At 36.9% G+C, this 133943-nt stretch overlaps 2 protein-coding genes and 1 pseudogene across 2 annotated transcripts; 1 reads left to right on the top strand and 2 right to left on the bottom strand.

The window, feature by feature from the left end:
• Positions 1-29264: 29264 nt before the first annotated feature.
• On the bottom strand, positions 29265-95448 carry CHIC1 (cysteine rich hydrophobic domain 1). The gene is made up of 6 exons (XM_025885792.2): positions 95066-95448; positions 77120-77174; positions 66103-66258; positions 37253-37309; positions 36936-36995; positions 29265-35594 (listed from the first exon to the last, which is right to left on the bottom strand). Exons 1-6 carry the CDS (start codon positions 95347-95349, stop codon positions 35544-35546), a joined length of 663 nt encoding a protein of 220 aa, XP_025741577.1. The 5' UTR covers positions 95350-95448; the 3' UTR covers positions 29265-35543.
• Positions 64273-64536, top strand: LOC112834406 (anaphase-promoting complex subunit 13 pseudogene; annotated as a pseudogene).
• A 19907-nt stretch (positions 95449-115355) lies between the features above and the next one.
• LOC112834502 (glyceraldehyde-3-phosphate dehydrogenase-like) lies at positions 115356-116431 on the bottom strand. Its single transcript, XM_025885967.2, has one exon. The coding sequence runs from the start codon at positions 116370-116372 to the stop codon at positions 115371-115373; it is 1002 nt and encodes a 333-aa protein (XP_025741752.1). The 5' UTR covers positions 116373-116431; the 3' UTR covers positions 115356-115370.
• Positions 116432-133943: the final 17512 nt, after the last annotated feature.

Here is a 133943-nt window from a genome sequence, read left to right as displayed (position 1 = left end):
TTTCTTTCTTTCTTTCTTTCTTTCTTTCTTTCTTTCTTTCTTTCTTTTTTTTCTTTCTTTCTCTTTCTTTCTTTCATAGGCTCCATGCCCAGTGTGGAGCCCAATGCAGGGGTTGAACTCATGAACCTGAGATCAAGACCTGAGCTGAAATCAAAAGCCAGACACTTAACCAACTGCACCATCCAGGCACCACAAGAGTCTGTTTCTTTGTCACTCTCTCTCTCCCTATTTTTTTTCTTTCCTCATTTGTTCAGTTTCTTAAATTGCACATATGATTGAAATCATATGGTATTTGTCTTTCTCTGACTTACTGCATTTGGGAAAACACTCTCTAGCTCTATCTATCTTGTTGCAAATGGCAAGATTTCTCTTTTTTATGATTGTGAGATATATCTGTCGAGGGACACATAGGCTGTTTGCATGATTTGGCTATTGTAGAAATGCTGCTATAAACATTGGAGTGCATATGTCCCTTTGAATTAGTGTTTTTGTATTCCTTGGGTAAGTGCCTAGTAGCACAAATGCTAGATATTAGGGTAGTTCTAATTTTAACTTTTTGAGGAACCTCCATATTGTTTTCCACAGTAGCCACACAGTTTGCATTCCCACCAACAGTGCAAGAGGCTTCCCCTTTCTCTGCATCTTTGTCAACACCTGTTGTTTCCTGTGCTGTTGATTTTCGCTATTCTGAGAGGTATGAGATGATATCTCATTGTAGTTCTGATTTGTATTTGCCTGATGATGAATGATGTTGAGCATCTTTTCATGTGTCTTTTAGCCATCTGAATGTTTTTGGAGAAATGTTTATTCATGTCTTCTGCCCATTTTTAATTGGATTATTCCTTTTTCAGATGTTGTTTTATAAATTCTTTATATATGTTGGATACTAACCTTTTATCAGATATGACATTTTGCAATTATCTTCTCCCATTCCATAGGTTGTCTTTTAGTTTTGTTGTTTCCTTCACCGTGCAGAAGCCTTTCATTTTGATGAAGTCCCAGTAGTTTACTTCTGCTTTTGTTTCCCCTGCTTTGGGGCACATATCTAGAAAGAAGTTGGTAGGACCAAAGTCAAAGAGGTTATTGCATTGTTCTCCTCTGGGATTTTTGTAGTTCCAGGTCTCATATTTAGGTCTTTCATCCAATTTGAATTTATTTTGGTGTAAGGTGTAAGAAAGTCCAGTTTCATTCTTTTGCACGTTGCAGTACGGTTATCCCAACACCACTTGTTGAAAAGACTGTCTCTTTCCCACTGGATATTCTTTCCTCCTTTGTCAAAGATTACTTGACCATATAAGTTGTTTTTTTTTAATTTTATTATGTTATGTTAGTCACCATACATCATTAGTTTTTGATGTGGTGATCCACGATCCATTTTTTTCATATAACACCCAGTGCTCCATGCAGTACGTGTCCTCCTTAATACCCATCACTGGGCTAACCCATACCCCCTCCCCCCTCCCCTCTAAAACCCTTTTTGTTTCTCAGAGTCCATAGTCTCTCATGGTTCATCTCTCCCTCCAATTCCCCCCCTTCATTTTTCCCTTCCTTCTCCTAATGTCTTCCATGCTATTCCTTAAGTTCCACAAATAAGTGACACCATATGATAATTGACTTTCTCTGCTTGACTTAGTTCACTTAGCATAATCGTGTCCAGTCCCATCCATGTTGATGTAAAAGTTGGGTATTCATCCTTTCTGATGGCTGAGTCATATTCCATTGTATATATGGACCACATCTTCTTTATCTATTCATCTGTTGAAGGGCGTCTCGGCTCTTTCCACAGTTTGGCTATTGAGGACATTGCTGCTATGAACATTGGGGTGCATATGGCCCTTCTTTTCACTACATCTGTGTCTTTGGGGTAAATACCCAGGACTGCAATTGCTGGGTCATAGGGTAGCTCTATTTTTAAATTTTTGAGGAACCTCCACATTGTTTTCCAAAGTGGTTGTACCAAATTGCATTCCCACCAAGAGTGTAAGAGGGTTCCCCCTTTCTCCACAACCTCTCCAACATTTGTTGTTTCTTGCCTTGTCAATTTTTGCCATTCTAACTGGTGTAAGGTGATATCTCAATGTGGTTTTGATTTGAATTTCCTTGATGGTTAATGATGATAAACATTTTTTCATGTGTCTGTTAGCCATTTGTATGTCTTCTTTAGAGAAGTGTCTTTTCATATCTTCTGCTCACCTTTTGACTTGGTTATTTGTTTTTTGGGTGTTGAGTTTGAGAAGTTCTTTATAGATCTTGGATACCAGCCCTTTATCTGTAGTGTCATTTGCAAATATCTTCTCCCATTCTGTGGGTTGCCTCTTTTTTGTTGACTGTTTCCTTTGCGGTGCAGAAGCTTTTGATCTTGATGAAGTCCCAAAAGTTCATTTTTGCTTTTGTTTCATTAGCCTTTGGAGATGTATATTGAAAGAAGTTGCTGTGGGCAATGTCAAGAGGTTACTGCCTATGTTCTCCTCTAGGATTTTGATGGATTCCTGTCTCACACTGAGTTCTTTCATCCACTTTGAGTTTATCTTTCTGAATGGTGTTAGAGAATGGTCGAGTTTCATTCTTCTGCATGTGGCTGTCCAATTTTCCCAGCACCATTTATTGAAGAGACTGTCTTTTTTCCAGTGCATGTTTTTTCCTGCTTTGTCAAAGATTGTTTGACCATAGAGTTGAGGGTCCATATCTGGGTTCTCTATTCTGTTCCATTGATCTGTCTGTTTTTGTGCCAGTACCATGCTGTCTTGGTGATCACAGCTTTGTAATATAGCTTGAAATCGGTCAACGTGATGCCCCCAGCTTTGTTTTTCTTTTTCAACATTTCCTTGGCGATTTTCTGATTCCATACAAATTTCAGGATTGTTTGTTCCAGCACTTTGAAAAATGTCATTGGAATTTTGATCGGGATGGCATTGAAGGTATAGATTGCTCTGGGTAGCATAGACATTTTAACAATGTTTATTCTTCCTATCCATGAGCATGGAATATTTTTCCATCTTTTTGTGTCTTCAATTTCTTTCATGAGTGTTCTGTAGTTCCTACAGTGTAGATCTTTTACCTCTTTGGTTAGGTTTATTCTGAGATATCTTATGGTTTTTGGTGCTATTGCAAATGGAATCGTTTCTCTAATTTCTCTTTCTACAGTTGCATTGTTAGTGTATAAGAAAGCAACTGATTTCTGTGCATTGATTTTGTATCCTGCCACATTACTGAATTGCTGTATGAGTTCTAGTAATTTGGGGTTAGAGTCTTTTGGGTTTTCCACATAAAGTATCATGTCGTCTGCGAAAAGAGAGAGTTTGACATCTTTGCCAATTTGAACACTTTTATTTCTTTTTGTTGTCTGGTTGCTATTGCTAGGACTTCTAGTACTATGTTGAACAATAGTGGCAAGAGTGGGCATCCTTGACGTGTTCTTGATCTTAAGGGAAATGCTCTCAGCTTTTCCCCATTGAGGATGATAGTCGCTGTGGGTTTTTCATAGATGGATTTTATGAAGTTGAGGAATGTTCCCTCTATCCCTATACTCTGAAGAGTTTTAATCAGGAAAGGATGTTGTATTTTGTCAAATGCTTTTTCTGCATCAATTGAGAGGACCATATGGTTCTTCTCCCTCCTCTTATTAATGTGTTATATCACATTGATTGATTTGTGAATGTTGAACCACCCTTGCATCCTGGGGATAAATCCCACTTGGTCGTGGTGGATGATCCTTTTAATGTATTGTTGGATCCTATTAGCTAGGATTTTGCTGAGGATTTTGGAATCCATATTCATCAGGGATATCGGTCTGAAATTCTCCTTTTTGATGGGGTCTTTTCCTGTTATGGGGATTAAGGTAATGCTGGCCTCATAAAATGAGTTTGGAAGTTTTCCTTCTGTTTCTATTTTTTGAAACAGCTTCAGTAGAATAGGTATTATTTCTTCTTTGAATGTTTGGTAGAATTCCCCAGGGAATCCATCAGACCCCCCAGACTCTTGTTTTTTGGGAGGTTTTTGATAACTGCTTCAATCTCGTTATTGGTTATTGGCATATTCAGGTTGTCAATTTCTTCCTGTTTCAGTCTTGGTAGCTTATAGGTTTCCAGGAAGGCCTCCATTTCTTCCAGATTGCTCAGTTTATTTGCATAGAGTTATTGATAATAATTTCCAATAATTGTTTCTATTTCCTTGGTATTAGTCGTGATCTCACCCCTTTCATTCATAATTTTATCAATTTGGGTCCTTTCTCCTTTCTTTTGGATAAGTCTGGCCAGTGGTTTATTGATCTTATTAATTCTTTCAAAGAACCAACTTCTAGTTTCGTTGATCTGATCTACTGTGTTTCTGGTTTCTAATTCATTGATTTCTGCTCTAATTTTAATTATTTCTCTTCTAATGCGTGGCTTAGGCATTGTTTGCTGCTTTTTCTCTAGTTCTTTAAGGTGTAGAGTTAGTTGGTGAATTCGGGATTTTTCTATTTTTTTTTTTTTTTTTTTGAGTGAGGCTTGGATGGCTATGTATTTCCCCCTTAGGACTGCTTTTGCAATATCCCATAGGTTTTGGACTGATGTGTTTTCATTCTCATTGATTTCCATGAATTGTTTAAGTTCTTCTTTGATTTCCTGGTTGACCCAAACATTCTTGAGCAGAGTGGTCTTTAGCTTCCAAGTGTTTGAATTTCTGCCAAATTTTTTCTTGTGATTGAGTTCCTGTTTTAAAGCACTGTGGTCTGAGAATATGCAGGGAATAATCTTAATCTTTTGGTGTCGGTTGAGACCCGATTTGTGACCCAGTATGTGATCTATTCTGGAGAAAGTTCCATGTGCACTCGAGAAGAATGAGTATCCTGTTGTTTTAGGGTGGAATGTTCTGTAAATATCTATGAGGTCCATCAGGTCCAGTGTATCATTCAAAGCTCTTGTTTCCTTGTTGATTTTCTGCTTAGATGATCTGTCCATTGCTAAGAGTGGAGTATTGAGGTCTCCTACAATTAACGTATTGTTTTCAATATGACTTTATTTTGGTTAACAGTTGGCTTATGTAGATGGCTGCTCCCATGTTGGGAGCATAGATATTTACAATTGTTAGATCTTCTTGTTGGATAGACCCTTTAAGAATGATATAGTGTCCTTCTGTGTCTCTAATTACAGACTTTAGTTTATAATCTAATTTGTCTGATATAAGAATTGCTACCCCAGCTTTCTTTTGAGGTCCGCTGGCATGGAAGATGGATCTCCATCCCTTTACTTTCAGTCTGGATGTATCTTTAGGTTCAAAATGAGTCTCTTGTAGTCAGCATATGGATGGGTCCTGTCTTTTTATCCAATCTGTAACCCTGTGCCATTTTATGGAGCATTTAGGCCATTCACGTTGAGATTGATTATTGAAAGATATGAATTAATTGTCATCATGTTGCCTGTGAAGACGTTGTTTTAATAGATTGTCCCTGTAAATTTCTGTTGTATATGACTCTTGGGGTCTTTCTCCTTTTATAGAACCCCCTTAATATTTCTTGCAGGGCCCGCTTAGTGGTCACATATTCTTTCAATTTCTGCCGGTCATGGAAGCTCTGCCTCTCTCCATCCATTCTAAACGACAGCCTTGCCAGATAAAGTATTCTTGGCTGCATGTTCTTCTTATTTAGTACCCTGAATATGTCTTGCTAGGCCTTTCTGGCTTGCCAGGTCTCTGTGGATAGTTCTGACATTATTCTGATGTTCCTCCCTCTGTATGTAAGGAATCTCTTCCCCCTAAGTGCCCTTAAGATGGTTTCCTTGGTTCTAAGATTTGCAAATTTTACTGTTACATGCTGGGGTGTTGGCCTGTTTTCCTTGATCTTGGGAGGAGTCCTCTCTGCCTCTAGGACACGAATGTTTGTTTCATTCCCCAGATTAGGGAAGTTCTCAGCTACGATTTGCTCAAATACATCTTCTAGTCCTCTCTCTCTCTCCACTTCCTCCGGGATTCCAATTATTCTGAAACTGGAACACTTCATGGTGTCACTTATTTCTCTGATTCTATTTTCATGGATTCTGACTTGTTTTTCCCTGGCTTCCTCTTTTCCCTTTTTATCTATTATATGTCTTCCAGGTCGCTTATCCGTTCTTCTGCCTCACTTACCCTAGCTGTTAGATTATCTAGATTGGACTGGATCTCATTGATAGCATTTTTAAGTTCTGCCAATTCAGCTTTCATTTCTGCCCTTAGAGACTCTATGTTGCCATTAATTGATTTCTCCGTTCTAGCCATTGTCTTCACAATTGCTAGCCTGAATTCCATCTCCAACATCTTGGTTATATCTGCATCCATTTGTAAATCTGCAGCATAAGTCATGATCTCTGAGTCTTTTCTATTTGGGGGCTCCTCCTCCTAGTCATTCTGTTGAGGGGTGTTTGAGGGAATGTATAGAGTCCAAATTATTGACCAGAACCCAAGCAAGATGCACCTGTTTTCTTGGGACCTTAGGGTTGCTGGCCTCTTTTTTCCCAGCCTGTCTTCTGGGGGAGGGGCCTGCTGCACTGTTACTCAGGCAACCCTGTTTGGGCGGAGTTGCCCTGCTCCCCTGTGGCGGGGGATGGGCTCAGCGGGAATCAGTTTTTGGGGCTTTTGTTCTCTGGTGGCTTTCCCTGGCAGCTTTCTGCATCTCTTCCATGAGTCAGAGCAGAAGAGACTGTTTCCAACCCTCTGCCTCAGAGCAGAGAGACCGCAGTCTGTTCTTCAGTGCACTCTCCAGGCCACACTGTCTCCGTTTCTGTCTGTGCTGCTATAAACTGCAGAGGCCTGGGTTGTGCACCCCTCCGCAGCGCCCCCAGTTCTGCCTCCATGTGGGGGCACGTCTCTGCCCTTTGGGCTTCTAAAACCCCCAGCTGTTCCCAGTTCGCATGCGTGACCCCCCCCCCCCATTCCGGGTTTCCGCCCCGGGGGCTGCCCTAAAATCCTATCCCCGCCACTACCGGTCTGCGAGTCTGTTTCCCGTCCCCAGCGAGCGAGGCTGTTGCTCAATGGCGGTGTAGGATCCCCACGGCCAGGCACCCTCCTACTGCCGTTTATCCTCCAATATCTGCCTGCGGAATCAGGGCTCCCCACTTCGCACCTGGAAACCAAGCGCCTGCGATATTCTGTTTGTAGAGATCCAGATCTTCTTACATCTCAGGCGGGTTTCGTGGGTGCTCAGAGTGGTCTGGTGAGATATCCAGCTCAATTCCGGGGACCAGTTGAAATAGGGTCCCCTACGCCTCCACCATCTTTCCTTTGGAATCCGACCATATAGTTTTTTTGTTTTGTTTTGTTTTGTTTTCTTTTTTTGAGAGGGAGAGAGAGTCGAGAGAGGGGGAGGAAATGTGAGAGGGAGAGGGAGAGAGAGGGATTCTCAAGCAGTCTCCACAACCAGCATTGAGCTTGATGTGAGGCTCATCCCACAACCTTAGATCACAAGAATCGGCCGCTCAAATGAATGAGTCACCCAGGCGCCCCTAGTTGTGGATTTATTTTTTCATTTTCTATTCTGTTCTCTTGATCTATGTTTCTATTTTTGTGCCAGTACCATACAGCTTTCTAATATAACTTGACGTCCAGAATTGTGATGCTTCCAGCTTTTCTTTTTTTCCCAAGGTTGCTTGGCTATTCAGGGTCTTTTTAGGATTGTTTGTTCTAGCTCCGTGAAAAATGCTGCTGGTGTTTTGATAAGGAATGCATTAAATATGTACATTGCTTTGGGTAGTATAGACATTTTAACAATATTTGTTCTTCCAATCCATGAGTATGGATTGTCTTTCCATTTCTTTGTATCATCTTCAATTTCTTTCGTCAGTGTTTTATGGTTTTCAGAGTACAGTTGTTTCACCTCTTTGGTTAGGTTTACTCCTAGGTATATTATTGTTTTTGCTGCAATTGTAAATGGGATTTATTCCTTAATTTCTCTTTCTATTACTTCATTATTGGTGTATAGAAATGAAACAGATTTCTGTATGTTGACTATATATTCTATGACTTTCCTGAATTCGTTTATCAGTTCTAGCATTTTTTAATTAATTTTTTTTATTGTTATGTTAATCACCATACATTACATCATTAGTTTTTGATGTAGTGTTCCTCGGGTTTTTTATATAGAGGGTTGTATCCTCTGCAAATAGTGAAAATTTGACTTCTTCCTTGCCTATTTGGATGCCTTTTATTTCTTTTTGTTGTCTAATTGCTGTGGCTAGGACTTCCAATACTATGTTAAATAACAGTGGTGAGTGTGGACATCCTTGTCTTGTTCTTGACCACAGAGGATATGAGCTGTGGGTTTTCCCATATATGGCCTTTATTATGTTGAGGTATGTTCCCTGTAAACCTATTTTGTTGAGGATTTTTCATCCAGAATGGGGCGCCTGAGTGGCTTGGTCGGTTGGGTGGCTGCCTTTGGCTTGGGTCGTGTGGTCCTGGGGTTCTGGGATCGAGCCCCGTGTTGGGTTCCATGCTCAGTGAGGTGTCTGCTTTTCCCTCTGCCTCTGCCGCTCCCACTTGTGCTCTCTCTAATAAATGAATGGAATCTTTTTTTTTTTTTAAAAAGATGTTGTAATTTGGCAAACCCTTTTTCTTTTTTTTAAATTTCCTCCATAAGAGTATTTTTTAATATTTCAAGTTTTTACTTAAATTCTAGTTAGTTAACATATAGTGTAATGGTAGATTCGAGAGTAGAATTTAGTGATTCATCACTTACATATCACACCCAGTGCTCATCACACATCCCCTCCTTAATATGCATCACTCATTTAGCTCAGTCCTGCCCACCTCCCCTCCAGCAATCCTCAGTTTTTTCTCTATAGTTAAGAGTCTCTTTTATGGTTTGCCTCCCTCTCTTTTTTTCCCATTCTTTCCCCTATGTTCATCTATTTTTTGTTTCTTAGATTGCACATATGAGTGAAATCATATGGTATTTGTCTTTCTCTGACTGACTTAACTTTGCTTAGCATAATACACTCTAGCTCCATCCATGTCATTGTAAATGGCAAGATTTCATTCTTTTTGGTGGCTAAGTAATATTCCTTTGCATATATATATATATATATATATATATATATATATATATACCACATCTTCTTTATCCATTCATCAGTTGATGGATATTTGGGCTCTTCCCATAATTTGGCTATTGTTAATAATGCTGCAGTAAACACTGGGGTACATGTGCCCCTTTGAATCAGTATTTTTTTTTATCCTTAGTGTAAATACCTAGTAGTGCAACTGCTGGGTCATAGGGTAGCTCTATTTTTACTTTTTGAGGCACCTCCATGCATATCCTAGAGAAGCTGGACCAGTTTGCATTCTCACCAACAGTGTAAGAGGGTCCTCCTTTCTCTGCATCCTTGACAACACCTATTGATTCCTGTGTTGTTAATTTTAGCCATTCTGACAGGTGTGAAGTTGTATGTCATCGTGGTTTTGATTTGCATTTCCCTAATGATAGTGATGTTGAGCATCTTTTCATGTGTCTGTTGTCCATCTGGATGTCTTCTTTGGAGAAATATCTACTCATGTCTTCCTTCGATTTCTTAACTGGATTATTTGTTTTTGGGGTGTTGAGTTTAATGAGTTCTTTATAGATTTTGGATGCTAACCCTTTATTAGATTTTTCATTTGCAAATATCTTCTCCCTTTCTGTAGGATGTTTTGTTGACTGTTTTCTTTGCTGGGCAGAAGGTTTTATCTTGATGAAGTCCCAATAGTTTATTTTTGCTTTTGTTTCCCTTTCCTCAGGAGACGTGTTGCTGAAGTTACTACAGCCCATGTCAAAGAGGTTGCTACCTGCATTCTCCTCTAGAACTTTGATGGTTTCCTGTCTCACATTTAGGTCTTTCATCCATTTTGAATTTATTTTTGTGTATGATGTAAGAAAGTGGTCCAGTTTCATTCTTCTGCATATTGTTGTCCAGTTTTCCCAGCAGCATTTGTTGAAGAGACTGTTGAAGAGAGAATTGGATATTCTCTCTGCTTTGTCAAAGATTAGGTGACCATATAGTTGTGGGTCCATTTCTGGGTTTTTCATTCTGTTCATTAGTCTATGTGTCTGTTTTTGTGCCAATACCATACTGTCTTGATGATCACAGCTTTGTAATATAGCTTCAAGTCCAGAATTGTGGTGCTCCCAGCTTTCCTTTTCTTCTTCAAGATTGTTTTGGCTATTTGGGTTCCTTTGTCATTCCATACAAATTTTAGGATTGTTTATTCTAGCTCTGTGAGAAATGCTGGTGGTATTTTGATAGGGATTGTATTAAATATGTAGATTGCTTTAGGTATTATAGACATTTTTACAACATTTATTCTGCCAATCCATGAGCATGGAATGTTTTTCCACTACTTTGTGTGATCTTCAATTTCTTTCACAAGTATTCTATAATTTTCAGAGTACAAATCTTTTACCTCCTTGGCTAGGTTTATTCCTACGTACCTAATGGTTTTTGGTGCAATTCTTAATGGGGTTGATTCTTTTACTTCTCTTCCTGCTGCTTCATTATTTCCTTGTAGAAATGCCACAGATTTCTGCCCATTAGTTTTGTATCATGTAAATTCACTGAATTTGTGTGCTAGTTCTAACAATTTTTTGGTGGAGTCTTTTGGGTTTTCTACATAGAGTATTATGTCATGTGCGAATAGTAAAAGTTTGACTTCTTCCTTGCCGATTTGGAAACATTTTCTTTCTTTTTGTTGTCTGATTGCTGAGGGTAGGACTTCCAGTAGTATGTTAAATAATAATGGTGAGAATAGACATCCTTACCTTGTTCCTGATCATAGAGGAAAAGCTCTCAGGCTTTCCCCATTGAGGATGATATTAGTTGTGGGTCTTTCTATATGGCCTTTATGATGTTGAGGTATATTCCCTCTATTCCTACTTTGTTGAGGGTCTTTCATCAATAATGGATGGTGTACTTTGTTAATGCTTTTTCTGCATCTATTGAGAGAATCAGTATTTGTTCTTCCAATCCATGAGTATGAAACATTTTTTTTCCATTTCTTTGTGTGTTCCTCAATTTCTTTCATAAGTGTTCTATAGTTTTCTGAGTACAGATCTTTTGCCTCTTTGGTTAGGTTTATTCCTAGGTATCTTATGGTTTTTGGTGCAATTGTAAATGGGATCGATTCCTTAATTTTTCTTGCTTTGGCCACATTGTTAGTGTATAGAAATGCAACTGATTTCTGTGCATTGTTTTTATGTGCCAAGTTGCTGAATTCTCGTATGAATTCTAGCAATTTTGGGGTGGAGTCTTTTGGGTTTTCCATATAGAGTATCATGTCATCTGTGAAGAGTGAGAGTTTGACTTCTTTGCCCATTCAGAAGATTTTATTTCTTTTTGTTGTCTGATTGCTGAGACTAGGACTTCTAGTACTATGTTGAACAACAGTGGTGAGAGAGGATATCCCTGCCATGTTCCTAACCTTAGGGGAAAGCTCGCAGTTTTTCCCCATTGGGAATTAATTTGCTGTGGGCTTTTCATAAATGGCTTTTATGATATTAAGTTATATTCCCTCTGTCCCTACAATGTGAAGAGTTTTAATCAAGAAAGGATGTTGTACTTTGTCAAATGCTTTTTCTGCATCAATTGAGAGGATCATATGGTTCTTGTCTCTTCTTTTATTAATGTGATCTATCATGTTGATTGATTTGAGATTGTTGAACCACCCTTGCAGCCCAGGAATAAGTCCCACCTGGTCGTAGTGAATAATCTTTTAATGTACTGTTGGATTCTATTGGCTAGTAGCTTGGTGAGTATTTCGGCATCCATGTTCATCAGGGATATTGGTCTGTAATTCTACTTTTTGGTGGGGTCTTTGGTTTTGGGATCAAGGTAATGTTGGCCTCATAGAATGAGTTTGGAAGTTTTTCTTCCATTTCTATTTTTTGAAAAAGCTTCAAAAGAATAGGTATTCTTTCTTCTTTAAATGTTTGGTAGAATTCCCCTGGGAAGCCATTTAGCCCTGGACTCTTGTTCTTTGGACGATTTTTGATTACTGCTTCAATTTCCTTGCCGGTTATTGGTCTGTTCAGATTTTCTATCTCTTCCTGTTTCAGTCTGGGTGGTTTATAAATTTCCAAGAATGCATCCATTTCTTCCAGATTTGCCTAATTGTTGGCGTATAGTTGCTCAGAGTATGTTCTTAAAATTATCTGTATTTCCTTGGTGTTGATCATGATCTCTCCCCTTTCATTCATGATTTTATTAATTTATGTCCTTTCTCTTTTCTTTTGGATAAGTCTGGCCAGAAGTTTATCGATCTTATTAATTCTTTCAAAGAACCAGCTTCTAGTTTCGTTTATCTGTTCTGTTCTGGTTTCTATTTCATTGATTTCTGCTCTAATCTTTATTCTTTCTCTTCTGCTTGGTTTAGGCTTTATTTGCTGTTGTTTTTCCAGGCGTAAGGTTAGTTTGTGTATTTGGGATTTTTCTAATTTTTCGAGAGAGGCTTGTATTGCTGTGTACTTCCCTACTAGGACCACTTTTGCTATATCCCAGAGGTTTTGAACAGAAATGAAAACAGGTTTTTTCATTCTCATTAGTTTCCATGAATTTTTAAAAAGATTTTATTTATTTATTTGTCAGAAAAAGAGAGAGAGAGAAAGAGAGGGGGAGAGAGAGATTGGCTGAGTCCAAGCAGGGGGTGGGGAGCAGCAGGTAGAGGGAGAAGCAGGCTCCCTTCTGAGCAAGGAGCTTGATTCTGGACTCAATTCCAGGACCCTGGGATCATGACCTGAGCTGAGAGCAGATGTTTAATCTACTGAGCCACCCAGGTGTCACGGTTTCCATGAATTTTTTTTTCTTCTTTAATTTCCTGGCTGACCATTCATTCTTTAGCAGGATACTTTTTAACCTCCAAGTGTTTGAGTTCCTTCTGAATTTCCTATAGTGATTGAGTTCTAGTTTCAAAGAATTGTGGTCTGAAAATATGCAGGGAATAATCTCAATATCTTGGTATTGATAGTTTAGACCTGGTTTGTGACCCAGTAGGTGGTCTATTCTGGAGAAAGTTCCGTGTGAACTCAAGAAGAATGAGTATTCTGTTGTTTTAGAATGGAATGGTCTGTATATATCTGTTAAGTCCATCTGGTCCAGTGTGTCATTAAAAGCTCTTGTTTCTTTGTTGATCTTCTGCTTAGATGATCTGTCCATTGCTGTGAGTGGGGTGTTGAAGTCCCCTACTATTAATGTATTTTTATCAATATGTTTCTTTACTTTGGTTATTAATTTGTTTTTATAATTGGCTGCTCCCATGCTGGGGGCATAAGTATTTACAATTGTTAGATCTTCCTGTTGGATAGACCCTTTAAGTATGATATGGTGTCCCTCTCCATCTCTTACTACAGTGTTTGGTTTAAAATCTAATTCGTCTGGTGTGAGGATTGCTATGCCAGCTTTCTTTTGAGGTCCGTTAACATGGTAAGTTGTTCTCCACCCCCTCACTTTCAGTCTGGAGGTGTCTTTAGGTTTAAAATGAGTCTCTTGTAGACAGCATATGGATGGTTCTTGCTTTTTTTTTTTATCCAAACTGATACCCTGTGTCTTTTGGTTGGAGCATTTAGCTCATTTACATTCAGAGTAACTATTGAAAGATATGAATTTAGTGCCATTGTATTGCTCGTAAAGTCCCTGTTTTTGTAGATTGACTTTATTACTTTTGGTCTATGTTACTCTTGGGGTCTCTCTTCACTTATAGTATCCCCCTTAATTTTTCTTGCAGGGCTGGCTTGGTGGTCACATATTCTTTCAGTTTCTTTCTGTCCTGGAAACTATTTATCTCTACTTCCATTCTGAATGACAGCCTTGCTGGATAAAGTATTCTTGGCAGCAGGTTCTTCTCATTTAGTAACTTCAATATATCTTGCCACCCCTTTCTGGCCTGCAAGGTTTCTGTGGATAGGTCTCATGTTATTCTGATGTTACTTCCTCTTGTACATAAGGAAACTCCTCTCCCTGGATGTTCTCAGGCTAGCTTCTTTATCTCTAAGATTTGCAAGCTTCACTATTATAAGTTGGGGTGTTGATCTATTTTTATTGATTTTGGGAGGGGTCCTCTCTGCCTCTTGGACATGAATGCTTATTTCCTTCACCAGATTAGGGAAGTTCTCAGCTATGGTTTGCTCAAATATACCTTCTAGCCTTCTCTCTCTCTCTCCACTCCCTCAGGGATCCCAATAATTCTGACATTGGTTCGCTTGAAGGCATTATTAAATTCTCGAAACCTCTCTTCTTGGGCTATTGGTTGTCTTTCTCTCTTTTCCTCTACTTCCTTTCCATCAGCCTGTACTCTCCTCTAGATCACTTATTCTCTCTTCTGCCTCATTGACCCTAGCTGTTAGAGCATCCAATTTAGACTGCATCTCATTCATAGCATTTTTAAGTTTGGCCTGGTTAGATTTCATTTCTGCCCTTAGAGATTTTGTACTGTCACTTTTGCTTTTCTCCAGCCTAGCTATTAACTTTGTGATTGCTATCCTAAATTCCATCTCTGACATCTTACTTATATCCATATTGATTAGCTCTGTGGCAGAGAACATTGCCTCTGGTTCTTTCTTTTGTTGTGACTTCCTCTTTCTACTTATTTTGCCCAGAGAAGGATTGGTGAGTGAATGAGCAGAGTCCAAAATATCAACCACGACCCAAACAAAATACACCCTAGAAAAATCTGAAGTGGTCAGAAGACCCAACAGAAAAGCAAAGAAAACCAAAATGAAACAAAACAATAAAAAAAGGTAGGGGAGAGAGACTATAATCTCACAAGGTGGACAAAAGAGGATGATCCACTTGTTCCTGATTGAATTTTGGTCTGTGTGTTAGAAGACACTACATCCCAAAATTGCAAAGAAAGCAAAATTTACATAGTTTATATAAGGGATATATATATACACACACACACATATATATATAAAATATGTAATATATTTATATATAATTTATATAATATATAAAAATATATAATATATAAAAATAAAATGTATATAAAATATATATATAAAATTGAATAGAGTGAAAAAAGGACTAAAATGAAGCCTATATCTATAAAATGTAGATGTAAAAAATAAGTTAAAAAGCATCTTAGAAACATAATTTGGTAAAATAAGAATCTAGTTGAAATGGGAAAAGGTAAAGAAAAAAAGAAATGGAATATTTTAGCCTGAAAGATAAACGAGTTGTGAGAAAACATCTGTAGCTCAACATCCTATTTTCCCCTGGCACTGGAGTTTTACAGTCTTGTGGAGTCCATAAAGTTGTGATCCACCTGTTCTTCCAGTCTGTCTTCTGGGGGAGGGGCCCGCTGTGCTCCTTCTCAGGTGTCTTTGCCTAGGCGGATTTGCCCCAACCCTTTTAGGAAAATAGGCTCAGTGGAAGCTGGACCTCTGTGTGGCTTTTGTTCCCTGGAGGCTTTCTGCACCTCCTCAGAGGATCAGAGCAAAAATGACTGAGCCCAGATCTCTAGCCCAGAGCTGAGAGATCATGGACCCCCTCTTCAATAAACCCTCTGGGACAAACAGTTTTCACTTTTGTGTGTGCCAAATTCTGCAATCCTTCCGTGGGGAGTCCCAGGGACCCACCAGCGTCACTGCCTTGGTGTGCCCTGGGACCATGAGTGGTTGCAGGCTCCTGCACGCACCCTGCTCCACTGCTCCCGGGCCAAGGCTGGGTGCCCCCGTACTGTCCTTTCTGGGGCTGCTGCCACCCTGAGAGCTGTTGTCTTGTCACGGGCACAGCCACTTCACCTCTCCCAGGAAATGGTAAATAGCCTGTGCTTTCCAGTCCTTTTCAGGGTGCTCAGGCAAAGAGCAGACACTCGACTGGCCTGGCAGCCCAAGCTGAGAGTCCCTCCTGGGCTCGCTGACCATACCAGTTTTGTCGCCCCACTGCTTGGGTATTCTATCGGTTCGGGCACCCCCATTCTTTCTGTGTCTCCTGGGATCCTGAGACCACAATGACTCACTTAGAATTCCTCCCTTTTCATCTCCAGATGTCTCTCGCTGGAGCAGTTTTCTAAGGGTTCCAATTTTATGCTCTGGTGTTATATTACTTTCCAGTGGCCAGCTTGTGGAGGCTTCCTCCCCCCTCCTTTCATCTTCCAATATCTCCCTGAAAATTCATAACTCTGCACCTCCCACCTTGCAAAGAGCAATCACTTTTCTACTTGCAGAGTTCCAGATGTATTTTCTTAGATCTCAGGCTGAATTCATGGGTGTTCAGAATGGTTTGCGAGATATCCATCTAAATTCAAGGGACCAAATGAAATGAGGTCCCCTACTCTTCTGCCATCTTGCTGCACCTCTTGGGTCTGTTCAGGTTTTATATTTCTTCCTGTTTCAGTTTTGGTAGTTTATACATCCCTAGGAATGCATCACTTTCTTCCAGATTGCCTAATTTGTTGGCCTTTGGTTGCTCATAACGTGTTCTTATAATTGTTTGTATTTCTTTAGTGTTGGCTATGATCTCTCCTCTTTCATTCATTATTCTATTTATTTGGGTCCTTTCTCTTTTCTTTTTGAGAGGATCACATGGTTCTTATCTTTTCTTTTATTAATGTGATGTGTCACATTGATCTGTGAATACTGAACTACCCTTGCAGCCCAGGAATAAATCCCACTTCATTGTGGTGAATGATTTTTTTAATGTATGTTGGATTCAAATTGCTAGTATTTTGTTGAGATTTTTTGCATCTATATTCATCAGGGATATTTGCCTGTAATTCTCCTTTTTAATGGGGTCTTTGTCTGGTTTTGGAATCAAGGTAATGCTAGCCTCATAGAATGAGTTTGGAAGTTTTTTCCTTCTATTTCTGTTGTTTGGAATAGTTTGAGAAGAATAGGTATTAACTCTTCATTATTTTTATTTTTTAAAGTTTTCTTTTTTAAATTCTAGTTACTTAACATGTAGTGCAATATTGGTTTAAGGAGTAGAATTTAGTGATTTATTACTTACATATAACACCCAGTGCTCATTACAAGTGCCCTCCTTAATACCCATCACCCATTTAGCTCATCCCCCAAACACCTCCCTTCTAGGAACCCTCAGTTTGATCTCTACAGTTGAGACTCTTAGGTTTTGCATCCCTCTCTTTTTTCTCCCTTCCCCTATGTTCATCTGTTTTGTTTCTTAAGTTCCACATATGAGTGCAATCATATGGTATTACTCAGCAGAAAGAGAAATCAAAGAATCAATCCCATTATGCTTAGCATAATACACTCTAGCTCCATTCACGTCATTGCAAAAGGCAAGATTTCATTCTTTTTGATGGCTGAGTAATATTCCATTGTAAATATATACCACATTTTCTCTATCCATTCATCAGTTGATGGATGTTTGGGCTCTTCCCATAATTTGGCTATTGTTGATAATGCTGCTGTAAACATCAAGGTGCATGTGCCCCTTGGAATCAGTATTTTTTGTATCCTTATTATAAATACCTAGTAGTGCAATTGCTGGGTCATAGGGTAGTTCTATTTTTACCTTTTGAGGAACCTCCATAGTGTTTTCCAGAGTGGTTGCACCAGTTTGCATTCCCACCAACAGTGTAAGAGGGTTCCCCTTTCTCTGCATCCTTGCCAACACTTGTTGTTTCCTGTGTTGTTAATTTTAGCCAAACTGACAGGTGTGAGGTGGTATGTCATCATGGTTTTGATTTGCATTTCCCTGATGATGAGTGATATTGAGTATCTTTTCATGTGTCTGGTATTAACTCTTTAAATGTTTGATATAATTCTGGGTAGCCATCTGGCCCTGTACTTTCATTTGTTGAGATATTTTTGATTGCTGATTAAATTTCTTTGCTGGTTATCAGTCTGTTCAAATTTTTCTATTTCTTCCTGTTTCAGTTTTAGTAGTTTATATGTTTCTAGTAATTTCCCCATTTCTTCCACATTGCCCAGTTGGTTGGCATATAACTTTCCATAATAGTCTCTTCTAATGTTTTGCCTTTCTGTGGTGTTGGTTGTGATCTCTCCTCTCTCATTCATGATTTTATTTATTTGGGTCCTTTCTCTTTTCTTTTTGATAATTGTGGCTAGGGGTTTATCAGTTTTATTAATTCCTTCAAAGAACCAGCTCTTAGTTTCGCTGATCTGTTCTACTGTTTTTGTTGTTGTTGTTGTTTGTTTGTTTCTATATCGTTTATTTCTGCTCTAATCTTTATTAATTCCCTGGCTGGCTTTAGGTTTCATTTGATGGTCCTTTTCTATCTCCTTTGGGGGTAACGTTATGGTGTGTATTTGAGACTTTTCTTGCTTCTTGAGGTAAGCCTGGATTGCAATATACTTCCCTCTCAGGATCATCTTTGTTGCATCCCAAAGGTTTTGGACTGTCATGTTTTCATTTTCATTTGCTTCCATGTATTTTTTTTATTTCTTCTTATTTCTTCTTTGATTTCCTGGTTAACCCATTCATTCTTTAATAGGTTGTTCTTTAACCTTCATGTATTTGTCATCTTTCCAAAATTTTTCTTAATAACATATCATAATTAGATATATAATCTATATAATAATAATCAATAATTGATTAGATATATAATCTATATAATAATAATCAATAATCAGTAATCAATAATCATTGATGTCTGTTAATAGATTGTTAATCCATTGATGGGGTGTTAAAGGCCCCTCCTATTATTGGACTGTTATCAATTAGTTCCTTTATGTTTGTTATTGTTTTATATATTTGTATGTTCCCATGTTTGGTACATACATATTTACAATTGTTATATCTTCTTGTTGGAGTGTCTCCTTTATGGTCATATAGTGCCTTTTTTTGTCTCTTTTTAGTCTTTGTTTTAAAGTCTAGTTTGTCCGATATAAATATTCATACTCTTTCTTTTGACATCCATTTGTATAAGAAATATCCATCCCCTCACTTTAAATCTATGTCTTTAGGTTTAATATAAGTCTCTTGTAGTCAGCATACAGATGGGTCTCGATTTTTATTCATTCTGATACCTTATGTCTTTTGACTGGAGCATTTAGTCCATTTACATTTATGTAATTTACATAAATGTACATTTATGTACATTTTACATTACATTTACATTATCCATGACAATTATTGTCATGTATATAGTGCCATTTTGTTACTTGGGTTTTTTGTTGTTGTTGTTGTTGTTGTTGTTGTTGTTTCTGGAGATTTTTACTCTTTTTTTCTTGTCTTTGTCACTTTTGGCCTCTCCTTTGCACTCAGAGTCCCCTTTAGCATTTCTTGCAAGATTGTTTTAGTGGTCATGAGCTCCTTTAGTTTTTATTTGCCTGGGAAACTCTTTTATCTCCCCTTCTATTCTGTATGATATCTTGTTGGAGAAAGTATTCTTCGCTGTAGATTTTTCCCATTTAGCATGTTGAATATACCATGCCACTCTCTTCTGGCTTGCCAAATTTTTGTTGAGATGGGTCTTAAGGATTTCTTTGGTCTTGCTGACTTTAATATTTTTTTCTTATCACTACATTTTGCAAATTTAATTATAATGTGTATTTGTGTTGGCCTGATTTTGTTGATTTTTGATATTACTATTATTTTAAAAGAGAGAGAAGCAGAGAGAATCCCAAGCAGGTCCCATACCTAGTGCGTGAGCCTGATGTGGGACTCGATCTCACAATCCTGAGATCATGACCTGAGTCAAAATCAAGAGGCAGATGCTTAACTAACAGAGACAGCACCTCCCACTCCCGGTTTTGTTGATTTTTGATCAGTATCTCCTGGATCTGGATGTCTGTTTCCTTCCCCAGATTAGGGAAATTTTCAGCTATGATTTCCTTAAATAAATTCTCTGCCCCCTTTTGTCTCTTCTTCTTCTTCTGGGACTCCTTTGATAAAAATGTTATTACATTTGATGGAGTCACTGAGTTCCCTAAGTCTGTTCTTGTGTTGTATAATTCTTCTTTCTTTCGTTTAGCTTCATTTTTTCCCATTATTTTGTCTTCTATGTAATAAATTCATTCTTCTGCTTTTTCCAGTCTACTGTTCATTGCTTCGAGCTTGTTTCCCATCTTGTTTATTGCATTCTTCATCTCTGATTCATTCTTTTTTAGCTCTTTTATCTGTGTAGTAAGCATCTCACTGATGTCTTCCATGATTTTCTCAAGCCCAGTGAGTATCCTTATGATTGTTGCTTTAAGTACTCCATTAAGCATTTTAGTTATATTTTTTCCCCTTAGATCTCTGGCTGTGGCCTTATCTTGTTCTTTAAATTGGGATAAATTCCTCCATCTTGGCATTTTGTTCAAGTCTCTGCTTTTTTCTGGGTGTCAGAAAAGCCAGTTACGTCTCCTACTCTTGATAGGAAAGAAGAGGTCATGTCATGCTCAAGGCCTGGCACTTCAGGGAGTGTCTCCATTGGGTGCTGCATGCCCTCTGGTGTTGTGTTTTGGCTGCCCTATCCTTCACGCCAGTTTTCTGTAGAGCCTCTCCTTGTCTGCAGTAGGCAGTGTTTGGTCCCTGGCCTGAGTATGGCAAGTTTTAACTGGGTATGCTCTGGTCTGCTTGTGAAATGAGACCTGACACTACTTCCCTGCAGAACTCTCTGGCTGGAAGACACTGTGTGCAGGGGTTTGTGTTGGTCTTTTGAGGGAGAGGCCTGACATGCTGGGACAGAGTAACCCGAGAAGGGCTGTCCTGCCAGAGGGTGGGGGGGGTTGAGGAGGTGGGGGTGTGTGTGGGGGGGGGGGGCATGGTGTAAGCAAGGTAGACAGCCAGGGTTAGCAATCTCCTGCTTCCTGCAGGTTCCTCTGTGCTTATATTGAGGGGCAGGAGAGGAAAATGGCACAACCAGCTCCTTTGTTCCCTGAGAAGTGTCTCCATGAATTATGCCTGTCAGGGTGTGCTCTGAGAAGAGCAAATAATCTCTCTGCTGTGTGTTCCAGGCATTTTTCAGATGGCTGTGTCCATGTTGTCTGCCCCTGGGTTGTTTGCTTGCCTTCTCTCCAGGAGCAGGGCAGTGTCCTTCAGGCTCTATCCCAGTCAAGCCTGCTGACCTTTAAAACTCCAGGCTTTAAGTCCTGTTGGTTGCAAGAACTCATGAAATTCAACCCCTCTCACTTTCCAAGCCATTGGCTTTGGGGAAACCTCCTTGTGCATTTCCCTGTGTGTTCCTCTCTCTTTCACCCTTCCCTGCAACCAGAGCTTCCCCTCCACAGCACCTGTGATCTGTTTCTCCCTATACCACATATTGACCCTTCCTACCTTCTTAGATGTTGCCTCTTCTTTCCCTGTACTTGTGGAATTTGTTCTGTCAGTCTTCAGGTAAATTTCTGTGTTATTTAGGATGATTTGATAGTTACCTAGTTGTGTTTGTGGTATGAGATGAGTCCAGGGTCCTCCTACTCAGCTGCCATCTTCCCTCTCCTGATTTCCTTATCTTTAAGGTGGAGATAATAATGTCTGATTTACTTATCTAGAGATCATTTTGTGAGAATTGAGAGAAATTAGTAAAGAGAACTAATTTGAGAGAAGAGAAAAATCTGTAAAAGTGTTAAAAGTCCTTTAGATATGAAAGTGGTGGTTAGATATATAAAGTCCTGGTTAGATCACTTTAGTAAAGGGAAAGGCATGAAAGCCAATGGGATTACAGAGCATTTTTGCTGTGTATTATGTATCCACTGTTTACAACCTATATAGAAGTTATCTGTAGAGTAGCATTCTTAGATTCAAGGACATTTAGCATATCCCACATCTGGGAATCTGCTTATTTCCAGGAAATGTGTACATTTGATTGGCCCATACTGACCCAACTATTGATCAATCTGCCTTATCTAATGCCTACTCTGTTCCCAATTCTATACTAGGGACCTGAAATAGGAGAATTTCAAACTCTCAAATGTGCCTCCTTCCCTTGATGACATCATATTTTAACTGCGGGGACAAGATACACTATTCCTATTTTTCATATAAAAAATTTGGATTTGTGGTGTAAGTACACATGTTCCTGTGGAGACATTGGAATAACTTTTAAAAAATCTGTACTGTAATAAAAGAATCAGGATGTTTGGTTATAATACATGCAGAAATAGCATATGCTATATACTACTTAAATGTGAAAGGAGTGAGAGAGAGTGCTACAAGGAAGATTTCTTTGATATAGGGTGGTCAAGAAAGTTTTAACGGAAGAAGCCAAGATGTATAAGCTTATGAAAAGGAGGGAGAGGGCATACTAAACATGAACACAGTGATTGTCAGAATAGCAATTGTTTCATATTGGAGGGAATCCAGTATTGGGTAAGAATTATTCTTCCCATTTCATAAGTATATCAAAGACTTTAAGTGATCTCAAAGCTAGAAAAATGTAGAGCCGGCATTTGAATCCAAATAATCTGATTCCAAGTTCAGTGTTCTTCCGCAAGGCCACTTTTCCTCTACTTCAGGTGCAAGATCTCATAGCAGTCTCCAAAGGCCACCTGTTCCTTCTTTTTCTACTCACTAGTCCATCATCTCTTTTAATCTTTATCTTTAGTTTTGTTTTTCATTCTGTTGTAGCGCAAAAGACTAGAAAGTGGAAAAGACCCATTGTATACCTAGAAAACAGATTTTAAAGTAGACTGTGAGTGTGCTGTAGGCTTAGTTATTGGCATGTCTTGAGGAACTACTCATTTTCACAAGTTACAAATAATTTTTTTTACAAGAGAGAACATCTTAAAACCTCTTACATGCCATGTCCCATTACCAATCTTTTCTATTAAACAACTAGACAATATGAGCATAAAATGTCTCTGTCAGATATTACTGATCTGAGGAGAAACTGGAACATAGGTGACACTGTTACTGACTTATTTGGATCCAACAACACATATCCCTCCATTTGCCCTGTTCTTTATGGTAGGTCTTGACCTCATTTCTCTCTTCATTACAACTTCTAGAGTCAGCCTAGGCCTGCTATGAGTGATCAAACCATTTCTCTTAATCTCATGGTATGGCATTCTGATATCTTTTAACCAGGTACTCATTCCTCCCAATTGAGACTTAATTCTGACTTGGTGCTTGAAATACACCAAAGCACATTATTCTTAGAGGCCAAGCCAACACTAACATGACTCAGATGAACTCAGTGGGGTGGCCAGTAGAATTCCCATTCTCATTTGTGAGCACAGATTTATTGTTGACTGTTTCTATCACTTTGAGCAAACAAAAGTTTGAGACAGAGATGAATAAAAGCCAAGGTTGAGATAGAAGCCAAACTGAAAGACAAATAAAATTAAGGATTGTAAAACACAATAATTGATTACTCATTAAGCTCTTTATAGAGTAGAAGACTAGCAGAGATATCGTGGAAAATGGGGCTCTGCATGCAGAGGTGTTCCCCTTCAAATATGGATGTTACGAGCATCCAGTTGAAAGGTTGGTTTATTCAAATTTTCCCCTTCTCTAGTCACTTCAGATAATCAGCTGGAGGATAAAAGGTCCCAGAAAATTTCTTCTACATCCAAAAGTTTCAAGTCCTTCAAGTCCATCCCTAATTCATCACTCTTCCTCTTTGGCCCCCTTTATGTACATCCTATCTTAGCTTGTTGAAAATTTACTAATCCTTGGAGATTTCTCTTTTGAAAGCATTTGGAGTTCTTTGATCTTCCGCTACCTTTCATTCTGATCATCTATGCCACTCTGATTATCTGCATTGCTGCCTACTTTTCATCTGTGAAAACCCTGATCAAACTCTAAGTACAATTGGTCCTTGAACAACATGGGTTTGAACTGCACAGGTCTGCTTATACATAGATTTTTTTTTATAGTACATACTATAAATGTATTTTACTTATGATTTTCTTAATCTTTTCTCTAGTTTATTGTAAGAATACAGTATATAATACATGTAATGTACAAAATATGTGTTAATTGACTTTATGTTATCAGTAAGGCTTTCAGTCAACAGTAGGCTATTAGTAAAGTTTTTGGGGAGTCAAATTTATATGTGGAGTTTTGGCTGCATGGGGGGGGTGCTGGTGCCTTTAACCCCTGTGTTGTTCAAGGGTCAGCTGTATTTCAGGATGTTTTTTCATAAAAGAGAAATGAGACATAACAGGGGCCATGCACATAATGGGTGTACAAAGAATGCCAAAAGAACTTGAGAAGTGACCCCAAGTAAAAAGAACTGAGAAAGGATCCACTACTTCTACATTGGCAGAGTTTTGAATGATCAACATTTTTTTAACATAAGTAGCAGTAGACAATCCTGATGGAAGAATTAGATTAATTTATTCATCTATCAGAAGGCATAGATTGTGAAATTACTCTTCCACAGAAAAGTGGAGAAAAAAGAAAAAGTAAAAAAAAAAAGATAAAAAAATAAAAAAATAAAAAAAAATAAAAAAAAGAAAAAAAAGAAAAAGTACTGTGATTTGATATCTTCCCAGCCCTTTCACATGTTACCTTACTTAATCCTAACAATTCTGTTAGGTGTAACTATTTCTGTTTTACAAAAGAAACAAAAGCTAAGAGTTAAACTGCTTTCTTAAAATTGTCTAGTGGGGAATAGCAGGCAGGGAGCATAAAGCCAGATTTACAATAAATGTAATATAGATACAGTGCTTCTTTCCCTAAACCATGGCTGCCTTTCCAGAATTGGTAAAGCAGGTAAGACGCAGCCATTTTAGGAGAGTGAGAAATAATCCTGTAGGGATACAGAATATGGCATATAGTATGTTAGGAAGGGCCTCTTTCATAAGGTGAAATTTTAAAAGCTATCAAGGGAAGCAGTATATCTGACTGCTAAAAGATGAGAGGGTAATTACAGACTGACACAAATTGTATTTGCTGGTTTTTTACTGAGCTATCAGAGCTCTGTAAATTATAGAATTTGAGTCAGTGGTTTTCAAGGGATGAGGTGTCTAGCACTGACTTTTTAAAAATTTTTATTTTTAAAATGTAAATTCAATTAATTAACATAAAATGTATTATTTGTTTCAGGGGTACAGGTCTATGATTCGTCAGTCTTATATAATACCCAGTGTTCATTACAACACATACCTTCCCCAAAGTCCATTAACCAGTTACCCCATCCCTCTACCCTCCTCCCCTCCAGCAACCCTCAGTTTGTTTCCTATGATTAAGAGTCGCTTATGGTTTGTTTCCCTCTCTGGTTTCGTCTTGTTTCATTTTTTCCTCTCTTCCCCTATGATCTTCTGCCTTGTTTCTTAAATTCTACATATCAGTGAGATCATACGATAATTGTCTTTCTCTGATTGACTTATTTCACTTAGCATAATACCCTCCACTTCCATCCATGTCATTGCAAATGGCAAGATTTCATTTTTTTGATGGCTGTGTAATATTACATTATATATATATATATATATATATATATATATATATATATATATCTCACATCTTTATCCATTCATCTGTTGATGAACATCTGGACTCTTTCCATCGTTTGGCTATTGTGGACATTGCTGCTATAAACATTGGGGTGCAGGTGCCCCTTCAGATCACTACATTTATATCTTTGGGGTAAATATCCAGTAGTGCAATTGCTGGGTCATAGGGTAGCTCTATTTTTAACATCGTGTGGAACCTCCATACAGCCACTCCATATACAGAGTGGCTTCTCTGCGTCTGCACCAACATCGGTTGTTTCCTGACTTCTTAATTTTAGCCATTCTGACTGGTGTGAGGTGGTATAGCACTGACTTTTAAGGACAGATCTGCAGAGCTGAGGATGGTGTCCTCATGCCCTTAGGTGGAGAAGCAAGGACCCTCTGTTCTATTCTTAGCTGCTGGGAATGCCAGTTTGAGCCTTCCAATTTTTGCCAGTATCCCACCCCAATTAGCATCTCTAAATAGTGTGTCTGTATTAATTCTTACTCTTAATTCTCCCCATCTATCCAGAGGAAGACAGAAATACTTTTTCTGAGTGTCACATCTCCCATGCCTCTATTAAAGCAATTTTGGAATATACATCAAGAGCTATAAAGACTTCATATCCTTTCACCTAATAATTTATAGGAATCTTTCTGAAGGAAATTACCAGATTCAGGTGAAGATTTATGCATAAAAATGCTCATTAAGTCATTAAAACAGACTAAAGACCAAACAGTGGGAAGTTAGGGCATATTCAAACATTGTACTTCTATATCACCATAATTTAGTTTCAAAGACTACATATTAATATGGGAAAATATGAAACTGTAAAAGCAGCATACAATATGCAATCTAATTAAAACTTTAAAAAATGCATTTACACATACACATAAAAATTTTATGTTGTAACATTTAAAACATTAGAATGGTTGTAGATGGTGGGTTATGGGAAACTTTTATTTTCTTCTTCATACTTTTATTTTCTAGTGGAAGCCAATATTTTTATAATAAGGAAAAATTATCTTAATGGCCATACTTTTCATCCATCAGACCATAATACAGGTCCTAGTAAAGTAAAAACTTAGTTCTGGTTGTAGAATCTAAACATAATGAGTCTAACCTATTTTTCAAAAATGTTTTATTTGAGTATAGTTGACACACAATGTTAGTTTCAGGTGTACAACATACTGATTGAACTTCTTTATATGTTATGCTATGCTTACCACAAGTGTATCTACCATCTGTCACCATACAATGCTATTACAATATTATTGACTATGTTCCCTATGTTGTGCCTTTTATTCTAGTGACTTGTTCATTCCATAACTGGAAGCCTATATCTCCCATTCTTCTTCACCCATTTTGCCCACTCCCTCAAACCCCTTCCCTTTGTCAACCATCAGTTTGTTCTCTGTATTTATAGGTCTGATTGTTTTTATTTATTCATATTTTTTTGATTCTACATATGAGTGAAATAGTATTAACCTAATTTTTGTATTTTTTATGGAAGGGAAAAATAATAGCCTAATTTGAAAATAAGTCTAAATTTTATTTTTTATTTACTTAAAAGATTTTACTTATTTGTCAGAGAGAGAGAGAGAGAGAGAGAGAGAGAGAGAGAGAGAGAGCACGCACAAGGCCGGGGAGCAGCAGGCAGAGGGAGAGGGAGAAGCAGGCTCCCTGCTGAGCAAGGAGCCTGATGAGTGACTCGATCCCACGGCCCGGATCATGACCTGAGTTAAGGGTAGAGGCTTAACTGACTGAGCCACCCAGGCATCCCCTAAATTTTCTTTTTGATCAATATCATCTTGGTTCAATATATTGTGAAAAAAGAGAAACAATTAGTAGTCCTATGTAAATAATAAAATGTAGGATAGGTTTTACAGATTCCTACCTAGAATTCTTATCATGGTAGTGTCACCTTGGGCAGTATTACCCTTGGGGGATAACAAGGTAGGTGCTGCTTTGGATGTCTGACCAAACCTTTGTTGAAAAGCCATAAAGCAAAGATTAGTTGTGAGGTAATATTTGTCCTCCTTGCTTATGGCTTGTTTCACTAGGTGGTCTTTGATGCCACTATTTTATTTGGAAGCCTGACCAGTTTCATAAACGCTATCCATTTATCATACACAGACCTTCAAAGGCATAACAATTTGAAATACAATGTTATAGAATCATCTCATGGAAATTTAAAATGTCAGAATTAAATGAGGCTTTAGAGATCATCTAGCTCAGGAATTATGGAATCAGTGAGTCATTTGTTAAGAAAACAGTTCCCCTCCACCAAAGAAACCAACACCACCAAAAGCCCAAAAAACTCTCCCCACCCCCCCCACAACAATTTTTTAAAAAGAGTGTATGTAGCTATCATGGTTAGTATTTTTTTCTCAATTTTGAAAGAGGCATGGATTCAAGAAATATTTTGCTTTCTTTTTATCTGTATCATAACAAAATAACCTGAGTTTTAGGGAGACAAGAGAAAATAGTAATGGCCATGGCAAAACAAAGAGTAAATGCTCCCTCCAAAAGGGGCTGGCAGCTACTCAGCTCTAGCTAATTGTTCACATATGAAATTTATACGCAAACAATGAATCATGGAACACTACATCAAAAACCAATGATGTAATGTATGGTGTTTAACATAATAAAAAAAACAAGAAATTCCTCAAAAGAAGCCAGAAATCTGGATTTCTATGTGAAGTCTCTTAATTTTAAGTGCTGGCAACTAATTCAAAATGTGTGAAAAAAAATTCTGCAAGTCAAAAAGACATGTCTGTTGGAGGAGTGGCTATACCTTAGTTTGCAACCTTGATCTAACTCAACCTCCTACCTGGGGATGATGTATAAAATCAAGCTGAGTGTCCTGATTTTTGCTAGAAGTCACTCAGGCAACAGAACAGGGATCACAATTCAGATTTATGGTAATTACAACTGGAGAATTCTAGTATTCCCCAGAGAATTTCCTACATTTAGGTAGGTAAATATCCTATACTGTGTTAAATATTATTTAATGACAGATATAAAGGCATGTGGCTTCAGCCCTCAATATTAGAAAATGTAATGTAAAAGTATTTTCCACATAGCATATCCTACTCCACACCTAATTATCAATAAAAAGTATTGATTTTTGCTCATCCATATTGTAGTTTCAAAAAATAATTTTAAAACAAAACATGAAGCTTTCCCGTAGGTTTAAGTCTGTCATCTCTACTTTAACAGTTCAAAATTTAAAGTGTTTAAGAAATAGTATAATTATCAAAGAAGATGGGAAACATTGTTTTTCTTGTTATGTTACATTTTCCTGCTTTGCTGAATTTGTAAAAGTTTGGCATAATTTTATTTTTTTAAAAGATTTTTATTTTTTAACAGAGAGAGAGACAGTGAGAGAGGGAACACAAGCAGGGAGAGTGGAAGAGGGAGAAGCAGGCTTCCCGCCGAGCAGGGAGCCCAATGTGGGACTTGATCCCAGGACTCTGGGATCATGACCTGAGCCAAAGGCAGACGCTTAACGACTGAGCCACCCAGGCGCCCAAGTTTGGCATAATTTTAAAAAATCTAATATTGCATGCTAATCAGCTTGAGTAGTAAATCAAGTAGAAGATATTAACACTTGAATTTTTCAAATAACAAACTGTTGACAAGAGAGTCAAAACTTTTGCCAAGTAGCTTCACATTTCAACATTTCTTTCACTAAAAAACTATGCTTATTATAAGGTGGAATGACACTTGACTTTACTTGTAATTTTATAGTTCACAGGTAGGCATACAAAGTAGTTTAGAAACAAAGTCCTACTTAGGCAAATACCAAACAATGGGCACCACAAAGGCCCCCAAAGCTAATACATAGCATGAATTATAGGATCAGATATAATACTAGCAAATGCACGAAGAGGCAATATGCAAAATACTATTTTTTAAAGGAAGCCTTAAGTAACTACTTTAGAATGATGAGAAGAGAAGGAAGAAAGGAAGATGCACCAAAGAACACACAATTCATTAACATAGATTTGCACTTTATTGTAATTTTGCATCCTGAGATAATAAAATTTTATATCTGACAAGTGAACAACAGAAGCAGCAGTGAAAGTTTCAGAGAGGCAGGTGTCCTTCATTTTGGCACAGCTGTATATAGGTTGAGTTCTTTTAGGGGAGTCACTCTCAAACTTGGGAGAAAAATAAATTCATTCCACAGGCTATGTAACAATACAAGATGCACGAATGTTCTTGGTTTGAATGGACATATCCACTTTTATTCTTTTCTGGTAAAGCTGTCCCAATAGGAATCCTCTGCCAAAAAGTAGAAATCCTAGGCTTTTCAAACAGATGTTTTGATCAATGCCCATTTTCCAGCTACAAGCATTTCCTGTTTCTGCAGCTGAGATTCATATTTGTATGTGGTTAGTCATGGAGGGCAAACTAGCTTGTAGATTATGTAATTTCAAACATTTGTAATTTGTTCAAAGTTCAGGCATTAAAATAATTTTACACTATCTGCTTACTAGAAAAATGGAAAATTAAGAAAATTAAGCCAAGATAAAAGCAACAAAATAAGCAGGAATAAAAGGGACATTTGAGAAATTATTGCCTAGACTCATAATGAGTTTATACACAGAACTACTTTGAGACTCAGAAGTTGATATTTACTCCAATGCTAGAACATATAACACTTTCCACATTTGCAATCCTATGTGTGTATATGTAATTTACAAATACACACTCAAATAAATTAACTCAGTTATCCCGAAACAGAAGAGAACAGAAGGCAAATTCTAACCTGAAGTTATATAGCCCAATCTAGCCACAACACAGACACACAGACACACAGACACACAGACACACAGACACACAGACACACACACACACACACACTATCTGGCATTTCATTATATAGGGACTGGGTAAGTAACTTGTGGAGAAGGTCAAATAATCTTAGTTCCTTTATAAGAGTGGCTTCCAACATTTTCACCATAAGGATTCCTTTATTATTCCATGTTTTGAAGAATTTTATTTACTAAACTGCATGTGATAATAGGCTTTTTCATTCTTTTATTAATCAAAAGCAGAACTGTCATTTACAACTTCTGATCAGTGTGTGATAACCAGTGTTATGTTAGGCAGGATTGAAAAAATATCAACAAAATTCATGGAAGTTCAATGTCTTAGTTGGTTTATGTGGCAGGAATGTGGGTAAATGTATGATTTCTAGAATATGTTTTGAAATATTAAAAACAGGTTCAAGGATGCCCCCACTGCTATCTCTATCTGTCCCAAGTTGGGAACCACTGGTTTACATCCACCTGCTTTTCCTCCCTAAGTCAAGTATTAACATAACACAATTACTCATGTTAACATATAGGGCATTAATAACAAAATTTACTACTGATAAAATAGATTAAATGCAACACTCATTCTGTAGGGTTTGAGAAAGAAAACATAACAACATAGACTTAAAGGAATCTATTTAGAAATTACAAAATTATGATATCCAGTATATCTTTCAGTCAACTTCAAAAGCACATTAATATATGAAAAAAATCCTCAATTCCCCTGTGAGGTAGGTCCAGATTATTGTCCCCACTTCCACAATGAGGACATGAGGTACAGAGGAATTAAGCAGCAGAGCTAAGAATTAAACCAGAAGTGATTTGGGTTTGAATTCCATACCACTTTTCTTTCCATCTAATATCAATTTTTTCCAACAGATCTTTTTGAGGATATGGAACCTAGTAAGACACTGAAGCAGATATTGGATAGGATATGAGAACTTTTCACATCAATGTCAAAGTGGGTCCTCCCATATCTCCATTGTTGTCACAGTTATAATTCTTGCCTCGATACCAAATCCATAGTCAGATTTCACATATGCAAAGCCCACAGATCTTAGCCTTTAGTTCCTAGGGAAACTAAATTTATTTTTATTACCATAGAGGGGCTGAGGTCTAGCAGGTATCAGGTTCTTTGAGTCTGTGTGACATGAACACACATCAGCTAGGAGCAGTTGGCAAATCAAACATTTACTGTGTGCAAGGCACTGTGAGAATTTCCACCAAGGGTAGTAGATCTGAGAAAAATCATTCTGGGATTCTGTAGAGTAAAAATTTCCTAAGGATTCCTAGAATCACAGAATGTTAGTTTATCTCTAATTTTCTGTCCAGCCCTAGGTTCAACCCCATGATTTTACAGATGAAGAGACTGACATGTAATTTAAGTGACTTGCCCAAAACCCATAATATTAGATCATTTCCTCATATAGTAAGAATCTGACAAAGTCCACAGAAAATGGAATATATTCTCAGGTTGCCATCATCAAAATGAAAAGCTGGCTCAGAATCAAAAAAGAGAAATTTGGAGCAAGATAAGGATACACAAATTCTTTCTTTTTTTAGTCTCCATGTTACATGAACAACTATTATTAATAAAATCTATTCCTTTTCTATGGAAAATTTCCTAATAGTTCACCATTTAAAGGAACCCAAACAATTGGACAATTGTTGCAAAATGAATATTTTAAAGCAGAATTTTATAGGCATAAAGAGGACTTAACTTCATTAAATTTAGGCATGTTATAATCAAATTAGCAAAATACATTTCCATATGTGAAACTGCTCCAATTAAAAGAGTGTATATAATTTCTATATCCTCCGGAAACAAGTGTATATAATTTCTATATCCTCCAGGGTCAACATAGTTAATTCTGATGAAATGTTGTTTGGGGCTTTATGTTCAAGTAGTGAGGTTTGATTTTAAGTGGTGGTTTATTTGTGAACAAAATTAAAATGCTAATAATTTTTGAAAGCTCTAATACATTTGGAAAAACCTTATTTGTTCTAAGCCTTAAAAATGTTATGAACACGGAATTTCATTCAAATTATAAAAAAATAAGAATAAATTTCATTAAAAATGGTAGAGTGCTAAATGTTAACACAGATTAATTGATCACATATTAGTGTTTAAAGATCATAATAATATAAATAGTATGTAATTAAATACTTAAGTGGGTTTTGGTAGGGCTTCAATCAAAGACCATTGTTCTTCCAGAACCATGTTAAATTACATATTCACTAGCATTAGAATTATACCAGCTTTGTAAGTGATTGATAGTCCTGTTCTGTAATATTTTTTCACTAACATATATGATTGGGGGAAAACAAGGAAACAGGCTTTAAATAATAAACAGAAGAAATATAATATGCTAATGAAATAAATGAAATATTCTTATACTTGAAAAGGATAGTTTTAAGTCTAATGATCTGTCAGTTCATCCATTCTGTTTCCTTCAACATAAAATGTTATCTTTGTTCAAAAAAGACAAGGCACTTCTCTATCTACTTCTAATGTTTGACTACAATGATCTCTTTCTTAAATTAATATCATGGGTAGGAGGGAACAAAAAGTAGTCGAAAAAGGTTAGGCCTTAATTTCATTTTATACATAATTTAGGTGTTTAAAGGGGCACTGGGGATGGACATGTGTAACGGAAAGTTAGAGAAGGAACAGTTTTAACTTGTAACTTCAAAGCTTTGTGAGATGTATACACTTTGGCAAATACATGTTATTTTCTCTGGAACCTACCACAGCAGGTTTCATAAAAGAATATCATGTAAAAAAGAAATACACAATTACTTTCTTCAACCTAAAAACAGCTTTCATAAAAATATTCTACTAACTTGATAGAAATATCCAAGTATGTTCTATCCTAAGGATAAAAGAAAAAAAGGTCAATGGGGGAGGAATTAATGACCACACAGTGTGCTTTGTCATTTCATTATTCATTGCTGCCAATTTCACTGAAAACACCCTCTCCAAAGCACTCCAGAATATCCAACTGCTAAATAGCCCCTTACATAGGAAAATAGTTTGAAAAAGCAGTCATATAAGAAAGAAAAAAGAAAATTGGGTATTATCTGAGTAGTTCAAGAAAATAAGATGAGTCAACCAGCATAATGAACAATAAAATAATAAATTTAAAAGCAATTAGAGTAGGCTTTTAAATTAAGTTTATAAATGCTGGCAAATGATTTTTATGACAAATACTACTGTAACTTAAGTTATATTCTGTCACCTTCAGATACACACTATTTTTGTCTCAATATTTGTTTCATGGAAACAATTCACCACTTCTTGCTGTTCTTTGAGCAAAACCAAGTGTGATTTATACATGGCAGAAAAAGTTACGATGACCAAATTCTAAATACACATGGCCAAATTCTAAATATACAGAAAAAGATGAGATTTTAAGGATTGACACTTAAAATTATTCTATCACTGCTAATTAGAAATTTTGTATTATTCCGGAAATCAATTTTGGTATTAAACAGTCACAGTTTGAAGCATAAACCTGATGATATTAGCTGGAGCATAAACCACAGATACAATTTTTCCCTGACCTTAGCTATAAAACAAGACATTTGGTATGCATTTTCAGAGGTTTCCACCTTGTCTATAAAAATACATATTTAATTTTGCAGCAGACAGACAAATGGTATTTGCAGGCACACATATTAAAAGTTAGAGATTCTGGGTAGCTTGGTGGCATGGGGGTAATGGGACTCTACAGAGGGAGGTGGAAAAGTGTGCAAACAATTATAGTCATATATCACATAGTGTCTCTTTTCCCCCTCTTCTTTTACTTGTCCAGGACTATGGATTTCAAATTTGGCATAAATTTTAAAAGTGACTTTTAAAATACTTGACTTTGTATGAAGAAATGACTATTCTCTTCACTGGGATAAATGTTTATCTAAAAAATTTTTACTAAAAGTAGTAAGAGTAAGATGACAAATAGGATATTATTGAGTCTCAGATTCTTTTAATTTATTTTTAGCAATAGGAATTACAAATAATGCCTATATACAGGCATACATTTGCAGTTGAATTAACACAACATAAAGCTTTATAATTATGTTAAAAATTCAAACTAAGTGTGGTATTCTCACTCATCTTGTGAAGAGAAAAAGAAAAAATAGGTACATATAAATGAAAAAGCTACATGTGTGGGGAATTTATAAACTAAAATACTTTAGTCTAAGTACTTGTCTTTCTTCATTAATAATATCCAAATATTTAAAAAAGATTCTCAAAAAATAAAGAATATTTTTATCAATTATGAACTAGCCACTATATATTCTTTAGGTACAATTTCTCAATTAGCTCTCTCTCTTTCCCAGAGCAGAATATCAGAATTCCAAAAAGGGATTAGCAGTGGCTTTCATGAGGATCTAGACACCTCCCAAGCCATGTGAAATCTTCAAACACTCCTTAAAGATCATAACTGTGTGTATTTTCAAATGAGGGAAAGGATACATTAAGGGAAATAAATAAGGACAGTGAAGCTGTGAAATGTGTCGGATGTCAAATGAATTTTTTGGAGGGTGGGAGTGGAGGACAACATGGGAATTACGGAATTAAATGGAAAAACTAACGTTCTTGGTTTCAGGTGCAATGCAGAATATCTCAGACAATGATTTCAATTTTAATCCACTCATTACAAAGGGCAATCCTGCCCTCCACCTGAAATTTTTAACAAACTCATTATGGCTCTGCCATAAAATAGCATGTTAACAGTCTATACATTCAAAAGGATGCTTGCAAACTTCATTCATATTAAAATCTATGCAGATTTGTTGGCAATACAGTAAGTAATATTACATTCTGTAAACCATGGCATATCACATTTTATGTTATGCAAAGAGACAATATTTACAAGTCTTTTAAGAGTTTAAATATTTTATCCACTAACGTAAGTGATAATTTAGCAAAGTGCAGGACAAAACCAGTGCTATTAATTGCATGTCTTTTAAAAGCAAGTAAGAGTAAAACCATTTCTAAAAGCTACCAAAAGCTTATTTACTTATATCCAGTAAGGGATTACAGAGCATTAAGTAGCCTAGAAAAATGATGCATATTTAGAAACAGTGAGTATGAAAATAATAAGGCAGCATGCTCAGAACAAATTTTCGTTTTTGTTTTTTAAACACCGGCACTGATGTTTTATCTTTAGTGGCAACTATATATATACATATACGTCTCTGTGTGTGTATTTATTTAAAAATTGAGAGTGCAAAACACAAGCCTCATTTAACAAAAAAAAGATGTGCAAATTTTCTTCTTAAACCAACACAAATAAAAGAGTAAGGAGAATATTCTAAAGAATAATAATAAGAAATAAAGAATAAGTTGAACACAGCAAAGGAGACCATCTTCATTCCAAAATCATCTACAAGGCACTAAGGGTAGGAAATGACAAGTAACACAGAAGTGACTGAATAAAATTCCTCAGTCAGGTCGGAATATGGGATATTTTGGTAAGAATTCTATTAGTATTACCTGTAAAATAAAAACAAACAAGAATATATTGACAAAATAATTTTCATTTACTAGAACATATATAACCCAGAAAGTCTATGATCATTTTTCACAGGACTCTACTTTGGTCCTCTAGTATAAAGTAAGTGAAATATATAAAACAGTTATAAAGAGAATTTACTACAAGTTATCATTAGATTGGCAATTAAATCAAATTGGCAAACATAACTACTTATTGTAGCTAACAGTTTCTATGACCTAATTTATAATAATTATTTGTTTAGGTGAAGAAAAGCAAACCCTCTTACATTATTATCTCCCTCTACACCCCTTCTCCCCTGCCCTTTTTTTTTTGACAAAGAAGAAGGGATTAAAACTGTGTTATACAGATTAGGAAAAAATACCTTTATCTATATATTTTTCAGTTAAAGCAGCTGATATTGGTTATTACTATCTTTTACAAGTTGTTTGTAAAAAATAATGAAACATCCAAATGGATTGATTAAAACATTTTAATTAAAGACTGGAAATATAATAATAAAAACCTAAGATATTTATAAACTTACACAAATTTATATACTAAATTTATATTTAATATTTTATTTATAAATTTAATGTGTAAATTTATAATAAATTTATAATACTTTATATAAGGTTTTATCTATAGTGGATATTAGATTTGTGGTCATTTGCACATTCTTTCCCCTAGCTAGTCAAAGTGGGGAAAAATAACATAATAATCCTTATTTATGATATGGAAATGGAATGTTTATATAGTAAATATACATATGTCAACAATTTCAAGCTTAGATAAATTTCATATTCTTTTGAATGTTTATGATACTGAAGTTATCACATTAGTTATATGTAAATTTGTGTTTTGTGATTAAGACGGCATAGCTTTCAGTAAAAATAAAAAATAGAGCCTATCATTTATTTATTGAAAATTAAGTGTTAGCTAAGACAAAAAGCCAGGAACATGAATTCAGAATTCAATTCCTATTTTATGCAAGTTTTGTCAAGATCACATTTAGAGATATTTTGTTCAACAGCAGCTGTGTTTATTACCATATGTGATGGTCTGCACCTATGTGAAAAGAAGATTAAGGTTGTGCAATGTTTTCATTACAGCATACTAGCTGAGATTTTTCTCACATCTAAGTAATTACTAGCTTTCAAGATATTTTTATGTTGGCTACAAATCTAAGGACGATGGAAGGAAACCTCTATGTTCCAAAACTGACAGAAGTTTAGGCTGAGGAGAAAAAAAAAGTAGAAAGAACTGACAAATGATAAGCATAGTAAAATGTAACATTTAGAATGGAATCCAAAAAAAGTAACTAAAAACAACTGCATACTTACATACTCCATCATATTGCTAGTTTCGCATTTCCTTTTAGTCAACTTCCAGTGCAAAGCAAGCTAAGAAAGTACAGTTAGGAATTTCGATATCAATTTATATTAATTATTACCTCTAACATTTGAATAAATGACCGAGAACCATCCAGGAATAAGCATAAGACACATAAAATAGCATTTAAAAGTAACTTGTAAAGAATATACATTAAAATTGAATATTAATTCTCTAATCCATTCTTTTGTGGCCTGAAAAATTCCCATTTTTTTCCATTTAATAATGCAAACATATGTGGGGCACTTATTTGCTTAAACTTTCTTACCTTGTGATATAATCTGTTATTTTCCCATTCTAATAACTTCTGAATTGATCTTCTGGTCTAAGAGGAAGAATCAAGACTTTGTTACAAGATGAACTGAAGAACTTTGTAAACTATATGTATATTTTTCTGCTTGTTTGTAAAATCCAATTATTTTCTCTTCTTGTTTTTCCATTACAAATCACATAAAAAGCAATGTAACTGACAGAAACTGCCAAAAGAAGAGTAATATTTTGAGCAGTTATTATAGTTATTATAAGATCTTTCTCCCTCTTCACACGCCCGCATCCATGTACATGGGATTTTAATATATGCTTTTCAAAATGAAATATATACAAATTGTCCTGTGTTGGTATTGTGAGTCCGTGCACCAGACTACTGTGAAATCATTACTGATACAGCTAGTAGGCCACTTAGGGACCTAATCTTGACTTTCACATATCTTTTCATAGGGTTACTTTTTCAATATACATGTGGTACGCCAAGTTAATCTGAGTCCTCACAGAAAGTCTTCCTATAAGAGCTCCTGGCACAAATGCCTGGCATATAGTACTCAAGGTCTACAAGTTGAATAAAGCAAGCCAACATATATCAGAATTTCCACTGAGAAGAACATGTTAAAAACAGCTAATCAGAAAACTTTATTTAGAGGAAAAAAATATAAATGAGAAGCAGCACTGTCCTAAACAAGGGGACAGAGACTGAATTTCTCTATTGGAGTGCACATATTTTGTAGGGAGGAAGAAGGGATTGCAAAACTTTCCAAAAATTAAAATAAAAGATTACTATGCATTTTCAACTCTTATTTGGAAGAGTTTTATTAGGCTTCTGATAAAGAAGGCATTGTTAAATTTTAAAATTACTCCTCAAAATTGAATGATTTACAAACCCGTATCTGAAATGATTTCCAAAGCACCAACATAAGAAACTATTCTATTTGTTTAACTATGTTAGTTAACAATCAATGGCAACTGTATTCAGTTCATTCACAGTGGGCCAGAAAACAGCAACAATGCCAGCTAGAGTATCCTGTGGGGTTACTGCATTTGATAGAATCTCTAAACAAAATCACATGGGTAACAAAAGAGACTGAATTAGTAATTATAAATCTTTTCCCAAAGAAAAACTCAGGCCCAGGTGGTTTCAATGATGAGATCTACCGAACAGTTAAAGAATAATACCATTAATATAAACACAAACTCAACAAAATACTAGCAAACTGAATCTAACAACAAATGAGAAAGATTATACATCATGACCAAGTGGAATTTATCTGAGGAACACAAAAATAAATTGCTGCAATACATCATATTAATAGAATAAAGGACAAAAATGATGTGATCATCTTAATAGATTTGGAAAAAAGCCTTGGACAAAACCCAATATCCATTCATGATAAAAATCCTTAAAAAACTAGAAATATATGTGAACTTCCTCAACCTGATAAAGGGCATCTATGAAAAAACTACAGCTAATATGCTTAATGAAGAAAGACTGTTGTCCTCTTAAGATCAGGAAAAAGACAAGAATGTCTCCTTCCACTACTTTTATTCAACATTGTACTAGAAAGAATAGTGTGGGCAATTAGACAAAAATAAGAACTAAAAGGCATTCAGATTGGAAATGAAAAAGTGAAACTGTCTTCATTTGCAGACATGATCTTGCATAGAGAAAACCCTAAGGAACCTGAAACCATGCTCCATAGGGTTAATGAAGTTAAAATTGTCACCAGCAAGACCCTCACTGACTATCCCTTCTTCACAAGAATGTTAGCCTTATCTTTTAGAGGCAAACAACAGGAAGAGCTCAGGTAGGCTTAGACTAGTTTGAGCTTGACTACGGACTCACACCTGTGCAGATGGACCATGGAGTGTCTGACAGTAACTTCTACCTCATTATAATATCTGCCCAAGGAGGAATACAAACCTCATTAGCATAACATACAATGCATGTACAGGCATATTTCCTAAGTATGTGTATATGACCTTATACCTCTACATGTAATGACAAATCCCTCCCCCCTTTTCCAAATATTCATCCTATTCCTAAATAAAAGAAATCTATTTACCCCCACTCAGGTGTCATGGCTTTGGAAGTTATTCCCCATGATTTCCTTATTTGTTGAAGTAAAGTTTTGTGTGACAACTCCACCTGATGTAGTCTCTATCTGTAATTTACCAAGGAGTGAACTCACTTTAGTTATTAGGTTACAAATCCACTAAAACATTACTAGAATAAGTTCAGCAAGTTTGCAGGAAACAAGATTTTGATAGGTAGAATTCTGGCTCCCATTATCTTTATCTCCTGGAGTTACACCTATGAATATGTTACATTATGTTGCAAAAGGGATGTTGCAGATGTAATTAAAGTTACTAATTTTTGGCTTTAAAATAGGGGGAGATTATCCTGGATTGTTTTGGTGGACCCATTGTAATCTCAAGGGCCCTTAAAAGTAGAGAACTTTTTCTGGCAGATGGAAGGACAGTCAGAGGGATCTGAAGCAAAAGAAGAACTCAAACCACTATTGCTAGCTTTAAGACAGAAAGGGCCACATAGAAAGTATAAGAAAGAAATGATTTCTGCAAAAATCTGAGGGAGTTTGGAAGCAAATTCTCTCCCAGAATCTCTAGAAAGGAATACAGAGAGCCTTGCCAGCACCTTGATTTTGGCCTTGTGAGATCCTAATATGAGAACCCAATTGAGCCATGCCCAGACTTCTGACTGTGAAATAATAAAAGTTATTGTTTTAAACCATTAAGTTTGTTACACTAGATAGAAAAATAATATGAGGCTCAACCCATAAAAAATCAATTGTATTTGTATACACTAGTAATGAACAATCTGAAAATGAGAGTAACAGACCATTTACAATAGAATTAAAATATTTAGAAATAAATTTAACAAAAGAAGTATAGACTTGTAAATTGAAAACTAAAAAAAAAACCTCACTGCTAAAATACATTAAAGAAAAGGTAAATAAATGGAGAGATATCCTATGTTCATTAATCAGAAGACTCATGAAGAGCATTCACAACAATGGTGCTAGGACAATTGGATATCCAAAAGAAAAATTATGAACTCAAACATCTATCTCACACCATGCACAAAAACTGACTCAAAATGGATCAAAGACCTAACCATAAGAGGTGAAATTTTAAAACAATTGTAAGAAAACATAGGAGTAAATCTTTGTGATCTTGAGTTAGGCAAAGCCCTCTTAGATATGATGCAAAAAGTACAAGCAAGAAAAACTTAAAAGTAATAAATACAACCTAATCAAAATTAAAAATTTTTGTGTCAAAGATACCATCAAGAAAGTGAGAGCCCTTCCAGAATGGTCATGTGAGGACCTTAGGGAAATCTCTTCCTTGTAGAAACAACTATTAAATTGATCAAGTATTAGCAAAGGATACTGAATCAAATGTTCCAGAGATTGATCAAAAGGATTATAACAGATTGAGAAGTATTTATTCAACAAAGTTATGGACAATAGCTAAGAACATTAGGAGGCCTTGGTAATGAAGCTAGGTAATACTCCCACATCTCCATTGCTCTGCCGCACGGAAGAACTATTTTAACAAGCTTGGGAGCTGTGTCGCAGGTGGTTCCCGATAGCTCCCAGCTCCCTCGAGTGAAACTGCTTTCCTGGGTGAGGGCAGCATCCACTTCCCTACTGCCAACTTCTGCAAAATAGGCAAAACAGTTGGTGAAGAGTGCAGTCCCCCTTTCTGGCACATATATGTATTGTGGGAAAGCTGATATACTTGGCTTGACAACTGACTGGCAGTTCCCATCTTCTCAGCTTCCTAGGGCAGACATATTCTGGATAGATTTGACAGATGGTGAATATTAGCAGATCCTACCCTCCATGGCTCTAGGCTAAAAAAAAATCCACAGCTAATATCATACTAAATAAGAAAAAAATCATAAATCATAAAATTATACCAAAAACCGAAAGCTTTTCCTCTAAGACAGAAAAAGACGATGCCCACATTCGCCACTTCTGTTCAACACACTACTGGAAATTCTAGACAGGTCAGTTAGGCAAGAAAAGCAATAAAAGTTATCTAAATTAAAAAGGAAGAAGTAAAATTATCTCTGTTTGCAGGTGATATTATCTCATGTGTAGAAAACCCAAAAGAATGTACAAAAAAATCTGTTAGAGTTAAACAAATTCAGCAGTGTTTCAGGATACAAAATCAACATTCAAAATTCAGGTGCATTTCTACTTTTTTAAAGATTTTATTTATTTATTTGAGAGAGAGAGAGAGAGAGAGAGAGAGAGAGAGAGAGAGAGAGAATGAGCCAGGGGGAAAGGTAGAGGGAGAGGGAGAACCAGACTCCTCGCTGAGCAGGGAGCCTAATATGGGGCTTGAACCAGGAACCCTGTGATCATGACCCGAGCTGAAGACAGATGTTTAACTGACTGAGTCACCCAGTTGCCCCCCAAATTCAGTTGCATTCCTATATGATAATGGTAAACAATTCAAAAAAGAAATTAAGAAAATAATTACATTTACAGTAGAACCAAAAAGAACAAAATACTTAATAATAAACTTAAGCAAAGAGGTGAAAGACGTGTATACAGAAAACTACAAAGCATTGCTAAAAGAATTTAAAAACCTAGGGGCGCCTGGGTGGGCGCCTGCCTTCGGCTCAGGTCATGATCCCAGGGTCCTGGGATCAAGCTCCACATCGGGCTCCCAGCTCCTGGGGAAGCCTGCTTCTCCCTCTCCCACCGTCCCCCCTTGTGTTCCCTCTCTTGCTGTGTCTCTCTCTGTCAAATAAATAAATAAAATCTTAAAAAAAAGAATTTAAAAATGTAAATAAATGTAAAGACATCCCACATTCATGGATTAGAAGACTCAATATTGCTAAGATGACAACATTATCCAAAATGATTTATAGATTCAATGCAATCCTTATCAGAATCCCAGTGACTTTTTTGTAGAAATAGAAAAACATCCTAAAATTCGTATGGAATCAAGAGACCACTATTTAGGCAGCAATCTTGAAAATGAAGAATATGAAGGACTCTCATCTCCTGATTTTATAACTTAATACAAAGCAATGGTAACAAAAAAATGGTACTGGAATAAAGACAGATATATAGACCAAAGGAATAGAACAGAGCCCAGAAATAAACCTCTGAATGTATATGGTCAACTGTTTTTCAACAGGAGTGCCAACCATTCAATGGGGAAAAGGAACAGTCTTCAATAAATGCTGCAAGAAAAATTGGATATCCACATGCAAAAGTATTAAGTTGGACCCTAAACCTACACCATATACAAAAATTAACTCAAAATGGATCAAAGAACCAAACAGAAGAGTGAAAACTGTAAAAGTTTGTGAAGAAAACATCAGAGACAATCTTCATGACATTGGATTTTGCAATAATTTCTTGGCTCTTGACACTGAAAACACAGGCAAAAAAGGGGAAAATAGTTTAATTGGACTTCATAAAAATTAACATCTTTTATGCATCAAATGACACTATCAAGAGAGTGAAAAGATTATCTACAGAATGGAAGAAAATATTTGCAAATAATCAGAATATATAAAAATTCCCCCAACTCAGCAACAAATAAACAACTCAGTTGCAAAATGAACAAAGTACCTAATATTAGAAATGGCCAACAGTACATGTAAAAATGCTTAACACAAGTCATTAGAGAAATGCAAAGCAAAATCACACATACTACTTCACATCTACTAGAATGGCTATTATCAATAAGATGGAAAATAGCTAATGTTGGTGAGGATCTGCAGCAATTGGAATCTTTATGCATTAAAGATGGGAATGTAAAATGGTGCAGCTCCAGTGGAAAAGTTTGGCAGTTTTTCAAAAAGCTAAACAATTACCATATGTTTATATATTCTATTCCTAGGTATACTTCCCAAAAGAACTGAAAGTTTGGACTTGAAAAGATATTTATATGACAATGTTAAATGCAGTATTATTCACAAGAGACAAAAGGTGGAAAGAATTCAGGTGTCCATCAACTGATGAGTGAATAAACAATGTGGACTATACATAGAATGGACTGTTATTCAGCCATATAAAGGAATGAAGTTCTAAAACATGCTATGACATGGATGAACCTTGAAGACATTAAGTTAAGAGAAATAGTACCAGGACAAATATGGAATTACCCTATTTATATGAGATACCCTGGGATAGGCAAATTTGTAGACACAGAAAGTAGATTAGAGGTTACCAGGGTCTGAGGGGAAGGGGAATGGGGAGTTATTATTTAATGGCTACAGAGTTTCTGTTAAGGTAATGAAAGATTTGGAAATAGGTAATGGTAATGGTTATACAACATTGTGAATGTAGTTAATGCCACTGAATGCTTAAAATGGTAAACTTTATGTTATGTATATTTTACCACTGTAACACATTTTCAGAAAAATCCAGTAAACACAGTAGAGACCAAGAAAGGATATCATTAGCTGACCAAAATACAAGGAATTTCTGTATGATATAGATGACCCCACCCTCAAAAAGAAAAACTGAACTTTAAAAAATTATTGCCTGACTGCAGACAGCTTGGTATGAAAGTATAGAAGCCTGAAAAAGAGGCAAAGATGAATTTGAAGTAACTTTAAATATGCACAGCAAGGAGGACATATGCACCAAAAAAGGAATTAAGATTCTTACAGTAAAGGAATATAATATGCCATGCTATGACCAGAAATAAAAAAATGAAATTACGATGACAATGGCTCATTAAATAGAAAATATCTACAAGGAGACAGAAATTATTAAGAAGAACCAAATGGAATTCTGGAGTTGAGGAATACAAAACTGAAATAAAAGGACACAAAGTAGATTTGAACTAGAAGAATGATCAGTGAACTTGAAGATAGATCAAAAGATAATATGTAATCTCAGGGCACCTGGGTGGCTCAGTCATTAAGCGTCTGCCTTCGGCTCAGGTCATGATCCCAGGGTCCTGGGATGGAGCCCCGCATCAGGCTGCCTGCTCAGCAGGAAGCTTGCTTTTCCCTCTCCCACTCTCCCTGCTTTTCCCTCTCTCACCGTCTGTCAAATAAATAAATAAAATCTTAAAAAAAAAGATAATATGTAATCTCAAAGCACAGGAAAAGAGAATGAGAGAAAATGAATACAGCCTCAGAGAAATGTTATACATCATTAAGGGCACCAATATACATATACTGGGAGTACCATAAAAAGACGAGCAAAACAAAAGAAATATTTAATGCAATAATGGTGAAAACTTCTAAATTTAATGAAAAATATTTATCTACACATCTAGGAAGCTCAAGAGCTCCATGCAGGAATAAACCACAAGGAGATTCATAGCAGATATATAATAGTATAATGCTGAAAAACAGAAAAATTGAAAATCATGAAAGCAGCAAGATGAAATGACTCATTACTTACAAGGAAACTAATAGATAAACAGCTGACTTCTGATTTGAAACAATGTAGGGCAGAAGGCAGTTGGATAAAAGACAAAATGATGAAAGAAAAAAAGACTGTCAACCAAGAATCCCATATGCATCAAAATTAACTTTAGAAAATCAAGGTAATCCATTTAGGCATGTAAAGGCTTGGAAGTTAACTCTCCTGCCCACATATCAAGAAGAAAAAAAAAACCCAGAACAACCTGAAAACCAACTCCTCTTAGATTCATCAGAGAAGAGCCGGTCATAAGACTGGAGAGATACACAGATGGATACAAATAAGCACAATTTACCAGGGTAGAAACACAGGAGAGGAAAGCTCTGTGGGAACCAGGACTAGGGTAGCAGGATCTGAACTTGATGAATTGCTGGAAGCTCAGTGGGGACAAGTTTGAGTTAAAAATTCCAAAAAGGCCCAGTCTTGGGGAAGACCCCCACACTTTGAGTTTTATTACCAGGAGCCTGATCAGGTTCTCACAGTGATTGGAGAAAAATCTCTTCAGCCTTTCAGTAGGGAAAGGGCAAGAACAGCCACTTTTAAATATACCCAATAGGTACACCTGGGTGGCTCAGTGAGTTAAGCATCTGCCTTCAGCTCAGGTCATGATCCCAGGGTCCTGGGATCAAGTCCCGCACCAGGCCCTTTGCTCAGTGGGGGACCTGCTTCTTCCTCTGCCTGCTGCTCCCCCTGCTTGTGCTCTCTCACTCTCTCTCTCTGACAAATAAATAAATCTTTAAAAAATACGCCCAGAACATTCTGTTCTTAAAGACTGCTCTTAAGAGAAGCTATTGTACCAGAGCCTGACCAATCTTGGGGAAGGGAAAGACCCAACTCCAGCACCCTCTAGCCTTCCTGTCTCACCTAAAGGGGAAAACAAAACAAAACTAAAACTGGGAAGCCATTATGAAGGGCACAGCTCAGGGGCACAGGGTCACTAAAAAACTTAGGCCAAATCATAGTACCACAGAATAATTCCAAGTCTTCCAACACCTTACCACTATATCAATAAGTTTTCTTATAATATGGGAATACAACTGAAAGAACTGTGCATCTCAGACAATATCCAAAATAAATAAGTCCTATTGGATGAAAAGTATAGCATAAGAAATATAGTCAATAATATTGTAATAACTTTGTATGATGACAGATGGTAAATACACGTATTGTGGTAATAAGCACTGTGCAACATAGAGAATTGTTGAATCACTATGTTGTACACTTGAAACTAATATAACATTGTATGCCAACTATACTTCAAAAAACAAAAAATAAAAACAGGCAGAAAGTGAAGATAATTTACTTACAGTCCCCTACACTAGGGAATTTGTTAAATAAATTATGTTAGATTAAAAAACAAAAAAAGAAATCTCTAGGGAAATCTAAGGAAAAGAGGCCAGTCAAAAACAAGGACAGTGGGGAAAGTTTAGCTTCCAACACTGACAACTACAGCAAATAGTAAATATAGCCAAATGCCTAGCCTGATAACATAAAATCTTATTTAAAGGCCTATTTACCTCAGTTTTTTTTACTTAGGACATATGTGTGGCTTTCAAAGAAAAAGCAGAAGTCATACTAAAAGATACCACAAGCATCAGAACCAGACATAGAAGTGGCAGAAATGTTGAAATTATCACACTGGGAATATCAATCAACCAAGACTAAGATGCCACATGTAATGCAAAAAGTGGACAACATGAAAGAACAGATATGGATAATGTTAACAGAGAAATGGACAGACATAATGTTAGTAGAGAAATGGCAACTGTAAGAAAAATTCAGAAGGAAATGGTAGGAAGCCAAAGTACCATAACAGAAATAAAGAATGCCTTTGATGGGCTCATCAATAGACTGGACATGCTTGAGGTATCAGTAAAGATTGAAGATATACCAACAGAAACTTTCAAAATTAAAATCAAAGGAAAAAAAAAGAAAAAAATAAATAGAATATCCCAGAGCTAGGAGCCAATTATAAAAGGAGCAATAGATGTATAATAGAAATACCAGAAGGTAAAGAGGGAAAGGAACAGAGGAAGTATTTAAAGTAATAGTGACAAGATAATTTTCCAAAATTAATGTAAGGTGTCAAACCATAGGTTGAGGAAGCTCAGAGAATACAAAGCTAGAAACTCAAAAATCTATACCTAGTAATCTCATATTTAAACTGCAGAAAATCAAGGAAAAGTCTTGAACAAAAGCTGGAGGGAAAAATGACTTACATATAAAGGAGCAAAATAAGAGTTATACAGACATCTCTTTAGAAATCATGGGAGATAAGAATAGAGTTGAATGAAATAAAGTGTTAAAAGTATACCCAACCCGGATTTCCACACCCAGCAAAGAAATACAGACTTTTTCAGACAAAAATTTGAGGGAACTTGTCACCAATAGAACTGTCTTGCAAGAAATGTTAAAAGTTCTTCAGAGAGAAGGAAAATGCTATATTTAAGACACTTAGATCTTCAAGAAGGGTTAGAGAAGGAAAAAAATGAAGGTAAAATAAAATAGTTTATTTCTTTTACTCTTGTTTTTTTAGTAAAAGTTTTTATGCTTCCCAATTTAAGGGTTAAATTGGGGTATTTCTCTTATTCTTAACTGATCTAGCAGGTAATAATTCATTCAATAATAACAATGTATTTAATGATTATAGCTTATGGATAAGTAAAACAAATATAAGCAATGTTATAAGGGATGGGAAGGAGGAACTGGAAATACTCTGTAAATAAGGTACTTCCACTACCTGGGAAATGGTATGGTGTTATTTGAAAGTGGTCTTGAATATATATATATACTCACTTTAGTTGGCAACCCCCCCCAAAAAGATTAAAAAGTAGGATTATTGATATTCTAAAAAAATGATATCATACAAAATACTCACTTAAAACCAGACAAGACAGAAAAAGACTAGGAGACAAAAACAAAAACAGGAAGAACAAGAGCAATGAATAGAAAACATTAATGAACATGGTAAATATTAATCCAACTATATCAATAATCAATTTAAACATCAATGGTCTAAATACATTAATTAAAGATTGTTAGTGGATCAAAAAAAAGATTCAACTATATATTGTCTACGAGAAACCCACTTTAAATTTAAATGTAAAGTCATATAGAAACTAAAAGTGAAGGGATGGAGAAAGATATACCACAATAACATTAATCAAAGGAAAGCTGGAGGTACTTTAGTAATTTCAGACAAAGCAGACTTAAGAGTGGGGAAAATTATCAAATACAATGATAAAAAGATCAATTCCTAATATGTTATGGGCATATCAAAAGAGCATCAAACTATGTGAGGCAAAAACTGATGGAACTGCAAGGAGAAAGAGAGGAATCCACTCATTTTATTTTTAAGATTTTATTTATTTGAGCGAGAGAGACACAGTGAGAGAGTGAACACAAGCAGGGGGAGTGGGAGAGGGAGAAGCAGGCTTCCCGCGGAGCAGGGAGCCCGACTCAGGGCTCGATTCCAGGACCCTGGGATCATGACCCGAGCCGAAGGCAGACACTTAACGACTGAGCCACCCAGGCGCCCCGAGGAATCCACCCTTGTAGTTGGAGACTACAACAGCCCTTTATCAGTAATGAATAGATCAAGCAATCAGAAAGTCAGTAAAGATATAACTAAACTCAATAGCACCATTGATGAGCTGGATATAATTGACATCTACAGATTACTTTATCAAACAATAGCAAACTACATATTATTCTCGGGCTCATATGGAATGTTCACCAAGATAGACCACATTCTGGGTCCTAAAACACAACATATTTCAAAAAACAGAAATCATACAATGCATACTTTCAGATAGTGGAATTAAACTAGAAATCAACAACAGAAAGGTAGCTGGAAAATTCCCAAACACTTAAGAGATTAAATGGCACATTTTTCGGGGGGGAAGGGGCAAAGGGGGAGAGAGAATCCCACCCAGGCTCCATACCCAAGCACGGAGCCCGATGCAGGGCTTGATCTCTGATCTCTGAGATCTGTGATCTCTTGATCACAACCCCAAGATCATGACCTGAGCTGAAATCAAGAGTCAGATGCTTAACTGACTGAGCCACCCAGGTGTCCCTAAAAAGCACACTTCCTTTTTTTTTAAATTTAAATTCAATTAGCCAACATCATTAGTTTCCAATACAGAGTTCAGTACATCAGTTGCATGTAACACCCAGTGCTTATCACAACACATGCCATCCTTAATGCCCATCACCCAGTTACCCCATCCTCCCACCCACCTCCCCTCCAGCAACCCTCAGTTTGTTTCCTATAGTTAAGAATCTCTCATGGTTTGTCTCCCTCTCTGATTACTTCCCAGTTTTCCCTCCCTTCCCCTATGATCCTGTGTGCTATTTCTTATATTCCACATATGAGTGAAACCATATGATAATTGTTTTTCTCTGATTGACTTATTTCGCTCAGCATAATACCCTCCAGTTCTATCCACACAGATGTAAATGGTGAGATTGCAACCTTTTTGATGGCTGAGTAATATTCCATTGTGTGTGTGTGTGTGTGTGTGTGTGTGTGTGTGTGTGTGTGTGTGTATCTCACATCTTCTTTACCCATCTGTCGATGGACATCTGGGTTCCCTCCACAGTTCGGCTATTGTGGACATTGCTGTTATAATAAATATTGGGGTGCATGTGCCCCTTTGGATCATTACATTTGTATCTTTGGGGTAAATACCTAGTAGTGCAATTGCTGGGTTGTAGGGTAGTTCTATTTTTAACTTCTTGAGGAACCTCCATACTGTTTTCCAGAGTGGCTAAACAGCACATTTATAAATAATACATAGGTCAAGAAGGAATCTCAGGAGAAACTTAAAAATATTTAAAACTAAATACAAATGAAAACACAACTAATCAAAATTTGTGGGATGCAGTGAAAGCAGTGCTTAGAGGGAAATTCGCAGCATTGAATGCATGCAGTAAAAAAGGAGACCTAAAATCAATCATGTAAGCTTGCACTTTGGAAAAAGAACAAGTTAAATCCAAAGTAAAAAGAAAGAGGTAATACAAATTAGAGCAGAAATCAATGAAATTGATAATAGGACTTCAAAAGGGAAAATCAACAAAATTAAAAACTGGTTCTTTGAAAGATCAATAAAAATAGTAAATTTCTAGCCAGGTTAACTAAGAAAAAAAAAGACAAAAGTTACTAATATCAGAAATGAAATGCGTTATCATTAATGATGCCATGAATATTAAAAGGCTAATAAAGGAATATTATTAACAACTCCATGCCCATGAATTTGATAAGCAAGATGAAATGGACCAATTACTTGAAAGATACAATCTACTAAAACTCACACAAGGAGAAATAGACAATTTGAATAGGCCTATATTTATTAAAGAAACTGAATCAATAATTAATAACCTTTCCAAATGGAAACTCCCATGGCCAGGTGGGTTCATGGGTGAATTCTACCAAACATTTAAAGAAGAAATTATACCAATTCTTTATAATCTCTTCCATGAAACAGAAGCAGAGGGAATACTTCTTAACTCATTTTATAAGGCCAATACTACCCTAGTGCCAAAACTAGACAAAGATATTATATGAAAGGAAAACTGCAGATCAGTATTTCTCATGAACATTGATGCAAAAATCCTGGAATAAGACATTAGCAAACAAATATAACAATGTATATACCACAATAAGTGACCTTCGGTTTGGCAGTGAATTCTTAGCTACAACCCAAAGCACAAGGAATAAAAGAAAAAACTGATTAAGCAGGACTTCATCAAAATTAAAAACATCTACTCTGCAAAAGATGTTGTTAAGAGAATGAAAAGACAGGACACCGACTGGAAGAAAATATTTTGAAAACAAATACCTGATAAAGAACTGGTATCCAAAATAAATAAATAGTGTTTAAAACTTCACAATAATGAAATAGAATCCCAATTAAGATATGGGCATATGTCTGAAAAGAAAAATCTCAAAGAAGATATATAGATGACAAATCAGTACACAGAAAGATGCTCAATATCATATAACTTCAGGGAATTGCAAATTAAAAATAAAAAAGTGAGATACCACTACACACTTTTTAGAATGGTCAAAATCCAAAATACTGTTAACACCAAACGTTGACAAGGACAAGGAGCAACAGAAAGTCTTTTTTTTTTTTAAAGGTTTTATTTATTTATTTGACAGAGAGAAACACAGCTAGAGAGGGAACACAAGTAGGGGGAGCGGGAGAGGGAGAAGCAGGCTTCCCGCAGAGCAGAGAGCCTGATGCGGGGCTCGATCCCAGGACCCTGGGATCATGACCCGAGCCGAAGGCAGACACCCAACGACTGAGCCACCCAGGTGCCCCCCCTTTTTTAAGATTTTATTTATTTATTTGAGAGACAGAGAGCAAGAGTGAGAGAGAGAGTGCACAAACAGGGTGAAGGGCAGAGGGAGAATCAGACTCCCTGCTGAGCCCAATGTGGGGCTCCATCTGGAGATTCCAGGATCATGACCTGAGCCAAAGGCAGACGCTTAACTGACTGAGCCACCCAGGTGCCCTGCTACAGAAAGTCTTATGCATTGCTAGTGGGAATGTAAAATAGTATAGACACTTTGGAAGAGGACTTGGCAGTTTCTTACAAAACTAAGCATAATCTTACCATATGATCCAGAAATTACACTCCTTGTTTTTTTACCCAAATTACTTGAAGTTTGCTGACAAAAAACCTGTACATAGAATGTTTGTAGCAGCCTAATTTATAATTGCCAAACCTTGAATGCAAAGAAGACATCCTTCACTAGGTGGATGGGTAAACAAACTGTAGTACATCCAAACAACAGAGTATTATTCAGTAGGGGCACCTGGGTGGCTCAGTTGGTTAAGTGGCCAACTCTTGATTTTGGCTCAGGTCATGATCTCAGGGTCCTGGGATTGAGCCCTGTGTTGGGCCCCACGCTCAGTGGGGAGTCTGCTTGAGGATTCTCTCTCCCCCTCTGCTCCTCCCCCCACTCGTGTCTTCTTCTGTCTCTCAAACAAATAAGTCTTTAAAAAAGAATATTATTCAGCAAAAAAAGGACCTATCAAGCCACAAAAAGACATGGAGAAACTTTAAATGCATACGGCAAGTGAAAGAAGCCAATCTGAAAAGACTACATCTTATATGATTTTAAACTATATGACATTCTGGAAAAGGCAAAACTATGGAGACAGTTAAAAGTTCAGTGATTCTCAAAAACAAATAATCAAGTCAAAAAATGGGCAGAAGTTGACCATAGAGTTGAGGGTCCATTTCTGGGCTCTCGATTCTGTTCCATTGATCTATGTGTCTGTTTTTGTGCCAGTACCATACTGTCTTGACGATGACAGCTTTGTAATAGAGCTGGAAGTCCGGAATTGGGATGCCGCCAGCTTTGCTTTTCTTTTTCAATATTCCTCTGGCTATTCGGGGTCTCTTCTGGTTCCATACAAAGTTTAGGATTATTTGTTCCATTTCTTTGAAAAAAGTGGATGGTATTTTGATGGGGATTGCATTGAATGTGTAGATTGCTCTAGGTAGCATTGACATCTTCACAATGTTGGTTCTCCCAATCCATGAGCATGGAACGTTTTTCCATTTCTTTGTGTCTTCTTCAATTTCTTTCCTGAGTATTTTATAGTTTTCTGAGTACAGATCCTTTGCCTCTTTGGTTAAATTTATTCCTAGGTATCTTATGGTTTTGGGTGCAATTGTGAATGGGATCGACTCCTTGATTTGTCTCTCTTCTGTCTTGTTGTTGGTGTATAGGAATGCCACTGATTTCTGTGCATTGATTTTATAGCCTGCCACTACTGAATTCCTGTATGAGTTCTAGCAGTTTTGGGGTGGAGTCTTTTGGGTTTTCCACATAAAGTATCATATCATCTGCAAAGAGTCAACTTATCTTTGACAAAGCAGGAAAGAATGTCCAATGGAAAAAAGACAGTCTCTTCAACAAATGGTGTTGGGAAAATTGGACAGCCACATGCAGAAGAATGAAACTGGACCATTTCCTTACACCACACACAAAAATAGACTCCAAATGGTTGAAAGACCTAAATGTGAGACAGGAGTCCATCAAAATCCTAAAGGAGAACACAGGTAGCAACCTCTTCGACCTCAGCCGCAGCAACTTCTTCCTAGAAACATCACCAAAGGCACGGGAAGCCAGGGCAAAAATGAACTATTGGGATTTCATCAAGATAAAAAGCTTTTGCACAGCAAAATAAACAGTCCACAAAACCAAAAGACAACCGACAGAATGGGAGAAAATATTTGCAAATGGCATATCAGATAAAGGGCTAGAATCCAAAATCTATAAAGAACTTATCAAACTCAACACCCAAAGAACAAATAATCCAATCAAGAAATGGGCAGAAGACATGAACAGACATTTTTCCAAAGAAGACATCCAAATGGCCAACAGACACATGAAAAAGTGCTCAACATCGCTCGGCATCAGGGAAATCCAAATCAAAACCTCAGTGAGATACCACCTCACACCCGTCAGAATGGCTAAAATTAACAAGTCAGAGAACGACAGATGTTGGCGGGGATGTGGAGAAAGGGGAACCCTCCTCCACTGTTGGTGGGAATGCAAGCTGGTGCAACCCCTCTGGAAAACAGTATGGAGGTTCCTCAAACAGTTGAAATTAGAGCTACCATTCGATCCAGCAATTGCACTACTGGGTATTTACCCCGAAGATACAAATGTAGGGACCCGAAGGGGTACGTGCACCCCAATGTTTATAGCAGCAATGTCCACAATAGCCAAACTGTGGAAAGAGCCAAGATGTCCATCGACAGATGAATGGATAAAGAAGATGTGGTATATATACACAATGGAATATTATGCAGCCATCAAAAGGAATGAGATCTTGCCATTTGCAACGACGTGGATAGAACTGGAGGGTGTTATGCTTAGTGAAATAAGTCAATCAGAGAAAGACATGTATCTATCATATGACCTCACTGATATGAGGAATTCTTAATCTCAGGAACAAACTGAGGGTTGCTGGAGTGGTCGGGGGTGGGAGGGATGGGGTGGCTGGGTGATAGACATGGGGAGGGTATGTGCTACGGTGAGCGCTGTGAATTGTTTAAGACTGTTGAATCACAGATCTGTACTTCTGAAACAAATAACGCAACATATTTTAAGAAAAAAGAAAAAGAAGAAGATAGCAGGAGAGGAAGAATGAAGGGGAGTAAGTCAGAGGGGGAGACGAACCAGGAGAGATGATGGACTCTGAAAAACAAACTGAGGTTTCTAGAGGGGAGGAGGGTTGGGGGATGGGTTAGCCTGGTGATGGGTATTGGGGAGGGCACATTCTGCATGGAGCACTGGGTGTTATGAACAAACAATGAATCATGGAACACTACACCAAAACAAATGATGTAATATATGGTGATTAACATAACAATAAAAAATTAAAAAAAATGGGCAGAAGACATGAATAGACACTTCTCCAAAGAAGACATACAAATGGCTAACAGACACATGAAAAAAGGTTCATCATCATTAGCCATCAGGGAAATTCAAATCAAAACCTCACTGAGATACCACCTTACAACAGTTAGAATGGCAAAAATTGACAAGGCAAGAAACAACAAATGTTGGAGAGGTTGTGGAGAAAGGGGAACCCTCTTACACTGTTGGTGGGAATGCAAGTTGGTACAGCCACTTTGGAAGTGTGGAGGTGCCTCAAAAAATTAAAAATAGAGCTACCCTATGACCCAGCAATTGCACTACTAGGTATTTACCCTAAAGACACAGATATAGTGAAAAGAAGGGCCATATGCACCCCAATGTTCATAGCAGCAATGTCCGCAATAGCCAAACTCTGGAAAGAGCTGAGATGCCCTTCAACAGATGAATGGATAAAGAAGATGTGGTCCATATATACAATGGAATATGACTCAGCCATCAGAAGGGATGAACACCCAAGTTTTACATCAACATGGATGGGACTGGGGATTATGCTAAGGGAAATAAGTCAAGCAGAGAACGTCAATTATCATATGGTTTCACTTATTTGTGGAACATAAGGAATAGCATCGAGGACATTAGGAGAAGGAACGGAACAATGAAGGGGGGGAATCGGAGGGAGAGATGAACCATGAGAGACTATGGACTCTGAGAAACAAACTGAGGGTTCTAGAGGGGAGGGGGGGGGGGGATGGGTTAGCCTGGTGATGGGTATTAAGGAGGGATCATATTGCATGGAGCACTGGGTGCTATATGCAAACAATGAATCATGGAACTCTACACCAAAAACTAATGATGTATTGTATGGTGACTAACACAACATAATAAAATAAAATTAAAAAAAAAGTTCAGTGATTGCTTGGGATTTTGTGGTGGGAGGGAGGATGAATAGGTGTAGCATGGTGGATTTTTCAAGCAGTGAAATTATTATTCCATGATACTGTAATGATGGATACATGTCATTATACATTTGTCAAAATCCATAGAATGTACAACACAGAGTGAACTCTAATGTAAATCAAGGACTTTAGTTAATAATGTGTCAGTATTGGTCTCAATAGTTTTAACACCTGTACTTCAATAGTATAAGATGTTAATAATAGGGGAATTTGGGAGTTGGGTGAGGAGGGTATACGGGAACTCTGGACCTTTTCTCATTTTTTTCCCATAAACCTAAAATTGCTCAAAAATAGTATGTTAATTAATTTTATACATTAAAAAGTAGAGATGAAATGAGGACATTCATAGATAAAAACTGACAGCATCTGTTGCCTGCAGACCTACTGTACAAGAAATACTATGGGAAATTCTTCAGGCTGAAATCAAGGGACACCAGATATTAATGAGTCCACATACAGAAAAAGGAAAATTCTGGGGCACCTGGGTGGTTCAGTAGGTTAAGCATCTGACTTCTGGCTCAGGTCATGATCTCAGGGTCCTGGGATTGAGCCCCGTGTTGGGCTCTGGGCTCAGCTTAGAGTCTGCTTCTCCCTCTTCCTCTGCCCCTCCTCCTGCTCATGCTCTCTCTGCCTCTCTCTCAAATAAATAAATAAATAAATAAATAAATAAATATCTTTTTAAAAGAAAGAAAAAGTAAAATTCTAAGAAGCTCAAAGAATTCCGACTAGGATAAACTCAAAGAGATACATTCTGAGAGAAACTATAATCAAACCTGAAAGCCAAAAACAAGGAGAGAAATATTGAAAGCAGCAAAAGAGGAGTGACTTGTTATATTCAAGGGATCCTCACTAAGATTAACCGTTGTTTTCACATCAGAAACCATGAGGTTCAGAAGCAGTGGAATGGCGTATTTCAAGTGCTAAAAGAAAAACTGTCATCCAAGAATTCTAGGTTTCACAAAACTATCCTTCAAAAAAAAAAAAAAAAGGGAGGGGTGCCTGGGTGGCTCAGTCGTTAAGCTAAGCATCTGCCTTCGGCTCAGGTCATGATCCCAGGGTCCTGGGATTGAGCCCCACATTGGGACCCCTGCTCTGTGGGAAGCCTGCTTCTCCCTCCCCCACTCCCCCTGCTTGTGTTCCCTCTCTCGCTGTCTCTCTCTCTCTGTCAAATAAATAAAATCTTCAAAAAAAGGAGAAATTAAGACATTCTCACATAAATAAGCACTGAGGGAGTTCATTCCTATGAGAATTATCTGTAAGAAATGTTAAAGAGAGTCCTTCAGGCTGAAATAAAAGAACATTAGACAATAACTCAAGCCATATGAGGACATAATGCCAGTAAAAGTAACTCAATAAATAAATGTAAAAGACAATATTGTTCTGTTTTTGTTTTGGAACTCCTCTTTTCTTCCTATGTGATTTTAAAAAATGCATAAAATAATAATTATAAATCTATGCTAATGACATAAGTATATAAGATATAATTTGTGATAACATATAAGGGGAAGTATGGATATGTACAGTAGAGTTTGTGTATTATCAATGCTAAGGTGATATTAATTCAAACTAGTGTTATAAGTTTAAGATGTTAATTACAATCCCCAAGAAACAACTAAGAAAATAACTAAGAAATATACTCAAAAAAAGGACATGAGAAGGTACATGGTACATTACAAAAATCAGTTAAATGTAAAATAAGGAAGCAATGGAGTAACTGAGTTAAAAAATATATGACATATGGAAAACAAATAGCAAAATGGCAGAAGTCCTTCCTTACCTGTCACAGACTGAATTACTTTCCCCCAATTCATTATATTGAAGTCACAACTGCCAGTACCTCAGAATGTGACCATATTTGGATATTGGGTTTTTTAAGAGGTAATTAAGTTAAAATGAGATAATTAGGGTGAGCTGTAATCCAATATGACTGATCACTTCTGATAAGGATACAGACATGTTTAGAGGGAAGACCAGGTAAAGACTCAGAGAGAAAATGGCCATCTACAAGTAAAGGAGAGAAACTTCAGAGAAAAAAAATGAACTCTCCCAACACCCTGATCTCAGACTTATAGTCTCCAGAAGTGTGAGAAAATAAATTCGTTGTCTAAACCACCTAGTCTGGGGTACTTTATTAAGGTAGTGCTAGCAAACTAATATGTTACCATTAATTACTTTAAACGTAAGTAGACTGAACTCTCAATTCAAAGGCAGAGATTTGCAGAATTAATTTAAAAACATAATCCATCTGGGGCGCCTGGGTGGCTCAGTTGGTTAAGTGTCCAACTCTTGATTTTAGCTCAGGTCTTGGTCTCAGGGTCATGAGTTCAAGCCCTGCATTGGGCTCTATGCTAGGCATGGAGCCTACTTAAAAAACAACAAAACATAATCCGTCTACATCCTGTCTACATAAGAATCCATTCAGATTCAAAGACAGAAATAGTTTGAAAGTGAGAGGATGGAAAAATCTATTCCATGTAAATAGTAACAACAACAACAACAAAAAGAGCTGAGGTGGCTATAATAATATGAGACAAATAGATTTTAAGTAAAAAAAATGTTACAAGAGAAAGAGATGGACAGTGTATATCTTAATATGCTCAAGATGCTACAACAAAATACAATAGACTCAGTTGCTTAAATAGCAGAAATCTATTTCTCACAGTTCTAACAGATGGGAAGTCTTAGATGAGATGGTTTGTGGAGTTCAGGTGAGAGCCCTCTTCCTTGGCTTCCTTGGCCCATGGCTTGCAGATAGCTGCCTTACTGCTGTGACCTCACATGGTAGAGAAAGAGCAAGCTCTGGTCTTTTCTTATAAAGGCACTAATTCCACCATGAGGACCCCACCCTCATGACTCATCTACACCTAATTACCTTTTCAAAGATCAAAATAGCACCCACCTCCAAATATCATTCAATTAGTGGGGAGAGTCTCAACATATAAATTTTTTGGGGAAACAAACATTAATTCCATACCAGCATATTTGATAAAAACATAAACCAATCAAAAAGAAATTATAATTACAAACACAAACATAACTAAACACACACCTACAAAATGTGTGAAGCAAAATGGACCAAACTGAAGAGAGAAATAGATAGTTCGACAGTAATAGAGACTTCAATACCCCACTTTCAATAATGAGCAGAACAACTATAAAGACGATCAGTAAAGAAATATAGGGCTTGGTCAACACTGTCAACCAACTATACCTAACATATATATGGAACACTCTGTCCCACAACAATATAATACAAATTCTCCTGAAGTGTACAGGATAGGTCACACGTTATGCCACTCACCAAGTCTCAATTTAAAAAGAGTTAAGTCCTACAAAGTATGAAACTAGAAATCATTAAGAGAAGGAAAACAACATCATATTCATGTTGCAAGACAGAGAACAGCCCCTCTCCTCTGAACATCTCTCTCAATTTAGCAAATATTAGAGCAAAAAAGGGTAAAACTTATTTAAAAACGGTGGCATGAATAGGCCTGAAGATTGACTTATAATATCACAGTTGTTTCAGTGGTAAATGTAAGAATGGGTAAATGAAAACCTTCATTTCATATATCATGTAGCCATAGAATCCTATTAGAGCCGAGAGTGACTAGGAGGAGCTCAGGGCACCCTAATTTGTATTTCTTTTTTTTTTTTTTTACCTAATTTGCTATAAATTATATTCATGAAGTATAACTGGCTAAAAAATGTTCATAAGGCAGACAGTTTACAAAGAAGTTCTTTTCTTGGAAACATTTTACAATCAGTTTACATAGCAACCTTGTAACATAGGGCAGTATAACCACATTATTTCCATTTTATTTTGTGGATAACACAAATATGACTTTCATAAAGCTAGATACCCCATTAGAGTTGGCTAGAGCAGGATGGCAAACAACAGCTCACAGGCAAAATCTGGCCTGCTGCCTGTTTTTGTAAATAAAGTTTTACTGGAACACAGCAATGCTCGCTCGTTTGCATATTGCGTGTGGCTCCTTTCATACTAAAACCGGAGAGCTGGGTAGTTGCAACAGAGACTTCTGGCCCACAAAGCCTGAAGTATTTACTACTTCATCCTTTAAGAGATATTTGTCTGCTAGAGAATTAAAACTCATTGGACTGTTTATCATACCACTTATCCTAATGTTTCTTGTCCCAGCAATAGGAAATACAACCTAGGAAACATGATATAGTCAAGAGAATTTGTTACAAGAGAGAGAAACCAAACAAAACAGAAAAAAATATTTTTCTGGATGTGTCATTTACTATGTAACACTGGGAAACTCACTTTATCTCTCTGGATCTGTTTCCACACCTGTAAAATAAGGGATTTGGGCTACATGAATGCTGATCATCTTTCCAATTAAACTATTAGAGTTTATACAACTTAGTTTACAGATTAGAAAGCAGTAGTGAAGGCATAAAAGTTCTTAAATTATTGTATTTTATTTTTAAAAATTTCTCCATGTGGACAAAAAAGCAGTGAGGCACCTTAAATTTCCTTATCATCACACCACCTTAAAAGTAAGTAGTACTGGGGCACCTGGGTGGCTCAGTTGGTTAAGTGCCATGATCCCAGGGGCCTGGGATCGAGCCCCTCATGGGGCTCCCTGCTCAGCTGGGAGCCTGCCTCTCCCTCTCCCTCTGCCATTCCCCCTACTTGTGCTCTCTGGCTTTCTCTCTCTGTCAAATAAATAAATAAAATCTTAAAAAAAGTAAGTAGTATTATCCCGATTCTATCAGTGAGGAAAACTAAAGCTCCAGAAAGGGCAGTATCTTACACAAAGTTACCAACATGTGCTTAGTGTTTTGTCTAGTGTGTTAATAGCATAGCATGTACAAAATCAAGGGCCATAAAAAGTGTACAGAGCAAGGCAGATAATGTAAATGCTGGGTGGTTCTGGGGTGAACCAGAGACCTCACGTCCTATTTAAAGGCAGAAGCCACCACTCAGCTAGGGCCAATTGCTGAAATATAGGCATGTGGGTCCAATATTGCCAGGTGTTTAGATTTTAAGAGAGGCTGGCTATCTCAAATTTTATTTTAAATATTCCAATTTTTAAATGTTGGTAATTCATTCAAATGTTTAAAAAACAGAATGGTCTAGATTTGGCCCAGAGGATGACAATTTGAAAATTTGTATTAAAAAAACCTTTTGATTTTATTATTTTTTTAAAGATTTTATTTATTTATTTGACAAAGACAACGAGAGCACAAGCAGGGGGAGTGGCAGGCAGAGGGAGAGGGAGAAGCAGGCTCCCCATTGAGCAGGGAGCCCAATGTGGGGCTCGAACCCAGGACCCTGAGATCACGACCCAAGCCAAAGACAGACGCCTAACTGACTGAGCCCCCCAGGCGCCCCTAAATAAACATTTTTAATTTGAGAGATTAGTGATCTAAGACTATTTTATTAATGGTCCCTGACCATTAATGGTTCTACTTAAAATTTTTTCAACTTCTTGAAGGTATGAAAGCTATATGCATTCAGTAGAAACTGTACTTCCAATTTTGGATTATGATCTTTTCCTGGGCTAGTAATATGCTGTATAACACTCTCTTGTGATGCTGGACAGTGGCAACAAACCACAGCTCCCAGTCATCTATGACATCATGAGGGTAAACAACTGATACACTTACAACAATTCTGTACCCATGCAACCATTCTGTTTTTCACTTTCAGTATAGTATCCAATAAATTACATGAGCTATTCAACCTTTATTACAAAATATGCTTTGTGTTAGATGATTTTGTCCAACTATAGGCTAATGTAAGTGCTGTGAACACATTTAAGGTAGTCTAGGTTAATCTATCATGTTTGGTAGGTTACATGTATTAAATGCATTTTCAATTTGTGCAATTTTTTTTATTTTCTTTTATTTTTTAAAGATTTTATTTGAGAGAGAGAGTGCACACATGCGTGCATGCATGAGAGGGACAGAGAAAGGGGGAGAAGCAGACTCCCTGCTGAGCAGAGAGCCCCACGTAGGGCTTGATCCCAGGGTCCTCGGATCATCACCTGAGCCAAAGGCAGATGCTTAACTGACTGAGCCACCCAGGCGCCCCCCAACTCATGATATTTTCAATTTACAATGGATTTATCTGGATGTAATCCCATCATAAGTCCAGGAAGATCTGTATACTGACTGATACCTCAACTTCATTTTTTAAAAAAAATTATTTATTTAAAGATTTTATTCATTTATTTGAGACAGAACAAAAGCAAGAGAGATCGCAGAGGGAGAGGGAGAAGCAGACTCGCTGCTGAGCTGAGAGCCCGATGTGGGGCTTAATCCCAGGACCCTGAGATCATGACCTGAGCCAAAGGCAGACACTTCACTGACTGAGCCACCCAGGTGCCCTGATACCTCAACTTCAATGTGAAAAATTAATTAACCAAAGTAATGGGGGCGAGGGTGAAATCACAGCATCAGTATTAATATCATATTCTATTAGAAGTTTGCATAGTAAAGTCACATGATTGAAAAAAACTGCTTCTATTTCAGGCCATGTGGTGAAAGTATCGACAAATAGACAAAGAGTAAACAGGTCATCAGTAAAAATGATAGATCCCAGATAATATTAAAACCAAAAATTCTGTTAAGTAATTAAAATTGGCTGTATTTGTGTGATTGAAAATCTGAATCATAATTAATTCACACTGAGGCTTTAAAAACAATGGGAATGGATAGGAGTTACTGATTTGTAATTGTTAAAAGATATGACGTCATGAGAAAGAAATTTATGCTGTCAATTTTTTTAACTTATAGAAAACCATCTGAAAATATTGTACATGCTTTGATAAATAATAAACTAAGCTTTACTTAAAATCAAGCTTTGACCTACTGGTAGTTACCAAGGGAATCAAAAAAATGTTTAACTTTTTCATTCAAAAAGTCATACAGATGGCAGTGTTTCATTATTTTCCTTTTGAAGTACACATTAAGAAAGGCAGGAGAAAGATGCAGACGGAAAATGAATGACTATTTCTTGGGAATATTTTTGGTTTTTATCAAACAACTATACCATTTATTATAGCTGCACAAGGTGATATGATTCTGAAGACAGTTTAGTAGGCTAATTATTTGTTTTTTAAAAGTTTAAATGAAACCATCAGTGCAGTACAGGGTGGCTTCAATCTTTCCACTGGGAAATAAAAACATTCCAAAGACTAAAAGTTTTAAAGATGAGATTAGATAGTAGTCTTAAATCCATGATGTACCTAGTAATGTCTTGTTATGATAACGTTATTTCAACATGTTCAAAACTAAGGATTTCCTCCCAGCTATGTAGGTTACTCTCACTTTTGCTTTTCTCCAGAGCAGAAGAAACTCTCCCATATAGTTGTAGCTTAGAAATACTTTATTTTTTTAAAGATTCTATTCATTTATTTGAGATACAGAGCCAGAGAGAGGGCATGAGCAGAAGGGGGGGGGCAGAGGCAAAAGCATACTCCCCAATAAGCAGGGAGCCCAACATGGGGCTCAATCCCAGGACCCTGAGACCATCACCTGAGCCGAAGGCATATGCCTAACTAACTGAACCATCCAGGCGCCCTGCTTAGAAATACTTTAAATCACAGGTTTGGGTTTTGAGAAAAGAATTAAGTAGCCTAGTTACATTTATATTTACTCCAGTACTCCATTTATATTTCACTTATTTAAAATGATGGAAACTCAAAACCAGGCAAAGACCCCACCTAAAAGGAGAATTACAGACCAATATCCCTGATGAACATGGATGCAAAAATTCTCACCAAGATACTAGCTAATAGGATCCAATAGTACATTAAAAGGATTATTTACCACGACTAAGTGGGATTTATTCCTGGGCTGCCAGGGTGGTTCAACATCCGCAAATCAATCAATGTGATACACCACATTAATAAAAGAAAGGACAAGAACCATATGATCCTCTCAACAGATGCAGAAAAGGCATTTGACAAAATATTCATCCTTTTTTGATAAAAACTCTTAGCAGTGCAGGAGTAGAAGGAACATACCTCAAGATCATCAAAGCTATATAGAAGGACCCACAGCTAATATCCTCAATGGGGAAAAACTGAGAGCTTTTCCCCTAAGGCCAGGAACATGACAGGGATGTCCACTCTCACCACTGTTGTTCAACATAGTACTAGAAGTCCTAGCCTCAGCAATCAGACAACAACAACAAAAAAATAAAAGAATAAAAGGCATCCAATTCGGCAAAGAAGTCAAAATCTCACTCTTAGCAGACAACATGATCCTCTATGTAGAAAACCCAAAGACTCCACTCAAAAATTGCTAGAACTCATACAGGAATTCAGCAAAGTCGCAGAATATAAAATCAATGCACAGAAGTCAATTGCATTTCTATATACTAACAATGAGGTAGAAGAAAGAGAAATCAAGGAATTGATCCCATTTACAATTGCACCAAAAACCATAAGATACCTAGGAATAGGTATTCCTAACCAAAGAGGTAAAGGATCTGTACTCTGAAAATTATAGAACACTTATGAAAGAAACTGAGGGAGACACAAGAAATGGAAAAACTTTCCATGCTCATGGATTGGAAGAACAAATATTGTTAAAATGTCTATGCTAACCAGAGCAATCCGCACATTCAAAGCAACCCCCATCAAAACAGAAATGGACCCTCAACCCCATGGTCAACTAATCTTTGACAAAACAATGAGGCAGAAGAAAGAGAAATCAAGGAATTGATCCCATTTACAATTGCACCAAAAACCCTAAGACACCTAGGAATAGGTATTCCTAACCAAAGAAGTAGAGGATCTGTACTCTGAAAATTATAGAACACTTATGAAAGAAATTGAGGGAGACACAAGAAATGGAAAAACTTTCCATGCTCATGGATTGGAAGAACAAATATTGTTAAAATGTCTATGCTAACCAGAGCAATCTGCACATTCAAAGCAAGCCCTAACAAAACACCATCAGCTTTTTTCATGGAGCTGGAATCCTAAACTTTGTATGGAACCAGAGAAGACCACGAATAGCCAAAGGAATGTTGAAAAAGAAAACCAAAGATGGAGGTATCACAATTCCGGACCTCAAGCTGTATTACAAAGTGGTAATCATCAAGACAGTATGGTACTGGCACAAAAACAGACACATAGATCAATGGAACAGGATAGAGAACCCAGAAATGGACCCTCAACCCCATGGTCAACTAATCTTTGACAAAGCAAGAAAGAATATCCAATGGAGGGAAGTAGATGGAGCGCTGGGTCCAGCACGGGTCTGACAAGATTAAAGCTGCAGGAGAATGGGCAGTGAGGTACAGAGAGATGGAAGGACCTTGGACTTGACTGACGATGCTTGGCAAGAAGACAAGCTGCCGTATGAGGATGTTGCAATACCACTGAATGAGCTTCCTGAACCTGAACAGGGCAACGGAGGCACCACAGAATCTGTTAAAGAACAATAAATGAAGTGGACCAACTTGGCCTTACAGTATGTCCGTGAGAATATCCCCCCTATAGAAAACTAACACCCAGCTCCTTCTTCATGGACAGATTTTTGAAAAATATATAGATACAAAATGTTAAAAAAAAAAGAATATCCAATGGAAAAAAGACAGTCTCTTCAACAAATGGTGTTGGGAAAAATTGGACAGCCACATGTAGAAGAATGAAACTAGACTACTTTCTTACACCTTACATAAAAATAAACTCAAAATGGATGTAAGACCTAAATGTGAGAATGGAATCCATCAAAATCCTAGAGAAGAACACAGGCAGAAATCTCTCTGACCTTGGCCACAGCAACTTCTTGCTAGACATGCCTCCAAAGGAAGGGAAACAAAAGCAAAAATGAACTTTTAGGACCTCATCAAAATAAAAAGCTTTGCACAGCAAAGGAAACAGTCAACAAAACTAAAAGACAACCTACAGAATGGGAGAAGATATTTGCAAATGTCTTATCAGATAAAGGGCTAGTATCCAAAATCTATAAAGAACTTATCAAACTCAACCATCAAAAACCAAATAATCCAGTCAAGAAATGGGCAGAAGACATGAACATACAAATGGCCAACAGGCACATGAAAAGATGTTCAACATCACTCAGTATCAGGGCAATACAAATCAAAACGACAATGAGATACCACCTCACACTGGTCAGAATGGCTAAAATTAACAACTCAGGAAACAACAGATGTTGACAAGGATATGGAGAAAGGGGAACCCTCTTATGCTGTTAGTGGGAATGCAAGCTGGTACAGCCACTATGGAAAACAGTATGGAGGTTCCTCAAGAAATTAAAAATAGAGCTACCCTATAACCCAGCATGTGCACTACTAGATATCTTTCCAAAGGACACAAACAGCGATTCGAAGGGGCACCTGCACCCGATGTTTATAGCAGCAATGTCCACAACAGCCAAAATATGGAAAGATCTCCGATGTCTATCAACAGATGAGTGGATAAAGAAGATGTTGTATATATATACAATGGAATATTAGTCATCAAAAAGAATGAAATCTTGCCATTTGCAATGATGTGGATGGAACTAGAGGATATCATGCTAAGCGAAATAAGTCAGTCACAGAAAGACAAATACCGTATGATTTCACTCATATGTAGAACTTAAGAACCAAAACAAATGAACATAGATGAAAAGAAGGAAAAATTAAATAAGATGAAAATTGAGAGGGAGGCAAACCAGAAGAGATGCTGAACTCTAGGAAACAAACTGAGGGTTGCTGGAGGGAGGTGGGTGGGGGGAAGGGATGACTGGGTGATGGGCATGAAGGAGGGCACTTGATGAAATGAACACTGGGTGTTATATGCAACTGATGGATCACTAAATTCTACCCCTGAAACTAATAAAAAAATAAGAGTAAAAAAATAAAATAAAATTATGGGAACTCATATTAAGTGACAAAGTATTAAAAAAGGCTGGACAAATCACTTTATCTCTCTGTCCCCAAGCTTGTCTCCAGAATGAGCCTAACACTGAAGAGAATTTTTAAAAAATCATGTAACATACTTGGTACATATAAGTATTCAATAAATGTTAATTAGCTCTATGGTTATACAATAAAATGGTTACTCACTCTTTTGTTGAGACAAATAACAGGCCACAGGCTGCAACCCAGGGTGCAACAGCAGCAGAGACAACCACATAGCAGCCATTTCACATTGACTGGGAGAGCCTTTTTCAAACATGCATTCACACGGCCAATGCTGGTCTTAAATTCTTCTGGGGCCACCTATAACAAGGGCGCAATCTTTATTTAACAGTTTGTGGGCAGCTTTCCACTATTTATCTCTAAATTTAAAGAAAATGTTTGTCTTTTACAAATACTTTAAGGAATTACACGTCTAAATAGATATCCTCCTTTTATGTATTACATACTCTTGGATGACATTAGAAAGTAAAACAATATAATTTTATGTTTACAGAACTTATTCTGATGTTCAAAAATAATCTTCTGAAATCACCAGCATTAAAAGGACAACAAAATTGGTGGTAAAGAATACCCGTCAAGCAGTTTTTCTACCAAATATTCTCATTATTCAGGCAATATTATAGTCTCCAATCATTCTGACTAGTAAGACTAGAAGCATAATATAACAATAAAAACCTAAATACTATCAGAGGAAATGGAATTAAAATTAGACTTTGGCAATATTCCTTGATTACTTTTAAATAGGCAACTCTTGACACTTTTCTCCCTGGCAAGTTTGCGGTGTAACAATTTTAACACTTGCCATTGTTTGTAGGGAAAAGCTACACTAATAAGACAGTGAGGAGTAATTACATTTTAAAAAAAGGGTCTTAATATTCAGCATAAAATGGACTCAAAAAACTGCTGTAAATTTTGAAATTTGAAAGGTCCTTAAATATACAAATTTAATATTTTAATTACTACTTCCATTCCTGGAAGTGGCTGCTTGTGCCTCTCTGTAAACAACAACAAAGTCAGTTCAAAGGCAAGAGCATGACAGGCATAATTAGATTTATACCGAAAATTCCGCTTGAAGGTTATACAATTCAAAGGCATACTAAAAATCGTTTGCTTTCGGTGAAATCACATTTCTGGATCACTAAAATTATTCCTTTTCATTTAGAAAGCTGTCAGACTGCAAAATCTATGGGAAAAAAATCCAGCATCTGGCTGTGAAAACAAAAATTATGAAAATATTAGAAAAAATAAGCTGCTATAAAATAAAAACCCCATTAACATGTCTGGTATATAAAACATGGAGCTTTACAACTCTTCCATTAATATGTCTGGCATATAAAATATGGAGCTTTACAACTCTTCCAAGTAAAAATTGTACTAGAGTTTTTCAATTTATTACATATCTTAGAATCAACACTACAAAACATATACCTATTAGCAGATGTTATAAAGATACATGGCCAAAGAATTCAGCCCCATCATGAATAAAACATTACTTATACTAGCTTTATTAGAATTGTTCATGCCACCCAATAAAGTTAATTGCTTAACCCATAAATTTGATTTTCTTCCCAATATATTAACCAACAAATAGTAGTTGTAAAATTGCAAGCTCAAAACTGTTTTTACATGGGTATGTAAACTAATCTATTCTCCAACTAAATTGTTGGCAATATGACCTAAAGACAATTACTGAGTAAAAAGAATTCCAATTAAATGACTAACTTCTGGGGTAAATATGAAAATAATTTCAGAGAACCATGCCTTACAATTGAAAAACAGAAAATGCTAACAGGCTAAGCATATTAGACAATAAATGAAGATTTTGATTCTAGTTACTTATTAGCTACAAAAAATCATAGGCAAATTCATTTAGTTTTTCTGAGTTTGTTTCCCATGTATAAAATGAGAATAATAATCTTTGCCTTATATACTCACAGGAAATGGAAATCATATCTTAAAAAGAATCTCATTAATAACCAGAATGCTTTGAAAAAGAAAGCCAATGAATCCTATCTCTTGATGAGATTTGGAGAACGAAAAGCAAAGCTCTCTTTTGCCTGGTCTCACCTGAAGGCAAGGCATTTGATCAGGTAACCATTAATAATCCATGGCCTTCCTACACATTCTATTATAAACAAAAGGATAATTAGCCACATTTTGTTTTTTAATTTTTCATTTTAATTCCAGTATGTTAACATACAGTGATATATTAGTTTCAGGTGTACAACAGAGTATTTCAACAGTTCCATACTTCACCCTGTGCTCATAGAGACAAGTGTACTCCTTAATCCCCATCACTATTTTACCCATCCTCCCCTTAACCATCAGATTGTTCTCTAGAGTTAACAGTCTGTTTCTTGCTTTGTCTTATTTTTTTCCCTTTGCTTGTTTTGTATCTAAAATTCCACATACGAGTGAAATCATGTGGTGTCTTTCTCTGACCGACTTATTTCACTTAGCAATATATATACTCTCTGGCTCCATCCATGTTGTTGCAAATGGCAGTATTCCATACTTTTTATGGCTGAATAATATTCCATTGTGTGGATATACCTATATCTGTATCTATAACTACATATCACATCTTTATCCGTTCATCAATCCATGGACACTTACACTGCTTCCATACCTTGGCTATTGTAAATAATGCTGCTATAAACATCGAGGGGCATAAATCCCTTTGAAATAGTGTTTTTGTATTCTTTGGTAAATACCCAGCAGTGCAATTGCTGGATGATAAAGCAGTTCTATTTTTAACTTTTTTGAGGAACTGCCATACTGTTTTCCATAGTGGCTGCACCAGTTTGCATTCCCCACAGTACCTGAGTGTTCTTTTGTCTCCACATCGTTTTTATGCTAGTACCATACTGTTTTGGTAACTATGGCTTTGAAATATAACTTGAAGTCTGGAATTGTGATGCCTTCAGCTTTGCTTTTGTTTTTTTCAAGATTGCTTTGGTTATTTGCGGTCTTTTGTGGTTCCAGACAAATTTTAGGATTGTTGGTTCTAGTTATGTGAAAAATGCCTCTGTAGATTGCAACAAATCTGTAGACTGCTTTGGGTAATATAGACATTTTAACAATATTTGTTTTTCCAATCTGTGAGCATGGAATGTCTTTCCATTTCTTTGTGTTGTCTTGAATTTCTTTCATCAGTGATTTATAGTTTTCAGAGTACAGGTCTTTCACCTCTTTGGTTAGGTTTATTCTTAGGTGTCTTATTTTGGATGTAATTGTAAATAGGATTGTTTTCTTAATTTCTTGTCACTTCATCAGTGTACAGAAATGCAGAAGATTTCTGTACATTGATTTTGTATCCTGTGACTTTACTAGATTTATCAGTTCTAGCAATTTTTTGGTGGAGCCTTCAGGATTTTCTATATATAGTGTCATGTCATCTGCAAATAGTGAAACCTTGACTTCTTCCTTGCTGATTTGGATGCCTTTTATTTCTTTTTGTTGTCTGATTGCTGTGGCTAGGACTTACAGTACTATGTTGAATACAAGTGGTGAGAGGAGACATCCTTGTCTTGTTCTCAGTTTTTCCCCATTAAGGATGATGGTAGCTGTGGGTTTTTCACAGGTGGCCTTTATTATGTTGAAGTATGTTCCCTCTAAACTTATTTTGTTAAGGATTTTTAATCATGAATGTGCATTTGAAAAGAATGTGTATTCTGCTGTTCTAGAAGCTAATGTTCTGAATATATCTGTGAAATCCTTCTGTTCCAGTGTGTCATTCAAAGCCATTGTTTCCTTGTTGATGGTCTGTTTAGATGATCTGTCCACTTGATGTAAGTGTGGTGTTAAAGTTCCTTACTATTATTATATTATTATGGAGTAGTTCCTTTATGTTTGTTATTAACTGGTTTATGTATTTGGGTGCTCCTATGTTGGGTGCATACATATTTACAATTGTTATATCTTCATGTCGGATTATCCCCTTTACTATTATATATTGTCCTCCTTTGCTTCTTGTTACAGTCTGTTTTAAAGTCTATTTTGTCTGATATAAATGTTGCTATTCTGGCTTTCTTTTGACATCCATTTGCATGTTAAATGTTTCTTAATCCTCTCACTTTCAATCTGTAGGTGTCCTTAGGTCTAAAATGGGCCTCTTGCAGGCAGCAAATAGATGGCTCTTTTTTTTTATCCATTCTGTCACCCTGCGTCTTTTGATTGCAGCATTTAGCCCATTTACCTTCAAAGTAATTACTGATAGATACATATTTATTGCCATTTTATTACTTGTTTTGTGGTTGTTTCTGAAGCTCTTCTCTGATCCTTTCTTGACTTTTTTCATGTTTTGCTTATTTTCTTTAATGATATATTTGGATATCTATTGCATATCTATTAGTGGCTTTTGATACGTGGTTACCATTAGGTTTGCATATAACCTCTTCTGCATATAGCAGTCTATATTTTTTATGGTCATTTAAGTTTGAACACATTCTTTTCTCCCGTCCCCCACACCTTTTAGATATATGTTATTGTATTTTATATCTTTTTGTGAGTTCCTTGACTTTTTTGCAGAAAAATTCATTTTTACTGCTTTTGTGTTTCCTACCTCTATACTGTCACTTTGGGTTTCTCTACTCAAAGAGTCCCTTTTAGTATTTCTTGCAGAGCTGGTTTAATGGTCATGAACTCCTTTAGTTTTTGCTTGTCTGGAAAACTCTCTCTCTCCTTGTATTCTGAATGATAGCCTAGCTGGGTAGAGTATTCTCTGCAGATTCTTCCCATTCAGCACTTTGAATATATCATGCTACTCCTTTCTGGCTTGCAAAGTTTCTGTTGAAAAATCTCCTGCTAGCCTTATGGGTTTTCCCTTGTAATTTAATGACTTCTTTTGTCTTGCTGCTTTTAAAATTTTTTATCACTATATTTTGCAAATTTAATTACAATATGTCTGTGTGTTGGTCTGCTTTTGTTGATTCTGTTGGGGGTTCTCTGTGCCTCCTGGATCTAGATATCTCTTTCTTTCCCAAGACTGGGGGAATTTTCAGCTCTTATTTCTTCAAATAAATTTTCTGCCCCCCCTTCTCTCTCTTTTTTCTGGGATTCCTATAATATGAACGCTATTACATTTGATGGAGTCACTGAGATCCCTCAGTTTATTCTCATTTTGCATAATTCTTTTCTCCCCCTTGTTCAGCTTGATTACTTTCCATTACTTTGTCTTCTAGCTCACTAATTCATTTCTCTGCTTCTTCCAACCTCTGTTCATTCCATCAAGCATGTTTCTCATTTCTTTTTTATTATTATTATTTAAAGATTTTATTTGTTTGACAGACACAGAGAGAGAGAGAGAGATCACAAGTAGGCATAGCGACAGGCAGAGGAAGAGGGAGTAGGCTCCCTGCTGAGCAGAGAACCCGATGTGGGGCTCGATCCCAGGACTCTGAGATCATGACCTGAGCCAAAGGCAGATGCTTAACCAACTGAGCTACCCAGGAACCCTGCATGTTTCTCATTTCACTTATATTGTGCCCTTTATCTCTGCTATGTTATTCCTTTCTCTGTGTTAAGGGTCTCACTCATGTCTTCCACTTTTTTCTTAAGTCCAGTGAGTATTCTTATGACCACTGCTTATATTCTCTATCAGGCATGTTACTTACATCTGTTTGACTTAGGTCTCTGGTTATGGCCTTGTCCTTTTCTTTCATTTGGGATAAATTTCTCTGTCTCCTCATTTTGTCTGCCTCTCTGTGTCTCTTTCTGTATGTAAAGAAAGTCAGTTGTTTCTTCTGTTCTTGAAAATAATGATTTTTATGAAGAGGTCCTGGAGAGCCCTGGAGTGCAGTGTCCCCTGTTCACCAGAACCTGGCCCTTCAGTAGAGTATCCTATGTGTATTTTTATGCCCTGCTATTTCATCTGATTTAATTTTCCTTTTAGTGCAGTCATCTGCACTGACTCTCTGCGTGTTGTGACCATGCCTGCTCTCTGTGGGACCCAGCAGGCAAACTCTGGGGGGGAGGGTTCCCCACTGGGGGACTTGGGAGCAGAGGGGTAGTGTTAGCAAAATTTGTGCTGGGTCAGTAGTCCTATGTTGGATCCCCCGAAGCACTATGGCAACTGGGGGCTTCAGGATGGGTTGACCAAGGGCACAAGGCTGGGCATGGTGTGTGATGGTGGCTGAGGGTGTGTGGTTGGGCATGGCCCAGGAGGGCTGCTAGGGGTGTGCAATTGAGTGCAGTGTGCAAAGGCACCTGTGGGCATCTGGCTGGGCAGGTGCGTGATGGCACCTGGGGACAGTGGAAAGTGTCCAGAAAGGTACACAGGTGGGCGTGGCCTGTGATGGTCAATCAGCTACATTTTTAACGCAAATTCAATGCTCTTCAGTTCTTCAGTTCTTTAGAGGAAAAAAAGAGATGTCCTTTTAAAAAACCAGATGCCAGGGGCGCCTGAGTGGCTCAGTCATTAAGCGTCTGCCTTCGGCTCAGGTCACGATCCCAGGGTCCTGGGATCGAGCCCCGCATTGTACTCCCTGCTCCGTGGGAAGCCTGCTTCTCCCTCTCCCACTCTCTCTGCTTGTGTTCCCTCTTTCGCTGTGTCTCTCTCTGTCACATAAATAAATAAAATCTTTTCTTTTATCAAAAGATTCATATGCCAAGTTGCTATCTTCAGATTTACCTCTCAGACAGTGATACTCAACTTCTTTTCCCTAGTCAATCACTGAGCAATGAAACAGAAATTAAAATAAGGAAAATATATTTAGCTCTAATTTGTAATATAACATTACTACCAATTCTCTTTGAATTGTGTATCTAGAAACACTAACACATTTTTAAAAATCTGGTAAATGTAAATCATAAAATTATTAAATCTGTGCACTTACAAATTTAAGTGCTTATAATTAGAATTTAAATTTTTATTTAAAAAGTAAAATTTTTACTTAGAATATTTATTTGGAAGCCAGAAACTAATCAGTCCAAAATGTAAAACTTGCTTTTTGTTCAAAATATTGTGAATAAAATATATGCCAAGATACATAAAATTTGTTATAAATTTTTTCTTTTATTACATCCTTCTGGAAATAAATTAACCAAAACTTTAAAAAAAATGTAACAATTTTCCTTCTTTCCTGCCAATACTTTCCACCTTTAACACATAATCCTGTCCATTAGTACTCTGTTACCATGGGCAAACTAAGAACTACAATACTGGTGTTACTAAAAATGAGAATTCAAATTTTTTGAAGTCATAAGATAAATATATTGAAAGGAAAACTACTAGAATTTCAAACAATAAAATAAAATCTGTGTTTTGCCTTTAAAAGGGAGCCAGGATTGTCTTTGGAAAGAAAATCTGTATTTGAATGACAGTAAAAGTCATAAAACAGATGATAAAGACATAGGAAATGAGAATTGGTTAACTCCCGATTTAAACATTGTGAAAAAATGTTTAGTTAACTGTGTGGAGTCAGAGTTTTACTCATTTACTTCCATATAACTGAGTATCTTTAATAATGAAAGTTAGATGGAAGCCTTTTTCTTTCTAGCTGAAGGGCAGGTTGTAAAGAAAGTTTAATTCCTTTGACTTTCTTGTAAAGAAAAAAGAAAGCCACATCATAAAGGTGGGGAAAAGGTTCATAATATTTTATAACAGGATGCAAGAGACTCTGCAAACAGAAGAAAATATAAGCAAAACCCAGCAAGACTGTTTTTCCTCCTTCAATCATGGGGAACACAACCCTATCAATCACTTGTCATACTGGATCACAATAGTAATGGTCGATTTTATGGCTTAGGCTTCCCCCAACACTGCACATTGATCTCATAAACACCATTTAATTGTTTCAAGCTGAGGGCCAGAAGCTTTCATTTCTTTTCTAAAGTTCAGTGGTTCTTTCATTTTCTGGTCACCAGAATCTGTGTGTATGCACCTGCTTGATATATCCTATCATGAGAAGAAGACTTATCTTTAGTGAAATGGGGGAAACAATCTTTTCTGCACTTAATATAAAAGGTTAACTTTTTATTTGTATAAGAAGTATTAACACAGAGGCACAAAATTAGTACTGAACCACGAAGCTTGTCAAAATGGCTTTTTATGTCTTCAGAATTAACTCCGTGAAATTTTGCTTAGTTTAGGCATAAAAGCTATTTAGAATCCCATTCATGCCAGAAGACTGATTTTGTAAAAGGAATATTTTTCTATTTTAGAGACTGCATTTATTCATTTTAAAATATTTTACACAAAGGCTGCTAAGTTTGGAATTCAGACCTTCCTTTTGGTTTTTTTTTCTTCCCGGCTAATGTAATTCTTCTTGCCTATTCCCCCAGGTATCAGAGAAGCATTTTGATAATTCATAATAACCTATACAAATACAACAGTGCCTACTGGACAAAAATTGTCTCATTGAAGAGAAAAATGAGTAAAGCTCATGTTATCACCATGTGACTTTTAAAAATCAGACTTTCAGAATTCCTGTTAGTGTTGTTTTCATCACTAAAAACTAAACTAAGAAAAAAAATCACAGTATCATTTATGCCTCATTTCTTTAAATAATGCACACTAGAATAAATATCCAATCATTGATATGTGCTATAGAAATGGTCACCCAAAAAAAAGGATATCTTTAAGAACAGCTCATATTCAGATCATATGTTTTGTAAATGCATACCAAAAGCAGCTTAACATTCTTACTCTAGTTTAAAAGAAAAACTGTACTATCTTTTTCAATGGTGAAGTTTTTAGTTTTAGAAGGCTTGGAAAGAAATGAAGAAGTATGAAGAAATATTCTAAATATTCCTTGAGCATATAAAACTGGCCAATTTCAAAGACGGATACATTTGTGCCTGGAAACTGTTCTCTGACATTTTTTTTTGATTATTAATTTTCTAGAATTCCTTGGACTTGTAATTCAAACTTTTAAAAAACAAACCAGTAAGAAAACTGAATATAAGTGCCCAGACAACACATGCAGCAGCACCAGGGAAACACAAAGAACAAGTTTTCCATTGGAGATGTTTTAATTCACATTCTCTTTAATTTAATATTGAATTTGTCATCCTTCCACAAACACGTTATTATTCAAGGGATTTTTCCACAGCTATTTTTTTTCTTTTGGAGAAAATATTTATGGTTAATTCATATAAAACAAATCTAAGTTTGAACTGCTGCTTCAATTGGCAAATTATTCTAAATGATCAGGATAGGAAGGTAGAACATTCTAGAGAGTGAGGCCAAAACATCAAACCAAAGGGCTCTTTGTATCCTAAAAAGGTAAATGGGCACATATTTTCTGTTAACTTAGCCAGGGACTATTTCCACTTGCTTATTATATGGAATGATTTGACATTATACATCAGGAGAGGCAGAAAAGGTCAACAGTTAAAAGGACAGATTATTGATGGGACCAGTGAATAAACTGTTTCTCAGTAAAGAATGTAAAAGTAGCAAAAGCAGTTAAAAATTGAAAGCTAGTCAGAAAAAAACTGGAGAAATAAACAATCAGGATGAAACTAGGATACACTGGTGGGAAAAAAAAAAAAAAAACTTACACTGGGAAGCTAATAAGTACCTGACAGTACACTCAAAATTTTATACATGCTCTTTCATTTAATCCTTACAACAAGAAGTGAGGTATTATTCACATAAGAACTGAGGCTCAAAGAAGTGGCTTGCTCAAGGCCACAAAGCCAAGTGATAGACCCTGTATTCCAACCCAGATCTGATTTCAAAGTTTAACTACTCTATACCGTCTCTAACTAGCTTCCATTTTTCAGGGGGTAAAGGAAGCAAATAAAGTATAAAATACCTTTCAGGGTTAAATCAAATAGAATTTCTTATAATTTTAGTGATAACCCTTGTGAAAAGAAATAACTCTGCTGTCTTTCTCTCCCCCCTTCTGAATAAAGCTGGGGAAAAGATTGTGATTAGGCCAAAAGTGAAAAGCAAGCAGCTAGAAAATGTATCATGACAAAAAGGAGCCAATATTAGATGCATTTTATCCCATTCTCAGAGTTTAGAACAAGAGGACAAATTAAATTAAGGTTTGAATAGGTAACATAGTGACATGGTTCAAAAATCAAAGTAATACTAAATACCAAAATACCAAAAATGATCTCATCTTTACCCTTGCCTCCATCCATCTCTCTCCTCTTCTCCCATCAAGGTAACCACTTTTATTTAGTTCCATGTGTAACCTTCTAGAATTTCTTTATACAATTATTAATGTGCTTACTTTCCCCCCCTAATAAAGGGGGGGAAAATATGTGCCTACACATATTGTAGGCACGGATTTGTACCTCGCTTTTCTCACTAACATTATGAGAAAATTTAACAGTAAATTGCATAAAAGCCCTTTAGGGAATGGAATGATTTTAAAATATGACCAAATCTATACTGACAAGTAGCATTGTTCTAGCACTAAAATTGAACAGGATAATTTCTTTTAATCCCAAATCATCATTTTACCTATATAACATTCAGCTATTAACCATTTGGAAATTTTTGAGTATTTTTTAATATAATGGCTTTTCTCTTTCTTCTGTATTTCCTCAAGTGACAAACGTGTAAGTAACTTTTTGCCTTAGTCAAAGCCTTTTTCTTTGGGCCTAGAAGTTAGCATTCCTATTGTAAGAGGATTTTCCAAACATAGTTTCAAATCCTAAGAAGTCTTTGAATACTGAACCTCAAGCATGAAGATACTACTGAATGTAGAGGAACCAGGGAATAGAAAGGTACTAATTTATTGCAGCAAGTCCAATTTTAGAAACTCAAACTATCTAAAAGGTAGAAAAACGTCTGACCAAACATTTGATTCTTTTGATGTATAACAAATCATACTGCAGGACACTTTAAAAATAATAGAGTGACACAAAGTTAAACAATGATAACTTTGTTAACTCTAAAGACATTGGGATTACGGACCTAAATGAAAACAATTATAGCTACTGGTGCTGAGAATAAAGGGCAAAACTGGAAAAACTGAACAGATAGGCAAATAATGGCTGGCATTAATGTACAATGAGCAAGATAACTGGTCATAGGCTAGTAGTCATGGTGACAGCTTTCAGTCACTAATGACACAGCTTCCAAGTACCCTGGCCTCTTGTTACCATCATTACTGGGGAGCCAAAGCATTTGTCATAATACTGAATAAGCTATAAAACAATGCCTTTAGAATTGAAAAGTTCAAAGCAAACTCTCACTTACCTTCCCTGTTAGAACTGAGGGAAATTCAGTATCAAACTTGTTGCTCAAGCCAAACCTTAAAAACAAAGAACAAAATATTTTCTACCCAGCATATTTAACTCTTTACCCCCTCCCTTTTTAAGTAAGTAACAAAGCCATGCATTTTTCTTTTGATGTTGTGATTTAAGAATGTGTCCTAAAAATAATTTTATGATATTTACAGAAAACAAATCTTTGACTATTAATCTGAATTAATAGTAAAAGAAACTTATGATGCAAATGTTAAAGTAGTATTCTAATTACATCCATGCATGATATGGGATTAAATAATAACAAATTAGGGGTGCCTGGGTGGCTCAGTTGGTTAAGCAACTGCCTTCGGCTCAGGTCATGATCCTGGAGTCCCGGGATCGAGTCCCGCATCAGGCTCCCTGCTCAGCAGGGAGTCTGCTTCTCCCTCTGACCTTCTTCCCTCTCATGCTCTCTCTCTACCATTCTCTCTCTCTCTCAATAAATAAATAAAAATCTTTAAAAAAAATAACAAATTAGAGTTGGAAATAAGATTTTTGACTGAAATGTTTCTGTTAAAACCCATTTTAGTTGATAACTATTAGAACTGGCTAATTGGTAGTAAGTAGGAGTGGATAATATTATTCTTTCTACTTTTATGTATATATGAAAATTTTTCTAATAAAAACTAATATAACCTTTGGAGCTGTAGTTCAAAAACTTATGATCAGTTAGTATTCAGATACTCAAAGTTTGATCTTTATGAATGGCTTTCATGTATATGCTCAATTTGTTTTCAGAAAACAGGTCTCAGCCTTGAAAGCTCTGACTCAAGTAAGCACATTGAAATCTGTTTTCAGAAGTCAAGATGAATTTTATGAGCCTTCATTCACCTACTTGTTGGTTTCAGTAGGGATAACAAAGGTCACTTCCTGCATCTTAGATGATATATCATAGTGACTAAAATTTTATAGTATAGTGTAGTATAGTATAGTAGATGATGGGTTGTAAGCAAAAATGAAAAAAAAAAACCAGGAATGTTTATTGAGAACTCCTGGTGAGGTAGGCAATAATAGTAACAGCTACCAGTAAATATTCACTCACCATGAGTTAGACACTGTGCTAGATAAATATGTTACTTCTAAAGTTTACAACCCTACAGGAGTGGTACTGTCATCCCCCTCTTAAAGATAAGGAAGCTGACCCTCAGAAAAAAATTTTTTTGAAAGGCAATTAAATGACTTGCCCCAAGTCATATATCTAGTAAGGAGGGGAGGACCAAAATTCCAAATGCTGATCCCTAAGTTCTTTCTGTCCTGTATTGAGCTTTTTGAAAACAGAAACTATGCCTTATTTATTTTGTTATCTTTTTGTTTAGTAGCATAATGTAATCTAGTAGGTATTTAATAAAAGTTTGTTGAATAATAAGCTACAATACTATCTGATTTGACTGACTTATGGCCCTTTGGTCTTACGGTCACATTAAAGATATGTTAAGAATCTAATGTCCTATTAAAACTATGTGGGAATACCATATTCTCCTTGTATCATTTATGCTAATAGCTCCTTTTCTGGGACCACAAGCCCATCTTAAACATAAAAATTCTCTATACTTAGCAGCTAAGTATACTATACTTTGTGTATTTAAAATGTATTTTAAAACAACAAATTCTATGTTTTAAGATAGTCAAGACAATTAACTAGCAACCATAAAAAGACCTTAACTTCATTAAAAAATACTTAATTACTTCTCCAGGTATTAGTATATGTAATGAGAACATAATATTCTCATAATCATGTTCCCCATAGACACAGGATATAGCCAAACTGGAAAACAAGATAGTATACCCCTGTACATGAATTTTTATGGCAAATTTCATGTGCTATTTGAGAAACTGACACTCCAGTATTAAATATATATTTGCAACTATGTACTAACTCAGCAATCAAAAACATGACCAATATATAACAGCAAGAAACATCCTTCATTTAAGTTATATGTAGCTAAATCGTGACCTCATCACTAGTCAAAAAGATGCAATTTAATTCATTATTCCACAAAGAGTAAATTCTTACTGTGTAACAGAGAAATAAATACAGGTTTCATTTTTAAAAGGAGACATTATACACTTTAAAGTAGAGTTATATTTCCATATCTTGTCTAAACACCTTTTAGATGCAATGTCAATAATATGTTCCTGATTTAGAGTCTGGGAAGATGGCAGAGTAGGAGAATCCTAAGCCCACTTCATTCCACAGATACACCCAAGACAACAGCCATATCAGCGCAACGAACTAAGAAAACCACCCAAAGACTGCCACAACAGACTTTCCAGTTAATTGAAGAGAAGAGGACACACTGAAAAGGGTAGGAAGGGTGGAAACATGGTCAGGTATCAAGCTCCTGGTGAAACTAACCGCAAATGGAAGGGACATCACAAGCACTGAGAAGGGAGAGGAGCAGACACCCACCAAACACCCCCCACACAGGAACCTGCACTTGGAAGACAAGTCCCCATAATACTTGGCTTTGAAATGCAGTGGGGCTTAACTCTGGGTACTTTAAAAATCAGCAGGCTTTTGAGGCACCTGGCTTTTGAGATGAGCAGGCTAGGCTCATCTGTTAAGAGTCCACCTCTTGATTTCAGCTCAGGTCATGATCTCAGGGTTGAAAGACTGAGTCCCACACTGGGCTCCATGCTCAGCATGGAACCTGCTTAAGATTCGCCCTCTCCCTCTGCCTCTGCCCCTCCCCTACTCTCTCTCTCTCTCTTTCTCAAAAAAAAAAAAAATTAAAAAAATCAACAGGCTTAGCTCTGGGAGAGCCAGAGAGCAATAGGAAACTGAGCCCTTAAAGAGACAGTATAACAAACAACCCTGCTGAGATAAAGGAATTTGAAAAGCATCCTGGGTATACAGAAAGGAGATTTATTTACTAATCTCAGAATGTGTGCTGGAGGGGCAGGGATCTTTAGGAGACATCTTCAAGAACAAAAGAGCTGGTGGGTGCTATCCCCACCTCCACCCTATCCCCAGCCTAGATACCAGGACACCTGCAGGAACCAGGGAGAACACTTTCCACCTACCTTGCTAACACCACACACCCTGCCTCTGTGTTCTCCTGTGGATCTACCCCATCCAACCTACCCCACTAGGCACACATCTGTCCAAAGCAGCTCCTGGCATATTTTATCCTGCAAGCAGCCCTGGCAAGGACCAGCACCACTCCAAAATGACTCCTGCCTGAGGAGAGGGGAAGATAAACCACACACCAGTTCAACTGTAGCCCCAGCAGCCAAACCTTATAACTGGCAGGAAAGAGAGTATCCTGTTGATCAGTACCTCTGCAGCCCCAGCAGATGAACTGGGGGTAAGCATCTGATCTGCTGGCCCCGTCCACTGACAAAAACCTCTCAGGTTTAGAGAGCCCTGTAGTTTGGGGTCACTGCAGCCCCAACACATGGACTAGAATAGGCATTTGGTTTGAATGCAGGCTCCACCTACCAACAAAAGCCTCTCCAGGGATAACACAGGGAGAGTGCCCTGGAGTTTGGTGTGACCACAATACCAGCAAACAAGCAGAGGGCAGACATCTAGTCTGACTGTTGATATCCCCCAACTATAAGCCCAGAGTAGCTCCAGACTAGCCCCTTAACAGCACAGAGACCAAACCCTGCCCAGTGCACCAGGCAAAATGGGCCGTTATGGCCAAGTGGACTGAAGGCAAATGCTGCCCACCCAGCCACAACAGTAGGGCACACACAATCCACATAGGAGACACCCGTGAAATATCTGGTTCTGGTGAACAGGGGACATTGTGCCACAAGGCACAACAGGAGCTCTTCTTCATAAGGCCACGACCTTCAAGATCAGGAGACGTAACTAACTTTCCTAATACATAGAAACAAACACAGAGAGACAAAATGAAGAACCAGAGGAATATGTCCCAAGTGAAAGAACAGGACAAAACCACAGCAAAATAGCTAAATGAAAGGAGATAAGCAATAAGCCTGATAAACAAGTCAAAGTAATGGCTATCAAAATATTTACTGGACTTGAGAAAAGAGTGGAGGGTCTCAGTGAGATCTTCAACAAAGAGATAGATAATATAAAAAAGAACCAATCAGAAATGAAAAACTCAATAACTGAAATAAAAATACACTAGAGGAAATCAACAGCAGATTAGAGGCAGGAGAATTTATCATCTACCTAGAAGACAGAATAATGGAAAGCAACCAAGCTGGACAGCAAAAAGAAAAAAAAATTAAAACTGACAGTAGATTAAGAGAACTCAGTGACATCATTTAGTATAATAACATTCATATTATAGGGATCCCAAAAGGAGAAGAGAGAGAAAAGGGAGCAGAAAATTTATTTGAAGAAATCAGCTGAAAACTCAGATATCCAGATCCAGGAGGCACAGAGAGTCCCCAACAAAATCAACCAAAGGAAGTGCACACCAAGACACATAATAATTAAAATATCAAAAAGTAGTGATAAAGAGAGAACTTTAAATGAAACAGAAAAGAAAAGAGTTACACACAAGGGGAACCCCATAAGGCTATAAGCTGATTGTTCAGCAGAAACTTTATGGGCCAGAAGACAGTGGCATGATATATTCAAAGTGCTGAAAAGAAGAAATGTGCAACCAAGAATACTTTACCCAGCAAGGATATCATTCAGAATAGAAGGAGAGAAGTTTTCCAAACAAAACTTAAAGGTGTTCATCATAACTGAACCAGACTTACAAGAAACATTAAAGGGAATTCTCTGAATGGAAAGAAAAGGCCACTATCAGGAGTAAGAAAATTGTGAAAGGAAAAATTTCACAGGTAAATACCAACATAATAAAAGTAGTTGATTTATCAGTTATAAAACCAGTATGGAGATTAAAGCACAAAAGCAGTAAAATCAATATTATCAATAAAAATCAGTGAAAGGTTTTATAAAATCAAAGGATGTAAAGTATGATATCATATAGCTAAAATGTGAGGGGAGGAGTAAAAATTTAGTGCTTTTAAAATGGCTTCAAACTTAAGCAAACATCAACTTAATATAGATTGCTATGTGCATATTATGTATGAACCTAACAGTAACCACAAATCAAACATCTGTAATAGATATGCAAAAAATAAAGAGGAAAGAATCTAAGCACATCACTAAAGAAAGCCACCAAATCACAAGAGAAGAGAGCAAGACAAGAAAGGAACAGAGAAGGGGTGCCTGAGTGGCTCAGTTTGTTAAACATCTACCTTTGGCTCAGGTCATGATCTCAGGGTCCTGGGATGGAGCCCTGCATCAGACTTTCTGCTCAGCAGAGAGCCTGTTACTCCCTCTTCCTCTGCCCCCCCCACTTGTGCTCATGTTCTCTCTCACTCTCTATCTCAAATAAATAAATATATATAAAAAAGAAAGGAAAAGAGAACTATAAAAACAATAACACAAGTAATAAAATGGCAGTAAGTACATATTTATCAATAATTAGTTTGAATGTAAATAGACTAACTGCTCCAATCAAAAGACACATGGTAACTGAATGGATAAAAAAGCAAGACCCATCCATATGCTGCCTACCAGAGACTCACTTCAGACCTAGAGACACATGCAGATTGAACATGGAGGAATGGAAAAACATTCATCATGCAAATGGAAGTGAAAAGAAAGCTGGGGTAGCAATACTTATATCGAACAAAATAGATATTAAAACAGGCTGTAACAAGTGACAAAAAAGGAAACTACATAATGATAAAGGGAACAAAGCAACAAGGTAATATAACAATTGTAAATATTTGTGCACCCAATGTGGAAGCACCTAAATACATGAGGCAACAACTATCAACAGACACAAAAGAAGAAATTGACAGTGATACAATACTGGGGGACTATAATATCCCCTTACATTAATAGATAGATCATCCAGACAGAAAATCAATAGGGAAACAGTGACTTTGAATGACACATTGGACCAGATGGACCTAACAGATATATTCAGAACATTCCACCCAAAAACAGTAGAAACACATTCTTTTCAAGTGCATATGGAACAGTCTCCAGAATAGATTACATGTTAGGCCACAAGACAGTCTCAATAAATTAAAAAAGATTAAAATATCATGCATCTTTTCTGACCACAGGGTATGAAACTAGAAATCAATCACAAGAAAAAATCTGGAAAGAATGCAAATATATGGAGGCCAAATAACATGCTACTAAACACTGAATGAATCAACCAAGAAATCAGAGGAAATAAAAAAATACACTGAGAAAATGAAAATGAAAGGGTGGGATGCAGCAAAAACTGGTCTAAGAGGGAAGTTTATAGCAATACAGGCCTACCTCAAGAAGCAAGGAAAATCTCAAATAAACAATGTAACCGTACACCTAAAGGATCTGGAAAAATAAGAACAAAGCTCAAGGTCAGTAGAAGGAAGGAAACAGTACGGTGTAGAGCAAAAGTAAAAAAAAAAACAATAGAATTTAGGGCACCTGGGTGGCTCAGTTGGTTAAGCATCTGCCTTTGGCTAAGGTCATGATCCCAGAGTCCAGGGATTGAGCCCCATGTCGGGCTCCCTGCTCAGTGGGGAGCCTGCTTCTCCCTCTTCCTCTGCCCCTCCCTCCATTTGTGTGCTCTCTCTCGCGCTCTGTTCTCGCTCTCAAATAAATAAATAAAATCTTAAAAAAATAGAGTCTTAAAAAAATAATGGAAGCAATAATTGAAACCAGGGATTGATTCTTTGAAAAGATCATGAAAATTGATAAATCTTTAGCCATACTCATAGAAAAAGGAAGAGAGAGGGCATAATTAAATAAAATCAGAAATGAAGGGGAGAAATAAAAACTGACACCACAGAAATACAAAGGATTATAAGAGAATATTATGAAAAATTATTTGCCCACAAATTGGACAAGCTAGAAGAAATGGATAAATTCTTAGAAACATGTAACCTTCCAAAACTGAAGCAGAGAAACAGAAAATTTGACAAACCAATTACTAACAATGAAATTGATTCAGTAATTAAAAAAAACCCAACACACAAAAGTCTTGAAACAGATGGAATCACAAGTGAATTCTACCAAAAATTTAAAGAAAAGTTAATACCTATTCTTTGCAAAGTATTACAAAAGACAGAAGAAGAAAGCAAGCTTCCAAATTTATTCTACAAGGCAAGCATTACTCTGATACCAAAAACAGATAAAGACACTACAAAAAAAGAGAGAAAACTACAGGCCAATATCTTTGATAAACATAGATGCAAAAATCCTTGATAAAATAATAGCAAACTGAATCCAACAATACCTTAAAAAAATCATTCACCACAATGAATTGGGATTTATTCCAGGGATGTTTAAATGTGGTTCAATGTTTGCAAATCAATCAATGTGCTATATCACATCAGCAAGAGAAAGGGTAAAAACTATACGATTATCTCAATAAATGCAAAAAAAGCATTTGATTAAGTACATTTCCTCATGATAAAAATTCTCAACAAAGGAGGTTTAGAGAGAACACACCTCAACATCATAAAGGCCATGTATGAAAAACTCACAGCAAACATCATACTCAATGGTGAAACACTGACAGCTTTTCCTCTCAGATCAGGAACAAGAAAGATGTCCACTCTCATCTCCTTTATTCAATATAGTACTAGAAGTTCTAGCCACAGCAATCAGACAAGAAACAAAAGGCATCCGTATTGGTAAGTGAGACTTAAAACTTCCCCTATTTGCAGATGATATGATACTATATATAGAAAACCCTAAAGACGTCACCAAAAACCTACTATAACTGTTTAATGAATTCAATAAAGTCACAGAATATAAAATTAATATAAGAAATTTGTTGCATGTATACACTAATAATGAAAGTTTTTTTTTAAAGATTTTATTTATTTATTTGACAGAGAGAGAGAGACAGCGAGAGAGGGAACACAAGCAGGGGGAGTGGGAGAGGGAGGAGCAGGCTTCCTGCCAAGCAGGGAGCCCGATGTGGGGCTTGATCCCAGGACCCTGAGATCATGACCTGAGCCAAAGGCAGACGCTTAACCGACTGAGCCACCCAGGTGCCCCTACACTAATAATGAAAGTTAACAGAAAGAGAGATTAAGAAAATAATCCAATTACTATACACCAAAAAGAATAAAATAGCTAGGAATAAACTGAACCCAGGAGGTGAATGACCCATACTCAGAGAACTGATACACTGATGAAAGAAATTTGAAGAGGTCATAAACGGAAATATATTTCATACTCACAGCTTGGAAGAACGAATATCGTTAGAATATCCACGCTACCCAAAGCAATCTACAGATTTAATGCAATCCCTATTAAAATACCAATAACATTTTTTTCACAGAACTAGAACAAATAATTTTAAGATTTGTATGGAACCACAAAAGACCCTGAAAAAAAGGAAGAAAAGAGAAAAAGAAGAACAAAACTGGAGTCATCACAATCCCAGATTTCAAGATATACTACAAAGTTGTAGTATCAAAATGGTATGTTACTAACATAAAAATAGACACACAGATCAATGGTAAAGAATAAGAGTCCAGAAATAAACCCATGATTTTATGGTCAATTAATCTCCAACAAATGAGGCAGGAATATACAATGGGAAAAAGACTCTTCAACAAATGGTGTTGGGAAAACTGGAGAGCTACGTGCAAAAGAATGAAACTGGACTATTTTCTTACACCAGATCAAAAATAAACTCAAAATGGATTAAAGTCCTAAATGTGAGATGCAAAACCATAAAATTCCTGGGAGAAAACATTGGCAGTAATCTTATTTGACATTGGTCATAGAAACATTTTTCTAGATATGTCTCTTCTGGTGATGGAAACAAAAGCAAAAGCAAAATTAAACCATTGGGACTACAAAAAAATAAAAAGCTTTTGCATAGTGAATGAAATCATCAACAAAATTAAAAGGCAACCTGCTGAATGGGAGAAGATATTTGCAAATGATATATCCAATGAAGGGTTAATATCCAAAATATGTAAAGAACTTATACAATTCAACACCAGGAAAACAAATCTGATTAAAAATGGGCAGAAGAGGGTGCTGGGTGGCTCAGATGGTTAAGCGTCTGCCTTCGGCTCAGGTCATGATCCCGGGGTCCTGGGATCGAGTCCCGCATCGGGCTCCCTGCTCCTTGGGAGCCTGCTTCTCCCTCTGCTTCTCTCTCTCTCTCTCTCATGAATAAATAAATAAAATCTTTAAAAAAAATGGGCAGAAGACCTGAACAGACATTTTCCCCAGGAAGACATACAGATGGTCAACATCACTAATCTCCAGGGAAATGCAAATTAAACTACAATGAAATATTACTTTACCCTTGTCAGAATGGCTAAAGTCAAAGTGACAAGAAATAACAAGTGTTGGCGAGGATGTGGAGAAAAAGGAACCCTCATGCACTGTTGGTGGGAATGCAAACTGGTGGCAGCCATTGTGGAAAACTCTGGAGGTTCCTCGCAAAATTAAAAATAGAATTACCATATGATCCAGTAATTCCACTACTTGTGTATTTAACCAAAGAAAACAAAACCACTAATTTGAAAAGATACATACACCCCATGTTTATTGTAGAATTATTTATAAGAACCAAGAGAAACAACCCAAGTATCCAGCAATAGGTGAATGGCTAAGAAAGATCTCTCTTTCTCTCTCTCTCTCTCTCTCTCTCTCACACACACACACATTGGAATATTACTCAGCCGTAAGAATGAAATCTTGTCATTTGCAACAACATGGATGGACCTAGAGGGTATAATGCTAAGTGAAATAAGTCAGCCAGAGAAAGACAAACAACATGATTTCACTCATATGTGGAATTTAAGAAACATCACAAATGAACAAACAAAGGAAAAAGGAGACAAACCAAAAATAGACTGCTAAATACAGAAAATAAACTGGTGGTTGCCAGAGGGGAGGTGGGTTGGGGGGTAGATAAAATGAATAAAGGGGATTAAGAGTACACTTATCTTGATGAGGAATGAGAATGTATAGAATTGTTGAGCACTGTATTATATACCTGAAACTGATATAACATTGTATGGTAATTGTATGTCAATAAAAAAACCATGTTCCTACCTCCATTAGAGATTGCTGCCATTATAATTTTCCAAGCTGCCATTCTTTTACTAGATATCAAATATGTAGAGGACATAGACAGATGTATCCTTCAAGATATATGGAATATTTTTATTATTTTAAAAATTCTGAGCTTTGCTATTCTCTTTGATTTACCACTGAGCAAGTGAACTTTCCTGTTTCCATTTCCTTTAATATTCCCTCCTTTCTTTTAAGTTTAGAATTTCCCTTATGATGCTGTCACTTTAGTGAAAATAATCTCTCACTGAGTAAATTTATTCAGAAAGACAAGTTCATCATGTTTTATTTATTGCCAATTTTATGTTCTCTTCCTAAAACTTTTTCCCTTTACTTTGCAGCTTTGTCACTGTTGATCACTCCCTAACACTCTCCCATCCTTTCACTCTCTAACATTCTTGCCTTTTCCAAAAGTTTAGCTTTTAGTCATCTGCTTGTCTTTCTAAGTGAACTTTAACTGTCCATCTATGTTTAGTAGCTTTGATATCACTTCTATGCTGATGACCATCAAATCTATATCTCTAGTTCTGCATTTTCCAACATTCTTTGGTCTCTAATTGCATACTAAAAATTTCGATTTAGATATCTTGCTAGAAACAATACCACCTCAAGTAAAACATGTCTAAAATTAAATGTTATCTTTTTATTGGAAACTAGCCCCCCTTTCAAATTTTTCATCTCTATCAATGACACATTGACTCTCTTTAACCTAGACCTTGGTATTGGTTTTGCACCTTCCCGCTATTTTTTCGCACCTTGCTTGCTCTGAGGTGGCTCCAAATCCTGTTATTTGTTCCTTTGAAATCATTCTCATAATGATTCCTTCCCTTCCTCTGCAACTGCTGTATTGGCTGTTGTCTTTGCTCAGGTGGTTCCTCTTGTTTCCCCTCCCTAGGTTAAATTCTATGCAACCTTCAAGGCTCAAGTCAAGTACCAACCCCTGCTGTAATGCCTTGAATGTTCAAGCTTTTATGGATTTCCCCTTTCTCTGAATGCTCACAGCTGCTTCTAATCTGTACTATACAATTCGACAGTTAATAAAATATTTCCCATTATTCTTTGCTGCTCTATGGCAATATCTTAAAAGTAATTTTCTTAGTTTTGTAAAGCAAGGCTTGTACTATGCTTTTTTCCTATATTCTTCATAGTGTTTATGCCAGTGCTCAAGTTCTCAATATATACTTGCTATATTCACATTACTAATATTCTTCTTTAATATAAAAAGGGGTTGTCTTTTCTAAAATATAAAAAGTATATTAGAAATGGTAAGGAAAGTGTCATTTTACTTTTTAAAATGCTCCTTTAGAGCATATATATTTTTTAAATACTCCTACAGAGCATATATATATGTATGTTCCTTTAGAGCATCAATATATATATATATATATATATATATTTCAAGAGGTATAAATATAGGCAAATTAGGCTTGATACAGTCTCAAAATTTTGGCTAAAAGGCAGTAGCAATCCTATTCTTGCCTACCAGGGATTTCTTTTATCTTTCTTCATTAGAGATTCAGCACTTAAAAAGAATACTTAACTCAAATAACCTTAGGCATAACATTTCTCTTGATAGCTACTAGGAAAATGCTGAAATGGCTGCTGCTGAATAAACACCTCAGCTCTGTTTCATAAACAAACTATTAAGAACTGTGAGTCCACAGAGGTTAGACAAGATCATCTGCCCATTACCGATTAGTGATAGGCATTAGCCAAGATGTAGGGGTTTTCAGCATTAGACAAATGGGCACTTGGGAACTTCTCACACTGTCCATTTTATCAGCTTCATTAAATATAGAGCCTATTATGTGTTTGAAGCTGTCCTAGCTGGTGGTTCCTAATGACTGTATTTTACCTGTCAAGTGTCTTCAATACTTAACACTTTTAATTTCTTGGATGATTCTTTGGAGTAAAGGAAACTGAGGCAAAGAAGAATGGGTCCTCTTAGTTGCTCTTCCCTCCTCTCTCCCTCCCACACGCCTCACTGTTTTTAATCCTTTTGGAAATGGCTACACACCAGCCTTTGAAAACCTATACAAATTAAACTTTATGTGTTCAGGTTGTTTAAGAAAACAGATCAAACAAGTAAAATTCTGCCAACAAGAACCATGATTTCACTAGAAAACTATGTATTTGTAGTAACAATTCTGAAGTGTATACATTCAACTTTATTTACTATATCATGAAAAAGAAAAGTCTATGCCATAAAATTCAAAGATCTTTTCAAAAACATTATAGTTAAATCTCTTTAATATTTTATATGAAAATAATCATGTCTTGCCACACTGTAAAATGGCAAGTTACCATAGCTTCAGTATTCTAAAATCTTATAAAATATTTACCTTATACAAATACATATTAACAATGCATCACTAATTCCTCAAAGACAACTGTTTATAGAAAAGGCATTCCATTAACTGACTTGAGAAGTATCAATAATTGTAGTCTAAGTATAATAATTGTTGTCCAAGTTTTTGGAGAAATGCAGTTTGGCAAATTTGGCCATCTTTTTCAGTTCTAAATGAAATAACTTTAGCTCTTATAGATTAATTTTAGTGAGACAATTTTATAAGAATTGGTAACCTATCATCTCTACTAACTTCTATACAGATCTACTATCAAGGGTAAATATCTATATGTTGGTTTTTTAAAAGATTTTATTTATTTATTTGAGAGAGAGAGAGAGAATGTGTGCAGGGGCAGGGGGGTGAAGGGGCAGAAGGAGAGGGAGAAGCAGACTCCCCGCTGAGCAAGGAGCCAGATGCGGGGCTTGATCCCAGGACCCCAGGATCATGACCTTAGTCAAAAGCAGATGCTTAACTGACTGAGCCACCCAGGTGCCCTTGTATGTTTTAAGTACTATAAAGAGTGTGATAATGCCTATAAATAAAAGATCTCACGAGATACAATTATCCTTGTATATCAATACATTGGATCCAAATACTTATCCTAGAAATATCAAGAAGAAAAGTGGTAGATACTAAGTTATATCACTCAGATGTATAGTATTTCTAAAACACTTAATATTTCCAAGAGGCATTTCATTATGTCTGTTTCTATAAACTCAAATCTGTGGAGTTAATTTTGCCATATATTTTTTTTAATTTGGAAAAAAAAATCCCCAAATATCCATTCATCTTCATCATCTTAGAATTAGAATTACAATTAGTGGGGTTATCTCATTCTACTTCTTAACAAATTATAATTAATTCCATGTTAAAAGATTAGTATCTTTTAAAAAGTAACTAGAAAGCCAATATGTTAAGATGATACAAATACACAGGGGTATTCTGATGCCTTAACAAAGATTTCAGAGGTAAGGCCATGCCATAATCCCCATCACTGGGACTGGTAATTTTACTGTACCCATATAGATCTTTGCTCATCAGAAGTACTCTCCACAGTATGATTCAAGTAACTAGTATTTGTTGAGGGCCTAAAATATAGCATACATTATGGTAGGAATATTGAGTGTTACTAAAGTGAACCAATATTCCTTCAACTCACTTTTATTGATTGTCTACTTCATGGCAAGCAGTGTGCTAGGCCATGACGATTCAGAGGGAACTAAAAATTGTTCCTGCAATTGCAGCTTACAATTTAGTGGGGGCAGAGGAGACTTGCAGGAGGTGGTGACATATGGAGAGCTAGGGTAAGGGCAGTGGATACTGGAATTCTAGATGGAGGTCCCAGCTTGAGCAGAGGCAAAGAGATAAGAAACAGCATGCTATGAACAGGAAAATATAAGCCATAAGGGGAAATGTCAGTAGATTAGGCTGATAGACAGGCAGGGTCCAGTTCTATATACCATGTTATGGAGCTTAGATTCTATCCTGTGGGTTAAGGGAAAATCACAGAATAGTCTTAGGCAGTAAAGTGGCATCTCAATCTAGCAGCAAGCTGGGGAATGGATGTGAAGGTGACAAGGATGAAGGCAAGATGATTGGTTAGGGTGGTGAAACGGGCCTGAATCAGGGAAGTGCTGGTAGGGAGGAAAAGAAGAAATTTTTAGGTCATATATTATTAATACTTGCTGATAAGTATAAGTGAGAAAGAGGAACCAAAGATCAACAATGAGATAGGCGGAGATATATTTAACTGAGACAGAAAACACAGAAAGAGGAGGGATTTTTTTGAGGGGTTGGGATGGAGGTTTAAGGGGGTGAGGGGGGGATAAATTCTGTTTTGAATATGCTGAATTTAGGATGACGGTGGGCTGTCAGGTGAGGAAGCCCAGGTGAAACTCTGAGCAAAATGTGGTACAGAGATAAATATTTGGGAGATGTCAGATAATTGAAACCATGAGAATCTAGATGAAATCATCTAGGCAGAATAGGGAATGAGAAGAGTAGCAGGTTGAGAACAAAACCTCAGAGACCACTGGTATTCAAGGGTCAAGAGAGTAAGAGAAGCCCACGAATAAGAGAGTTGAAGAATCGCCAGAAAAATACAAGGAGACCCAGGAGAGTGAAGTGACCAAGGAATTCCTAGGTTTGTTTGGCAAAATGATTTTACAAAATCAGAATTTGAATGCCTTTAGGCAAAACATATACCACCTTCCATTTCAACTAAGACCCCATCATTACTCATGGTGCACCATTTTCTGTGACCTCTATTACCTCTGAAGGCTTGTGTGTTTGTGACCCCTAGAATAGAAGCCTCCAAAAAAGAGGGAGTCATTATAAGTGTCATATACAGCAGAGAGGACCAGAAAGACAGGGAATGAAAAATGCCCACTAATGTAGCAACAAGAGGGTCATGGTGATCTTAACAAGGCTAGTTCTTCCCCACCCCTTAGGCTGTGGTCATGATGGCAGAATCCAGGTTACAGAGGGGTGAAAAGGAAATAGATATGGTGAATGTAGCTACTCTTAAGAAATCTGGAGAGGGAAGGAAGAAAGACAAGACAGTAGCTAAAGGGGAACATAGGCCTAGGAAAGCTTTGTTTTATTTCGTTTTTAAAGAAAGAGAGAAACTCTGAATATGTTTATAGGCTGTTGCAGAGAGAGGTAATATTAGAGAGATGCGGCTGCCTGATGGAGTGAGATTTGGGAGGAGGCTGGAAGAGAAGGGTACAGAAGGCACAAGTGAAGTGGTAAGCTTTGGACAAGTGAAGGAACTCCTTGACCTCTGAGGCTGGAAGAAGAGAGCATAAGAATTCAGATCTAATTAAGATCTAGTGCAGGTTTTTCAGCAGGAAAGCTACATGATTAAACTGTGTTTTAAGAAAATTAGTTTGGCACAAGCATGCAGAATGTATTGGAGTGGAGAGAGGTGGCAGACTGTTGCAATAGTCCAAGCAGGAGTTGATGGCAACCTAAACTAGAGTGGTGCCAGTAGAAATGGAGAAAATGAAAAATCCAATAGACACTTCAAATATATGAGGACATAATTCTGGGACAGAGTGGCACTAGACAAGTCAAGGAAAAGGAAGAGTTAAAATGACTCAAGGATTTGAAATACTACCCCAGAAGATTAGAGTGGTGGGATCACGATCAGAAATGAGGCAACTGGAATGCACAGCCAATGTGGGGAGGAAAAATGATGGCTTAAGAAATACTGAGTTCAAAGCAATGGTTCTCAAATTTTAAACTTTGAAAAGAAACAAAGTCCTCTATAGAATAGACAACTGCACAGAGAATGGCAAAAATAAGAGGTAGGAGAGAATAAGAAATATTTCATTCAGATAGGACAACTCTAACACTCACATGCCCAAAAAAAATTTAACAGGAGCTGATTATTTTAGATGTTTCAGAATTGGATTAACTGTTTCATAAGGATCATACTTTACCTGATAGAGGGGAAAGTTTCACTACCATAGAAAGGCCAGTTTCTCAGATTCAGTAAAACTTTCTCCTAAACATTTATTTTTCAGATCTCCGACATTTAAGATCAAATGGGCTTTTCAGTTGAGAGAATGTGTACAATACAACTAAATAATTTTTCCAAACAATATACATTGGTTAGTGGTTCAAGTACTGGTTTGCTGCTTTTCGGGTTTTGGCTTCAATTAATACCAACAGTTACTTCCAGCACCACTACTTCACACTCCTAATTCCAGAATTTTTAAGCTGGGAGGGACATTATACCTATCACAAGGCCCTGGATATGGCAAGTGTGAGTGCTTTGCTTTTAATTGAAAATAGGTTGATAAGTACTTCACCATGATTGTGTGAAGAGTAGAATGGAACCACAAATAAGTTTCTGGTAACTTAAATTCTGTTTCCTTGCTCCTCCTCTGTTTTCTGAATGTTAGAAAATAAGAAGGGGGAGGAATGTTGGGAATATAAAGTTATAGACTGGAATAAAAAACCTTTTTCTGTTCAGTCGTGTGAAATAATCTGCATGAAAGTAACCTTTGGTGCCAGAATCATAATTAGTTTGAGTAATAAATTGTCGCCCTACTGATGAAAGGAATAAAAGTAAAACAGCGCAGTAAGCTGGCATCTGATCATTGTAGGCTATCTGCAAAATTCTTGGACCAAGAAAAACTATTAAAATAATTGCCTAACCAAAAAGCAGGTCTAAAAATCTTCCCAAACTCTTCCACAATTTCAAAATCTTCCTTAATATATTTTATGCAAAGATCACAAAAGTATATTACAATCAAAATATTTAACATGTTAAAATTAAAAGCTAACATGATGTGGGGAGGTGTTGCGTATTCTAATACATGATTTCTGATAATTTGAACTCAATTGAAAGTCAAAGGGACTAGGTGAGCTATTATCAAAATTAGAGGCAGTGATATGAAAATGCAGGAAAAGACAGCATAGTTAAGAGCATGAACACGACACACACTCAAACTTCCAAGCATTTACAGCCCAAGCACATAAAAAAGAAAAGGCACTCTTCAAAGCCCAGAGAGCCATTAAAATTTTCTTTTGCTTTGCAACTACTATGCTATGAGGTCTCTTCTCCTTTTATTTTCTCAAATATGATCCAAGATTTCAATTTTTTAAAAAAGTCACTCTGCGTAGGTTTTCAAAAAAAAATCAACCTCAGCTCCTGGGGGAATAATTTCCATAAGGATTTCAGGTCTGCATATTTAATGTTTGGGCATACAAAATCTCCTACAGGTATCTGAACTTATCTCAGAGCTGAAAGGCTTTGGAAACCATCTACCCCACACCCCTCATTTTTACAGATGGAGAAATTAAGGCCCAGAAATAGGAAGTAACCTGAGCAAGGTCACAGGGCCAGTAAGAAGCAAAGCTGGGACCAACTTCCAAGAGCCCTCACTCTCAATCTATTGCTCCCTTACTTTTCACAACTGCCTCTTAATCTGAACTTCTAATTGTGTGATATTTAATGAATGTCAGAATGAGTTATCAAGACATGGAAAGGATTATTATATTCATTCACATAAGCATTAGATAAGAAGAATGGATGAATGAATATGTGGGTGGGTGGATATTCTATATTATTCACAAAACATATCATGTTTCTGTTTTGAAGAATCCAAGCCTAGATCTTGTCACATGTCACAGCAGTCACCGTGTTCCACTACACACCAATCTTAGCAGCAAAGAATCCTCTGGTACATCCTGCAGTTTAAAGCATACACAGGAGCAAGGAGACTCACCTCTACTCCACTCCCTCTTGCTCTCAAACCTCTAACCTCCCTGTCCTATACGCACTCTTTACCTGATGTTGGTGCATCACATTTGCATTCTCCTCACTTCCTTTACACCTATCTCCCTCGGTTTCTCAGTTTAGACCAGGTGTCCTTTTCTAACTGCATGCCTCAGTCAGCCCTCCCCCACCCCACAGGCCCCTCGACCACCTTCTCATTCCTCTGTCGACAAATCTCAGCGTTTTCAAACCCCATGGCCCCCTCTTGCTTACACAGTGATGTGGCCGGCGCCCCGCACCAATACAGGATCGGGGGCATATCTCCGCAGATGCTCCTCACTCACTACCCGAGGCGGGGGTGGCGTCTCTTCCTCCTCCTCTTCTTCTTCTTCCTCATCCTCCTCTTCTTCCTCGTCCTCCTCATCTTCCTCGTCGTCGTCGGGCCCCGATACCGACGACGACGACGGCGACGACGACGACGTTGCCGCTTCTTCTTCCTCCTCCTCCAGTTCCGAGATGGTGTCGAACTCCGCCATGTTGGGCAGCAGGATGCTCATCACGTGACCTCTCAATCGCCGCCACCCTCACGGAGAAGAGTTTGAACCTGCCGAGGTGCTGGAAGAGGAGGGGGAACGAAATGAAGAGAAAGAGGACCGGGGTAGGGACAGGATTTGAAGAGATGCGCCTGCGTGTTGGGGCAGACGGGGGAGGGGGGGTTGGAGGCGGGGGCACGAGGGAGAGAGGAGCAAAATCAGTCTACGCTTGCGCGGTACAAAAGGAAGGGGGGCGTTGGAGGTGAACTCCAGGGAATTATCGAGGCCCGGTCTGCGGGTTCTGTGTTTAATACTGCTCTTTGGGCTTGAGCTGCTTGGGGCCAGGGGACATATCTTCTGGCTTTATTTCCTATTAATTAGTCGTGGGTATTATTAACCACACACCCACACGCAGTGCGGGGAATGCATATTCTATAACATGAGGTTAGAACTTTGCCCCAGATATCTAAAGGTATATACCAATCCCTTGCATTTGTTTGTTCAGCATTACAGTTTAAAAGACTTTTGCATCAGAATTTTGCCACCCTGGGAGGCATTTTTATTAACATTTTACTGAAGAGGAAACTTTCTATTACTACTTCTCCTACTGTAATACTTAATAAAAGACAGTGTCTGGGACTGTGCTAAGCACTCTTTGTGTATATCCCATTTAATACTTCACAACTGCATGGGATATGTACCAGAATGATCTCGCTTTACAGATGGGAGACCTAGATGCACGGAAGATAAGTAACGTGCCCAACCAAGGTCATGGAGTTACTAAACGGCAGACCTGGTTTTAAACTTGGAAATCTCTTCTGATTTCAAAAGCCCGGTACTCTTACCCAAAGGGCTACACTGACTGAAGTTGTTTGGAAAGGTTTTGTAGAGTGATTCCTTTGGGCTGTTTCTTGAAAGATGTTTGAAGTTTGGAGGTTTTGTTTGTTTGTTTGTTTGTTTACAGGGGAGAAGGGCATGGAGGGGGTGGAGGGAGTATTCCAACCTAAGGAATGATTAATTAATATCATCCATCTTCCAGACACTGATCTAGTCTCTTTCATGTACAGTATCTCAGTTAACCCTTAAACAATCCTGTGAGGTAAGTATTATCATATCTATTTTATAGCTGGCAAAACTGAATCTCAGGAAGTTTAAGTAATTTATTAAGGTCTGTGGTAAGATTTTTTCAAAATTGCCATTTCAAATATTTTTTCCTCTCTTCTTCACACCAACTAAAATGTTGTAGAGATCACATATTTTGAGTTTCCAATCCATGTGTCAAACTAATACTTAGCAGCAGCACAAAAATCCTTGTCATAATTCAGGGATCATTAAGACAGTAAAGTCATGTAGCTGCTAATTAATAAAACAAATCCTGTAATCCAGGTATTTTAATATCAGCTTCACTGCTCTTTATGCTACACTACAGCTCCATCCCAATTCGATGGTGAGACTGAGGAAACAGATATAACTGCGCTTTATTTTTCTAAAGATTTATTCATTTATTAGAGAGAGAGAGAGAGAGAGAGCAGGGGGAGGGGCAGAGGGAAAGAATCTTCAAGCAGACTCCAAGTTAAGTATGAAGCCGGACATGGGGCTGGATCCCATGACCCATGAGATCATGACCTGAGCCGAAACCAAGAGTCAGTCCCTTAACCGACTGAGCCACCCAGGCACCCCATAAACTGTACTGTAATTTAATATGAGTATTATGCTAGCAGTATAGCGATATAAACAAAGCATTTAGGATGCATGAGGGAAGAAGAAATTAGTTTTGTAAGTGACACTGTTCAAACCATTATTATTATCAGTAAGTTTGTGTTATTAAGGTGAAAAAATGTTTTGTACTCAATACCTTATTTATTTAGAAACTTTAAAAATAGTGCTATGGTCAGCACTGTGAATTGTGTAAGACTGATGAGTCACAGATCTGTACCTGTGAAACAAATAATACATTATATGTTAATAAGAAATATGTTGCAACACTAGCAATAAGCAACAAAATTTAGTTTTTATAGTATAGAGAACTTTACTAGTCTAAAAATATTTTACAAGAGCCTTCTGATAAGACAGATACAATGTAGCTGCTTTTCTTGGATATTAATAAAAACATGTCATATGTCATTCATGGGAGTGAAATACTTTAGACTTAAGATCAAATCAATATTTCACACTAGTTCTTCCCTTTCAAAAAGCAAAAAAGTCAGGCAATACTAAAAATTTTCCAAACATGTTATATTATCCTTAAAAGTCCATTAAGTCACTGACTAGAGGGAAGTATTTTGCTGATTACAACTTAAATGCGAGTTTCTCCTTTTCACCAGTCAGGATTAGGCTAAGAAGGGATATTTGAAGGAGATAAAGGGAAAGGAATATAAAGGGCGAACTTTGTGGTAAGTGCAAGTGAGATACTGGAACTATGGTAAAAGTGGAGAAATGATGGCTGTGGAGGATGGGTGAGGAGGAGAGGGAGGGGCAAATTATACTGCCAAAATGGAGAGTGGTCTCTGATATTTAGTCAGATGTCAAAAAAAGAACAAAGCAATGCTATTGCTTGGAGAAACTCACAAGTATGGTCTGCTTTCTTGCATATACACTGTGCTGAAAATGCATATATAATTCCAAAAGTAATTTTTTTTTTGCTGATCCATAGGAGAATTTGGAGTTGGGCAAGCCAAGAAAAATACCTTTTGTCAGTAAACACAAGGAGTGACATGATATTTATTTTTTTTAAAGATTTTATTTATTTATTTGACAGAGAGACACAGCGAGAGGGAACACAAGCAGGGGGAGTAGGAGAGGGAGAAGCAGGCTTCCCTCTGAGCAGGGAGCCTGATGCGGGGCTCGATCCCAGGACCCTGGGATCATGACCTGAGCTGAAGGCAGACGCTTAACGACTGAGCCGTGATTTTTAAATGAAAGTTTAGCAACCATCAAGAATACTAAGGCTAGGAGTGGGTGGAGAAGAAAACAGGCCATATAACTTTCTGTCTGATGAGCTAAGCAGGGCATGGGGGTAATTACCCTGTCTAATGGATGGGGACCTGAGGCAAGGGGTCGCAGGTTTAACCATCTGTTCAATCTTAGAACAGCTGAAAAGAAATATAACTTTTAAAAGAATCCTCCCTCCCTCCCTCCCTCCCTCCCTCCCTCCCTCCCTTCCTTCCTTTCCTCTCTCTCTCTCTAAGTGTAAAATTCAGTGATTTCAGTAAATTTACAGAATTGTGCACCTATTACTACAAACTAACTTTAGAACATTTCTGTCACACCCAAAAGAAATCACTATCTCATTTTCAATCATTCCCCATTTTGACCCTTAGCCCCAGGCAATAATTAATCTACTTTCTGTCTCTGTAGATTTCTTTTCTGGACATTTCAAATAAATTGGATCATACAATGTGTGGTCTTTTGTATCTAGTTTCTTTTGCTTAGGATAATATTTTTGAGGTTTATCCATGTTGTGTCTTGTATAAGTACTTCATTCCTTTTAATTGATAAATAGTATGACATTGTAAAGATATATCACATTTTGTTTATCCATTCACCAATTGATGATATTTGGGATTTTGGATATTATGAAAATACTGCTATGAAAATTCACATACATGTCCTTGTGTGAACATAGGTTTTAATTTCTCAAGGGTGGATACCTATGAGTGGAATTACTGGGTCATATGGTAAGAGTGTTGATTTTAAGATAACTGCCAAACTATTTTTCAAGGTGGATCAATCAGTTTGCATTCCCAGTAGCAATGTATGAGAGTTCCATTTTCTCCACATTCTCTCCAACATCTGTTATTTTCTTTTTGGATAGAGCTATTCTCGTGGGAATGAAGTGTATCACATTGTAGGTTTATTTTATATTTCTCTAATGACTAATGATGTTGAACATCTTTTCATGTGCTTGTTTTTCATTTATATACCTTCTTTGATGAAATGTCTATTCAAATCTTTTGCCCCATTTATTAAGCTTTTTTTTCAAGATAATTAGAGATTCACATATAATTATAAGAGCTAGTACAGGCAGGTCCTGTTTACACTTTACTCAGTATTTCCCAATGATAACATCTTGTGTAACTATAGTACACTATCACAACCACAAAATTGACATGATACAATCTGCCCATCTTACTCAGAGTTCCACAGTCATACATGTATTCATTTGTGTGTTTGTGTGTGTGTGTGTGTGTGTGTGTGTGAATTTAGTTCTATGAAATTTTACCACAGGCATAGGTTCATACGACTACCACCATAGACAAGATAAAGAACAGTTACATCACCACAAGGATTCCTCCTGTTATCTTTTTTTTTAAGATTTTATTTATTTATTTGAGAGGGAGAGGGAGCAAGCAAGCGAGAGCACAAGAGCAGGGGGAGGGAGAAGCAGACTCTCTGCTGAGCAGAGACCCAGGACTCTGGGTCTGTGTGTGTCTGTGCCTGTGTCTGTAAAATTCTTAGGGTTTTCTACATATAAATTTATGTAATCTGTGAATGAACACAGTTTTATCTGTTTCTTTCTAATCTGGATCTTCTCCCTCCCTCCCTTTTATCTCCTTCTTCTACTTCTCCTTCTCTTCTTTTTGCTTCTCTTTCTCCCTCCCCCCATCTCTGTCTGTTCCTTTTTTAAGGATTTCCAAAATTTAAATTAATTTTCAATTAAAAAATTCAATTTCAATTTGAATGAAATTTTCTTCTGTTGTTGATTTCTAATTTTAATTCCAGTGTGGTTCAAGGACATAAATTGTATGATATAAATCCTTTTAAATTTCCAAAGACTTGTTTTGTTGCTTTACCATATCATTTATTTTGAGAAAGTTTTATGTACATTTGAGAAAAATTTATATTCTGTTGTTATTGGTTGGATTATTCTAAAAATATCAGTTACATCTACCTTATAGTTCTATTTATGTCTTCTATATCCTTTTTGATATTCTGTCTCATTTTGCTGTCCATTACTTAGAATGGATCACTGAAGTCTTCAACTATTATTGTTGAATTTTCCATTTTTTATTCATTTTTGTTAATTTTTGCTTCATGTAGTATGGGGCTCCTTTCTTAGGTACAGATATGTTTACAGTAATTATATTTTCCTGATGAATTAATCCTTAATCATTATGAAATATCCCTCTAGCTCAAGTAATAATGTTGGTTTATATTCTTATATTAATATGGACACTCCAGCTCTCTTATTGTTGTTGTTGGCATCATGCTTTTTCTGTTCCTTTATTTTACTAAAAAATCTTTTATTAAGATATAATTGACATATAACATGGTGTAAGTTTAAGGTGTACAACATATTGACTTGATAAATTTATATATCAATAAGATTGCCACTGTAGCATTAGGTAATACCTTTATCATGCCACATAACTATTATTTCTTCTAGTGGTGGGAAAAATTAAAATCTAGTCTCTTAGAAATTTCAATGTTTATAATACAGTTTTGTCACTGTACTGTGTGTTAGATCTAATACACAGTCACAGTCTGTGTATTAGATCTCCAGGTCTTATTTACCAGTTGCAAGTATGTACCCTTAAGCAATATTTCTCCCATTTCCCCACTCCCAGCCCCTCATAACCATCAATCCACTCTCTGTGTTTTCAAGTTCAGTTTTTTTTAAAGATTTCATGTATAAGAGATACCATACAGTATTTGTTTTTCTCTGTCTGACTTATCTCACATAGCATAATGTCTTCAAGGTCCATCTCTGTTTTAGCAAATGGCAGAATTTCCTTTTTTCTCCTGGTTGAATAGTATTCCATTGTGTATACAGCACATCTTCTTAATCCACTTATCCATTGATGGACACATGTTTTCATATCTTGGCTATTTTGAATAATACTATAGTAAACTACATATATTTATTCAATAACCTGTTTTCATTTCCTTTTGATGTATACCCAGAAGTGGGATTACTGGATCATATGCTATTTCTATTTTTAATTTTTTTGAGGAATTACCATACTATTCTCTATAGTGGCTGAACAAATTTTATAATCCCACCAACTGTACAAGGTTCCCTTTTCTCCACTTCCTCACCAATACTTGTTAATTCTAGCCTTCTTGATGACCAGTATTCTGACAGGTGTAAGGTAATACCTCACTGTGGTTTTGATTTGTATTTTCCCGTTGATTAGTGATGTTGAGTACTTTTTCATGTACCTGTTGACCTTTTGGATGTCTTATTTGGAAAAAAAAATCTGTGTAGTTTCTCTACCCATTCTTCAGTTAGAATTTTATTTTTTATTAAGTTGTATGAGTTCTTGAAAAATTTTGGATGTTTGCATAATTTGATACATAATTTACTTTTTGATAGCTTACTTTTTGAAACATAATTGGCAAATATTTTCTTCCATCTGTAGGTTGCCTTTTCATCTTGTTGATTATTCTTTTGCAATGCAGAAACTTTTAAGTTTGATCTAGTCTTACTTGTTTATTTTTCTTTTATTGCCTGTGCTTTTGGTGTCATATCAAAAAAAAAAAAACATTGCCAAGACCAATATCAAGGAGATTCTTCCCTATGTTATCTAGAAATTTTATGGTTTTAAGTTTATGTTTAAGTTTTTAATCCATTCCAAGCCAATTTTTCTGAGTGGTGTAAGATAGGGTTCCAATTTCATGTTTCTGTATGTGGTTATCCAATTTTCCCAGCACCATTTTTTGAAGACACTGTGTTTTCCACATTGGATATTCTTGGCTCCCTTATTAAATATTAGTTTACCATGCATGTGGGGGTTTAATTCTGGTCTCTTTATTCTATTCTACTGATCTATGTGTCTATTTTTATGCCAGTACCATATGTTTTAATTACTGTAGCTTTGTAATATAGTTTGAAATCAGGAAGTGTGATGCCTCCAGTTTTCTTCTTTCTCATTATTCCTTTGGCTACTTTGGGTCTTCTATAGTTCCACAAATTTTAGGATTGTTTGTTCTATCTCTGTGAAAAATGCCATTGGGATTTTGATAGAGATTGTTTTGGATTTATAGATGGCTGTGGGTAACATGGACGTTTTAATAATATTAATTCTTCCAATCCATGAACACAGGATGTCCTTCCATTTCTGTGTGTTTTCTTTGATTTCTTTCAGCAAAGTCTTGTAGTTTTCATTGTACAGATTTTTTATTTTCTTGGTTAAATTTATTCCTAAATATTTTATTGTTTTTGATGCTATTGTGAAAGTACTGCTTTCATTTTGGGGGGGTATATATCCAGAAGATAGATTGCTGGGTCATATGGTAGTTTTATTTTTAGATTTTTTTTTGAGGAATTTCCATAGTATTGTCCATGATTGTTATACCATATATATATGTATGTATAAAATGTATGTATGTATATATAATATATATACAGAACTTATGTATATATATATATAATCTTTTCATTCTTAGTTTGATTACCATAGATTTGTGAGTACATATAAAATATTTAATATAAAATAATATATAATTATATATTATATATAAATGTATATTTAATATGTAATATATGTAGATATTATATGTAATCACAGATCTGTGGTAATCAAAATAATATAGTACTGGCATAAAAACAGACACACAACCTAATGAAACAGAAAGGAGAGCTAAGAAATAAATCCAGGAATATATGCATATATGGTCAACTAATTTTTGACAAAGGCAAAGCTTTCAATTTCACCAAGTATGATGTTATCTGTGGGTTTTTCATATATGGCCTTATTATCTTGAGATAATTTCCTTTCATTCTTAGTTTGTTGATAATTTTATATCATGAAATAATGATAGATTTTGTCACATGATGTTCCTGCATCAGTTGAGATGATCATGTGTATATTTTCATTCTGTTAATGTAGGATAAAACATTGATTGACTTCTGTATGCTGAACCATGCTTGTATTTGATCATAACTTATGATCATGTTAACATGTTGTTAAATGAGGTTTGCTAGTATTTTGTAGAAGATTTTTGTATCAATATTTATAGGGATTATCGATCTCTAGTTCCTTTCTTTTAATGTTTTTGTCTACCTTTGTTCTCATGATAATGCTACCCTTATAGAATGAGGTAGGAAGTCTTTGCTCTTCCTCAATGTTTTATAAGAGTTTGAGAAGGTTTAATGTTAATTCTTTAAATGTTTGATGTAGGTTTACTCAAGGAAGCCATATGATGCAGGGGTTTTCTTTCTTGAGAGGTTTTTGATTACTGATTCCATCTCCATACTAGTTATAGGTCTATTCAGATTTTCTATTTCTTCATGAATCAGTGTTGGTAGATTGTGTGTTTCTAAAAATTTGTCCATTTCATCTAGGTTATCCAGTTTCTTGGTAGACAACTTTTCATAGTACTCTTCTACAATCTTTCTATTTCTGAAAAATCAGTAGTAAGGTTTCACTTCATTGCTGATTTAACAATTTTAATTTTTTTCTCTTCTTACTTAGTCAACATAGGTAAAGGTTTGTCAAATTTGTTGATCTTCTCAAAGAACCAATTTTTGGTTTTGTTGATTTACTTGTTTTTTTTCCTCTCATCTATTTCACTTGTCTCTACTTCACTTTTTATCATTTTCTTTATTCTGCTAGATTTGGGTTGTTTTTCTTTTTTTCCTAGTTACTTAACATGTAAATTTGAATTGTTGATTTAAGATCTTTCTTCTTTTTTAATATAAGCACTTACATCTATTAACTTCCATCTTAGCACTGCTTTCACTGAATCCTCTAAGTTTGTTTTATATGTTTTGTTTTGATACTCTCAAAATATTTTTGAAATTTTCCTTGTGCTTTTTTGAGTGTTGTTTAATTTCCATATATTAGAGAATTTTCTGGTTTTTTTTTTAATATTGATTTCTAGTATCATCCCTTTGTGACCAGAATAATATTTTGCATGATTTCAGTCTTCTTAAATGTGTTAATATTGTTTTGTAGACTTACAAGTCATCTATCCTGGAAGATGTTCCATGTGCACATGAGAAGAATGTGTGTTCTGCTGTTGTTTCATGGACTGTTATGTATATGCCAGGTCTAGTAGATGTATTGTGTGGTTCAAGACTTCTGTCTTCTTATTTATACAATGTCTGATTATTCTCTGCATTCTGAATGTGGGGTATTAAAATCTCCAACTATTATTGAAGGGCTGTGTATTTCTTCTTTCAATTCTGTCAGTGTTTGCCTCATATATTTTGAGCCCTGATATTTGGTGTATATGTTTTTAATTGTTATATCTTCTTGACAAATTGAATACTGGCAATATATTATGTCCTTTTTGTCTCGTGCAACATGTTTGACTTATTTTCTGTTATTATTATAGCCACCTTCACTCTCTTTGGGTTACAGTTTATATGGTATATATGTTTTTTAAAATTTTTATTCAAGTATAATTAACACACAGTGTTATATTAATTTTAGGTATGCATATGATTCCACAATTCTATACATATCTCAGTGCTCAGTAAGATAAGTGTACTCTTTTTTTTTTTTAAAGATTTTATTTATTTATTTGACAGAGAGAGACACAGCGAGAGAGGGAACACAAGCAGGGGGATTGGGAGAGAGAGAAGCAGGCTTCCCGCCGAGCAGGGAGCCCGATGTGGGGCTCGATCCCAGGACGCGGGGATCATGACCTGAGCCGAAGGCAGACGCTTAACGACTGAGCCACCCAGGCGCCCCAAGATAAGTGTACTCTTAATCCCCTTTATTTTACCCATGCTTCCCAATTTTTAAATCTATTATTGAAGTATAATTAACATACAGTGTTATATGAGTTTCCAGTGTATAATGTATTGATCTGACACATCTATACATTACTCACCAAGAAAGGGTAGTCACCGTCTGTCATCAAACAACATTATTACAGTATTACTGATTATATTCCCTATGCTGTCCTTTCCAATTCCATGACTTATTTTATAACTGGAAGTTTGTACCTCCTAATCCCCTTCATCTATTTTGCCCATCACCCCACCCACTACCCTTCTGGCAACCACAAATTTGTTCTCTGTATTTAAGACTCTGTTTGTTCATTTATTTTGTTTTTTAGATTCCTTCCACATGTAAGTGAAATCATATGGTATTTCTCTTTCTCTATCTTATTTCACTTAAAATAATACACTCGGGGCCCATCCATGTTACTGCAAATGGCAAGATTTCATTCTTTTTTATAGCTTATTATTATTCCATTATTTGGTGTGTGTGTGTGTATGTATGCCAAATCTTTTTTATCCATTCATCTATCAGTGGACACTTGGGTTTCTTCCATATCTTGATTATCATAAATAATGCTGCAATGAACATAGGGGTGACTATATCTCTTCAGATTTTCTTTGGAAAAATACCCAGGAGTGGAATTGCTGGATCATATGGTATTTCTATTTTTTATTTTTTTGAGGAACCCTTTTTGCAGCTTTCCACAGTGGTTGCTTGAATTCGCATTCCCACCAACAGTGCATAAATGTTCCCTTTTCTCCATATCCTCACCAACTTATTTGTCATTTTAATAATAGCCATCCTAAAAGGTGTGAAGTGATATGTCATTGTGGTTTTGATTTGCATTTCCCTGATGATAAGTGATGTTGACCATCTTTTAATGTGTCTGTTGGCCATCTGTATGTCTTTTTTTTTTAATGTCTATTCAGGTCCTCTGCACATTTTTAAATCAAATTTCTTGTTTGTTTTTTTTTTTTTTGGTGTTGAGTTGTATAAATTCTGTATATGTTTGGATATTACCCCTTATAGGATATATCATTTGCAAGTATCTTCTCCCTTTCAGTAGGTTGCCTTTTATTTTCTTTTTTGTGGATGGTTTTGCTTGTTGTGTGAAGGTTTTTTGTTTTGGTGTAGTCCCAATAGTTTAATTTTACTTTCATTTCCCTTGCCTGTGGAGACATATCCATAAATATGTTGCTAAGGCTGATGTCCGAGATTACAGCCTATATTTTCTTTTGGGAGTTTTATGGTTTCAGGTCTCACACTTAGGTCTTTAATCCATTTTGAGTTTATTTTTGTATATGGCATAAGAAAGTGTTCCAGTTTCATTCTTCTGCATGTAGCTATCCAGTTTTCACAATACCATTTATTAGAGAGACTGTTTTTTTCCCATTGTATATTCTTGCCTCCTTTGTCACATATTAATTGACCATATGGGTGTTTACTTCTGGGCTCTCTATCCCGTTCCTTTGATCTATATGTTCATTTTTGTGCCAGTACCATTCTGTTTTGATTACTGTAACTTTGTAGTATATCTTGAAATCTGGGATTGTGATATATCCAGTTTTGTTCTTTCTCAAGATTTCTTTGGCTATTCGAGGTCTTTTGCAGTTACAGGCAAATTTTAGGAATAGTTGTTCTAGTTCTGTGAAAAAAAATGCAATTGGTATTTTGGTAGGTGTTCCACTGAAACTGTAGATTGATTTGGGTAATATGAACACTTGACCCATTTTTATTTGGGTTATTTATTTTATTTTATGTTATTTTTGGCTATGGAATAGTTAAGTTTCTTATATATTTTAGATATTAACCCCTTATCAGATGTATGATTTGCAAATATTTCTCCCATTCCAAATGTTATCTCTATTTTGTTATTATTTCCAGGTTGTGCAGAGGTTTTTAGTTTGATGCAACCCTGCTTGTCTATTTTTTTTTTTTTTTGACTGTGCTTCTGGGGCCAAATCCGAAAAATCATTGCCCAGATCAACGTCAAGTTTTTTTTTTTCCTGTTTTCTTCTAGGAGTTTTATAGTTTTGGATCTTACATTTGAGCTTTAATCCATTTTCAGTAGATTTTTGTATATGACATGAGAAAAAGGTCTAATTTTTTCTTTTTCATGCGGTTATCCAGCTTCACAACACCATTTATTGAAGAGAATATGGTTTCCATGTTCTTGGCAACTGTGTTGAAGATCAGATGACCGTAAATCCATGAATTCATTTTTGGGCTCTCTTTTCTGTTTCATTACTCTATATGTCTGGGATTTTTTTTTTTTTGCCAGTACCATACTGTTTTGATTACTACAGCTATCTAGTATATTTTGAAATCAGCAGTGTAATGGCTGAAACTTTGTTCCTCTTGTTCAAGATTGCTCTGGCTATTCAGGGTCTATTGTGGTTCCATATAAATTTTAGGATTTTTTTTCATTTTTATGAAAAATGTCATTGAGATTTTGGTAGGGAGTGCACTGAATCTGTATTATCACTTTGTGTATTGTAGATATATGAATAAACTTAATTTTTCCAAACCAGGAACACAGGATATATTTCCATTTACTTGTGTCTTCAATTTCTTTCACCAGTGTTTTATACTTTTCAGTATGCCAATTTTTCACCTCCTTGGCTACATTTATTCCTAAATATTTTGTTGTTTCAGATGCTATAGTAAATGGGATTATTTCCTTCACTTCTTTTTCAGATAGTTTGTTGTCAGTGTATATAGAAAAATAGCTGATTTTTGTACATTGATTTTGTATCCTGCAACTTTACTGAAATTATTTATTAATATAAAATTATTAAATTTTTTTCTCCATTTTTAATTTTAATTCTAGTATATTTAATGTACAGTATTATATTAGTTTCAGGTGTACAATGTAGTGATTCAACAATTCCATACATCACTGTGTGCTCATCACAGCAACTGTAGTCCTTAATCCCCATCACCTATTTAAGCCATCCACCCACACATCTTCCCTCTGGTAACCATCAGTTTGTTCTCTATAGTTAAAAGTCTGTTTCTTGGTTTGTCTTCTCTTTCTCTTTTTTTCTTTTGCTCATTTGTTTTGCTTTTTAAATTCCACATTGAGTGAGGTCATATGTTATTTGTCTTTCTCTGACTGACTTATTTTGCTTAGCATTATACTCTCTAGCTCCATACATGTTATTGCAAATGGCAAGATTTCATTCATTTTTATGGCTGAATAATATTCCATTGTATACATATACCACATCTTCTTTACCCATTCATCAGTGGATGGACACTTGGGATGCTTCCATAATTTGGCTATTGTAAATAATGCTGCTATACACATAGGGGTGCATGTATCCATTTGAGTTAACTTTTTGTATTTTGGGGGGTAAATACCTAGTAGTGTGATTGCTAGATGCTAGAGTAGTTTTGTTTTTAACTTTTTGTGAAACCTCCATACTGTTTTCCAGAGTGGCTGCACCAATTTGCCTTCCCACCACCAGTGCAAGAGGGTTCCTTTTTTTCTACATGCTTGCCAACACTTGTTGTTTCTTGTGTTTTTGATTTTTGCCATTCTGACAGATGTGAGGTACTATCTCATTGTGGTTTTCATTTGCATTTCCCTGATAATGAGCGATATTGAGCATCTTTTCATGTGTCTATTGGCCATCTGTATGTCTCCTTTGGAGAAATGTCTGTTCATGTTTTCTGCCTATTTCTTAGTTGGATTATTTGGTTTTTGGGTGTTTAGTTATATCAGTTCTTTATATATTTTGGATACTAACCATTTATTGGATGTGTCATTTGCAGATATCTTCTCCCATTCAATAGGTTGCCATTTAGTTTTGCTAATTGTCTCCTTTGCTGTGTTAAAGCCTTTTATTTTGATGTAGTCCCAATAGTTTATTTTTGCTTTTATTTCCCTTGGATCAGGAGACATATCTAGAAAGGTGTTGCTATGATCCATGTCTGAGAAATTACTGCCTGTGCTCTATTCTAGAATTTTTATGGTTTGAGGCCTCACATTTAGGTTTTAATTCATTTTGAGTTTATTTTTGTGTATGGTGAAAGAAAGCGTTCCAGTTTCATTCTTTTGCATGTTGCTGTCCAGTCTTCCCAAAACCATTCGTTGAAAAGAATGTCTTTTTCCCATTAGATATTCTTTCCTGCTTTGTTGAAGATTAGTTGACCATATAGTTGTGGGTTCATTTCTGGGTTTTCTATTCTGTTCTGTTGATCCCTGTGTCTATTTTTATGCCAGTACCATACTGTCTTGATCATTACAGCTTTGTAATATAACCTGAAGTCTGGAATTGTGATACCTCCAGTTTTTGTTTTCTTTTTCAAGATTGTTTTGGATATTCAGGGTCTTTTCTGGCTCTATACATATTTTAGGATTGTTCTAGCTCTGTGAAAAATGCTGGTGGTATGTTGATAGGAATTGCAGTAAATCAGTAGATTGCTTTGGGTAGTGTAGATGTCTTAATATTTGTTCTTCTGACCCATGATCATGGAATATCTTTCTATTTCTCTACATCATCTTGAATTTCTTTCATCAATGTTTTATGATTTTCAGACAACAGGTCTTTCACCTCTTTGGTTAAGCTTATTATTAGGTATTTTATTGTTTTGGTGCAATTTTAAATGGGATGTTTTATTAATTTCACTTTCTGCTGCTTCATTAATATTGTATAGGAATGCAACAGATTTCTGTACATTGATTTTGTATGCTGCAACTTTACTTAATTCATTTATCAGTTTTAGTAGTGTTTTGGTGGAATCTTTATAGTTTTCTATATAGAATATGATATCATCTTCAAATAGTGAGGGTTTTACTCCTTCCTTACCAGTTTGGATGCCTTTTATTTCTTTTTGTTGTCTAAGAGATGTGTCGAGGACTTCAAATACTATGTTGAATATCGGTGGTGAGAGTGGACATACTTTTCTGGTTCCTGACCTTAAGGGGAAATCTCTTAGTTTTTCCCCATTGAGTATGATATTGGCTGTGGGTTTTCCATATAAGATCCTTAATATGTTGAGGTATGTTCCCTCCAGACCTTCTTTGTTGAAGGATTTTATCATGAATGGCTGTTGTACTTTGTCAAATGCTTTTCTGCAGCCATTGAAAGGATCATATGGTTTTTATTTTTCATTATTGATGTTTTGTATCATGTTGATTGTTTTGCAAATATTGAACCACCTTTGCATCTCTGGGAGAAAGTCCATTTGATCATGGTGTATTTTTTAAAATGTATTTTTGGATTCAGTTTGCTAGTAATTTTTTGAGGATTTTTGAGTCTATGTTCATCAGAGATACTAGCCTGTAGTCCCCCCCCCCCTTTTGTGATGTCTTTATTTGGTTTTGGTATCAGGGTGATACTAACCTCATAGAAAGAATTTGGAAGATTTCCTCTTTAATTTTTTGGAAGAGTTTGGGAAGAATAGATATTAACTCTTCTTTAAATGTTTGGTAGAATTTGCCTGTGAAGTCATCTGGTCCTGGACTTCTGTTTGTTGGGAGATTTTTGATTACTGATTCAATTTAACTGCTGGTAAATGGTCTCCTCATATTTTTTATATAATCCCACTTCAGCTTTGGTAGGTTATATGTTTCTAGGAATTTATCCATTTATTCTAGGTTGTCTAATTTGTTGGCATTTAATTTTTCATAATATGCTCTTACAATTGTTTGTATTTACATGGTGTTAGTTGTTATTTCTTGTCTTTCATTTGTGATATTGTTTATTTGTGTCCTTTCTCTTTTTTTTTACAAGGAATTATCTAGAGGTTTATCAATTTTGTTGATATTTTCAAAGAACCAGTTCTTGGTTTCATTGATCTAATGTATTGTTTTTTTAGTTTCTGGATCATTTATTTCTGCTCTAATCTTTATTATTTCCTTCCTTCTACTGGTTTTGTGTATTATTTGTTCTGTTTTTAGCTCCCTTAGGTGGAAGGTTAGGTTGTTTATTTGAAATTTTTCTTGCTCTTGAGTTAGGCCTGTATTGCTATGCACTTCCCTCTTAGAACCACTAGAATGTCCCGTGTGCACTTAAAAAGAATGTGTATTCTGCTATTTTAGGATGGAATGATCTGAATATATCTGTTAAATCTATCTGATCCAGTGTGTCATTCAAAGACATGGTTTCCTGGTTGATTTTCTGCTTAGATGATCTTTTCATTGATGTAAGTAGATGTTAATGGCCCCTTCTATTATTGTGTTATCAATGAGTTCTTTCATGCTTGTTATTAATTGTTATATATTTGGTTGTCCATGTTGGATGCATAAATGTTTACAATTATTAGATCTCTTTTGATTGTCCCCTTTACTATGGTATAGTGCTCTTCTTTGTCTCTTATTACAGTCTTTGTTTTAAAGTCCAGCTTGTCCAATATAAGTATTGCTACTCTGGCTTTATTTTGATATTCATTTGCATGATAAATGTTTCTCTTTCCCCTCACTTTCAACCTGTAGGTGTCTTTATGTCTAAAATGATTCCCGTGTAGGCTGCATATAGATGTTTTTTTTTTTTTATCCATTCTGGCACCCTATATCTTTTGATTTGAGCATTTAGTCCATTTACATTCAATGTAATTATTGATAGATATGTATGTAGTGCCATTTTATTACTTGTTTTACCATTGTTTCTCGAGATTTCTCTGATCCTTTCTTATCTTTGTCATTTTTGGTCTCTCCTTTGTACTCAGAGTCAGTTTTAATGTTTCATGCAGGGCTGGTTAGTGGCCACTAACCCCTTTAGTTTTTGTTTGCCTGGGAAATTTTTTATCTCTTTCTATTCTGAATGATAACCTTACTGGAGAGAGTATTCTTGGCTGCTGATTCTTCCCATTCAGCATTTTGAATATATCATGTCACTTACTTCTGGCTTGCCAAGTTTCTGTTGAGAAATCCCAGCTAACTTTATGGGTCTTCCCTTATATGTTAAGGAATTATTATGTCTTGTTGCTTGTATGATTTTTTCTTTATCATTATATTTTGCAAATTTAATTACAATATGTCTTGGTGTTAGCCTGATTTTGTTGATTTGATTGGCATTGTCTGTGCCTCATGGATCTGGATGTCTTTTTCTCTCCCTAGATTAGGGAAGTTTTCAGCCATTATTTCTTCAAATAAATTTTCTGCTTCCTTTTCTCTCTCTTTTTCTTCTGTGACTCCTATAATATGAATGTTATTACATTTGATTGAGTCACTGAATTCCCTAAGTCTATTTTTGTGTTGCATAATCCTTTCTTTCTTTTGTTGAGCTTCATTATATTCCATTATTTTGTCTTCTATGTCACTAATTTATTCCTCTGCTTCTTCCAGCATGCTGTGCATTATATCAAGCCTTTCCCAATCTTGTTTATTGTATTCTTCTCTGATTAATTCTTTTTTAACTCTTTTATCTCTCTGGTAAGTGTCTCACTGATGTCTTCTTTTCTCAAGCCCAGTGAATATTGTGATTTTTGCTTTAAAGTTTCCATCAGGCATGTTACTTACATCTGTTTTGCTTAGATCTCTATCTGTGGCCTTTTCTTATTGTTTTATTTGGGAGAAATTCCTCCACCTTGGCATTTTGTCTAAGTCTCTGCCTTCTTCTGTGTGTTGAAAAAGTGAGTTATGTCTCCTGATCCTGAAAGTAATGGCCTTGTAAAGAAGAGGTCAGGAAATGCCCACAGCTTGGCACTTCAGTGATTGTCTCTAGTGTGTGTTGCATGCATTCTGTTGTTGTGTTTTTGCTTTTCTATCCTTCAGGTCTGCAGAGACTCTCCTTGTTTGCTGTGGGTAATTTTGGTCCCTGTCCTGAATGTGGCTAGTTTTAACTAGGTGTGTTCTGGTCTGCTTGTTAAATGAGACTTCATACTACTTCCACTAGAACTGAGGCCCTGTAGAACTCTCTGACTGGGAGATGGGGTTTGAGTAGGGGATTGTACTGGTATTCTGGGGAGGGGCCAACTGCACTGAGGAAAGTTTGGCTGAAAAGGGCAGTTCCAGGAGAGCATGGGGAGGGGTGTGGCTTGGTGTAAGCAAGTTAGGCAGTCAGTGAGAGTGCTGTGCTGCTTCCCACACGTGGCTCTGTGTTTATATTGAGTGGTGGGGGAGAGAAATGGTGCCAGCCAGCTCCTTTGTTCCTGAAGATGCATCTCAAAGAATGCTGCCTCTCAAGATGCAATCCAAGAGCATGGAATAATCTCCTTGCTGTGTGCCCCAGGTGTTCTTCAGATCACTGTTTCCATGCTGTCTGTCTCTGGGTTGTTTGCCTGCCTTCTTTCCAAGAGCAGTGCAGTGCCCTCCTAGTTCTACCCCTGCCAAGTCTGTTGACTCCAGGCTTTAAGTCTCACTGGTTGTACAAACTAATGTTTCCCCTGTCATTTTCCAAGCCAATGAGTTTGGGGAAACATTCTCCTTGTTCATTCCCCTGTGTGCTCCTCTCTCTCTCTTGCTCCTCTCACCAACCATGGCTCCCTCCCCTCCACCACACCTGTGATTCATTTCTCCCCTAAACCATGTGTCTGCACTTCTTACCTTCTTTGATGTGGCCTCTTCTCTGCCTTTAGTTGTGGAGTTTGTTATGTTAGTCTTCAGGTTGATTTCTGGGGTATTTAGGATGATTTGATAGTTATCTAGTTGTGTTCGTGGGAGGAGATGAGTGTAGGGTCCTCCTATTCTACCTCTATATTCCTCTCTTCCCATTCATTTTTTATTCCTTTTTCTTTTTGCTCCTTTGACTGAATAGTTTCAAATTATCTGTCTTTGAGCTCATTAATTCTTTCTTTTGCTTGGTCTAGTCTGCATTTAAAGCTCTTTATTGAATTCTTTAGTCATTGTATTACTCAGCTGTAAAATTTTTGTTTTTTAAAATGTTTTCTATGTCCTTGTTGAAGTTCTCATTTTGTTCTTGTATTGTTTTCCTGATTTCATTAAAATCTTTTTTCTATGTTCTCTTGTAACTCTCTGCAAATCTTTAGAACAATTGTTTTGAATTATCTGTCTGGCACTTCACATATCTCTAGTCCTTTGGGGTTAGTTACTGAAAGCTTACCGTATCCCTTTGGTATTGTCATATTTCTGTGATTTTTCTTGATCCCTGGAGTCTTGTATAGTTGTCTGAAAACTTGAAGAAGCAGTCACTTCGTCCAACCTTTATGGACTGATTTCAGTAGAAAAGACCTTCACCTGTGGGTGATGGCATGCTGGAGTGTGCTGTGGCCATATGTCTAGGGGTGCAGAGTACCAAGTACAGGGGAGTGTTGCAGCTCCAGGTCTGGGTGTGACTCATTTGTTTAGGCCATTGGGGTCTACATTTTTGACAATGACAATGGAAGCATGTATTGAGACAGCTGGAGGGCTTAGTTGCAAGTGAGCACAGTGACAGGAGATAGGTCCAAATCAGCCTACAAGCAGCTACCTGGGCCAGCCCTGGCCATCCACATGCACTCCTGTGGAGGCATGGTCATTCTGCAGACATGCACATGGCAGTGGATGCTGTTAATGGGGATCAGGCTGGCGGCATGCAAGTACATAGCTGGAAGGGCTAACTTTAGGTGAGCCCATTGGTGCAAGCCAGTGACAGAAGACAGAGCTGGATCTGGGCCCCAAACCAGGTGCATGAGTTCTGGCTATTGGCATGCAGTATTTTGGCTAAACTGTTTCCCCGTAGGTATGTGAATGGCTATTGGCAGTGGAAGCCAGTGATGCGGGTTGAACCAGAGGCATGCAGGTTTTGGGTCAGCCCAATGGTGTAGGCAAGTAACAGTATATAGGACCAAATTCAGTCCCAGAAAAAGCTGTCAACTTGAATACCAGTGGGGCAAAAACTCATGAAATCTACAGGGGGGGATCACGTTGGCTGTGCTGGCTGTTGCTTTCTTTACTGGCAAAAACTGTTGTGGTTTCTGCAAAGTAGGTCATTGGTAACCAGTCACTCCTGCTCTGTGACTGTTACTGGTAGCCCTTCTTTGTTCCTGGTCATCTCTATACATCTCAGCTTTGCCAGTCTCTGGGTGGGGTGAAAATGAAATGGATTCTTTGTGCAGTGCTCTGAAAGCCTGGGGAAGCTGGTTGTTCACTCCACTGTCCCTTTCCCACTGAGGTTACTCTTTCAAATGGGAGAGTTCCCTCTTGGGGCTGAGCACTGCTGGCATGGTGGAAGGGAAGATGCCGGCAATGCAAAGGTCTGGTTCCACACTTTTTTGGGGGGTACAGTATACTTTATTGATGGTACATGACAAGGTAGGGCTCCCCAAGCCCCTCCCCTTCTTCAGGGGGTCTGGGATGGAAACGGTGGAGGTCGGGAGATTCTCAGTGTTTTGTGGGATAAGTTGGGGCAGGGACTCCCCAGCAGCTGAGGGCCTCTCTCTTCCTCTTGCTCTCACTGGGGCTGGTGGTCCAGGGGGCTCTTACTCCTTGGAGGCCATGTGGACCATAAGGTCCACCACCCGGTTGCTGTAGCTGAATTCATTGTCATACCAGGAAATGAGCTTGACAAAGTGGTCGTTGAGAGCAATGCCAGCCCCGGCATCGAAGGTGGAGGAGTGGGTGTCACTGTTGAAGTCGCAGGAGACGACCTGGTCCTCAGTGTACCCCAGGATGCCCTTGAGGGGGCCCTCTGACGCCTGCTTCACCACCTTCTTGATGTCGTCATATTTGGCAGCTTTCTCCAGGCGGCAGGTCAGATCCACGACAGACACGTTGGGGGTGGGGACACGGAAGGCCATGCCAGTGAGCTTCCCGTTCAGCTCAGGGATGACCTTGCCCACAGCCTTGGCAGCACCAGTGGAAGCAGGGATGATGTTCTGGGCAGCCCCTCGGCCGTCGTGCCACAGCTTCCCAGAGGGACCGTCCACGGTCTTCTGGGTGGCAGTGATGGCATGGACGGTGGTCATGAGTCCCTCCACGATGCCGAAGTTGTCATGGATGACCTTGGCCAGAGGAGCCAAGCAGTTGGTGGTGCAGGAGGCATTGCTGACAATCTTGAGGGAGTTGTCATACTTCTCGTGGTTCACACCCATCACGAACATGGGGGCGTCGGCAGAGGGAGCAGAGATGATGACCCTCTTGGCCCCGCCCTTCAAGTGGGCCCCAGCCTTCTCCATGGTGGTGAAGACCCCAGTGGACTCCACAACATACTCAGCACCAGCATCACCCCACTTGATGTTGGCGGGATCTCGCTCCTGGAAGATGGAGATGGACTTTCCATTGATGACAAGCTTCCCGTTCTCAGCCTTGACTGTACCGTGGAATTTGCCATGGGTGGAATCATACTGGAACATGTAGACCATGTAGTTGAGGTCAATGAAGGGATCATTGATGGCGACAATATCCACTTTGCCAGAGTTAAAAGCAGCCCTGGTGACCAGGCGCCCAATACGGCCAAATCCGTTCACTCCGACCTTCACCATCGTGTCTCAGGGACGCGGCTGGCACTGCACCAGAATTCGCGGCTGTCTGTCAAACGGGGAGGAGCAGAGAGCCTGGTTCCACACTTTTTATGTGGTTATTTTCAGGGTTTTGTTGCACTGGGTTGCTGAAGCTTCTTAAGTGGACTCTTGACCTATTTCAGAGTTATTTTTGTTTGTGGATAGCTATCTAATTGTTGATCTTTGTTGGGGGAATGGAGGCTGGGTCATCTTGGTGACATCCTGATTGATTTTTAAATATTATACCAGCCCTGCATCCTTGGAATTAACCCAACTTGGTCATGATGTATGATTCTTTTTTACATATTACTGAATTCTATTTGCTAATATTTTGCTAAGGATTTTTTACATTTATATTTGTAGGGATATTGTTTTATAGTTTTCTTTTTCTGTCATGTTTGGTCTTAGTATCAGGATTCTAGCTTTGTAAAATAAATTAAGAAGTGTTATCTCCTCTTCTGTTTTCTGGATGATATTACGTGGAATTAGTTTTAATTCTTTAAACCTTTGCTAGTATTCTCCAGTGAAACTATCTGCACTTGGAGACTTTTGGGGGGCATTTCAAAGTGTGAACTCAATTACATTAAAAGCTATAGAGCTATTCAAATAATATTTCATTTGGGGTGAATTGTGGTTTGTATTTTTTGAGGAATTGATCTATTTCATCTAAGTTTTTAAATTTCTATGTGCAGTGTTGTTTGTATTATATCTTTATTATTTTGATATCTGCAGAGCCTGTAATGATAGTCCCTTGTTTCATTCTAATATTGGTAAATTGTGTGTTCTCTCTTTTCTTTGTCAGAGTTTTTAGAGGTTTGTCAATTTTATTGACATTTTTCAGAGTGAGCTCTTTATTTTTTGTGGTTTCTGTTTCATCAATTTCTGTTTTTATTATTTTATCTTTTCTGTATGCTTTGGGTTTATGTTGCTCTTCTTTTTCTTGTTTCTTGAGGTAGAAACTTAGATTATTGATTTATTATTTTTCTCATATACTGTATACATTTAGTGCTATTGGATTTACCCCCCACCACTGCTTTAACTTTGTGTCATGAATTTTAATATGGAATATATTCTTTTCTATGCAGTTTACTATATTTTTTTTTCTCTAGAGACTTCCTTTTTGACCCATTGATTATTTAGAAGTGTATTTTTCAGATTCCAAGTATTTGAAGTTTTTCCTCTTAAGTTTTTGTTATTAATTTCCAGTTTTCTTCCATTGTAGTTGGAGAACACACTCTAGGATTACTTTCAATTTGTTGAGGTTTGATTTATGACCTTGGATATAGTCTATTTTGGTATATATTATGTAGGCAGTTGAAAATAATATTCATTTTGCTATTGTTTGAAGTGTTCTGGAAATGTTGATTAGATACTGTTGTTGAATTCTATATCCTCCCTTGTTGATTTTCTTTCTAGTTGTTCTATTAATTTTTGAGAGAGGTCTACTGAAATCTCCAACTGTTGGTTTGTAGACTGGCCCCTATACCTGGAGGGCAAAGAGAGATCAAAGAAAGAGGTAGACCATTCCATATTGGTAGGTGGCATTTTCAATAACAAAGGAACTTACATATAAGTTTTGTCTTGGGTGGCCACAAGAAGAATAGATCACTGCATCCACCTGCTAGAATTTTAGAAGTTTATATAGAGGCCTTAACAGGGTTTGGCACATATACCGTCCAGATGATCTCAATAACACATTGCTCTCTCAAGACTGTGTCCTTGATGATGACTCCCACGATGAGAACAGTGAGCCAAATATACATTCTAAAGACAGGGGAGGGATGAGGAATCTCTGATTGCCTAGGTCTGCCTGTGGTTAAACTGGTGGCCATGCCCTCTTGATGACCTCCTCCAACTCTGCACCCCTTGTGACAGGCTTTTATAATCTTACATGTCCTTCCTCTTCCACAATGTGCCCTGAGTGGTCAGCAAGGTTCACTAGTATGGAGTTGACTCATTTTATGGGTATCTGGCTGCATGAGAGGCATATACCATAGCACCAGTATGGGAACGTTCAAGAGAAAACAGAGAGTAAGATAATGATTCCCAAAATAAGTAATATTTTTTTCCACCAAGAGCCCCATCATCTGATCCATTGATTTGATTTATTAAGTCCCCTTGTCTGGGGGTCATATTACTCATGGCATTCACTTGTGTCCTCATATGATTTAATAATGATAATACATTAGCAGACTCACCAAATATGAACATACAACATTCTGTTTGCATAATGGAACAGATTCCTCCTTTCACAGTAGTTACAATGCCCAAGGTCACCCTATTTTGGAGGACAGCTTTTCTCATTAGGGACATTTCAGTGTTCATTCAAGACAGGGTTTTCTGGCTATCATTTAAGACTTGCTTGGGTGAATTTAGTAATGACTTCTATTGTAGGCCAATGGAGGGAAAGGAGATGATAGCCAAATGATTGTACTAGTGGAAAACAGAATATACCCACCTGGCCTTAAAGAGAGGGAGGTTGGCAGCTTTAGGAACTTGACCTTGTTGTGCATACCATACTCATTGGCTGGGGGAAACAGCACTGTCAGGTGTGAGAAGACGGACTTGGGGTAAGATATGCTAGATCAGGACCCCTAAATCCTCCCCTCTTTCAATGGCATGTGTTTCATTCCAAGTATAGTATGTTTCAACAGGTCTGAGTTGCAGCAGGACAATGGGATCCCAGTGGAAATTGAGTGGTTCCCCTACCCACCCAGGGATGTAAAGTAATCACCCATTCCAGTAGGACATCTCAGTGCAAATCCCAGTAGATAATGCCTTTCCCAGGTATGATGGGGCCTGGTGTTCTCAGCAACAAAGAACATTGATCTGTGGTGAGAGTTGGGACAGTGACTGTTTCCTCTGACTTCCATACCTTTATGATAGTGGGTATCTTTGTAGGGGTCCCCAGTTTGGCATATGGGGCAATGGGATCTACTGGTTGATTATTCAAATGTATTAAAGGTTGGGGTGGTACTTTAGTTCACCTGGCCAAGGTGGTTTTACCTGTTAGTAACTTAATCTGCTGCTTTACTATTCCATTTTTCCTTTCTATTAACCTTGCTACTTGCAGGTTATAAGGGAGATGGAACCTCCATTAATGTCATGTTCTTTTGCCTAGTCTTGAACATAATGACCCTTAAAATGTGAGCATATTTCTACATAGTACTCAGTTTCTCTAATGCCCTAATGGTAGTAGCCTGGCTTATGCAGTGATGGGAAGGCTTGGGTTAAGTCAGATGTGTTGTCCACACAAACAAAGGCGTATTTCAAACCCTCACTTGGAGGGATAGGACCAATATAACCAATTTGCCAATCTCTCACTGGTTGAGTTCTGGTGGGTGTCTCCAGACTCCTTTGGCAGTTGCCTTGGGCATTGTTTAGAATATAGCGGAATGCTGTTACTGCATTAACCAAATCACTGTATTTCAAGGACAATCCACTATTCTTGGCAATATGCCATTCCACGTGAACACTATGATGACCAACCACTCTTCCTATGCACCCAATCTGCTGTATGTACTGAAGGGTCAGTTGCTAGGGGTTATACCTGGGCTAGGGGGTATCAGTGCCTTTTAAGCTGTGATATGGAAGACAGTGAGGACTGCTTCAGGCTCTTGCAGGCAAACCCAAATGTCTTTTCCACATATATAACCCTACAAGGGATTATTCATGATTATCCACCCCTCAGCTTCCCATTATCCAAGAAATTGGTTTAATCCTTTTAGATCAACCCAACTGTCAGTTAGGGTTAATGGCCAGGGCCCATGAGCAATGACCAGCCAAACTTCTCTGAGTTCAGCCCGCTGGCTGCTGTGATTTGTTTCTGTTTCCATCCAGATGGTGTCAGTGTTGGGCTGAATAGTGACTGCAGCCCATGTGGAGGATGCCCTGACTAGACCTATCTGTATGTCAGGCATCAGCAGGAATTACCCCCACTCCTCTCTACAGGTTGCAGGGGCCACCACAGGACTGTGTGAAGGTATTTGGAGAATCTATATACTCTACAGGCCTAGTAGCTCCTGCATTTCTAGAGACAGTGGGATGGTGAACGTGGTGCTCCTTTGCTGCAAATAAGCATGCCACTTGTCAAGTGGGAATTTGAGCCATGGCAGAGGTGGGTTGATGACACATATTCTCAACCCACCCCATAATAGGAAGTGAAGTTCTAACTATGATATACTGTTCCTTCATGAGAGGCTCTACGTGAAGGAGTTCTGTGTACACTGCTAAAAGCTGTTACTCTATGGGGGTGCCTGGGTGGTGCAGTTGGTTAAGCGTCTGACTTGTTTCAGCTCAGGCTGTGATCTCAGGACTGTGATCTCAAGGGTCGTGAGATTGAGCCCTGTCTTGGGCTCCGCCCGTGGTGCAGAGTCTGCTTGGGGTTCTCTCTCCCTCTACCTTTGCCCCTGCCCCTCAAATAAATAAATATTTTATTTAAAAAAGCTGTTGCTCTATGGGGGTGTATTAGGTTTCTGCCCCCTTCCAGAGCTGTGACCAAAATCCTAGAGATACTCTCCTTCTGTTGTCTCTGCCAATTGATACTTTCTGGAGTCACAGATACATTTTATTCAAATGATAACCCTGCTCGGGAGATTCCCAGAGCCTTAATTGGCTTCACTAGTATTTTTGTATTCTCAAAGGTGGATTTTTACTCTGATCCCCAGACCTTTCTTCATCAAGTGGTATAAGGGATGGAGGCACTGCGCCAGGTTGGGAATAAAAGTCCTTCAAAGCCTCAAAATCCCTACAAAAGCTTGCACCTCTTTCGCATTCTTAGGGGTCATATAGGCTTGCATCTTCTCAATTACAGTTTCAGGACAATGCATATCTTAGCCAACCATACAACTCCCAAAAACTTTATGGATGTGCTCGAGCCTTGCATTTTCTGTGGGTTTGCTGTCCATTCTCTCCCTTGCAGATGTTCCAGCAAAGCTTGCAGAGTGTCCTACAGCACAGGCAAGACTTCACATGTTAACATTATACCATCAATGTAATGGGTCCATTTTACTGATGTGGGGAAGGAGAATGGAGACAAATCTCAAGCTACCATCACATAACATATTGTGGGTATGTGCAGTGGCCTTGGGGAAGCAGTTGAAAGATTTATTGTTGCCCCTCTTACATGAAGGCAAATTGATCTTGTGGCCAGGGGTATACTGACAAAAAGCATCTGCTAAGTCCAGGAAAATGTGGTACACTCCTAGGACCATGGCCAAAGTATCTAAGATGATGGCAGTATTGGGCATAGCCACATGGATGTGGGGGCACTTCCTTGTTCCGTTCTTCATAGTCCATGGTTATGGACTTTTAGCTTCTTTCAACCGGCCATACCAGACTGTTGAAAGCACCTTGGACATGTATTAGAGTATAGTTGGCTCCAGTGCCAAACAGAGCTGTAACCTTTTGTTTATTTCTGGAGACCAGTGAATAGTGAGCTTAATGTGAGGTCTCCCATCACCTCCAATGGCCCATACCTGGATGCAGTCTTGGTCTGTATCCTGTATCTGGGGCATGTGAAGCACCCACCTAGAATAGGACTGTATCCCTGAGGTCTCTGCTGGAGCAGCTGGGGCATCAGAGATGGTAGGGGCAGGTGGGGCTGGTCTGAACTCTTGTTCAGGTTTAAAGGCTTTCCAGAAGCTAACCAACACAGTGTTGGGTCCCTGATCTATCTTTTCAGGTGAGGTTCTGGTAGCAAGAAGGTCAAATCCCATTTGCTTTTGGGTTACTTTTACTGGACAGCTTTACAGTTGATTGGGATAGCCTTTTGGCTTTCCAAGCTCCCTTTCTGTTTCAGGTCTTTCCCATAGCTCATACCCATTCCTGGAATTTGTCAGTTTCCCCCAGGTCAGCAGTTGATTACCCAACATCATAAATGTCTTGTCTCATGACTGGGCTAACATGGGTATCGGTATCCTATACTAGGTGCTGGAGTGGACTGGAGTATCCTGCCTTTCATTTCTGCAGTAAATGTGGCCCAATCAGGGCCTTCAAAGATAAGACCACAGCTTGTTTCATCCTCAACTCCCTAAGAATTTGTTGTAACTCCTCTATAGATTGTGCTCGGGAGATTCCCCTTATTGGGTCAAGCCTCCCTGCAGGCTAGAATAATCCAATCTATAAGGGAGTAAGTACCTTAAACCCCCTGAGCACCATGCACATGCTGCCAGAGGGCAGGGTATGTGGTGATGTTGTTCATTTTCTCTGCTTCCTGACCTGTCAGAGAAATGTCATTGCATTTTTGACCCCCTGACCTCTGGATCCCATAGCTGCACTAACCATGCCTGGATACTTTCCCTGGCCTTCTGCTGCAATGTGGCAGCTATATCAATAAGCTCAGTAGGAGTATATTCTCTCAACGTGAACATTTCCTGAATTGGGGGCTGCACCGTTGGTTGGGGTTGTTGCTGTGCTTTTGCTTTCCTTTGTATTAGGGCTTGAACAGCAGGGGAATTTTGTGTGTTTCACTCTCAATCACAACATCCTCCCCTCCACTCTCCTCCCTTCCCCAGAGATTCCACTTGTTAGTATCCCAATCAGACTTTGTCACAAGCTCTCAGACCTTACTCTGAAGTAGCTGGATATAGGTTTTCTGCATTGACTTTTTTGAACTTGAAAAATGTACCACTTCTTAAGCCTGGCTTCCATAGTTTCTGATGAGAAATGGTGTTCATGTGAATTGTTTTCCCTGTATAGATGAAGTGAAATTTCACTAATTGATTTTAAGATTTTTATTATGATTTTATTTAATTTTATTTACCTTTAATCATTGCAAGTTTAACTATAATGTGTTTTGTTGTGGACTTCAACAAAGTCCCACCTGAGTGTTAATCAGCTTCTTGAATTTGTAGGTTTGGATATTTTCCCTAATTTATGAACATTTCATAATTTGATTACTTTTGCAGCCCTATGCTCTCTCTTCTCTTCTTCCAGAACTCTGGTAACACAAATATTGTGTCCCACTGGTCCCTGAGAATCTATTCCTTTTTAAGTCTATTTCCTCTTTGCTGTTCAGATTGGTAATTTCTATTGTTCTATCTTCCAGTTTACGTATGCTTTCCTCTGTCTCATTCACTATGCTCTTGAGTTTATACATTGTGTTTTAAATTTTGATTATATTTTTCAGTTTTAAATTTCAGTTTGTTGTTTTTTTTGTCTTGTATTTCTTTTTTCCTTTTCTTTTCCAAAAATTTTTATTTAAATTCCAGTTAATATACAGTGTTATGTAAGTTTTAGGTGTACAATATAGTGATTCAACACTTCCATACAAGCCCCAATGCTCATCACAACAAGTGCACTCCTTAATCCCCATCATCTATTTAACCCATCCCCCCACCCATAACCATCATTTTGTTCTCTGTAGTTAAGAGTGTGTTTCTTGGTTTGCTTCTCTCTCTCTCTTTTCCCTTTACTCAACTTTCTATTTATTTGCAGGTACTTTTTTTTACTTTTCTCAAGCATGTTCCTAATTGCTCATTGGAATATTTTGGTGCTGTATGTAAGTGATGAATCACTAAATTGTACACCCAAAGCTAATATTATACTGTATATTAATTAACTGGAATTTAAATAAAACAAAAACAAAATAAAGCTTTAAAAAAAGAATATTTTGATAATGGCTTGTTTAAAATTGCTATCAGATAATTCTAATATCACTGTCATTTTGGTGGTGCAATCTTTTCATTTAAAATGTAATTGAGACTTAAATGGAATACAAAAAACTGTGATTTTAAGGTGTATAACGTGTTGATTTGATACACTTATATATTGAAAAATGATTACCATCACAGTGGTAGCTAACACAGTCATCCTGTCACATAATTATCATTTTTTTTGTGGTGAGATCATTTAAGATCTACTTTCTTAGCAACTTTAAAGTATATAACATTGTTAACGATAATCACCATGTTGTACATTAGATCTGGCATTATTTATCTTATAACTGGAACTTTGTAACTTTGACCAATATCTCACCATTTCTCTCAACCTCCAACCCCCTAGTAACTACCATTCTACTCTGTATGAGTTCAGCTTTTTTAGACTTCACATATAAGTGATATAATACATTGTCTTTCTCTGTCTGACTTATTTCACATAGCATTATACCCTAAAGGTCCATCCATGTTGTTGCAAATGGTGGAATTTCCTTATTTTTTATGGCTGAATAATAATTCATTGAATCTCACATCTTTATCCACTCATCGTTGACAGACACTTAGGATGTTTTTATATCTTAGCTGTTGTGAATAATGCTTCAATGAACATGGGAGTGCATATATCACCTTTGGATTTATACCCAGAAACTTTGGATCATATGGTAGTTCTATTTTTAATTATTTGAGGAATTTTCATACTGCTATCCATAGTGGTTGTACCAATTTAAATTCCCACCAACAGTGCACAATGGTTCTTTTCCCTCCATATCCTGCCCAACATTTATTATTTCTTGCCTTTTTGATAATAGCTGTTCTAATAGGTGTGAAGTAATAGTTCATTGTGGTTTTGATTTGCATTTCCATGATAATTAGTGATGTAGAACACCTTTCCATGTACCCGTTGTCCATTTGTATGTCTTCATTGGAAAAATGTGTATTAAAGTCTTCTGCTCATTTGAAAATGGGTTTGTTTGGTTTTTGCTATTGAGCTGTATGAGGTTTTTATATATTTTAGATATTAAACATGTATAAGGTACATAATTAGCAATTTTTTTCCCTTTCCATAGGTTGACTTGTCATCTTGTTGATTGTTTCTTTTGCTGTGCAGAAGCATTTTGCTTTGATGTAGTCCTACTAATTAATTTTGCTTCTTCTGCTTGTGGTTTTGGTGTCCTATCCAAAAAAAATTATTGCCAAGGGGCGTCTGGGTGGCTCAGTCATTAAGCATCTGCCTTCAGCCCAGGTCATGATCCCAGGGTCCTGGGATCGAGCCCCGCATCAGGCTCCCTTCTCCGTGGGAAGCCTGCTTCTCCCTCTCCCACTCCCCCTGCTTGTGTTCCCTCTTGCTGTGTGTCTTTCTGTCAAATAAATAAATAAAATCTTTAAAAAAAATTGTTGCCAAGACCAATCTCAAGATTTTTTTCTTTTCTTCTAGGAGTTTTGCGGTGTCATGTCTTATGTTCAAGACTTTAACCTACTTCAGGTCAATGTTTGTGAGTGGTAATACAGGAGTTCAATTTCATTTTTATGCATGTGGTTATCTACTTTTTGTAACACAGTTTATTGAAGAGACTGTCTTTTCACCACTGAGTGTTTTTGGCTCCACTATCAAATATTAGTTGATTGAATATGTAGGGGTTTATTTCTGGGTTCTTGATTATTTCATTGTTCTATTTTTATGCCACAACCATAATATTTTAATTACTATAACTTTGTAGAACAGTTTGGAATCAGGAAGTCTGATGCCTCCTGCTTTGTTCTTTTTTGGGATTGCTTTGGTTATTCAAGGTCTTTTATGGTTCCATATAAATTTGTAAGATTTTGTTTTCTATTTCTGTGAAAAATGCCATTTGAATTTTGATAAAGGTTACATTGAATCTATAGATGGCTTTGGGTAGTATGGATATTTTAACAATATTAATTCCTCTGATCTATGAACAGAGGATATCTTTTCATTTGTTTTGTCTTCTTCAATTTCTTTTATTAAGGTCTCATAGTTTCCACATACAGATCTTTCACTTGTCAGTTAATTTATTTCTGAGTATTTTATTGTTTTTAATGATATTATGAAGGATTGATTTTCTTTATTTCTTGTTCAGATATTTCCTTATTAGTGGCTAGAAACACAATTGATTTCTGTGTTTTCATTTTATACTATGCAAATTTGCTGAATTTATTGATTACTTCAAATGGTTTGTTTGTTGAGTCTTTAGAATTTTCTCTATATAAGATTATATCATTTGCAAAAATATAATTTTACTTTTTTTCTTTTCTACTTGGATAAATTTTATTTCTTCATCTTGACAGACTGCTCAAACTAGGACTTCCAGTACTATATTGAATAAGAGTGGTGAGAATGGGCACCCTTGTCTTCTTCCTGATTTAGAGGAGAAGTTATAAACCTTTCACCTTTGAGTCTGATGTTAGCTGTGTATTTGTTGACATAGCCTTTATTATGTTGAGGTATGTACCTTCTACACCAAATTTGTTGAAGGTTTCTTATCATTAAAGGATGTTACATATATCTTATTTTTTTAAATTTTATTGGGAATTAATTGATGTATAACATTGTGTAATTTTAAGGTATACAATATAATGATTTAATATATGTATATATTGAAAAATGATTGCCACAATAAGATTAGGTAACATTCGTCACCTCACATAATTACAATTTTTCTCTTGAGTTGAGAATTTGTAAGATCTACTCTCTTAACAACGTTCAAATATACAATACAGTGTTGACTATAGTCATCATGTACATTACACTCCCAGAACTTATTTATATTATAAGTAGAAGTTTGTACCTTTTGACCATTTTCACCTAATTTCCCCACCCACTATTCCTGCCTTGGCAACCAAGAACCTGTTCTCTATATCTATGGTTTTTAATTTTTTTTTAGATTTTACATATAAGGGAGATTACATAGTATTTGTCTTTCTCTGTCTGACTTACTTCATTTGGCATATTGCCTTTAGGGGCTATTCATGTTGTCACAAATGGCAATATTCCCTTTTTATGGCTGAATAGTATTCCACTGTGTATATATACCACAATATTTTATCCATTCATCCATCAGTGGATACTTAGGCTGTTTCCATATCTAGGCTATTGAAAATAATGTTGCAATGAACATGTAAATGTAGATATCTCTTTAGGACACTGATTTTTTTCCCTTTGGATATATATCCAGAAGTGGGATTGCTGGATCATATGGCAGATCTATTTTTAATTTTTTGAGGAAACTCCATACTGTTTTTGTCTTCCACTATGGCTGCACCAATTTACATTCCCAGCAACAATGTACAAGGATTTCCTTTTCTCCACATTCTTGCCAGCATTTGTTATCTCTTGTCTTTTTGGTGGTAGCTATTCTAACAGCTGTGAGGTGATATCTCATTTTGGTTTTGATTTGCATTTCTCAGATGATTAGTAATGTTAAGCATGTTTGCACACACCCATTGACCATTTGAATATCTTCTTTGGAGAAATGTTTATTCAGGTCCTTTGCACATTTTTAAATTGGATAATTTTTCTTTTTTTTTTTTTGCTATTGAGTTACATGAGTTCCTTATATACTTTGGATATTAATCCCTTATCAGATATGTGGTTTGCAATATTTTGTCCCATTCCAAGGTTTGCCTTTTCATTTTATTGTTTCTTTTGCTGTGTAGAAGCTTCTTAGTTTGATATATTCCCACTTGTTTATTTTATTTTATTTTTTTGCTCCTTGTGTTTTAGGTATCATATCCAAGAAACTATTGTGAAGATCCATGTCAAGTATATTTTCCCTGTTTTCTGCTATGAGTTTTATGGTTTCAGGTCATACATTTAAGTCTTCAATTTGTTTCAAGTTAACTGTTGTGAATTTCATTCTTTTGTATGTAAATATCCAGTTTTCCCAACACCATTTATTGAAGAGACCTTTTTGTTCTCTATCAAGTATTCTTGGCTTCCTTGTCAGATATTAGTTGACCATATATGGATGGTTTACTTCTGGACTCTTAATTCTGTTCCATTGGTCTATATGTCTGTTTTTTATGGCAGTACTACACTGTTTTAATTACTATGGCTTTGTAATATAGTTTGAAACCATGAAGTGTAATTGCCTTGTTCTCAAAATTGTTTTGGCTATTTGGGGTTTGTGATTCCATTTTTTGTGTGTGTGTGTGGATTCGAGTTTCTATTTTTTTTTATTATGTTATGTTAGTCACCATACAATAAATACATCATTAGTTTTTGATGTAGTGATCCATGATCCATTGTTTTTGTATAACACCCAGTGCTCCATGCAATGAATTTTAGGATTATTTCTTCTTTTTTAAATTTTTGTTTAAATTCTAGTTAGTTAACATAGAGTGCAATATTGGTTTCAGGAGTACAATTCAGTGATTCATCACTTACATACAACACCCAGTGCTCATCATAACAAGTGCTCTCTTTAATACCCATCACCCACCTAGCCCATCCCCGTCCAGCTCCCTCCATCAACTCTCAGTTTATTCTCTATAGTAAGAGTCTTCTATGGTTCATCTCCCTCTCTCTTTTTTTCCTCTTCACATAGGTTCATCTGTTTCATTTCTTAAATTCCACATATGAGTGAAATCATATGGTATTTGTCTTTCTCTGAATGACTTATTTCACTTAGCATAATACATTTTAGCTCTATCCATGTCATTGCAAATGGCAAGATTTTGTTCTTTTCTTGGCTGAGTAGTATTCCATCATATGTATATACCACCTCTTCTTTATCCATTCATAAGTCAATGGACATTTGGGCTCTTTCCATATTTTGGCTATTGGTAATGCTGCTATCAACATTAGGGTACATGTACTCCTTTGAATCTGTATTTTTGTATCCTTTGGGTAAATAACTAGTAGTGCAATTGCTGGATCATAAGGTAGTTCTATTTTTAACTTTTTGAGGAGCCTCCATACTGTTTTCCATAGTGACTGCACCAGTTTGCATTCCCACCATCAGTACAGGAGAGTTCTCCTTTCTCCACATAAGATTACTTCTTCTATTTCTGTAAAACAATGCCACTAGTATCTTGATAAGGATTATGTTGAATCCACATATGGCTTGGGGTAGCATGGACATTTTAACAATATTAATTCTTTTAATCCATGAATGTGGGATATCCTTCCATTTATTTGTGTCATTTTTCAATTTCTTTTATCAATATCTTTTAGTTTTTAGTGAGTGTAAAAACTTTCACCTCCTTGATTAAATTTATTCCTATATTATTTTTTTATATTATTATAAATTGGATTGTCTATATTTTTTCAAATGGTTTATTGTTAGTGTATACAAACATTACTAATTTTGTATGTTGATTTTGTATCCTGTAACTTTATTGAATTTGTTTTTTTAATTTAATTTTATTGTTATGTTAGTCACCATACAATACATCATTAGTTTTTTGATGTAGTGATCCATGCATGATTCATTGTTTTCGTATAACACCCAGTGCTCCATGCAGTCCATGCCCTGCTTAATACCCATCACTAGGCTAACCCATCGCCCGAACCCCCTCCCCTCTAAAACCCTCAGTTTGTTTCTCAGAGTCCATAGTCTCTCATGGTTCATCTCTCCCTCCGATTTCCCCCCATTCATTTTTCCCTTCCTTCTCTTAATGTCCTCCATGCTATTTCTTATGTTCCACCAATAAGTGAAACCATATGATAATTGACTTTCTCTGCTTGACTTAGTTCTCTGCTTGACTTAGTTCACTTAACATAATCTTCTCCAGTCCCATCCACGTTGATGTAAAAGTTGGGTATTCATCCTTTCTGATGGCTGAGTCATATTCCATTGTATATATGGACCACATCTTCTTTATGCATTCATCTGTTGAAGGGCATCTCAGTTCTTTCCACAGTTTGGCTATTGTGGACATTGCTGCTATGAACATTGGGGTGCATATGGCCCTTCTTTTCACTACATCTGTGTCTTTAGGGTAAATACCCAGTAGTGCAATTGCTGGGTCATAGGGTAGCTCTATTTTTAATTTTTTGAGGCACCTCCACACTGTTTTCCAAAGTGGCTGTACCAACTTGCATTCCCACCAACAGTGTAAGAGGGGAATCCCCTTTCTCCACAACCTCTCCAACATTTGTTATTTCTTGCCTTGTCAATTTTTGCCATTCTAACTGGTCTAAGGTGGTATCTCAATGTGGTTTTGATCTGAATTTCCCTGATGGCTAATGATGATGAACCTTTTTTCATGTGTCTGTTAGCCATTTGTATGTCTTCTTTGGAGAAGTGTCTGTTCATGTCTTCTGCCCATTTTTTGACTTGATTATTTGTTTTTTGGGTGTTGAGTTTGAGAAATTCTTTATAGATCTTGGATACCAGCCCTTTATCTGTAGTGTCATTTGCAAATATCTTCTCTCATTCTGTGGGTTGCCTCTTTGTTTTGTTGACTGTTTCCTTTGCTGTACAGAAGCTTTTTATTTTGAAGTCCCAATAGTTTATTTTTGCTTTTATTTCCCTTGCCACAGGAAACATATCTAGAAAACTGTTGCTATGGCCAGTATCAGAGAAATTACTGCCTGTGCTCTCCTCTAAAATTTTTATGGTTTCAAGTCTCACATTTAGGTCTTTAATCCATTTTTTTGTTTCAAGATTTATTGAAATTCCAGTTAGTTAACACATAGTGTAATATTCTTTCAGGAGTAGAGTTTAGTGATTCATCACTTATATATAACACCCAGTGCTCATCACAAGTGCCCTCCTTAATACCCATAACCCATTTAACCCATCTCCCTGCCCACCTCCCCTCCATAAACTTTCTGTTTGTTCGCTATAGTTAAGAGTCTGTTTTATGGCTTGCCTCTCTCTCTTCCCCCTCATATTCATCAGTTTCATTTCTTAGGTTCCACATATGTGTGAAATCATATGGTATTTGTCTTTCTCTGACTGGCTTTTTTTCCTTAGCATAAAACACTCTAGCTCCATTCCTGTCATTGCAAATGGCAAGATTTCATTCTTTTTTTGGCTGAGTAGTATTCCATTGTATGTATATACCACCTCTTCTTTATCCATTCATCAGTCATTGGACATTTGGGCTCTTTCCATATTTTGGCTATTGTTGATAATGCTACTATAAACAACGGGGTGTATGTGTCCCTTTGAATCAGTATTTTTGTATCCTTTGGGTAAATACCTAGTAGTACAATTCCTGGATTGCAGGGTAGTCCTATTTTTAACTTTTTTTTACATTTTTTATTACAAATTTATTTTATTTTATTATGTTATGTCAATCACCATATGTTACATCATTAGTTTTTGATATAGTGTTCCATGATTCATTGTTTGTGTATAATACCCAGTGCTCCATTCAGTATGTGCCCTCTTTAATACCCATCACCAGACTAACCCATCCCCCCACCCCCTCCCCTCTAGAACCCTCAGTTTGTTTCTCAGAGTCCATAGTCTCTCATGGTTCATCTCCCCCTCTGATCTTCCCCCTTCATTTTTCCCTTCCTGCTCTCTCTTTTTTTTTTTAACATATAATGTATTATTTGTTTCAGAGGTACAGGTCTGTGATTCAATAGTCTTACACAATTCACAGCGCTCACCATAGCACATACCCTCTCCAATGTCTATCACCCAGCCACCCCATCCCTCCCACCCCACCCCACTCCAGCAACCCTCAGTTTGCTTCCTGAGACTAAAAATTCATCATATCAGTGAGGTCATATGATTCATGTCTTTCTCTGGTTGACTTATTTCGCTCAGCATAATACTCTCCAGTTCCATCCACGTCGTTGCAAATGGCAAGCTATCATTCCTTTTGATGGCTGCATAATATTCCATTGTATATGTATACCACATCTTCTTTATCCATTCATCTGTCGATGGACATCTTGTCTCTTTCCATAGTTTGGCTATTGTGGACATTGCTGCCATAAACATACCCCTTCGGATCCCTACATTTGTATCTTTGGGATATATACCCAACAGTGCAATTGTTGGGTTGTATGGTAGCTCTATTTTCAACTTTTTGAGGAACCACCATACTGTTTTCCAGAGTGGCTGCACCAGCTTGCATTTCCACCAACAGTGTAAGAGGGTTCCCCTTTCTCCACATCCCCGCCAACATCTGTGTTTCCTGACTTGTTAATTTTAGCCATTCTGACTGGTGTGAGGTGGTATCTCATTGAGGTTTTGATTTGGATTTCCCTGATGCCGAGCGATGTTGAGCACTTTCTCATGTGTCTGTTGGCCATTTGGATGTCTTCTTTGGAAAAATGTCTGTTCGTGTCTTCTGCCCATTTCTTGATTGGATCATTTGTTCTTTGGGTGTTGAGTTTTATAAGTTCTTCATAGATTTTGGATACTAGCCCTTTATCTGATATGTCATTTGCAAATATCTTCTTCCATTCTGTCGGTTGTCTTTTGGTTTTGTGGACTGTTTCTTTTGCTGTGCAAAAGCTTTTTATCTTGATGAAGTCCCAATAGTTCATTTTTGCCCTTACTTCCCTTGCCTTTGGCAATGTTTCTAGGAAAAAGTTGCTGCAGCTGAGGTCGAAGAGGTTGTGGCCTGTGTTCTCCTTTAGGAGTCTGATGGACTCCTGTCTCACATTTAGGTCTTTCAACCATTTTGAGTCTATTTTTGTGTGTGGAGTAAGGAAATGGTCCAGTTTCATTCTTCTGCATGTGGCTGTCCAATTTTCCCAATGCCATTTGTTGAAGAGACTGTCTTTTTGCCATTGGACATTCTTTCCTGCTTTGTCGAAGATTAGTGGACCACAGAGTTGAGGGTCCATTTCTGGGCTCTCTATTCTGTGTCTGTTTTTGTGCCAGTACCATACTGTCTTGATGATGACAGCTTTGTAATAAAGCCTCATCTCCGGAATTGTGATGCCACCAGCTTTTCTTTTCTTTTTCAACATTCTTCTGGCTATTCGGAGTCTTTTCTGTTTCCATACAAATTTTAGGATTATTTGTTCCATTTCTTTAAAAAAAGTTGATGGTATTTTGATAGGGACTGCATTAAATGTGTAGATTGCTCTAGGTAACATTGACATCTTCACAATATTTGTTCTTCCAATCCATGAGCATGGAATGTTTTTCCATTTCTTTGTGTCTTCCTCAATTTCTTTCATGAGTATTTTATAGTTTTCTGACGACAGATATTTTGCCTCTGGTTAGATTTATTCCTAGGTATCTTATGGTTTTGGGTGCAGCTGTAAATGGGATTGACTCCTTAATTTCTCTTTCTTCTGTCTTGTTGGTGTATAGGAATGCCACTGATTTCTGTGCATTGATTTTTTATCCTGCCACTTTACTGAATTCCTATATGAGTTCTAGCAGTTTTGGGGTGGAGCCTTTTGGGTTTTCCACATAAAGTATCATATCATGTGCAAAGAGTGAGACTTTGACTTCTTCTTTGCTGCTTCGGATGCCTTTTATTTCTTTTTGTTGTCTGATTGCTGTGGCTATTCTAGTACTATTTTGACTAGCAGTGGTGATAGTGGACATTCCTGCCGTGTTCCTGACCTTAGGGGGAAAGCTCTCAGTTTTTCCCCATTGAGAATGATATTTGTTGTGGGTTTTTCATAGATGGCTTTTATAATATTGAGGTATGTACCGTCGATCCCTATACTCTGAAGAGTTTTGATCAAGAAAGGATGCTGTACTTTGTCAAATGCTTTTTCTGTATCTATTGAGAGGATCATATGGTTCTTGTTCTTTTTTTTATTAATGTATTGTATCATATTGATTGATTTGCGGATGTTGAACCAACCTTTCAGCCCAGAGATGAATCCTACTTGGTCATGGTGAATATTCCTTTTAATGTACTGTTGGATCCTATTGGCTAGGATTTTGGTGAGAATTTTTGCATCCATGTTCATCAAGGGTATTGGTCTGTAAGTCTCCTTTTT

Source organism: Callorhinus ursinus, unplaced genomic scaffold (genome assembly GCF_003265705.2).
Source record: "Callorhinus ursinus isolate GAN/ISIS: 27379988/994484 unplaced genomic scaffold, GSC_fseal_2.0 scaffold40, whole genome shotgun sequence".
NCBI lineage: Eukaryota > Metazoa > Chordata > Mammalia > Carnivora > Otariidae > Callorhinus > Callorhinus ursinus.
This window is presented reverse-complemented; position numbering and strand designations above follow the sequence as displayed.

Bases quoted from the DNA above. Each gene is read 5' to 3' on its own strand.
- CHIC1 (XM_025885792.2), bottom strand. From the start codon at position 95,349: ATGAGCATCCTGCTGCCCAACATGGCGGAGTTCGACACCATCTCGGAA. The intron at 77,175-95,065 runs GTAAGCAAGAGG...TTTGTTTTTAAG, and splicing joins GGCGCCGGCCACATCACTGT to GTTTGGCTTGAGCAACAAGT. The intron at 37,310-66,102 runs GTGAGTAACCAT...TCTTCCTCTTAG, and splicing joins TTATTTGTCTCAACAAAAGA to ACCAGAAGATCAATTCAGAA.
- LOC112834502 (XM_025885967.2), bottom strand. From the start codon at position 116,372: ATGGTGAAGGTCGGAGTGAACGGATTTGGCCGTATTGGGCGCCTGGTC.